At 41.8% G+C, this 137644-nt stretch overlaps 1 protein-coding gene across 1 annotated transcript; it reads left to right on the forward strand.

Moving 5' to 3' along the window:
* The first annotated feature begins 2299 nt into the window (after positions 1–2299).
* Positions 2300–67866, forward strand: LOC126108552 (ankyrin repeat domain-containing protein 65-like). The gene is made up of 4 exons (XM_049913838.1): positions 2300–2387; positions 49574–50149; positions 64092–64232; positions 67294–67866. The coding sequence occupies exons 2-4, from the start codon at positions 49584–49586 to the stop codon at positions 67769–67771; spliced, it is 1185 nt and encodes a 394-aa protein (XP_049769795.1). The 5' UTR covers positions 2300–2387; positions 49574–49583; the 3' UTR covers positions 67772–67866.
* Positions 67867–137644: the final 69778 nt, after the last annotated feature.

The raw sequence follows: 137644 nt of genomic DNA on the forward strand, positions 1-137644 counted from the left end.
CCCTAAGAGGGTGAACTAGGGCCCAGACTGATTCATCGGTTCTTCATCGCCCAGCCCAAAACTGCTAAGGACAGAAACTTGAAATTTGGGGAGTGTGTGGACCTTATATTGTAGGCATTGTTTAAGAAGAGATTTTCTTGAAACTCCACTGCTAAGTCTGTTAAACAGGGATGGAAAGCTTTTTGAGTACACATCACTATTAAGGTAATTTTGTAGCTAGAACTACAGAAACTGGTGTTGGGTATCTCAGCCAGAAATTAAAAAAAATAGGACTTTCAGTGGTTTTTGGAAATTCAATCACTAAGGGGATGAAAGAGTAGATGAAAGTTTTTTTATACAAATCATTATTAAAAATCTATTACTGCATTTTAAAGTTACATGTATGAAAACTGATGTTAGAGTTCTCCTTAAGAAACTAAAAATGACATCTTTTGCTGTTTTTGAAAAATTATCTCCCAAAGGCAGTCAAGTATGTGATGAAAAGTTTTATGGAATTATATCATTATGAAAGCGTTTTCAAAGCTAAATCTATGAAAACTTGTTTGGGGTTTTCTGTTACAAATCAAAAAAATATTTTTCACTGTTTTGGGAAATTCAATCTGTTACGGGGTAAAGTCAGGTGGCGGCTTGCCAGTCAGGAATGAGAGAGAAGAGATGGCTGTGAGAAGACGTCAGCCAATCGCTCGCTGACTGACCCCTCTCCAGGACGACAACGCGACAGCAGAGGCCCCTCTTTGAAGAGGACGTAAGTGCCGCCACCGACTAGCGACGCCCTAGTTGAATTTTGAAGCTAGACCTACAGAAATTGGTATTTGGTTTTGATCAGCATGTTGACTGACATATTTTCAATGGGCGTAACAACATCAGAATTCTCTTAAACAAAAGGATAACGAAAAAAACGTGAGTGAAGCAGTGGGCATTTAGCTAGTTTATTTATGGAATAAGAAGTGGAGATCTATTTTACAAGGCACCTTCCGCCTAGCTTAGAAGTGTGTATGGTTCCTTTCGTTTCTGACAAGGGAACCTCCCCATCGCACCCCCCTCAGATTTAGTTGTAAGTTGGCACAGTGGATAGGCCTTGAAAAACTGAACACAGATCAATTGAGAAAACAGGAAGAAGTTGTGTGGAACTATAAAAAAAAATAAGCAAAATATGCAAACTGAGTAGTGCATGGGCAAGATATGCAACATCAAGGAGAGTGTGAGCTCAGGAGCGCCGTGGTCCCGTGGTTAGCGTGAGCAGCTGCAAGTCTTCCCTAGAGTGAAAAGTTTACTTTTTTTACTTTCGCAAAGTTATGATCTGTCCGTCCGTTCATTGACGTCTCTGTTCACTGTAGTAAGTTTAGTGTCTGTGTTTTGCGACCGCACCGCAAAACCGTGCGATTAGTAGACGAAAGGACGTGCCTCTCCAATGGGAACCGAAAACATTTGATCGCAAGGTCATAGGTCAACCGATTCCTCCACAGGAAAACACGTCTGATATATTCTAAACGACACTGGTGACGGCATGTGCTTCACATGACAGGAATATGTTTTCGACCCACGTAACTGATACACTTGGCGAATGGGTATAAAGATTCTTCTACCTTGCCCGATTTAGGTTCTCTTGTGGATATGATAATCACTCCCAAAAAAAGTGATGAAAACGTAAGAGTTTGTCACATAAACTGCAACAAATAAATGCAACAGTTTCACAGTCGCACAGTTTTCCCTGTGCTCTGTCAAAAGATATGTTTTTAACGTTTTCAAATTTTTCCGCATGTAGACCATCAAATCCTGCATATGTCCAAGCAAATCTGAACATGTCCTGGCATTTTGGAGAGCGAAGTTGATTATGTGTGAGTGCCTGAACTTTCATAACTGTCTAAAAATAAAAAATTAAACTGAGCTCAGACGATCTTTTATGTTGCTTATCTTGCGCATGGACTACTCAGTTTGTATATTTTGCTTTTTTTTTTTCATAGTTCCACACAATTTCTTCCTGTTTTCTCGATTGATCTGTGTTCACTTTTTCAAGGCCTATCCACTGTGCCAACTTACAAGTAAATCTGAGGTGGGTGCGGTGGGGAGGTTCCCTTGTGAGGAACGTTGGCCGGACGTCTAGGCACAGGCAGGATGAATCGACGAAATGCAGCGATCTGTCATTGGAAAGCTCCAGTCGACTATTTCTCGGAAGAAAAGCTACGCAAAGTTATGACACCACACGCGCTCGGCCTTGTCCGCCAGCAATCGGAGAACGGGAGCCACGTGACCGTGACGCAAGAGCTGCGGCTGTCCCTGTTACGCAACAGTCGCTTAGCTGGCGTGGCAGCGGTAAGGCGTGGCAGAGCAGGCAGCGGTGTGTGTTGACGTTTCTACAGAAGGGCAGGCGCTTGTGTACACGACAGGTAGGAGCGCTGAGTAAGGCTCTCGAGAAAATATCGATGTATCTATATTGTTCCCGACAGATATCGATATATATCGGCTGTATGTTTCTCCACGATACATCGATACCGCCATCAAGAGCCAATATTTTCATTTTATGTTATACTCTTTTCGCAATTTTTGGTAAACATTTGAAGTTACCCCTTTGAAATTACAGAATAACTTAATTTCACTTTGACTGTGTGAAGTAGTCTTACTACTCTTGTGTTTTCATCACACTCAGTCTTTCTCTGTTGACTGTGTGATGCAGCTGTACGGGGCACACTCGAAGAAGCCCGATTGCTCTTGTGAGGTGGCAGTGTGACCGGAATAACAAGATATCCCATGTGAAGAAATAGCACACCAGTCGCATTAAAAGACAGTCTTTAATGCAACTAGCGTGCTATTTCTACTCATCGGCGTTCTTAAAATAGAGTGGCTGTAAATGATAAGCCGGCCGGGGTGGCCGAGCGGTTCTAGGCGCTACAGTCTGGAACCGAGCGCCCGCTCCGGTCGCAGGTTCGAATCCTGCCTTGGGCATGGATGTGTGTGTTGTCCTTAGGTCAGTTAGGTTTAATTAGTTCTAAGTTCTAGGCGACTGATGGCCTCAGAAGTTGAGTCGCATAGTGCTCAGAGCCATTTCAACCATTTTTTCGCTGGTTAGCCAATTCGCCGTAGGTATTGCGTGATATCGAATTTAAGTAATCCATCCAACTTAAATGATGCGTTTTTGGTTTAAGCATATAGTCGCGGACTACTTTATATCTGTTTGAAAGAAATGGTATTTTATTTGCGGAGATGCTAATTTATTTCTTAATTTTTGACTCAATAACTTTTTTTGGTAGTATCGTAACCGGTTTTGTCCTTCAAAGGCCATCTTCACGTGCTACAATACAGTACAAAATGGCTTGAATTGAGACGTGAAACCAGTGCTTGTACAATTTCGAGAAACAGGTTGTTCGTGTGAAGGCAAATCGCCGAGTGTCTGACACAGACGCCGAACGCAACCGCCATAGTTTCACAAGGAGTCCGCAGAAATCCGTTCGCCGTGCAGCTCAACAGCTCAACATGCCCCCGATGTCCGTTTGGCGTGTGTTGCGTCGGCGTTTGCACGTGGCACAGTGCAAAATTCAGATACTGCGAGCTCTTCGTGAAGGTGACAAACAACAACGTGTGAAGTTCTGTAATTTCGTTCTTGGCAAGACGGATGATGACAGTTTTATTCAAAACTTAGTGTCTAGTGACGAGGCGACATTCCATTAAATTGGAAACATGAACCGTCATAATGCGAGAATATGAACACGAAGTTGTACAAGATGAGAGAGACTCTCCAAAATTGAAAGTGTTTTGTGAGGTTTCACAGGGAAAGGTGTATGGTCAATTTTTCTTTGATGAGAGGAGTGTTACAGGAAGCACATATCTCGATATGCTTCAGAACTTTCTTTCGCCATACATCTACATCTACATTTATACTCCACAAGCTACCCAACGGTGTGTGGCGGAGGGCACTTAACGCGCCACTGTCATTACCTCCCTTTCCTGTTCCAGTCGCGTACGGTTCGCGGGAAGAACGACTGCCGGGAAGCCTCCGTGCACGCTCGAATCTCTCTAATTTTACAGTCGTGATCTCCTCGGGAGGTATAAGTAGGGGGAAGCAATATATTCGATACCTCATCCAGAAACGCACCCTCTCCAAACGTGGACAGCAAGCTTCACCGCGATGCAGAGCGCCTCTCTTGCAGAGTCTGCCACTTGAGTTTGCTAAACATCTCCGTAACGCTATCACGCTTATCAAATAACCCTGTGACGAAACGCTCCACTCTTCTTTGGATCTTCTCTATCTCCTCCGTCAACCCGACCTGGTACGGATCCCACACTGATGAGCAATACTCAAGTATAGGTCGAAAGAGTGTTTTCTAAGCCACCTCCTTTGTTGATGGACTGCATTTTCTAAGAACTCTCCCAATGAATCTCAACCTGGCACTCGCCTTACCAACAATTAATTTTATATGATCATTCCACTTCAAATTGTTCCGTACCCATATTCCCACATATTTTACAGAAGTAACTGCTATGAGTGTTTGTTCCGCTATCATATAATCATACAATAAAGGATCCTTCTTTCTATGTATTCGCAATACATTACATTTGTCTGTGTTAAGGGTCAGTGGCCAGTCCCTGCACCAAGTGCCTACCCGCTGCAGATCTTCCTGCATTTCGCTGCAATTTTCTAATGCTGCAACTTCTCTGTATACTACAGCACCGTCTGCGAAAAGCCACATGGAACTTCCGACACTATCTACTAGGTCATTTATATATATTGTGAAAAGCAATAGTTCCATAACCCTCCCCTGTGGTACGCCAGAGGTTACCTTAACGTCTGTAGACGTCTCTCCATTGAGAACAACATGCTGTGTTCTGTTTGCTAAAAACTCTTCAATCCAGCCACACAGCTGGTCTGATATTCTGTAGGCTCTTACTTTGTTTATCAGGCGACAGTGCGGAACTGTATCGAACGCCTTCCGGAAGTCAAGAAAAATGGCATCTACCTGGGAGCCTGTATCTAATATTTTCTGGGTCTCATGAACAAATAAAGCGAGTTTGTTCTCACACGATCGCTGTTTCCGGAATCCATGTTGATTGCTACAGAGTAGATTCTGGGTTTCCAGAAATGACATGTTACGCGAGCAAAAAACATGTTCTAAAATTCTACAAGAGATCGATGTCAGAGATATAGTCCTATAGTTTCACGCATCTGCTCGACGACCCTTCTTGAAAACTGGAACTACCTGTGCTCTTTTCCAATCATTTGGAACCTTCCGTTCCTCTAGAGACTTGCGGTACACGGCTGTTAGAAGGGGGGGCCAGTTATTTCGCGTACTCTGTGTAGAATCGAACTGGTATCCTGTCAGGTCCAGTGGACTTTCCTCTTCTGTAGAGTGATAGTTGGAGACTGGTTCGAACGACTTCATTTACCAACAGTATTGGGCAACAGCCCACTGGCATCTCAAAGTATTTGAATTTTTGAGTCAAAGGATTACTAAGCTTTACCTTACTAGCCTCCAAAGTCACTGGACCTGACTGTATGTGATTAGCCTCCAAAGTCACTGGACCTGACTCTATGTGATTATTTATTGTGGAGCTTTGTAAAAGACTCTGTTCATGTGCCTCCATAACCAAAAACAATAACTGAACTGAGGCATCCCATAACAGCAGCTGTGGAATCTGTAACTCAGGACATACTCGCTGCAGTGGGGGAACAATTTCAATACCGCATTGACATATGATCTGCGTCTCAAGGGGGCATATTGAACACCTGTGAAATGGTATGAAGAAATTTTTTTTTTAAGTTTGCGATTCATCAAAAAACAAAATTCATTGTATATGTTTATTAGTTTCAGAAAATTAGATGTGCCTGTTCGGATGACTCTTTTTGATAGACCATATGTCAAAATATGCATTAGTTGCGAACTGATTTTGTTCATTGAGGAGTTTATCCGGTTCTCCGCGTTTCGTGACTTAAATCTCCAGTTCTTCTAAAATGTCGAACCGTCTGCTTTTTTTGACATTATGTGAAATTTTTAGGTGATGGTCATCTCCTGGGGTAGTTGTGTTCTTTGAATCTCATCAGGTAAAAGGAACTGCCTGACTGGCTTATATAACTTTTATCACCGTCACGGCATTATATTTTGTAGACCCCAGATTTTCCATATTTACTACACCTACGCGACAAGTTATGACGCAGTCGTGTTATTGTGTTACCTATTGTCCTGAACGAAATTGTAAATCCCTTTTTTCTCGGAATATGTGCTCAATTCTTTCTAATGTTGTGCCTATCTATTTCATTGTGGCGTAACTGACCCGATCGGATACCGACTCTACATGCGGCTTATTTCTTTTTATGTAGCTGACTGAAATATCATTATAATAACTGTTATGTTTTATGCTTTTTACGAATGCAGATAACTTTATAAATGACGCGCGCATCTAGCGCGAAGAGTAGGCAAGGAAAAACACCCTTGGTTGTATGTATAGAGTTGCCTGATTCTGATTTCATGTTCAGCTGATGTTGCATGAACACTTGTTGATCAAATGCTGCACATAGGTATGAACCAGGTACACTGTAACGGCATTTTACTAAGATCACGCGTAGATCTAGTGAAAGTAATTGCATTTGTGGCTGACGAAGTCTATAAGCTGGTGCAGTCGTCCAGCCTGGTCCAGAGGAAGCTTCTCGGCCCGCAAGGTCTGGGCGTTCACAGAGGGTGGGTTTGCTGGAAGTTGGGAGCTCCAACGTTAGGCGCGTAATGTGGTCCCTTTGGAACATGGCTGTCCAGGAGGGGAAGGAAGCCAGTGTGCACTCTGTGTGCATTCCAGGGGGAGTCATTACGGATGTGGAAAGGGTGCTTTCGGATGCCATGAAGGGTACAGGGTGCAGCCAACTGCAGGTGGTGGCTCATGTTGGTACCAGTGGCGTATGTCGCTTTGGATCGGAGCAGATTCTGTCTGGTTTCTGGCGGCAAGCGGAAATGCAAAGACTGCCAGTCTTGCTTCCCAGATTAAAGTGGATCTCACCATCTGCAGCATCGTCGATAGAACCGACTGTGGTCCTTTGGTGCAGAGCCGAGTGGAGGGTCTGAAACAGAGACTCAGGCGGTTCTGTGACCGTGTAGGCTGCAGATTCCTTGACTTGCGTCATCGGGTGTTGGGTTCTGCTTAATAGGTCAGGAGTCCACTACACACAGGAAACGGCTACACGGATAGCGGGGGCTGTGTGGAAGGGACTGGGTGGTTTTTTAGGTTAGAGGGTCTCAGGGAACCACAGAAGGGGCGTCCGTCAGAAAGTGGACAGGTAAAACGCAGTAAGGTAGTTGTAGAAACGATCGGCATTGTAGTTGTAAATTGTCGTAGCTTTGTTGGGAAAGAACCAAAGCTCTAAGCCGTAATAGAAAGCACTGAAGCTCAAATAGTTGTAGGAACAGAGAGCTGGCTAAAGCCGAAAATAATTTCAGCTGAAATTTTTTCAAACGATCTAACAGTGTTCAGAAAGGATAGATTAAATACAGTTTGTGGTCGAGTATTTATTGCTGTCAGAGGTAGTTTGCCTTGTAGCGAAATAGAAGTAGATAGTTCATGTGAAATAGTAAGGGTAGAGGTTATACTTGATTTTAATAATTTCCACAACGAAACCCTGTCTCGAAATCTGGCAGAACAGTCAAAGAGACTCTGGTCATACATAAAGCACACCAGTGGCAATACGCAGCCAATACCTTCACTGAGTGATAACAACGGTGAAGTCACTGATGACAGTCCCACTAAAGCAGAGTTATTGAACACGGTTTTCCGAAACTCCTTCACCAAAGCAAACGAAGTAAATATTCTTGAATTCTAGTCAAGAATAACTGCCAAGATGAGAAGCATAGAAGTAAATATCCTCGGTGTAACAAAGCAGCTTAAATCACTTAATAAAGGCAAGACCTCCTGTTCTGATTGTGTACCAGTCAGGTTCCGCTCAGAGTGTGCTGATAAAATAGCTCCATATTTAGCAATTATATACAACCACTCGCTCACAGAAGTATCCGTACCTAAAGACGGGAAAATTGCTCCAGCCACACCAATACCGAAAAAGTAGTATTCCGCTGGATTACAGCCCCGTATCACTAATGTCGATTTGCATAAGGCTTTTGGAACATATACTGTGTTCCAACATTATGAATTACCTCTAAGAAAACGATTTTTGGACACATAGTCAGCACGAATTCAGAAAATATCGTTCTTGCAAAACACACCTACATCTTTATACTAATGAAGTAATGAGTGCTATCGACAGGTAATGTCAGATTGATTCCATATTTTTTTGAGATTTCTAGAAAGCTTTTGACACTCTTCCTCACAAGCGTTTTGTAACCAAACTGCGTGTCTATGGAATATGGCATCAGTTGTGTAACTGGATTCGCGATCTCCTGTCGGAAACGTCACAGTCCTTAGTAATACACGGAAGGTCATCGAGTAAAACAGAAGTAATATCTGGCCTTCTTCCCTACGGAAGTGTTACAGGCCCTCTATGGTTCGTGGTCTACTTTTAACGACATAGGAGAGAATCTGAGAAGCCATCTTAGAATGTTAGCAGATGATGCTGTGATGCATGCAAAATGATTTTGGTCAGATATCTGTATGGTCCGAAAAGTGGCAGTTGACTCTGAATGAAGAAAAGTGTGAAGTTATTCATATGAGTACTAAAAGAAATCCGCCAAATTTCGATTACGCGATAAGTTACACAAATGTGAACTGAATACTTAGGGATTACAATTACAAATAACCTAAATTGGAACGGTCACATAAATAATGTTGTGGGAAGAGTAAACCAAGGACTGCGATTCACTGGCAGAACACTTAGAAGCTGCAACAGGTCTACTAAAAGGACTGCTTACACCACGCTTGTCCGCCCTATTCTGGAATACTGCTGTGCGGTGTGGGATCCGCATCAGGTGGGACTGATGGATGACATCGAAAAAGTACAAAGAAGGGCAGCTCGTTTTGTAGTATAGGGGAGATAGTGTCACAGACATGATACGCGAATTGGAGTGGCAATCATTAAAACAAAGGCGTTTATCCTTGCGATGGGATCTAATCATGAAATTTCAATCACCAATTTTTTCCTGCCATTGTGAAAATATTCTGTTGGCACCCATCTACACAGGGAGAAATAATCATCACGATAAAATAAGATAAATCTGGGCTCGCATAGAAAAATTTAACTGCTCGTTTTCCTTCCTCGCGTTCGAGAGTGGAACGGTAGAGAGGCATCTTGCAGGTGGTTCGTTGAACCCTCTGCCAGGCACTTCATTGTGAATAGGAGAGTAATCACGTAGATGTTGTTTCAGGTCTTAATTAAAGCTTTTCTCTTCTCCACAGTAGCATCCGAAGACGGCCTTCGAAGGCCGAAACCGGTTATGATTGTATCACAAAAAAGTGATAGAAATAAAAAAAATACTTTGTATATGTTAGAATTAGATCTTCGGTCGTACAATGCAGCGTAAGAAATTCCGATGACATTTCGAAATTATTTTTATGTCTGGAAACAGTGTCATGTCGCATGTCCAGTCTAAATGCGCTAGAATCGCGACATATGTTACGGCACATGCAGTGACATATTCATGTGCTCGACATGGATCCCGTCTCGTTCTTATCAGCGTGGAAACCGTATTCACATAAAACCTAGCTACTGCTGCTGGTAGTCATATGTTGACATTAATTTAAAGTACAATGGAATTTTAAAGTTCTCACTATTGTCTCTCTTTAAGCTGAAAGAGGAAGCTGTTTCCTCATTCTTTTATTGATACCAAAAGACAAGAAAACACAGGACATTTTTTATTTACATCAATTACGTGAAATTTATTAAACTTGCTGTTAAATAACGGAACAGAAATGAAACAAAATTAGCGTTTCTATCAGAATTGTTCAGTTACGTAAGAAATCTTACTCCATGTTTAGGAAACAGACTAGGCCTAAAAATGGTCCTGATGAAGTTGTTACCTTACATGTGGGGGTAAAAGTGCTACGTCAAGGTTGCAGATTTTCAATAAAGAAAATTTGCGACCTTCACGTGGGACATTTTTCGACACATGTTTTAAATCAACAGTTCCCGTATCTCCCCACCGACAGTGTCAAAGAATAACATACTTATCATACTGAGGGGTACGCATTGACTGAAAAAATGCAGTACTTTATCGTACTAGGTAATGCAAAAGCGATGGCTGTACAAGCTGTCGCAACTGCAGCGGCTGAAGCGGGAGTATCCCACGGTGTCCCACGATAAATTCCGCATTTTTTCTACCTACATTGGCTGAGAAAAAAGGGCTGCATTACATACTGAACGTTTTTCGCATGTAGAATTAAACTATTACACTACTGGCTATTAAAATTGGTACACCAAGAAGAAATGCAGATGATAAAAGGGTATTCATTGGACAAATATATTATACTAGAACTGACATGTGATTACATTTTCACGCAATTTGCGTGCATAGATCCTGAGAAATCAGTACCCAGAACAACCACCTCTGGCCGTAATAACGGCCTTGATATGCCTGCGCATTGAGTCAAACAGAGCATGGATGGCGTGTACAGGTACAGCTGCCCATGCAACTTCAACACGATACCACAGTTCATCAAGAGTAGTGACTGGCGTATTGTGATGAGCCAGTTGCTCGGTCACCATTGAGCAGACCTTTTCAATTGGTGAAAGATCTGGAGAATGTGATGGCCAGGGCAGCAGTCGAACATTTTCTGTATCCAGAAAGGCCCGTACAAGATCTGCAACATCCGGTAGTGCATTATCCTACTGAAATGTAGGGTTTCGCAGGAATTGAATGAGGGGTAGAGCCACGGGTCGTAACACATCTGAACTGTAACGTCCACTGTTCAAAGTGCCATCAATGCGAACAAGAGGTGACCGAGACGTGTAATCAATGGCACTCCATACCATCACGCCGGGTGATACGCCAGTATGGCGATGACGAATACACGCTTCCAATGTGCGTTCGCCGCGATGTCGCATGTCGCCAAACACGGATGCGACCATCATGATGCTGTAAACAGAACCTGGATTCATCCGAAAAAAATGACGTTTTGGCATTCGTGCACCCAGGTTCGTCGTGGAGTACACCATCGCAGGCGCTCCTGTCTGTGATGGAGCGTCAAGGGTAACAGCAGCCATGGTCTCCGAGCTGATAGTCCATGGTGCTGCTAACTTCGTCGAACTGTTCGTGCAGATGATTGATGTCTTGCAAACGTCCCCATCTGTTGACTTAGGGATCGAGACGTGGCCGCACGATCCGTTACAGCCATTGGGATAAGCTGCCTGTCATCTCGACTGCTAGTGATACGAGGCCGTTGGGATCCAGCACGGCGTTCCGTATTACCCTCCTGAACCCACCGATTCCATATTCTGCTAACAGTCACTGGATCTCGACCAACGCGAGCAGCAATGTCGCGATACGATAAACCACAATCGCGATAGGCTACGATCCGACCTTTATCGAAGTCGGAAACGTGATGGTACGCATTTCTCCTCCTTACGCGAGGCATCACAACAACGTTTCACCAGGCAACGCCGGTCAACTGCTGTTTGTGTATGAGAAATCGTTTGGAAACTTTCCTCATGTCAGCACGTTGTAGGTGTCGCCACCGGGACCAACCTTGTGTGAATGCTCTGAAAAGCTAATCATTTGCACATCACAGCATTTTCTTCCTGTCGGTTAAATTTCGCGTCTGTAGCACGTGATCTTCGTGGTGTAGCAATTTTAATGGCCAGTAGTGTATTCTGAAATAAATATAAATCAACTTCCCATCTAGATTAACCTGCGCCATGAGCGTAAGTTTTTCACTGTGGGCGTGTTTCTAAATTTCTGCCGCGCGGGGTAGCCGTGCGGTCTTGGGCGTCTTGTCACGGTTCTCGCCGTCCCCCCGTCGGAGGTTCGACTTCTCCTTCGGGCATGGGTGTGTGTGTGTTTGTTGTCCTTAGCGTAAGTTAGTTTAAGTTAGATTAAGTAGTGTGTGAGCTTAGGGATCGACGACCTCAGCAGTTTGGTCCTGTGAAACCTTGCCACAAATTTCCAATTTTTTTCTAGATTTTTGCTGCACCTACGAACTCTTATACCAGAAAAAGTTTCATAAAAAATTCTGGCTTGCTCAGTTTGCCATTACTGTGTCTCACGTGAGGCATTTGAACATCTTCCATATAAAAGAGTCTGTGGCTATTCATTATAACCTGAAACGGATCGTAAACTTTGCAGTCTAGCTTACGTCGTTCTAAAACTCCCTGACAGTTTAGAGTTTTGAAGCTTACGTTACATCAAGACTGGAAGTGTGTATGTATCTCAAGCTGCGCCGTAAGGTGTCGGCGGATAGCTCAGCTGGTAAGAATTAGGGTTTCGAGTTGAAGTCTCGTTAAGGGCGCAAACGTGTGGGCAGCGTCTTACGATGGACGCCAGCAGTAGCTACTCTCGCGGCAATCCTGAAAACTATGAAGAAATAGGCCTATATAGACAAAGGGAACTACTGGTTTGCAGGCGTCTTGCCAGTGGAGACCACTGCGTGTTGCAGCTCACGTGGGACGTCTTCGGCCTCGAAGGCTCGGAACCGCACGAAACCATGCTTAGAACAACACTAGATTATAAGAGCAACAGTGGTCTGTGTCACTTGCCTGTAAAACGTGCACTCTACCTCAAGTGAAATTTTAATAGAGTAACGGAAGTAACAAGGTATCGATCCATAGGAAGGAAGTCATACGAATTCAATGATGTCAGTGTATCATTACATCTTAAATCATCAGTGCCGAAAACTGTCTGCTTACAGTAATTATAATAGCGCAAAACACATATCCTACACAACTGATACTCCTTATTTTCAGCATCATAGTGCTGATCGATCAAAGGAGGAAGTACAAAAATGTTGAGGAAAATTCAGGAATACACAAATACAGGTCGCCGAGGAATACAATAAATAGGAAGTGCAGGGAAACTAAGATGAAATGGCTGCATGAAAAATTTGGAGAAATCTAAAAAGAAACGGTAGTCGGCAGGACTGACTCAGCAAGTCAAATTCACCATCAGTGAAATCAAAAGCAAGGGTGGTACTATTAAGCGTGCAATCGGAGTTCCACTATAAAATGCAGAAGAGAGAGCGGATAGGTGGAAAGAGTACATTGAAGGCCTCTATAGGGAGGGGGGGGAGGGGAGGGGGAGATTTGTCAGATGTGGTAGTAGTAGAAACAGGAGATAGGGGATCCAGCATTAGAATTAGAATATGATAGCTTTGGACGACTTAAGATGAAATAAGGCGGAAGCGATAGACAATATTCCATCAGAATTTCTAAAATCGTTAGCGAAAGTACCAACAAGACGACTATTCACGTTGGTGTGTAGGATGTATGAGCCTGGCAACATACTCTCTGACTTTCGCAAAAATATCGTCCACACAGTTCCGAACACTGCAAGAGCTGACAAGTGCGCGAATTATCGCACAATCGGCTTAACAGCTCATGCATCCAAGTTGCTGACACGAAAAATATACCGAAGAATGGAGGAGAAAATTGAGGATGTGTTGGATGACGGTCAGTTTGGCTTCAGGAAAGGTAAAGGCACCAGAGAGACAATAATGACGTTAAGGTTAACAATGGAGGCAAGTCTAAAGAAAAATCAGGACACGTTCATAGGATCTGTTGTCCAAGAAAACGCGTTCGACAATGTAAAATGGTACAAGATGTTCGAAGTTATGAGAAAAATAAGGGTAAGCTATAGGGAGAGACGGGTAATATACAATATGTACAAGGACCAAGAGGGAATAATAAGAGTGGACGATTAAGAACGAAATGCTCGGATTAAAAAGGGTGTAAGACAGTATTGTAGTTTTTGTCCCCTACTATTCAATCTGTACATCGAAGAAGCAATGATGGAAATAAAAGAAAGGTTCAGGAGTGGAATTAAAATTCAATGTGAAAGGGTATCAGTGATACGATTACCTGATGACATTGCTATCCTGAGTGAAAGTGAAGAAGAATTAAATTATCTGCTGAACGGAATGGACAGTCTAATGAGTAAAGAGTATGGATTGAGAGTAAATCGAAGAAAGAGGAAAGAAATCAGAAGTGGGAGAAATGAGAACACCGAGGAACTTAACATCAGGACTGATGGTCACGAAGTAGAAACAGTTAAGGAATTCTGCTACCTAAGCAGCAAAATAACCAATGAGGGACGGAGCTAGCAAGATGTCAAAAGTAAACTAGCACTGGCAAAAAAGGTTATTCCTGGGCAAGAGAAGTCTATTAGTATCAAACATTGGTCTTACTTTGAGAAAGAAATCTCTGCGAATATACGTTTGGACCACAGCATTGTATGGTAGTGAAACATGAACTGTGGGAAAGCCGGAATAGAAGAGAATCGAAGCACCTGAAATGTGGTGCTACAGACGAATGTTAGCAATTAGGTGGACTGATAAGGTAAGGAATGAGGAGGTTCTGCGTAGCATCAAATACGAAAGGAATAAATAGAAAACACTGACAAGGGACTGACTTTGGTGGTACTAGAGGGAGCCGTAGAGAGCAAAAACCGTAGAGAAATACAAGGATTGGAATACATTCGGCAGATAATTGAGAACTGCTACTCTGGGATGAAGAGGTTGTCACATGAGGGAAATTCCTGGCGGGCCGCATGAAACCAGTCAGAAGACTGACGACTCGAAAAGAAAAGAAAAGGGAAAGTGCAGATGTAGGATTTCAATGAAGCGGTTAAAACAAAGTGGAGGAGAACAATGTGCACACGTCACTTAAGCCACATTTTTTACATTCACAACCACTTTCGTATTCAAGCAGTCCAGTATCAAAAGCCACACCACTTACATTTTCAAATCATGATACGGGTGTGTTAGTGTCATAACCCGCCTATCGCCAAGCGTAATTCTTCGGTGCTGAATATTCATTGAAAATCACAGAGTGTTAGACGATAAAATAATGACCATGTATCTTCAATTGTGGTTTGGCTCATTGTAGTCTTATGAAATCAGCAATCCTTTTGATATAGAGCTTATATTGCCGAAAGAAGTAAACATGAAGGAATTCGCAATATTTTGTTCATTTCACTGGAAATATCTTTAGCATAGCATCATTGTTTGGAAAACAAGGGTACGATCCGAATCACCTGACAAGGAATCACACGACAATAGGCTCTCTTCAAAATATGGTTCAAATGGCTCTGAGCACTATGGGACTTAACAGCTGTGGTCATCAGTCCCCTAGAACTTCTTAACTACTTAAACCTAACTAACCTAAGGACATCACACACATCCATGCCCGAGGCAGGATTCGAACCTGCGACCGTAGCAGTCCCGCGCTTCCGGACTGCGCGCCTAGAACCGCGAGACCACCGCGGCCGGCTAGGCTCTCTTCATTTGTTACAAGTTCGCCAAGGACGGAAGTTAGAAAACGTGGTGTTTAGCCATTTTTCCACTGCTGCTTGCTCCACATGGATGTATCGTGGGCAGGTTGTTTCAAGTCTCTTTGAAATATTAGGGCTTAAAGTGCCTTTTCCCTCTTGAAAACAGATGTGCAACTTGTTTGCTAGTCTGCCTTTCACTGATAAAGCCAAAACAGTTGTTTAGCCGTGGGTAGTTCTGTGTATAGACTGTAGGACACTAACTGCAGTTTCCTCTCCTCTGAGACAAGACTTCATGATGAAGACATTTCGTACGGGAATTTACTCTGGTCACTGTTCGAAACATTTCCTTTCCCCACAGCCTGCTCTCTCATAAATGTGTCAGCTTCCTCCACAAACTGATGTGCCTTCTGACGTATAATATCCTCGTCTTCTATGTTTGTACGTGTGACAAATGTACCAATATGCCTCGATGAAATGCCACATTCAGTCATACGATCGTCGGTCAAAGAAACTGAAGCTATGAAATCGTCAAAGCTATCCATTTTAGACGCTTCTAGTGTCACATCTGCAGATGCCAACACTGAGCTGTAGATCCATACGACCTCGCGCTATCAAATTGCGATACTAAATGTTCTTTTATAGTATGTAATTGCATCAGCTCCTGCTCGTCTTTTTGATCGACACTTAATTTAGAATTAATCAGCAATCTGATGTACTTTTAATGCACTTTTAGCGCCTCATCAGTTTGCTGTGCAATTTGATGCCACGACTGCAATAGCCTTCATAAATGTTCTGTTGTAGTCATAAATGTTCTGTTGTAGTCATAAATGTTCTGTTGTAGGCTGTCACCAGAATCTTGAAATGCAATGGGCCTCGACTGCAGTTCGTATACACTTTGACTGGAGATGAACATCGCATACTGCTTGACAGGCACCTTCAGGTTCAGGTATAGGTTCTTCCTTTCCTACAAAATCAATATACACTAAAGCGCCAAAAAAACCAGGATAGGCATGCGTATTCAAATACAGAGGCATGTAAACAGGCAGACTACGGCGCTGTGGTCGGCAACTCCTATATAAGACAAAAAGCGTTCTGCGCAGTTGTTAGGTCGGTTACTGCTGCTACAGTGCCAGATTATCAAGATTTAAGTGTGTTTGAACGTGGTGCTATAGTTAGCCCACGAGTGGTGGGACACAGAATCTCCGATGTACCGATGAAGAGGGAATTTTCGCGTAAGAGCATTTCATGAATGTACTGTGAGTATCACGAATCTGGTAAAACATCAACTCTCGGAAATCGCTGCACCGAAAAAGGATCCTGCGGAAACAGGACCAACGACGACTGAAGAGATTCGTTCAACGTGACAGAAGTGCAACCCTTCCACAAATTGCTGCAGATTTCAATGCTGGGCCATCAACCAGTGTCAGCGTGCGAACCATTCAATGAAACGTCGTCGATATGGGCTTTCGGAGCCAAAGGCCCACTCATCTACCCCTGATGACTGCACGACACGAATCTTCACAACTCGACTGGGCCTGTCAACACCGACATTGGATTGTTGATGAATGGGACCACTGTTGCCTGGTTGGAAGAGTCTGGTTTCATATTGTACTGAGCGAATGGATGTTTACGGGTATGGAGACCCTGCATGTCAGGCTGGTGGACCCTGCATGTCTTATTGGTAGACGCTGTTCAAAAATGTTCAAATGTGTGTGAAATTTTATGGGACTTAACTGCTAAGGTCATCAGTCCCTAAGCTTACACACTAAATTAACCTAAGGACAAACACACACACACCCATGCCCGAGGGAGGATTCGAACCTCCGCCTGGACCAGCCGCACACTGCATCACTGCAGCGCCTAAGACCGCTCGGTTAATCCCGCGCAGCGTAGACGCTGTGTAATGGTGTGGGACGTGTGCAGTTGGATGGTACAGTACCCCTGATACGTCTAGATACGATTCTGACAGGTCTGATGCCTGCATCCATTCATGTCCTTTCTGCATTCCGACGGACTTGGGCAATTCCAGCAGGGCACTGCGACACCCCACACTACCAGAATTGCTCCAGAATGGCTCCAGGGCCATTCTTCTGAGTTTTAACACTTCCACTAGCCACTAAACTCTCCAGACATGAACATCATTGAGCGTATCTGGGATGTCTTGCAACGTGGTGTTCAGAAGAGATGTCCACCCCTTTTACGGATTTATGGACAGCCCTGCAGTATTTATGGTATCAGTCCCTTCCAGCACTATTTCAAATATTAGTCAAGACCAAGGCACGTGGTGTTGCGGCAATTCTGCATGGCCGTGGGGTCCTACACGACATTAGGCAAGTGTACCAGTGTCTTTGGCTCTTTATTGTATATATTAACCATAACGTCATTTGTTTCTGCGTCATCCTCAATATGTTTCTGAGTTATTGTTACATAACATAGTTGCGAACTGTCCATCCTCGACACTGATTTCATTTCTATATTCAACAATGTCGCAATATTGTCCCTAATATTTCGATTCTCTTCACTATATCACTGTACACAGTTTACACAGAAACCCGCATGTGAACTCTCCAAGAGACACATTCCTACTGCAGCTATGCCATTCACGCCACTCGGGAGCTTGTTAGTGGAGCTACAACATGCCAACATGCTCTAGCAGACAAGTGCGGAGTTTTGCACGGAGATGACGCAGGCCACTGGTGTTTCTATGATCGAGTAAGCATGGTTTCGTCGGGTTCCGAGAGTTAGAGGTCAGAGGTGCCCCTTGACAGCGTCGTCGGACGCCGGGGCGAATGCCGGACATTTGCCACGCCGGACATTCGCTACACTTGGCCCTTCGCCAGGTAGCGATCCTTCAGGTAAGGGACGCCCTTCCTCGTACTTCTTCTGTCCGCTTTCAAACCGCCGTGTCCACATCTTACTAGATAAACCAGTATGTAAGGGACCTTCTTCTTTTACATCTTGGCGAAATACAGAGCTTCTTGTATGTAATTAGTTCTGCCAAGTATAAATATAGATCCCTCTGTCTGTACGGTAGCTTCCTTTCACGCTTACTGATTGCGATAGAAGCAGTCCATCTGCATGAGAGCAACAAGAAAGGAACGATGTAACGAGGATGCGAATGTACGCTAATCATTTTTTTTGACCACTGCATTTGTGCCTACTTTAATTACTACAACTGCATACCCAAAAGACAATAGGGAAAGAATAAATGGGTACGTGAATGTTTGAAAAGAAGAACGACATACTCTATATTAATTTACTCTCTACAATCCGATATCCCTTGCGGCGAAACATTAGTTAATAAAGTGTAGTGGGACAATGTTCAAAACATGACTGAAAGTACGTTCATAAACAGAGATAAGAACATCTATGATTGACGTACAATTTTAAAATGTTAGAAATAAGGAAATGAAGTAATACAGAATTGTATGCTTGTAACGTACGTTGTTGTTCTACATTGTTTAGCTCTGGTATTTACAGGATCACAGAGAAAGCATCCTAGGTTTTGGAGGGAAAAGCCGTAATTGTAATGATCTGCATAACAGAACCAAGAAGCACAACTTAAGTAAAAATAATGTAATGTGTGTTCCAGCTCATAAGCGACGTTGAAGCGGTTAGTTCCTGTGACTTGGTATGGACAGAGGTTATATTCCACAACCGGAATAAATTGCTAACCGGCTCCTTTTACCGACCCCCTGTCTCATATGAAACAGTTGCTGAACATTTCAAAGAAAACTCCAGTCTCATCGCAAATGTGTACCCTACTCATACAATTATAGTTGGCAGTGACTTCAATCTACCATCCATATGTTGACAAAAATACATTTTCAGACCCTACTGTAGATAGAAAACAATTCCATAATTGTTCTAAATGCTTTTTATAAAATTATTTTGAATAATTAGTTCACAAGGCCATTCAAATTGTAAATGGTTACGAAAACACACTTGACCTCTTAGCCACAAGTAATCCTGAGCATCACGACGGCTACAGGGATTAGTGAACACGCAGTCATAGCGAGGCTCAATTCCGTAACAAAGAAATTCACCAAAACTAAACGCGAAATATGTATATTTATAAAAGCAACTAAAAATTCGGTTGACGTGTTTCTAAGAGACAGTGTCCAATCCTTCCAGTCTCAGTGAAGACCATATGTGGCTTAAGTTGAAAGAAATAGTATCAACACCACTGAAGAGATTAATACCAAATAAATTAATATCAGACGGAACTGATCCCCCATGGTACACAAAACATGACAGAAAGCTGCTGCAGGAGCACCGAAAAAAGCACGTGTAATTTAGACGAGCGCAAAATCTCCAAGAAGTTTTACTGTGGCTCGAAATTTGGTTCGTATTTCAATGCGAAATGCATTTAATAGTTTCCACAACGAAACTCTCTCTAGAAATGTGGCGGAAAATCCATAGAGATTCTGGTCCTACGTTAAGAAAACCAGCGGAAAGGCTCAGAAGTACCTTTACTGCGGGTCGGGCGGGGAGTGAGGAGGAGTAGGAGGAGGAGGAGGAGGAGGACGAGGAAGAGGAGGAGGGGGGAGACAAGGGACCCAACCCTTCGGAGCAGGTAAAATCGTGGCAGATGTCCGCCGTGGCAAATGTCCGCTCACCGCCGGGACTGCTCCGTGGAGGAGACAGTGCTGTAGTTCGTGGTGGGGGAGGGGGGGCGGATATAGGGGGGGGGGGAGGGGGAGGGAGATGTGTAGCAGCGAAGATTAGGCGACGGCGTAGTGCAGAATGTCCTTGCGAGTCCAGGTAACTACCGACACACGCTGAACAGTAATCTGAAGAGTGGCAATGTAAGTGGTTACTTATGTTTGCAAAATACTCCATCACAGTATCAGTTTAGTGGTATGATTCGGTTACGTTTGCTTTTTATACGAGATATGTGCTGAACTACACCAGCCCCAGATCTCAAATCGGAGTAAAAACATGATAGTGGCAACCCTCCCCCTTCCCCCTCGAGCAGAAAACGCATTGTATGCCCAACCGGCTTTTCGCGGATGATGCTGTAGTATACACAGAAGTTGCAGCATTAGAAAATTGCAGCGAAATGCAGGAAGATCTGCAGCGGATAGGCACTTGGTGCAGGGAGTGGCAACTGACCCTTAACATAGACAAATGTAATGTATTGCGAATACATAGAAAGAAGGATCCTTTATTGTACGATTATATGATAGCGGAACAAACACTGGTAGCAGTTACTTCTGTAAAATATCTGGGAGTATGCGTGCGGAACGATTTGAAGTGGAATGATCATATAAAATTAATTGTTGGTAAGGCAGGTGGCAGGTTGAGATTCATTGGGAGAGTCCTTAGAAAATGTAGTCCATCAACAAAGGAGGTGGCTTACAAAACACTCGTTCGACCTATACTCGAGTATTGCTCATCAGTGTGGGATCCGTACCAGATCGGGTTGACAGAGGAGATAGAGAAGATCCAAAGAAGAGCGGCGCGTTTCGTCACAGGGTTATTTGGTAACCGTGATAGCGTTACTGAAATGTTTAGCAAACTCAAGTGGCAGACTCTCCAAGAGAGGCGCTCTGCATCGCGGTGTAGCTTGCTGTCCAGGTTTCGAGAGGGTGCGTTTCTGGATGAGGTTCGAATACATTGCTTCCCCCTACTTATACCTCCCGAGGAGATCACGAATGTAAAATTAGAGAGATTCGGGCGCACTTGGAGGCTTTCCGGCAGTCGTTCTTCCCGCGAACCATACGCGAGTGGAACAGGAAAGGGCGGCATGTAAAGTGCCCTCCGCCATACACCGTTGGGTGGCTTAAGGAGTATAAATGTAGATGTAGATGTAGAATAAAAGCGGGATAACTAAATCAGTGATTCTGGCAGGGTTAGTGAAGTTAACTGGAGAATAAGTTTTGACAAATGGCAGGAACGGTTAAAGAATTAGTGATGACAAGATTGTTTGTTAGAACTAGGAAGGAGAAGAAACGGGGACGTCACACAAATTATATAGAACAATATGACGATTGCAAATTTATATAAAAATTTCGTATTACTGCTATTATTCCAGAAACAAAAATTGGAACAAAGTACAAATGAAATGAAAATCCTTTTACATATGCACTGAAGCACAAAGCAACTGATATAGGCATGTGTATTCAAATACAGAGGCATGTAAACAGGCAGAATACGGCGCTGCGGTCGGCAACTCCTATATGAGACAAGTGTTCTGCGCAGTTGTTAGATCGGTTACTGCCGCTACAATGGCAGGTTATCAAGATTTTAGAGCTTGAACGTGGTGTCGTAGACGGCGCACGAGCGGTGGGACACAACATCTCCGAGGCAGCGATAAGGTGGTGATTTTCCCGTTTGAGATACGACGTTAAAGATAAAAAAAAATCGACTTTTCAAAGATACTTTCATTCCGTAGCGCACATCTTTGTGAAGTGTTTGACATATAACGTGTACATGTTCAAGGAAATGTAAGACATTTATTTCGTCGTAAGTGTGCCAAAGTGCAGTGCCACGAGTCTTCACACAGCTACCTTCTATCGCACGTCACTGTATTTCGCTCTCTGGAATTCCAGAGTGTGCATTTTGTAATGGAAGCTGTTAAACCTACATTCAGGACAGTGGAAATTAAAATGTCCTGTGGTGCCTCCCCAGCCCCCAGAGTCGGCGGGTTTGACATCCTACCCCTACCCCCAACCGCTTAAAAAAATCTCACAATTGATACTAGGTGGGATTACTTGTAACTGGGAGAATAAGAACTCTTTAGGAAATTCAACGCTTTACAGCCTACTAGCTAATAACTTTCTCTTTTGTGTGACATAAAATTAAACATCGCAAGCACATAACCAATAAAGACAAGAGACAAACAAGACAGTACACATTTCAAAAATGGTTCAAATGGCTGTAAGCGCTATGAGACTTAACATCTGTGGTCATCAGTCCCCTTAAACTTAGAACTACTTAAACCTAACAAACCTAAGAACATCACACACATCCATGCCTGAGGCAGGATTCCAACCTGCGACCGCAGCAGCAACGCGGTTCCGGACTGAAGCGCCTAGAACCGCTCGGTCACAGCGGCCGGCAGTACACATTTCTTTGATACTTAGGTCCCAGCATTTTTTCCTCTTATTTTCCTACAGCTTTACACGGCATACTTTCCTTACTCCCAAAGAATCTATTGCACCGAGCGAGGTGGCGCAGTGGTTAGCACACTGGACTCGCATTCGGGAGGACGACGGTTCAATCCCGTCTCCGGCCATCCTGATTTAGGTTTTCCGTGATTTCCCTAAATCGTTTCAGGCAAATACCGGGATGGTTCCTGTGAAAGGGCACGGCCGATTTCCTTCCCAATGCTTCCCTAACCCGAGCTTGCGCTCCGTATCTAATGACGTCGTTGTCGAAGGGATGTTAAACAACACTAACCTAACCTAACCTAACCTAACCAAAGAATCTATTACCTCATCAAAGTTCGTCAAACGTTTTGCTATATGAAAAACAAATTGTCGCTGTCTAGTACTGAATAAGCTGTTAATACGAATAGTACCCAAGACTGTTGTCTCGGTTTGATTAAGTCTATTTTGTCACTGTCTGATAAGTAAAAAGAAATAGGCCTTTCTAATATTGCAGCAACTGTAACACACGCCAAATAAGGGAGACTGTTCTGACACAAATGGTCATTTTTATGTACCTCAGTTACATACATAACAGGACAGATAATAATTAACGACGTACCAATATCAAATGCCTGTTAGACCTACTACCAGAAAGATTTATGTTGGCCTATAGTTTCACATTTAATTCATTTGCTCCAGTTTCTCAAGCTTGAAACAGAATTGTAGAAGTACGAAGTTTTTATACAAGTTGGAAACCGTCATGTTCTTACATATTATAATGTGTGTGACGTCCCCGTTTCTTCTCCTTCCTCGTTCTAACAAACAGTCTTGTGAAACTTCCTGGCAGATTAAAACTGTGTGCCGGACCGAGACTCGAGCTCGGGACCTTTGCCTTTCGCGGGCAGGTGCTCTACCAACTGAGCTACCCAAGCACGACTCACGCCCCGTCGTCACAGCTTTACTTCCGCCAGTATCTCGTCTCCTACCTTCCAAACTTTACAGAATCCCTCCTGCGAACCATGCAGTTGGTAGACCACTTGCCTGCGAAAGGCAAAGGTCCGGCACGCAGTTTTAAACTGCCAGGAAGTTTCGTATCAGCGCACATTCCGCTGCAGAGTGAAAATCTTATTCTGGAAACAGTCTTGTCATCACTTATTCTGTAACCTTTCCTGATATTGTCAAATCTTATATGCTGGTTAACTTCACTAGTCCTGCCAGTATCACGGTTTAGTTATCCCGGTTATTTTCCAGTTGGTATTTACTACGTGTTCGTGAGCTGTTCAGAGAACAGAACTCAAGCGGCTGCTAACCAAGGACCCTTAGTAGCGTAGCGATCTCGCAAAAATTTTCTGTCAAATTATCATTTTCTTGGATACACCAAGAAGATAATATGGAATCTTTCATACCTGTCATTCCTTTCACCTGTTCGAGTTTAGCTCGCATAGCCTCGTCGCCTTTTGTCTGTGAACAAGTTATTTTATTCATAGATGATAGGGAGAATTCCCCTGGCACAAACTATGCACGCATTGAAAAATAATCGTACGATTCGTTCAGAAATCGAATTAGAATACGTGAAAAAATGTTCAAGAAGCAGCCACGACGTGTTTCAAAATAGTATGAATAATCGATAGACCATTGTGCACCGGATGCTAGGAGCTTTGTGAAACAAGTCTTTTTCGTCATGAATATAAATTTGGCGCCCTCTGAAATTGCCGTCCAGGGCAGATACCCCGTTACCCTCCCCCCCCTTTCCATCACCCCTCCATCCCCCCACACCGCTCCCGCTCCTAGATCCGGGCCTGAGCTACACCAAACATAAAGATTTTAGATCGTCCGAATGAAAATATGCAAACACTTTCATAACGCTATATTTATGTATCATTCTTATTGTTTTAAAGTATATTTAGCGGCTATGCACATAAATACAGAGGAATAAGGAACAAGTGTGTACACCACATCACGTTCACAGGTACAACAATATTTCTCTTACCTTTGGCAACTATATAATCTATTTCAAAGGCAATTTCCTGACTGGCTGTCTTATCGTCAGCCAGCCCAAACTGTTAAGGACAGAAACTTGAAATTTGGAGAGGGTGTGCTCTTATTCTGTAGGCGTCGCTCAAGAAGAGGTCTTGGTAGGTGGTTTCTCTGTCAGAAATAAAGAAATACGTGTTTCATCATTTTTGGAAATTTAATCCCTGAGGGAGTGACGAGGAGTGTGAACTTTTTTAAAAATAAATCATTATTAAGGAACTAGTAAGGAATTTTCAAAGCTACATATATGATAATTTGTGTTTGGCTACTCACTTAGAAAAAATAAAAAAAATACGTTTCACAGTTTTTGGAAATTCAACCTTTAAGGGGGGTACGTACGTCCGGTACCCACAGTGTTAAATTTGCAATACTGATGACTCGTTATCTCAGAACCTATGACAGATAGAGATCTGAAATTTCTGGGATGTATAGTATCACTCCTTTTCTGATTACTGAACCAGAATCAAAATGTACAGAGAAATAATTAGCTAGTTATGATTTTTCAAAATTTTGTTCAATATTTTCTTTTAAAAGTCCACTTTTTCTCCCGTAAGTAAAAAACCGTTAGAGGTAGAGATGTTTTGGGAGGTTCAGTAGCTGCAGTATACTAAGTGGTAACATAGTGTACAATTATAGACATGTACCTGTAATAGTTCCTGACATAACGGGTCAAATAATTTTAAAAATATCATTCCCGGCAAATCAAGTTCAAACATTTTATTTGATATTAACTTACACATGGAGGCATGCCAGCTTCTAGAAACAGCCAGGCCCATAATCAGTATTATCTTGACTATCCTGCAAACCTACAAGCTTCCTTTTTCTCCTGCCTCTTGCTGCTTTAGTCATTTCCTGTGCTGCACGCTGGGCTTTCATGATCGTAAGTCGATCCATTCGCTGAAAGGCTTGGAGTGTGTTGGCACCTGGAGTGACACCAAGTTCCTCTAGTACCCCAATTCTTCCCTTTATACCATCATTAAACGTTATCACAGCGTCACAAACACCCAAGCATAGAGTTTTCCTTCCTACAAAGACATCTTTTTGGTATGTGGGTCCAAATTACATTATTGAAAGACTGATTCGGGTTTTGTGTTCGACCATGGAGACATTTGGAAAGAAGGTCAGGATGAGCTAATTCTCTATATATTGGTTTAATAGCTTCCACCACTGCAGATGGTACGCTATTTTTGTGCCTAAATTGTTCCTCGCTACCCGCTGCCTGATCTTTGCGGTACTTGCACCATGAATCAGCACCAGGTGGACAAAGACCATCAGTGGAAGATTTGTGGAAGAACGTAGCCCACACTGCTCGTTTCATCCCTTGTAGGTCATGTGTATTGTTTCTTATTGCCATTCCATAATAATGCTGGAGTTCATCAATGTTTTTGTCTGTAAGTCTTCCTTTACCATTTAGAGTCTTTCCATCTGATAACTTCTCTTTTCCTTTTGTCTTCGTCAATTTTCGGAGTCGTGTTCGCATCCGTTTTTGAACGTGGCCCACACATTCAATCTTAACAATCTGCTTATTACCATAAGGTTGGCCGGCCGGTGCGGCCGAGCGTTTCTAGGCGCTTCAGTCTGGAACCGCGCGACCGCTACGGTCGCAGGTTCGAATCCTGCCTCGGGTATGGAAGTGTGTGATGTCCTTAGGTTAGTTAGGTTTAAGTAGTTCTAAGTTCTAGGGGACTGATGACCTCAGATGTTAAGTCCGATAGTGCTCAGAGCCATTTGAACCATAAGGTTGGCTTCCCACTACTGATTTGTAAGCTTTTGAATCACCATCCCGCTAGTACTCAGTGTAACACACACCTCTCTCCTGTTGTGAACGTCTGAACACAGAAACAACTGCAGCAGCCTCCATACCCCCACTAGTTCCCTGATAATTCTTAGCACAATTTGTTTTATGGCTTTCACTTGTTTCATCAACTGATTTACACTGATGACAGTATTAAGTTAGCACTTCAATGTCTAAAACTTTACCTGCGTCGACACTAGTCACTGCATTTTTTGATGCGTGACCTCTCTTCTGCCATGTGTCATCAACTGCCACATATAAGTCTGTTGTGTTATTTAATTCTATTGCTTCTTTAGCAGCAGCTTTCATAGAAGCAACAGCAACAGATTTGACGCATTCACCAATTACTTCTGTGTACTTACTTGATCTGGTTGGCGGGTTTGGCAAGTTCAGCGTTCCACATAATACTTCAGTTGCAGTCAATCCTTCCCCAGTGCACCTCTTTCCATACAGGAATCTAACATTGCTTTCAAACAAATCATTCTTGCACTTTTCAGAAGTCCACAAAGATGTCGAGAGCCTGCAAACTTCGCACTGAATATCAAGTTTGTTAGCCAGTCCAGTCCTTGCAGATGAGTCCTCAGAGACGCTAATTTGCCCACCACAGACCTTACATGACACAGCATCTTGCAAAACTTGTCCTAACACACTCAAATCTAAAAGAACATAACCTAAACTATTTTGATCTTTGCCAATAAATAAATCCTCATGGTCTCCAAGTTTCCTCTTCGGAGCACTAGTAGGCGTGTCCTTATCACGGGTCTGTGAAAAATCTATTTCAGGATCAACACTGGATTCAGATTTTGTGATACGCTGATTTCCATGGAAACGTCGCTTCTTAAAACAACCCTTTCTTTTCGTCATGTTGAAAATAGGTATAAGAGCGTATAATAATTCACCAAACAACTATGTTTTCAGTTCAAAACTTATGAAATACGACAACCAGAAAGTAAACAAATAAAATACATGTGCTATACCTCCATTTCTGTTTACACAGTGCATCCAACCTCTTAATACGAACATTAACATGATTTCAAGGAATAAACAGCTGAAAACCACAACCTTCTAGATTGAATAGTTCAAGAGATAGAGATACTTTGGCAAGTCAGTGCAGAACGACCGGATAATTTTACACGCGCACTATTAAAATTGAAATGATAAAAACTACACTTGCAGTTGGAATTTTTCGACAGTTAATGCTTCAAATTATTCAGGAGAGATGAAATATTAATAAGAGATAATAATCGGAAAATGTCACTTTTTCACCAATTCCGCCATACGTACTCCCCTTAAGAGAGTGAAACAGGGCATACAAAAGTATTTAAGAATGTATTTCGTGATATTAGAATTTTTTTGAACCTAAATCTGTGAAAACCTGCATTGTTAGATGTTTAGATATAGAGGAATATGTGGTAAGAGAGGAATGTTACTGAAAAGCTTCGAACGTGTTCCAGTTTGTAAACATTTTAAAAATTCGATTAAAAGAAAGCTGTGCGGACAATACGGTGTATGTGAGCGAAGCAGTGAGCGCTGAGATAATGTGGGTATCCTGACACCGCGGGTTGTACTAATTTTCCTTCAGGTATAGTTTAATTAAAAGTGGCTTGTGGAGTGGCGAGCTGCCTCCATCCACATCTTCTACGCCTCCTTAGCGTGTATCTCTGGGAATCAAGTTAACGACATACCGATAAAAGCCTATCTGCTGTTTGGCCAATTTTTGCGCGTGAACAGTCAAGCTATGGGAACCAGTCTGAACAGACAGAAGTGAGACATTGAGCTTCACTGCCCTGTTAACATGGCTTTAAGGACAGACGGCAGTGGTAACTTTATGGGATGACGCTTCTGAACTGGCGGCTCAATTCCGCTGTTATGGTCTATTTTGTAATTTCAACCAGTTACACTACTCATTTCTCTTCCGCAGTGCACCTTTATTGTCATTTCATTGTAGACGCTAGAACTGTAGTGTGGCTTTTCATTGCACTTTCTCCAGTTCCCTGTGTGTCGAGATTAACTATTAACAAGACTTCCCGCCAGTACTTTTGTTTACACTGACAGGAAAAGATTCACAACACCAAGGAGGAGTTGTGCGACAAAAGCGAAACTTGGTAGCAAGTTTCTGCCTCTGAAAAAATGACTTGTAAGGAGTAGGTCAGAACTCTCCATTGCATAAAACAATACATTCAACTTAACGCTAGTCTTTGCACTGTGTAAGCACTGAGATATCCATAGTAACAATCTGGGGGCGAAACGTGGGACGGCAATTCTAAGCATTGTTGTGAGACTTGGTCTGTCTGCGAGAGGGGCAGTAGTAGTGTCGGCCGAGAGCTCTTAGGCAGAAGACGTGTCGCGCTGCCCTCACGTCGGTGATGGCAGATCTCACCACACTCGAGGCCTGATTTCATTTACATAGCCAGGAGAGATTTAGATGGCGTAACTACGCTTGAAGGTGGGATTCAAGGTAAAATTGGCAAGCATAGCGCAAAAGCAATTGCAAGGTTAGGTTAGTGATTCTTACTCAGTTTGCAATAATCCCATGTTTTGTTTGTCAGTTAAAGAAGCCTCCTTATCCTCCAAATAATAATAATAATAATAATAATAATAATAATAATTATTATTATTATTCCCCACATCTAAATAATATGCTGTGGTTACTAAATGTTGATGTAACTTTGAAATTTAAATAATTTGTTAATCTGGTACTCAGCCATTATTGACACATGTGTCATTGTTATTATTGATACTTGTTCACGATGGTTCTGAAGTTTTAAATAGACTTAATTGATAAAATCACTTCTCAAAAGTTACTTAGTAGTTAACAGGACCCAAGCAAACTCCTTTTTATTAAATTCTTTGTTAGTAACAATAAGCTTTAGCCGCTGCTGCTGCATGCTGCTGTGAATTGCCGTAAACCACATGGAAAAGGCAGTCATCTAAAGAGGTTAGTGCGAAATTTAGGGTCAAAAAGAGAGACACTGACACAGCACAACATGTCATGTACTCAAATCCAGTAAATTCCATTGCACAAGCCATATTCTGTATCACTTGTAAATTCTCATTCAAAAACGCAGTCACATAGCTTAGATATTCATTGGTAACATTCAAACACGCAGTTAGATAGCTTATCTAAATGTTAGTTTTAAGTCGTTGATGTAACAATGTGTTGAGGACTTAAATGACACTGAAACTGACACTTATACAACACACACATAGTGTTATGCAGGTTAGATTCCGTTTACTGATAGGTCAGGTTGCTTACCTAGCCCATTTTCACTGACGAACATAGGCAATATCGGCTGTAGCTCCATTACATAATGGTTGCAGATACGTTTCACTATTTGAATTTCACACCAGTGGCATACTAGTTCCGCTAGTAGTACCTCTAAAGGCTACAAGTCAGGTTTTTCTGCAAATAAACGCTGTAACAGACATGAACGATAGTTATTGAGATTTAAGGCGACACAGACGCCATTATCAAGACCTCACTGAGTTCGAACGAGCTCGTGTAACAGGGCTACGAGAAGCTGGATGTTCCTTATGCGCTACTGCACAAAGACTTGGTAGGGATGTAGCCACTGGACCTGATCAGTAGTAGCGGCGGCCCCGAGAATCTGCAGTCTTAAGAAGACCTGGACCGGGACGGTCGCGCTGCGCTACCGAGAGATACGACCAAGGTGTCTGGCGTATGGCACGTCGCGCTACATCCACAGCAGCAATTTCAGAAGCAGTTGGCAGAACAGTTACACAGCGAACTGTTACGAATCGGTTACTTCAAGCTCAGCTCTGAGCCAGATGCTCTGTAGCAAGCATTCCACCGACCCCCAAGCCACCCTTGTAATTTATACTTATATCGATATGGTGTATGTTCCTTCGGACAAATCCGAAAGAACAGACACATATCCATATAAGTATATAGTTCTGGCAATGCCGGCCATGAGCTCCTTCTTCTGTGCGGTTGCACACAAACTACCCGAACTCTTACGGGACTTGGAAGAATGTCTTCCACGAGTAATGTCTGTGTTGGGTAGTGACACTACGAATGTAGTGCGCGGACATATAAGGTGAGGATGTGGAGACCGTCCCTGCAGTCGCACTATCCTCTGTGCCCTCGGTGGCTCACATGGACAGTGTCTGCCATGTAAGCAGGAGATCCCGGGTTTGAGTCCCGATCGGGACACACATTTTCACCTATCCCCGTTGATACATATCAACGCCCGTCAGCCCTTTCAATTGGTGCTGTGGGATGCACTCCCTGTCATGCACTTCAGTGGTTTGCAGGGTTTAGTTGTACAAGTATGTGTAGACGCAGAAGTGGCTGAGCTATATTTTTAAGAATTTTTGTTACATTCATTCAGTATTTTTCGATTCGAACCCTTTTTTTGTGCGTGGCGGTTGATATAGACTTGTGACAAGTGCCGAACACTTATTTATCTTATAGAAGCAAATGAACAGTGAATTGCGAATAAATATGACACAGATGTTCACCATAGAGTCTTTATTCTTAAGGAAAACAAACACAAGAGTAGGTACTCAATGTTATTGTACAAAAATTGTATACAAGCTATTAAACAAGAAGTTTGTTGTATAGACTTCAGCAAGTACACTCATAATGCAACGAAAAATACTGAGAGATAATTCTAAATCTATCACATTGTCTTGGCGCTGTAAAATTGTACATTTTTGTTTTGAAGTTTCTTGTAGCTTGTTGTTAGAGCCTGAAGCTGGCACAATGCACCAGTTCAAATCAATCAATCAGGTAGTGGCAGAATTGAAGCTGTGAGGACGGGGCATGAATTGTGCTTGGATAGCTCAGACGGAACAGCACTTGCCCACGAAAGGCTAAGGTCCCGAGTTCGAGTGTCGGTCCGGCACACAGTTTCAACCTGTCAGGAAGTTTCATACCAGTGCGCACTCCGCTGCAGAGTGAAATTCTCATTCCAGTCATTGGTGACTTCACGCAACAGTCATTAGTGATTCATGCACATAAAATGATGAAATGTCAGTTACTCAGAAGATCTTATGGCTCTATCGAACGTGAGATGTGAGGAGAGGAGTAACTTTAGAAACAAAATAAGTACCATAAATGTTCCAAGTTTGCCCGTCGCAACTCAGAGTGAAAGAGGAGTGATGTAGGAGTAGCACCTCTTTAAAAATGTCTTGGTTCAGTTTTCCTGCCTGGTAGTACCACGCAACAGACCTTTGGCTGGGTTACAGTGAAGACTTCAGTGGCAGCAAAGACGGAGAAGGACTCTGGTACGGTAGAGCTGGGGTAAGAGGCAGTCTCTTCTCCAAGAATAAAATGGACGGAGGGCACGACCGCTGCACTTACTTGTGGTGGTACACATGTTAGTAGCAGCTGAATCCGTAATATTCCAGGCAAACAACTTTGTCTGATTATGGTAATTCAGGGATGACACTAGCTTTCTTGCTCTATGCAATTTACAACTTCAATTCGCTAATGTAAATATCACACAATGGATGCTCTACCCCAGTGGCAACTCTGGTGAGGGCTCCACTGACAACTTTGTACTGCACCGGGACCAAGGTTTCCTGGGAGTACAAACATTTCTGGTCAAGCCAGAAGCCTTCGAAGTTTAAGTTCAAGAAGAAGTACTACTTTGGAATATAAAACGTAAATTCTCTCTTGAAAATTACACTATGTGATCAAAAGTATCAGGACACCTGGCTGAAAATGACCGAAAAGTTCTTTCCGCCCACTATCGGTAATTCTGGAATTCAGTATTAACGACAGCTTCCACTCCCACAGGCATACGTTCAGTCAGGTGCTGGAAGGTTTCTTGGGGAATGGCATCCCATTCTTCACGGAGTGCTGCACCGAGAAGAGCTATCGATGTTAGTCGATGAGGCCTACCACGAAGTCGGCGTTCCGAAACATTCCAAACGTGTTTTGTGGGATTCACCTGAGGGATCTGTGTAGGCCAGTCCATTACAGGAGAGTCATTGTCGTGTAACAACTCCGCCACAAGATGTGCATTATGAACAGGTGCTCGATCATGCTGAAAGATGCATTCGCCATCCCCGAATTGCTCTGCAACAGTGAGAAGCAAGAAGGTCTGTGCTGTGATAGTGCCACGCAAACCAACAAGGTGTGCAAGCCCACTCCATGAAAAACACGACCACACCATAACACCACCACCTCCGATTTTACTGTTGGCACTACACACACGGGCCCATTACGTTCACTGGGAATTCACCATACCCAAACCCTGCCATCGGATCGCCACATTGTGTACCGTGATTCACCGCTCCACACGACATTTTTGCACTGTTCAATCGCCCAATGTTTACGCTCCTTACACCAAGCGAGGCGTCGTTTTGCATTTACCGGCGTGATGTGTGGATTATGAGCAGCCACTCGACCACGAAATCCCAGTTTTATCAACTCCCACCTAACTGTCATAGTACTTGCAGTGGATCCTGATGTAGTTTGGAATTCCTGTGTGATGGTCTGGATAGATGTCTGCCTAGTACACATTACAACCCTCTTCAGCTGTCGGCAGTCTCTGTCAGTCAACAGACGAGTTCGACTTGTACTCTTTTGTGGTGTACGTGTCCCTTCACGTTTCCACCTCACTATCACATCAGAAACAGTGGTCCTACGAATGTTTAGAAGTGTGGAAATCTCAGTTACAGACGTATGACACAAGTGACACCCAATCAGCTGACCACGTTCGAAGTCCGTGAGTCTACACAGCACCCCATTCTGCTCTCTCACGAAGTCTAATGACTACTGAGGTCGCTGATATGGAGTAGGTGGCAGCACAATGCACCTAATATGAAAAAGGTATGTTTTTGCGGGTATCCGGATACTTTTGATCGCATAGTGTAGGAAACAGAAAATGCTCTGAGCACTATGGGACTTAACATCTGAGGTCATCAGTCCCCTAGCACTTTGAACTACTGAAACCTAACTAACCTAAGGACATCACACACATCCATGCCCGAGGCAGAATTTGAACCTGCGACCGTAGCGGTCGCACGATTCCAGACTGAAGCGCCTAGAACCGCTCAGCCACACCGGCCGGCTAGGAAACAGAAGTAATTGGAAATATTTCTAGTTGATACACAGTAATTGGAAGTATTTCTACTTGATACACATCAATATAGACTTTGGAAACGGAACCAGCAGTCAAAATAATGGAAAACTCTCCAATTTATGGAACAGAATTTCACATAAACAGAATGGTTGTGCAACAGGATTGAAGTCGAAATCATAAAGACCTTCCATGGTAACAATAAAGTGCAAGAATAAAAGCTGTACCTTTACACACTGCCATTCAGCTATAAATGATGACAATAGAAGAAACCTGCACAAAGTAAATCACTTCTGGGATTTGAAGCCTGTAACATACCCAATAAGGGCGTTAAATTACATCTCGACGACTTCAACGCACAAGTTGGCAAGCAATTTAAAAGTATAGTAGGCGAATATCCAGCGCACTTAAGAATAAACAGAAATGGCGGAAAACTGGTCGGTGTGTCTAAATGTTCCAATTAAAAGATGTCAACACATTTTTAGAAACTACCAAGGAAAGCTAAAATTTCCATAAATGCAATACAAGGAGACTTTTATGTCCATGTCCTTATAAAAAAGGAGATCATCGAAATTATGAATCTTAAAGTTATCAGACATGGGGAATTCGATTCAGACTATCATCTCATTAAAATACGATTTCTTCCATCTAATACAAAAAAGACAAGTAAGAAAGTAACTACACTCCTGGAAATTGAAATAAGAACACCGTGAATTCATTGTCCCAGGAAGGGGAAACTTTATTGACACATTCCTGGGGTCAGATACATCACATGATCACACTGACAGAACCACAGGCACATAGACACAGGCAACAGAGCATGCACAATGTCGGCACTAGTACAGTGTATATCCACCTTTCGCAGCAATGCAGGCTGCTATTCTCCCATGGAGACGATCGTAGAGATGCTGGATGTAGTCCTGTGGAACGGCTTGCCATGCCATTTCCACCTGGCGCCTCAGTTGGACCAGCGTTCGTGCTGGACGTGCAGACCGCGTGAGACGACGCTTCATCCAGTCCCAAACATGCTCAATGGGGGACAGATCCGGAGATGTTGCTGGCCAGGGTAGTTGACTTACACCTTCTAGAGCACGTTGGGTGGCACGGGATACATGCGGACGTGCATTGTCCTGTTGGAACAGCAAGTTCCCTTGCCGGTCTAGGAATGGTAGAACGATGGGTTCGATGACGGTTTGGATGTACCGTGCACTATTCAGTGTCCCCTCGACGATCACCAGTGGTGTACGGCCAGTGTAGGAGATCGCTCCCCACACCATGATGCCGGGTGTTGGCCCTGTGTGCCTCGGTCGTATGTAGTCCTGATTGTGGCGCTCACCTGCACGGTGCCAAACACGCATACGACCATCATTGGCACCAAGGCAGAAGCGACTCTCATCGCTGAAGACGACACGTCTCCATTCGTCCCTCCATTCACGCCTGTCGCGACACCACTGGAGGCGGGCTGCACGATGTTGGGGCGTGAGCGGAAGACGGCCTAACGGTGTGCGGGACCGTAGCCCAGCTTCATGGAGACGGTTGCGAATGGTCCTCGCCGATACCCCAAGAGCAACAGTGTCCCTAATTTGCTGGGAAGTGGCGGTGCGGTCCCCTACGGCACTGCGTAGGATCCTACGGTCTTGGCGTGCATCCGTGCGTCGCTGCGGTCCGGTCCCAGGTCGACGGGCACATGCACCTTCCGCCGACCACTGGCGACAACATCGATGTACTGTGGAGACCTCACGCCCCATGTGTTGAGCAATTCGGCGGTACGTCCGCCCGGCCTCCCGCATGCCCACTATACGCCCTCGCTCAAAGTCCGTCAACTGCACATACGGTTCACGTCCACGCTGTCGCGGCATGCTACCAGTGTTAAAGACTGCGATGGAGCTCCGTATGCCACGGCAAACTGGCTGACACTGACGGCGGCGGTGCACAAATGCTGCGCAGCTAGCGCCATTCGACGGCCAACACCGCGGTTCCTAGTGTGTCCGCTGTGCCGTGCGTGTGATCATTGCTTGTACAGCCCTCTCGCAGTGTCCGGAGCAAGTATGGTGGGTCTGACACACCGGTGTCAATGTGTTCTTTTTTCCATTTCCAGGAGTGTAGATACAAGTCCAATACAGCTAATATTACAGTATAAAATATAGAAAAATCGAGAGAAAAAACTGTCACTATAAAGAAAGGTAAAAAGCTGATTGGCATGAACTCCAAGTAATAATAAGTGAACCAGCAGGGAAAGCTTTAGGACTGTCCACGGATAAAAGCAAAACATGATGAAACTAAGGGTTTGATGAAGCACTAGAACAAAGAGATTACAAATGAAGAAAGTGGAAGCACCTCTAAAAAATCTCATAAAGTTTAGAGAAATTTTTAAAAATCTCGTCTCATAGAAATACAGGAAAATTGTACCAAAAATCATACTACAAATTTTTATCAAACCTTTAAACATGTACATAAAGGGTATCAACACCATGTTGTTGTTTCAAAGATGAAATGGTAAAATAGGAAACATAAAAAAATTGTGAAATACTAGCGATATTTTTGACAGGCTATTAAACAGTCGAGTTCCAACAGTTGAATTAGAATTTCCAGCAAAGCCACAAAACACGGAGGAAGAATAAAGCAATTTGTGAAGACTCCATTACAGCAGAGTTATTGAAATGGAGAAATCCAACGATTTCGACAAGGAAGTACCTGCACTGAACAGATTTTTAACTTAAAATAAATAATTCAACACAGAATTTTAACCAGAAAATATGTGATAGTATTTATTGATTACAAGGAAGTATCTGATTCAGTAGATAGAGAAGCAATAGATAAAATCATCACAGAATTTGAATTTAAAGCGAAATTATCAAACGCAATTCGTGAAACTCCAGCAAATACGAATCTAAAGTTAAATTTATAGGAGAAGTATGTCAGTCAGTTGAAATAAAATTTGATATTCGACAAGGGAATGTTTAAGTGAGTGGTAGAAAAATTGAAACAATCTGGAATTTGGAGCAGAAAAAAACACAAAACTAAAATTCATATTCTGGGAAGGAAAAGAAATGAAATTAAACTGGCTGGCCTTCCTTGCAATTCTTTCAGAAAATTTGACAGAACCAGTTATTTAAAGAAATCTTCTGGAAGAAAGGAAACAGAACTAGTCTTATCATGATCATCTCTAATACTGTGGTAATGTGAGATCAATTTCAGGACGATAGCAGTTATATTAGTTGAAGGGAGACATATTTTCAATTACAAGCTGAACAGTTTGTCCTACTCATAGTTGTGAGTTGTCACGTTTGGCATATGCCAGGCGAGCTTAGGAGGAGTAGCAGTGTGATTGTGGTAGTGTCCCTGAGGTAACATTCCAAGTGAGGCAACCCAGACTTCAGTAGTAGATGATCAGTTCACAGTACGAACCGGTTACTGCATGGCAACATACAGTACTAGTTGTTAAGAGCAGAATAAGGCAGACTTCAATCGTAAAGTAGCGTTGCTTCTGAGATTCCCCTTACAGACCACGAAGGTAGTACTGTATAGTGAATTTCCATTATACAGGGTGGTCCATTGGTAGTGACTGGGCCAAATATCTCACGAAATAAGCATCAAACGAAAAAACTACAAAGAATGAAACTCGTCTAGCTTGAAGGGGGAAACCAGATGGCGCTATGGTTGGACCGCTAGATGGCGCTGCCATAGGACAAACGGATATCAACTGCGTTTTTTAAAATAGGAAACCCCCATTTTTTATTACATATTCGTGTAGTGCGTAAAGAAATATGAATGTTTTAGTCGGACCACTTCTTTAGCTTTGGGGTAGATGGCACTGCAATAGTCACAAACTTATAAGCACGTGGTATCACGTAACATTCCGCCAGTGCGGACGGTATTTACTTCGTGATACATTACCCGTGTTAAAATGCACTGTTTACCAATTGCGGAAAAGGTCGATATCGTTTTGATGTATGGCTACTGTGGTCAAAATGCCCAACAGGCGTGTGCTATGTATGCTGCTCGGTATCCTGGACGACATCATCCAAGTGTCCGGACCGTTCGCCGGATAATTACGTTATTTAAGGAAACAGGAAGTATTCAGCCACGTGTGAAACGTCAACCACGACCTGCAACAAATGATGATGCCCAAGTAGGTGTTTTAGCTGATGTCGCGGCTAATCCGCACATCAGTAGCAGACAAATTGCACGAGAATCGGGAATATCAAAAACGTTGGTGTTGAGAATGCTACATCAACATCGATTGCAATCGTGCGGTATTTCTATGCACCAGGAATTGCATGGCGACGACTTTGAACGTCGTGTACAGTTCTGCCACTGGGCACAAGAGATATTGCGGGACGGTGACAGATTTTTTACACGCGTTCCATTTAGCGACGAAGCGTCATTCACCAACAGCGGTAACGTAATCCGGCATAATATGCACTATTGGGCAACGGAAAATCCACGATGGCTGCGGCAAGTGGAACATCAGCGACCTTGGCTGGTTAATGTATGGTGCGGCATTATGGGAGGAGGGATAATGGGTCCCCATTTTATCGATGGCAATCTAAATGGTGCAATGTATGCTGATTCTCTACGTAGTGTTCTACCGATGTTACTACAAGATGTTTCACTGCATGACAGAATGGCGATGTACTTCCAACATGATGGAAGTCTGGCACATAGCTCGCGTGCGGTTGAAGCGGTATTGAATAGCATATTTCATGACAGGTGGATTGGTCTTCGAAGTACCACACCGCGGCCCGCACGTTCACCGGATCTGATGTGCCCGGATTTCTTTCTGTGGGGAAAGTTGAAGGATATTTGCTATCGTGATCCACCGAGAACGCCTGACAACATGCGTCAGCGCATTGTCAATGCATGTGCAAACATTACGGAAGGAGAACTACTCGGTGTTGAGAGGAATGTCTTTACACGTATTGGCATATGCATTGAGGTTAATGGACAACATTTTCAGCATTTATTGCATTAATGTGGTATTTACAGGTAATCACGGTGTAACAGCATGCGTTCTCAGAAATGGTAAGTTCACAAAGGTACATGTATCACATTGGAATAACGGAAATAAAGTGTTCAAACGTACCTACGTTCGGTATTTTAATTTTAGAAACCTACCTGTTACTAACTGTTCGTCTAAAATTGTGAGCCATATTTTTGTGACTGTTACAGCGCCATCTATCACATAGCGGAAAAAGTGGTCAAACTAAAACATTCATATTTCTTTACGTACTACCGAACATGTAATAAAAAATGGGGGTTCCTATTTAAAAAAAAAAACGCAGTTGATATCTGTTTGACCTATGACAGAGCCATCTGGCGGGCCCACCATAGCGCCATCTGGTTTCCCCCTTCAAGCTAGACAAGTTTCTTTCTTTGTAGTTTTTTCGTTTGACGCTTATTTCGCGAGATATTTGGCCCGGTCATGATCAATGGACCACCCTGTATATACGATGACGGAAGAAAATCGCAACATGAAAAAATAATTAATATACAGTAATGAAATTTTGGGAATATATTTAAGTAATTAACATTGCAAGAACACAGGTTAATGTAATTGCGAGTTAGCCACTGCACATATGAAATGTTGGTACATTAATAGTTGGTGTAAGTACCAGAGTGTCGAATGCAAGCATGCAGACGTGCATGCATTGTGTTGTAAAGGTGCAGGATGTCAGTTTGTGTGATGGAATCCCATGCCTGTAGGAGTTGGTCGGTCAGTACAGGGAGGGTTAGCGCTGTATATGGATGACGCTGGAGTTGTCGTCCGATGACGTCCCATATGTGCTCTACTGGAGGACGGGTTTGGTGATCGGCCAGGCCAAGGCAAGATGCCGACAGTCTGTAAGGCATGCATTCTGTTGGAAGACACTCCTGGAATGCTGTTCGTGATTGGCAAAGAAACGGGTAGGATCACCAGCCTCCTGTCCACGTTTGCAGTCAGGACGTGTGGGGTAGCCTCCAGAGTACTCCTGCTGTGAAATAAAATCACACCCCAAGCCATAACTCCAGGTGTGGGTCCAGTCCGCCCAGCACACAGACAGGTTGGTTGCAGGACCTCAACTGGCCTCTTCCTAACCAACATACGGCCATCACTAACACAGAGGCAGAACCAGCTTTCATCAGAAAACACAACACACCTCCACCCTATCCTCCAATGAGCTCTCGCTTGACGCCACTGTAGTCCGTAAATGGCGGTGGTTTGGAGTCAGTGGAATGCATCATACAGAGTGTCTGGTTCGGAGCAGCCCTTGAAGTAACTGTTTTGTAGCAGTTCGCTGAATATGCCTCTCCAGTCTGGTACAGGTCACCTCATGCCAGACAAGTAGACATTGCTCCCAACGAAACCTGCAGGTTGATCACAGGTTGCTTAAGACCTACCCCAACTGATAAAATGTACTGCCTGGCTGGAATAACGCCACCATAGATACGCAGAACAGTGGCTGCCAACAAGGAGAGACTGAAAGTGGCAAAGGAAAGTGCCCATCCACTGCACGGACATTACATAGTCCACCACAGCAACGGCTGAGATCGCGAAAGAGCTTCCTGAGGACATCTGAGAAGCTCACCATTTCACCAGAGAAGGAGAGGCTGCAGTTACGGAAGAAGTCGACGCCTCACCTGCAGACGCCAGAAGCTGAAGAACTGCCACCTGGACACAACGAGAGCTGGCTGGTGTGGAAATCTTTAAACAGATTACGGTCAGGAGTTGGACCATGCAGAGACAACCTGAAGAGATGGGGCTTCATAACAGAAGATACGTCCTGTGGTTGTGGGCAAGAACAAACCACAAGCCACATGCTCCAGTGCCTTTTGTGCCCTACATCCTGCACCAAGATTGATCTCCTGCAAGCCACTCCAGGCGCCTTGGAGGTTGCAAAGTACTGGGAACATGTAATATACTGTAAATACAATTTGTGTTTATATATGTACTTATTTATTGATGTGTATGGCTACTGTAAATTTGTATGTTTCTGATTCGAGAATATAATACAGCAGTTCGTTGTGTCACTGTGGTACCAATTGCCCCTCAAACTGCTGTTGCAGATTGTAATATACCTAATATACAAAGACTTAATGAAAACTTCGATTCCCTGACGTCGTGTAGTACAATACCTCATTTTCAAATGATTGGTATTGCAGTGATTCGTGAATTTCTAAAAACGACATTAAATTGGACACTAATTAGCAGACACTATTACAAAATAAAGCAAACTGTGGCATTCATTGTAGTAATGGGAAAGACTTGAATTAGTGAAAATGGTAGGCATAAATACAGGGTTATTACAAATGATCGAAGCGATTTCACAGCTCTATAATAACTTTATTATTTGAGATTTTTGCACAATGCTTTGCACACACATACAAAAACTCAAAAAGTTTTTTTAGGCATTCACAAATGTTCGATATGTGCCCCTTTAGTGATTCGGCAGACATCAAGCCGATAATCAAGTTCCTCCCACACTCGGCGCAGCATGTCCCCATCAATGAGTTCGAAAGCATCGTTGATGCGAGCTCGCAGTTCTGGCACGTTTCTTGGTAGAGGAGGTTTGAACACTGAATCTTTCACATAACCCCACAGAAAGAAATCGCATGGGGTTAAGTCGGGAGAGCGTGGAGGCCATGACATGAATTGCTGATCCTGATCTCCACCACGACCGATCCATCGGTTTACCAATCTCCTGTTTAAGAAATGCCGAACATCATGATGGAAGTGCGGTGGAGCACCATCCTGTTGAAAGATGAAGTCGGCGCTGTCGGTCCTGAGTTGTGGTATGAGCCAATTTTCCAGCATGTCCAGATACACGTGTCCTGTAACGTTTTTTTCGCAGAAGAAAAAGGGGCAGTGTTTAAACCGTGAGATTGCACAAAACACGTTAACTTTTGGTGAATTGCGAATTTGCTGCACGAATGCGTGAGGATTCTCTACCGCCCAGATTCACACATTGTGTCTGTTCACTTCACCATTAAGAAATAATGTTGCTTCATCACTGAAAACAAGTTTCGCACTGAACGCATCCTCTTCCATGAGCTGTTGCAACCGCGCCGAAAATTCAAAGCGTTTGACTTTGTCATCGGGTGTCAGGGCTTGTAGCAATTGTAAACGGTAAGGCTTCTGCTTTAGCCTTTTCCTTAAGATTTTCCAAACCGTCAGCTGTGGTACGTTTAGCTCCCTGCTTGCTTTATTCGTCGACTTCCGCGGGCTACGCGTGAAACTTGCCCGCACGCGTTCAACCGTTTCTTCGCTCACTGCAGGCCGACCAGTTGATTTCCCCTTACAGAGGCATCCAGAAGCTTTAAACTGTGCATACCATCGCCGAATGGAGTTAGCAGTTGGTGGATCTTTGTCGAACTTCGTCCTGAAGTGTCGTTGCACTGTTGTGACTGACTGACGTGAGTGCATTTCAAGCACGACATACGCTTTCGCGGCTCCTGTCGCCATTTTGTCTCACTGCGCTCTCGAGCGCTCTGGCGGCAGAAACCTGAAGTGCGGCTTCAGCCGAACAAAACTTTATGAGTTTTTCTACGTATCTGTAGTGTGTCGTGACCATATGTCAATGAATGGAGCTACAGTGAATTTATGAAATCGCTTCAATCATTTGTAATAGCTCTGTATATGGTATTAAACACCAACTGTAATTATTCAAATAATTGGACTTTTACGAATGTCGCTTGCAAATGGAGGCACATATTGTAAAACGTAAATTTAGGATGAAAGCTGTAAAGAACATTCCGTCTTAATGACTTTATTAATTAAACTTGTATTGTTATAACCAGATATACGCCTAATCATAAAATTCTGGGCATCTGTTGCAAATTCTGTCAATCAAAACCTGTTTCGTTTTACCCTCTTAGCTTCAGTTATTGTTAGGAATGCGAGTCACTGTGTAATTTGCATGTATTAATTAATCTTGTGAACTTCATTATTGTACTCATATTTAGATGGAATTTTCACATTTAAAAACATTTTTACATTATAAATTTCACATATTATTCAATTCTGTAATTTTAGAAGTATTATTCTGTGTAATCAGAACATCTTAGCTTTGGAACTTTTAATTGTAAATACGATTAAAAATATGTTGTCATTATTAAGTAAAAATGGTCCAAGTGACCATCCATTATTTAGAACATATAAATAGGGAAGCAGCGAGGCTGCTGGGACCGGCAGTTTTAGTTCATATCTCGAAGTGTAACCTTCGTTAGTTACTTGAATATTATTTCACTAAGAATTACAATTGTGAAAAAGTATGTTTCTTGATTTGTGAACCTGTTAGTTGTTTTACGAAGACATACTGTACAACTCGGCCTCTTTGCAATGTGTCATTATGGATTTGGTCAGCTGTTACGAACGGAAGAATAAACGTTCAAAAACTGGAACCGATCACTTTCACTGTAAACCACACACTTCATGAGGATCCAGGCAATCTACGAATATTTCAGATATGTGGCGAAAACTTTCACTTTAACCCTCTACTTATGATTCTAGATAACATCAGATGACATGCACTTTTGATAAGCCAGTTCATCTGTCTTCGAAGTTTTGAAGATTACCTTACCGACGAGTAGATAATAATTGAGTAGAAGTGTCAGAAGATGCAGTTATGATGCGCCAGAGCCATATGCCGGACACGATGGTATTCCCTCACCGTAGTGCCAACTGGCCACCCAGAGCATGGTGTTCTCGCGTCCGTACATTCTCGTGACGAAGGCTGCCAAGAGTCGGGATAGCACGCGTATAATGCTGCTGTGTCTTTCTGCAAGTCTTTCTCGTAGTCCTATTACACCGTTCAAAATTGGTGAGGTGATGATAATGCCGTCTTTGCCATCATAAAGCCTTTCTTGTCCAGCATCAACTCACCACGTACAATCTTAAAGGTAAATAACGCTCATGACACTCACAGCATGCTTGAAAGCAAGCCTGATTTGCGTATTCAGAGTGGCGCTGATACACCTAAGCTTTCGTCTACATCGATATTTCTCAATACCCCATACGGCGCGTAGCATACAGTACCCCGTATCACTACCAGTCATTTTCTTTGCTGTCCCACTCGCAAATAGAACGAAGGAAAAACGACTGTCTACATGTCTCCATATGGGCCATGATTTCTTCATATCTTGTATTTGTGGTCCTTACGCGTAATGTACACTACTGGCCATTAAAATTGCTACACCACGAAGATGACGCCCTAAAGAAGCGAAATTTAACCGACAGGAAGAAGATGCTGTGATATGCAAATGACTAGCTCTTCAGAACATTCACTCAAGGTTGGCAACACCTACAACGTGCTGACATGAGGACAGTTTCCAACCGATTTCTCATACACAAACAGCAGTTGACCGGCGTTGCCTGGTGAAACGTTGTTGTGATGCCTCGTATAAGGAGGAGAAATGCGTACCATCCCGTTTCCGACTTTGATATAAGTTGATTGTAGCCTATCGCGATTGCGGTTTATAGTTTCGCGACATTGCTGCTCGCGTTGGTCGAGATCCAATGACTGTTAGCAGAATATGGAATCGGTGGGTTAAGGAGGGTAATACGGAACGCCGTGCTGAATCCCAACGGCCTCGCATCACTAGCAGTCGAGATGACAGGCATCTTATCCGCACGGCTGTAACGGATCTTGCAGCCACGCCTCGATCCCTGAATCAACAGATGGGGACGTTTGCAAGACATCAACCATCTGCACGAACAGTTCGACGACGTTTGAAGCAGTACGGACTATCAGCTCGGAGACCGTGGCTGCGGTTACCCTTGACGCTGCATCACAGACAGGAGCGCCTGCGATGGTGTACTCGACGACGAACCTGGGTGCACGAATGGCAGAACGTCATTTTTTCGGATGAATCCAGGTTCTGTTTACAGCATCACGATGGTCGCATAGGTGTTTGGCGACATCGCGGTGAACGCACATTGGAAGCGTGTATTCATCATCGCCATACTGGCGTATCACCCGGCGTGATCGTATGGGGTGCCATTGGTTACACGTCTCGGTCACCTCTTGTTCGCATTGACGGCACTTTGAACAGTGGACGTCACATTTCAGATGTGTTACGACCCGTGGCTCTATCATTCATTCGATCCCTGTGAAACCCTACATTGCAGCAGGATAATGCACGACCGCCTGTTGCAGGTCCAGTACGGGCCTTTCTGGATACAGAAAATGTTCGACTGCTGCCTTGGCGAGGGCATTCTCCAGATCTCTCGAAAACGTCTCGTCAATGGTGGCCGAGCAACTGGCTCCTCACAATACGGCAGTCACTACTCTTGTTGAACTGTGGTATCGTGTTGAAGCTGCATGGGCAGCTGTACGCCATCCAAGCTCTGTTTGACTCAATGCCCAGGCGTATCAAGGCCGTTATTACGGCCAGAGGTGGTTGTTCTGGGTATTTATTTCTCAGGATCTATGCACCCAAATTGCGTGGAAATGTAATCGCATGTCAGTTCTAGTATAATATATTTGTCCAATGAATACACGCTTATCATCCGCATCTCTTCTAGGTGTAACAATTTTAATGGCCAATAGTGTATATTGGAAGCAACAAAGTCGTTATGCAGTCAACTTCAGATCCTGGTCCTCTTAAAGTTTCTGAATAGTGTTCCTCGGAAAGAAGATCTCCTTCCCTCTAAAGATTCCCATTTGAGTTCCCAAAGCATTTTGTGTCTTTCGAACCTACCAGTAACCAAACTAGCATCCTGCCCCTTAATTGCTTGGATGTTTTTCTTTAATCAAAACTGGTACGGATCCAAAACACTCGAGCAGTACTCAAGAGTATGTTGCAGCAGCGTCGTACACACAGTCCTTTACAGACAAACCACACTTTCCCAGAATTCTCCCAATAAACCAAATTCAACCATTCGCCTATCCTACCCTCAATCCTAAAATGTTCGTTTCGTTTCATGTCGCTTTGCAGTGTTGTCCAAATGTTCAAACAACGTGTCTATGTCAAGAAGGACACTACAAATGCTGTACACGAAAATTACAGGTTTATTTATTTCCTCTCAATGGCATTAACTTCCTTCCTTCTGTATTTAGAGCTAGCTGCCATTCATCATGCCTACTAGAAATTTTGTTTAAGTCATCTTGTAACCTCCCCCTCACTTATCGATCTTAATAACAGTGAAAAATTAAACCGCGTGTACATAATGGAAATTTGCGAAAAGCAATCGTCACCGAAGTTAGTCTTTCGGTAAAGAGGGAGGAAGGGTTACATCTAAATTAAAGGAAAAATGCAAATGAAACTGGTGGAAATTAATTTTGAAATAGGGTAAAGTTAATAAAGAAAGTAAATATGCAGTCTTTACGTTAACAATTAACTGGCGTTAATTAGATATCTGAGATATATCTTAGATATATTATACGGTCGCCAGTCCTATGGACAACTACTATAATAACTGAAAAAGAAAGATTAATGCACATATAATTAGCACTAAAAGCGTGGCAACTGAAGGTTGACACGTGTTGTGTGAAAACTGAATGTCAGAAGTAATAAATTTCGCTACACTCTGATTCAATTTAGCAAAAGAATTAATAAAACCGGAAGACTGAAAGTTAATTTAGTGACTGAAATTAATAGTGAACTTTCTTTCTGAAGCACTACGAAATTAAATAAAATAAGGTTAGTCTTGGGCTACGCCGGCAGGTGTGGCCGAGCGGTTCTAGGCGCTTCAGCCTGGAACCGTGCGGCCGCTACGGTTGCAGGTTCGAATCCTGCCTAGGGCATGGGTGTGTGTGATCTCTTTAGGTTAGTTAGGTTTAAGTGGTTCTAAGTTCTAGGGGACTGATGACCTCAGAAGTTAAGTCCCATAGTGCTCAGAGCCATTTGAACCATCTTGGCCTACCTCAACAATCATCTCAAAAGCAACTTGAATCTACGCAATTTAGAAATAAGGGGTTTAACTTTGAACTTGAATTAAATGATTTTGAACAATTAACAATAGTAAAATTTAGTTCGTACCAAGCTGAGTTGCAGTCACAGGTAAGCTGAAATATGGTAACAAAACTCGCACTCTTAATTTGTGCTTGTGTAATCTAAATATAGTTCTGTTTGATTATTGTAGCCAGCTATGAATAGTTTAACTGAACTTTGAAATTAAAGCAGTGAAATGGAATGATATTACTTTAATGCTGGCGTTTGAATTTCAACGATACTCGACATTTCGGAAAAGGAAGGTACCCTGCTTGGTGCTGCAGTTGGGACAATGAGCAACAAAGGTTCATGCTAAGTTGCTGTAAGTTTGTGAGGAAAATGGAACAATGGACTGCCATACAGTTCTAAAACTTTACGTGCTTCCAGTCTTCCTTGTTGGTTGATTGAAGGTTTGAAGTCGTCGATCGATGAGGTGGCGACAATCACTTATTGTTGGCCGTCGCTGTTGCAGAAGCTGGATGTTGGCGCGCCTTCTTCTCGACACGGTCACCAGGCGAAATGGGCTCTTGATGTGTGCCAGCTAATGTTTCCCATCCGCGAGACCGCGCCAGAAACTATCGCAGCAAGTGGAGCGCAATTACACGCTGCCAAACCCCGAAATCGCGGCAACTCGCGGGAGCGTCACCCAACACACCTGCTCCACCGCCCTACTCCAGCCAGACTCCACTCTGCCCGCGCTCTACGCGGCAGAGTTAACACAACTCAAGATCCTAAACACTTTGGTTCTCCACACGACCTATCGATGTCATCGTTCGATAGCATAGTTTTCCCTAGGCAAGACCCAGCGTAAAAATACAAATAATATTTACAAAACAAACCAATTATACATCGATATAAATGCGTAATTATATATAAATACACAAATTGTAAAACAATTACAATATGTAAAGACACAGAAATGTCATATCTTCAGGCAACGAAACAAGGAAAAAATTTATAGTACAATAGATGGAAGTAGGAGGATTTGTATTTCCGGCGTTACAATCTTGTGCCTTCCTACAGCCACTCAATTTCGGCAACTCTCCGTGCAGTACAGTGTTATCAGCAAACAGCTCCAGATTGCTGCCCACCCTGCCTGCCAAGTCATTCGTGTACGGAGAAAGTAACAGCGGTCCTATCACGCTTTCCTGGGGCACTCCTGACAATACGTTTCTCTCTGATGAACACTCGCCGTCGAGGATATCGTACTGGATTTATAATCTAACAAGTCCTCGAGCCACTCACGCATCTGTGAACCTGTTCTACGTGCTTCTACCGTGTCAAACGCATTCCAGAAATCTGGAATCTGCCTGTTTCCCTTCAGACATAGCGTCACTGTTATGCAACTGGCCCTAAATTTGAATAAACAAAACCTTTTAGACGTAGAAACATTTTACAACCTTATGTTGCACAATTCCTTCTTAGAGTTGCGCTTCTTTTTTACTGTCAGTGTAATTTCGTTTGGCTTTGTCAGCAGTACTGCACTAGACCTCCGTTTTGGAATGCATCATCAACAAGTCACATAAGTTAAAGAAATGAGGTATTAGACTCCTTCTGTGGACATGTTCATAATAATGGTGTTGGAACAGTAAGGGAAATTGTGCTCATGAGTTGTTGAACATTTGCAGCTACTTACAGGGTGTTTCAAAAATGACCGGTATATTTAAAACGGCAATAAAAACTAAACGAGCAGCGATAGAAATACACCGTTTCTTGCAATATGCTTGGGACAACAGTACATTTTCAGGCGGACAAACTTTCGAAATTACAGTAGTTACAATTTTCAACAACAAATGGCACTGCAAGTGATGTGAAAGATATAGAAGACAACGCAGTCTGTGGGTCCGCCATTCTCTACGTCGTCTTTCTGCTGTAAGCGTGTGCTGTTCACAACGTGCAAGTGTGCTGTGGACAACATGGTTTATTCCTTGGAACAGAGGATTTTTCTGGTGTTGGAATTCCACCGCCTAAAACACAGTGTTGTTGCAACAAGACGAAGTTTTCAACGGAGGTTTAATGTAACCAAAGGACCAAAAAGCGATACAATAAAGGATCTGCTTGAAAAATTTCAACGGACTGGGAACATGATGGATGAACGTGCTGGAAAGGTAGGGCGACTGCGTACGGCAACCACAGAGGGCAATGCACAGCTAGTGCAGCAGGTGATCCGACAGCGGCCTCGGGTTTCCGTTCGCCGTGTTGCAGCTGTGGTCCAAATGACGCCGACGTCCACGTATCGTCTCGTGCGCCAGAGTTTACACCTCTATCCGTACAAATTTCAAACGCGGCAACCCCTCAGCGCCGCTACCGTTGCTGCACGAGAGACATTCGCTAACGATATAGTGCACAGGATTGATGACGGCGATATGCATGTGGGCAGCATTTGGTTTACTGACGAAGCTTATTTTTACCTGGACGGCTTCATCAATAAACAGAACTGGCGCATATGGGGAACCGAAAAGCCCCATGTTGCAGTCCCATCGTTCCTGCATCCTCAAAAAGTACTGGTCTGGGCCGCCATTTCTTCCAAAGGAATCATTGGCCCATTTTTCAGATCCGAAACGATTACTGCATCACGCTATCTGGACATTCTTCGTGAATTTGTGGCGGTACAAACTGCCTTAGACGACACTGCGAACACCTCGTGGTTTATGCAAGAAGGTGCCCGGTCACATCGCACGGCCGACGTCTTTAATTTCCTGAATGAATATTTCAATGATCGTGTGATTGCTTTGGGCTATCCGAAACATACAGGAGGCGGCGTGGATTGGCCTCCCTGTTCGCCAGACATGAACCCCTGTGACTTCTTTCTGTGGGGACACTTGAAAGACCAGGTGTACCGCCAGAATCCAGAAACAATTGAACAGCTGAAGCAGTACATCTCATCTGCATGTGAAGCCATTCCGCCAGACACGTTGTCAAAGGTTTCGGGTAATTTCATTCAGAGACTACGCCATATTATTGCTACGCATGGTGGATATGTGGAAAATATCGTACTATAGAGTTTCCCAGACCGCAGCGCCATCTGTTGTTGAAAATTGTAACTACTCTAATTTCGAAAGTTTGTCTGCCTGAAAATGTACTGTTGTCCCAAGCATATTGCAACAAACGGTGTATTTCTATCGCTGCTCGTTTAGTTTGTATTGCCGTTTCAAATATACCGGTCATTTTTGAAACACCCTGTACCTGTGCAATGAATATGACACAGTGGGGTTGTAATTGGGCTGTAATTGACCTCTGGTGAACATGATTTCCCAACTGATGCTCGACGTAGGCGTGTCTGTGTGTCGTACAAGTACTGAGGGTACTGCGTGACCCAGAGGGCTGCTCTGTGCCACTGTGTTCCAGAATCGACACTATGGCAGCTACGTACAAGGTCGAGACGGCCACGGCCGTGGCCCTCGGAGACCTTCTAGACGACGGGGACAGCGCCATGGTGACGCTGGAGGCAGCCGGTACACGCCTGGTGGCGCACAGAGCCGTCGTGGCAGCCAGGAGCTGCGTGTTCTCCGCCATGTTGCACGACGACAAGCCAGAGGCCGGCAGCGGCCACATCAGCATCCCCAATATGGAGGGCCCGGTGCTCAGACAGTTGGTTGTCTACATGTATACTCTTCAGATACCCCAGCTGCCCAGCATGGTCTCCCAGCTGCTGGCTGTCGCTGACAGTTATGGTGTGTCAAAGCTGAAGACAGAGTGCGAGCAGCAGCTGGTGGCACAGCTGTCAGTGGAGAACGCGGCAGCCACGGCTGTGCTTGCAGTGAGGTGGTCCTGCCCGAGCCTAACTGCAGCCGCCCTAGCCTTCATTAAGGCCCATAACTTCCAGGTGATGGCTACGCAGGGCTGGGCAGATGCAATGCGGACAGCCCCTGAACATTTGATCGAAGTGAGCCGCCTGCTTGGTGACTCACCGGCAGAACCAAGGTAAGGAGGAGGGGAGGCCAGGCACTTGTAGCCTTCCCCAAAGTTGTGTGTGTGTGTGTGTGTGTGTGTGTGTGTGTGCGTGTGTGGGAGGGGGCTGTGTGGGGGAGTGTGGGTGTGCGTGGATGTGGGTGTGGCTGTGGGTGGGTGTGTGCGCGCCAGTGTGTGGGTGCATGGGTGCACATTTTCAAGTCTGTTGTGTTTGCCATTGAGTTTCTGTATGTGTGTCTGTGCTGTGAAATACCACTTCGTCGACAGCTACAAAAATGCATTTGCCGATAGCTCACAATGAAGTAGAGTCGAATGGCATGAATGACTGAAAGACATCAAAGGAAAGGCTTTCCCTATCCCTACACACCCAAAGCCACCTTTTCTTCACGAGGTATAAAAGCTGTTGCGTAAGTGTTGTGTACATAGTTCCGCGTAGTCAGCGCGTACACATCTTTCCCACTAGAGCGCGCCCCGCTAAGCACAACAGCGCAGGCGCAGCGCTCGTCCGTCTCCGCACTACGAGATGGCGCTGACTTAGAGACGGACAAAATTCTGCTTCTGCCGATCCGCGTATTAATATGTAATGCAGCCAATGAGATTGCTGCTAACGTAGAACCTTTTCTCCTCGCGAATCACACTCGCGCTGTGATACCTGAACGCTCGAGGTATTATAACGAGTGTACAGACCTCCGATTAGTCAGTCTGCATTAGTCTGCATTAGTCTGCATTTGTCTGTACCAGTCTATAGTCAACTTTCAGTCTGCGTCTAATAAGATTATCATATTCCTGTACATAGCCATGAAGAGAAGTGTATAGAAACTTTGTCAAGTATCAGAGATATGTGAGAATAAGATTACCATACCAAGACCAAAGGAACGTCAGATTGTCAATTGTAAATAGCATCCAGAATGAAGTTGAGTAAGATTTATGATTGTTATTATTTTAATAAATGTCTGTGAAAATTAATAAAGTTCTATTTAAAGTTGGTCACCGTCAATCTGCTATCCTAAGCGTTCAAGTGAAATTTCTATCGTCTGACCCAACGGCAGAAGATAAACAAGCCACGATAAGACCACGAGACACATTGCTGACACTCGCCTACTTCGTTAGAGCGACAAGTCAAATAATCTGATGGTGTGTGTACCGAAGGTCTTACAGTACGCACACCACAGTAAGTATGTGTGTTAAGTGTAGGGGACAGCAATGGACTTGTGTGTAATGCAGCATCATGGTCATACTAGCGATGATGAGAGAATAGAGAGACTAAAACCCTGTGGCGGCACATATCTTTCTCTTTACAGCTTCAACACGTCTCTAGATTGAGCTGTTTTTAATGGCACACAAGTTAGCAAACAAAAATGAATGAAGATTCAAGTTTTCTGTAGTTTCAGAAATTATTTTGGCTCTCAAGGAGCCCATTCTTATTTGGAGTAATTAGTTCTGTTACACTAGGCGTGTTACAATTTACAAGGAACCTCTTCAGTTCGAGGTCGCAAATCCAATCTTTAGTAAGGTTCATTTGCAAATGTTGTGCTAACAGCTATGATAGGAAAACGTTAGGTGCTAATGACTCACCATTTGCATCAGGAGGGCAACAGAAATTGTTTCTGGGAGGTACAGAGATCCATCTTCTATGGGATTAGTGTACCACACTTCACAAAATGGACATCGGCGACATTCAAAAAATGTTCAAAACAAACCACTGACTTTCACTATGGACACCAAATGAAAAATGGCGCGCCACACTGATCAGAGAGGTTTGCACCATTAAGATCGAAGGCGAGCTCCTTGGGAGTTACAAACTGTGCAGGACACTCAGTTAGGTTGGTTGGTTGGTTTGGGGAAGGAGACCAGACAGCGGGGTCATCGGTCTCATCGGATTAGAGAAGGATTGGGAAGGAAGTCCGCCGTGCCCTTTCAGAGGAACCATCCCGGCATTTGCCTGGAGTGATTTAGGGAAATCACGGACGCGGGATTGAACCGTCGTCCTCCCGAATGCGAGTCCAGTGTCTAACCACTGCGCCACCCCGCTCTGTGTCTCAGTTAGGTATCAACTCTTAAAGAATGCATATAGAATCATATTTGTGTAACAGGGTGATGAGGACTAATGAAATGTGATGGCATGCGACTGAATGTGAAACAGTCTGTCACGGAGCTTATTGTGAAACTGGCTATCCTTTAGGGCATAGCTGCTGATATTGAGATAATTCGTTTTACTGGAACAGAGAAAAACAAACATCCAGCGGTTGAATTTTTGCAATGGTTAAAGATGGTATGAACTGCTATGTCACACACTTTTCATGAAGTATTATTTGCTCTAAAGAAGTATGATTTTTTACATGCAGACCAGGAGTGAAGCAAAACAAAGTTAGTTTGACCAGATATTGGCCAAAACCGTGTACAACCATAGCGCAGTTTTACGTCCCTTTTCTCACGTAAATATTCTCTACTGTTCTTGTAAGATGACTCACATGAGAAAGACGCGTAGTGGGTGGAGCACCTCCAACTTGTCGCAGCACAGTAAATACACATCTCTTGGTAACTAATTTCCAGGGTTCCTTTCATATGGATTTTCTCATGAATTCTCGATTGGTCGAAGTTGTAAACAGATTCCGTACTGGCCGATTGGATAAGTTTGTTTATCTCTTAAACAAAGTTTCTGTTCGATTCCGCAGTTTACTGGCATCGTCAGGTTGGCGGTTTGTTTGAAATTTCGTTATCTTACACCTTCCAATGGTGTAGCACTGTTAGAAGTTAGGTAACAATTGGCTTCTTCGCTTGAAATCACTGTAATCTATGTCGTGCGCAATTTCATATGCATAACGTAGTAGGTCACAATCTTGCACTTCCTGTAAATTGTATCTAGCGCCCTCGAAATGCGCAAACAGCAGTTTCTTTAACAAGTGCGCCTTGCCCATCCTTGAATATTAGACGTTTTTGTTATGCACTTTGTGGCCATTATTCGAAATCTGTTCATTTCACAATTTTTTTGCTTTGCTGTGGATGATTTTCCATGTAAATATGTTTAGTTCCCAAACCTTGGGACAACGATTGTCCTTTTCAGTGTCAATTTCACTTGTAAGCACACATTGTCTTCATTACACTCCTCGTGTGCACTGTCCACACAGTCAAGCGTGTACGACACCACACATACCAGTCACTCATCTTGCAGAAACGCTCATATTTCATCTGCCACTTCTTTCTTTGTGACCAAATATAAGTAAGCTTTTGCAACTGTGGTTGTAGATATAGTGCAATGTTTGCTTTCTTTATCGTTGCAGTTACTCTACTTTGTATTAGCACCACTAGTACTGTAGCACTGATGTGGGTTACTCGTCGACTAAGCGGTTCAACTACATTCCGTAGCCTCGTGCTGTGTTCACCTTTGGATACCTCGAGTCGCCGGCCGGAGTGGCCGAGCGGTTCTAGGCGCTTAAGTCTGGAACTGCGCGACCGCTACGGTCGCAGGTCCGAATCCTGCCTCGGGCATGGATATGTGTGATGTCCTTAGGTTAGTTAGGTTTAAGTAGTTCTAAGGCTAGGGGACTGATGACCTCAGATGTTAAGTCCCATAGTGCTCAGAGCCATTTGAACCATGTTTTGATACCTCGAGTCCCACCTCTTGTTGCCATTAGCAGCCAATGTTGGGATTGCGTGTTAGACAATGTGTGGTGTGTCGAATGCCTTAAACATTCGCCCCTTTGCGATTTCGCACTCAAGGGGTTTGGCAACAACTTTTTAAAGAGAGGGTATACTGAGAGTTCATTCAGCAGGTGGCATTTCCACTGTGGGCACAAAGATGTGCTGTTGAGCACAGAAACAAATGCAGTGACGTGTGGAATTTGTAATCAAACTGGTGAGTGCTTCTGCCTTGTTCTGCACAACGTACAGGTCACAGTACACCTCTTCACTATAAGAATCTTTTATAATGTCAATGCTGCTGCAGTGACTGCTGACAGTAAGACAGATATGGATGGGATGATGCTGCATAAATGGAAATTCAAGATGAGGAGTATGTATGTGTTTCTCCTTATTAGCAGGTAAGAACATTGTGAAACGCTGACACATGAGTGAATAAGGGCAGTAATGTGTTCACAGTTTTCGATTTCTCATGTTGCCATGTTGATTTGTCCCAACTGGTAAACATAGTAAGATATGCCACTAATGCAACGTCAGCCCCATATTTACTACTCGCAGTTCACCTGCAGCGATATAGACCACTCCTCCATCTGACAGGTGGATCTCCACACAGACGAGCAGCCTAGCACCCAGCAGTCCCAGTCAGTGATGTGGTGACAGAAGTGCCTGGCCTTGTGTTAGTACTGATGATCCCATTCGAGGCAGTGGCAGAGCAAGTCAGGTACAGGTACAGGTACAGGTACAAGATGGCAAAACCAAACTAGGCCCACAGTCTGCTTGATGTATTCGTAGTGCACATTTTGTAAAATAATAATAATAATAATAATAATAATAATAATAATAACATGGCAAGCACCCGTATCATCTAACACAGCCACACATCGATCAAGACGCATCCAACACATGGCTAAGAAAAGGCAATATATACAGTGAGACGGAAGGATTCATGATTGCAATACAGGATCAAACAATAAACACCAGATAGTACAGCAAGCATATTATTAAAGATCCCAACACCACAACAGATAAATGCAGACTTTGCAAACATCAAATAGAAACAGTAGATCACATCACAAGTGGATGTACAATACTAGCAAATACAGAATACCCCAGAAGACATGACAATGTAGCAAAAATAATACATCAACAGCTTGCCTTACAACATAAACTTATAAAACAACATGTTCCCACATACAAGTATGCACCACAAAATGTACTGGAGAATGATGAATACAAATTATACTGGAACAGAACCATTATAACAGATAAAACAACTTCCACATAACAAACCTGACATCATACCAATAACAGGAGAAAAAATTGAGAAATACATCCAACTGGCTGAAGAAGTCAAGGACATGTGGCATCTGGATAAAGTCAACATTATACCAATTATACTATCAACTACAGGAGTCATACCACACAATATCCACCAGGACACCAATGCAATACAGCTACATCCAAACTTATATGTACAATTACAGAAATCCGTAATTATTGATACATGTTCAATTACCCGAAAGTTCCTAAATGCAATATAACATATACCGTACACTTAAAAGGAAGTGACGCTTGATCAAGGTCCGCGTCACTTTCCATTTTTAACCAGACCTAACGTCTGAGAAAGGAGAGAAATAATAATAATAATCTTGTAATGTCTGGCAAAAAATCAAATACTTTTAATGTGTGTAATGTGCATAAATACACATTGGCTATCACGGACCCTGAAGATCATGCGGCAGCCTTTCGGTATTCCTCCAAAGATGGCAATCTTGAGAACTTTGGACCCAGTTATCATGACCACCCAGCTGCTGAAGGTCCTTCTGCAGCTCATCCTCCCATCGCATCCTCGTTCTTCAATTTGGACAAGTTCCACAAGGCTTTCTCGTGAGCACAGCTGTAGCCTGGAACTTTTTTGGCATCCTGACAATGTACCCTGCCCATCTTGTTCTCCGCGCTTTCATTTTCTGCACGATGTTTGGTTGTTTCAGTAGGTTATACAGATCCTGGTTCCTTCTACGTCGCCATGTGTTCTCTTCGCGGATTGGTCGAAAGATCTTCCCCGTTTTCCGTTCAAACATCAGCGGTTTCTGTTCATCTTTTCTCGTGGTGCTTATTGTTTCTGTCCCGCACAACACCGGTGCTGTCATTGCACTATAGGCTTTAACTTTGTTGCTAACTGACAGTTTTCTTGATGACATTATCTGCTTCAGAGTGTAAAATATATTTTAAACCCACTGACAGTACGCTGGTTAATTTCTTGTTTTAGTTTATTATGCCTGTTGAACCAATTTCCAAGCTGTTTAAATATTTCACTCTGTTTATGTTTCATATTATAATCTGCGATGGCGCTTTCTTAGCGGCCTCTCAGGATATATCTATAATTTCAGTGTTGTGCATACTAATTCTCAGCCCAATCTTGCTGACATTCTTCGATAAGTCCTCTACAGTTTCTGCCACCTTTGTCTGTGACTCCGCTGTGGCCGTAGTGTCACCTGCTTATCCAGATAGCTCTGTCCTTCCATTTAGCTTTACACCTTTACCTCCTCTTTTCATTTTCTGATTTACTTCTTCCACGACCAAATTAAAAAGCAATGGTAGATTGGCATCACCTTGTGTCCCATCTGTTCTGATATTGAATTCCTTGGACAGCACCCCCCCTGGTATTTCACCTCGGCTTTTACCTCTACTGTACACACCTCCACCTTGCTCGGTATGCCAAGCTCCCTCAGGATGTTGTGCACACTTAATTTGTGAATATTATCATACGCCTTTGAGAAATCAACAGATGTTACCAGGCACCGATAGTTGAATTCCCAGCACTTCTTCCACATTTGTCTCGCGGTGAAAACTTGATTCATAGTTGATCCCCCTGCCAGAAAACCTTTGTGGTACACTCCAACAACATCTGCACCAAAAGGCTTTAGCCTTTCAAATATTATCAATGATAAGATTTTGAATGGTAGGGAAATACCCATGCAATTACTACAATTCGTTTGTATTGTTCTTTTTACGCAGTGGAATAATTGCAGCTGACTGTCACTCTTTTGGGATCTTCTCGTTTCACCATACTAATGTGTAATCTACAGTCTAATAATTGTAATAGGTAAAGGCGTCATCAGCGTGAAAAATTGTTTCGAACACCACAGTGCTTCACTGCGTACGGCCCTGTTGAAGCTGGTGCATGATTCCTGCCGTCGACCTCCGAAGTGACTCACCCAGCCAGATGTAGGGGTCACACGCAGTTTAACTTGGATCCAGAAGCACGGTGCAAGTCTTCATTTTTCACGTGAACGAACATCGCCAGAGCTAAAAGAGATGATCAGTAACAGATAACAAGCCTACAATTGACAGTAGACCAAATTCAAAATTTTGGGTTTGTAGTCTGGCATTTTATCACTGAGCAATTGAATCTATGTACTTACAGGTATAGGTGACGACTTAGGATACGAATCAACATTTAGCACAGCGATCATCAGAATGCAAAGAATGTAATAAGAAAATTACCTCTAGGTTTATATCCCTGGAAAAAAGCTAGTACGATACCAGCTAGTTTTGTAGCCTTATTAGGAGATAGCAGCTTTTTTCCATATTGTATCATATGTTTTTGTGCTTTTTTATATTACTGGAATTCTCAACAACGCCGTTGAGATCTATTTCATATGAAAATTTTCTTTCAGTTGATGAAATAATGAGAATGGCTTGTTTTTCTTCATTCCTGGTATATTAAGGGGACGAAAGTCATAGGATGACCACTGATGGGAGTTGAGAGTTTCAACACGGAATGATAGTTGGTGTTAGATGCATGAGATATTCCATTTTGGAAATAGTTAGCGAATTCAATATTCGAGGATCCACAGTTTCAAATGTGTGCCAAGAACACCAGACTTCAGGGCAGTTCCAACGACTTGTTGAGTACGTCTCGTCGAGCTGATGCACGACGCCAGCCAAAAAGGAGGTCCGACACGATACTAAGAGGCACGCCACGATTTGTCACCTCACCGTATTGTTCTCCAGAGTCACTATGCACTGTGTAGGAAAGCTCCGGGTCAGTATTTCAAGCATACTGTGTGACAGCCAAGACAATATCAACACGAACTGTACCTGAGTGAGAAGTTTGCATACATTTGCTATAAGAGGACTGCCACTAAAGCAGAGTTATTAAACACTGTTTTCCGAAACTCCTTCACCAAAGAAGACGAACTAAATGTTCCTGAATTCCAATCAAGAACAACAGCCAAGATAAGAAACATAGAAGTAGATATCTTCGGAGTAACGAAGCAGCTTAAATCACATAATAAAGGCAAGGCCTTCGGTCCAGATTGTATACCAGTCAGGTTCCTCTCAGAGTATGCTGATAAAATAGCTCGAAATTTAGCAATTATATACAACCACTCGCTCACAGAAAGATCCGTACCTAAAGACTGGAAAATTGCTCAAGTCACACCAATACGCAAAAAGGGAAGTAGGAGTAATCCGCTGAATTACAGGCCTATATCACTAACGTCGATTTATAGTAGGGTTTTGGAACGTATACTGTATTTCAACATTATGAAGTACCTCGAAGAAAACTATTTATTGACACTTAGCACGGATTCAGAAAATATCGTTCTTGTGAGACACAACTAGCTTTTTATACTCAAGAAGTAATAAGTGCTATCCACAGGGGATGTCAAATTGATCCCGTATTTTTAGATTTCCAGAAGGCTTTCGACACCGTTCCTCACAAGCGTCTTATAACGAAACTGCGTGCCTACGGAGTATCGCCTCAGTTGTGCGACTGGATTCGTGATTTCCTGTCAGAAAGGCCGCAGTTCGTAGTAATAGACGGAAAGTCATAGAGTAAAACAGAAGTAATATCCGGCGTTCCCCTAGGAAGTGTTATAGGCCCTCTATTGTTCCTGATCTATATTAACGACATAGGAGACAATCTGAGTAGCCGTTTTGGATTGTTTGCAGATGATGCATTTACCGTGTTGTAAGGTCATCAGATGATCAAAACGACTTCCAAAATGATTTAGATAAGATATCTGTATGGTGCGAAAAGTGGCAATTGACTGAATAAAGAAAAGTGTGAAGTTATTCACATGAGGACTAAAAGAAATCAGCTAAATTTCGATTACGCGATAAGTCACACAAATCTGAAGGCTGTAAATTCAACTGCATACTTAGGGATTACAATTACAAATAACCTAAATTGGAACGATCACATAGATAATATTGTGGATAGAGCAAACCAAAGACTGCAATTCATTGGCAGAACACTTAGAAGGTGCTACAGGTCTACTAAAGAGACTGATTACTCCACGCTTGTCCGCCCTATTCGGGAGTATTGCTGTGCGGTGTGGGATCCGCATCAGGTGGGACTGACGGATGACATCCAAAAAGTACAAAGGAGGGCAGCTCGTTTTGTATTATCGCAAAATAGTGGAGATGGTGTCACAGACATGATACGTGAATTGGAGTGGCACTCATTAAAACAAAGGCGTTTTTCGTTGCGACGGGATCATCTCATGAAATTTCAATCACCAGTTTTCTCCTCCGATTGCGAAAACACTCTGTTGGCACCCACCTACATCGGGAGAAATGATCACGATAAAATAAGAGAAATCAGGACTCGCACAGAAAAATGTAAGTGCTCGTTTTTCCCGCGTGCCGTTCGAGAGTGGAACCGTACAGAGACACTTTGAAGGTGGTTCATTGCACCCTCTGCCAGGCACTTTATAGTGAATAGCAGATGAATAACGTAGATGTAGATGCAGACGTCTGTGGATGCTATTGTCCTGACACCAAAACAGTGGTCAGCGGTGGTGCTGTCTTGAGACTATGTGACCATATCCCACACATATTGTGGCGCTGAAATTCTCTTAGAAGCTGTATTCAGATACACAGAAAAGTAGAATATACACTACTGGCCATTAAAAATGCTACACTACGAGGATGAAGTGCTACAGACGCGAAATTTAACCGACAGCAAGAAGATGCTGTGATATGCAAATGGTTAGCTTTTCAGACCATTCACACAAGGTTGGCGCCGGTGGCGACACCTACAACGTGATGACATGAGGAAAGTTTCCAACCGATTTCTCACACACAAACAGCAGTTGACCGGCGTTGCCTGGTGAAACGTTGTTATGATGCCTCGCGTAAGGGGGAGAAATGCGTACCATCACCTCTCCGACTTTGATGAAGGTCGGATTGTAGCCTATCGCGATTGCGGTTTATCGTATCGCGACATTGCTGTTCGCGTTGGTTGAGATCCGATGACTGTTAACAGAATATGGAATCGGTGGGTTCTGCAGGATAATACGGAACGCCGTGCTGGATTCCAACGGCCTCGTATCACTAGCAGTCGAGATGACAGGCATCTTATCCGCATGGCCGTAACGGATCGTGCAACCACGTCCCGATCCCTGAGTCAACAGATGGGGACGTTTGCAACACAACAACCATCTGCACGAACAATTCGACGACGTTTGCAGCAGCACGGACTATCAGCTCGGAGACCGTGGCTGCGGTTACCCTTGACGCTGCATCACAGACAGGAGCGCCTGCGATGGCGTACTCTACGACGAAGCTGGGTGCACGAATGGCAAAACGTCATTTTTTCTGATGAATTCAGGTTCTGTTTATAGCATCATGATGGTCACATCCGTGTTTGGCGACATCGCGGTGAACGCACATTGAAAGCATGTATTCATCATCGCTATACTGGCGTATCACTTAGCGTGATGGTATGGGGTGCCATCGGTTACACGTCTCGGTCACCTCTTGTTCGCATTGACAGCACTTTGAACAGTGGACGTTACATTTCAGATGTGTTGCGACCCGTGGCTCTACCCTTCATTTGATCCCTGCCAAACCCTACATTTCAACAGGATAATGCACGACCGCATGTTACAAGTCCTGTACGGGCCTTTCTGGATACAGAAAATGTTCGACTGCTGCCCGGGGCCCGCACATACTCCAAATCTCACCAATTTAAAACGTCTGGTCAATGGTGGCCGAGCAACTGGCTCGTCACAATACGGCAGTCAGTACTCTTGTTGAACTGTGGTATCGTGTTGAAGCTGCACAGGCAGCTGTACCTGTACACGCCATCCAAGCTCTGTTTGACTCAATGCCCAGGCGTATCAAGGCCGTTACTACGGCCAGAGGTGGTTGTTCTGGGTACTGATTTCTCAGGATCTATGCACCCAAATTGCGTGAAAATGTAATTACATGTCAGTTCTAGTATAATACATTTGTCCAATGAATACCAGTTCATCGACTGCATTTATTCTTGGTGTAACAATTGTAATGGCCAGTGGTGTAGTTCCATTAGAAGAAAAAGTCGATGTCGTAATTCGGCGATTATAAACAATGGAAATTAATTACGAATGGCAGGAAACTGGCCATAGTGTCCGCTATAAATTTATTTATTCTGTGGTCATCTGTAGCGGCTTGTCTTCGCTGCCTCACCATGTACATGCAATACGGAAGTGAGCTTCTTGACCAGCTCTGAACGTTGTCTTTAAGCTAATACTGCCCGCGATGTCTGAGCTGCATTTTCTTTTGGCAGTAGCCTGCATTCCAAAATTCTCAATCACAGTCTCTCTTGTTCAAGATAATTTAACATGTAAGTTAACGTATGAGAAGAGATGTATAATCTTTACTCCACTGTTACTGACTTTAGCGATTAGATGTAAATTTAATTGTAACCCCTTTAGTAAGAAGTAAATTTTCAAAACGCTCTTTCTTTTAATCTTATGGGACTTAATTGCTAAGGTCATCAGTCCCTAAAACACTCTTAATGGCTTTTGCAGCATACTCAGCAAAATTATTTTCCTGCGCTCAAGGTTCACACGCTATTGCATGGTAGTTATGGATTTACTTGTGATAATGTCAGTCTACCACTCAACATCTTACTCTCATCTCCTGCGTGTACGTGAAAAGCTTTATTTGTTTCTATAATACCATGATGCTCCTTCTTACACACACACAGACACAAGGTTCAAAATCTTGTCACAGGCAACAGTCACAGCCAGCTGATATAGCGGAAGTTACTTCTTTTATGGAGTAATTATTTCTTTAGTGTTTAGACGCGCACTATTCTTGTCATTTTCATTAATATTGATTCATCCCTTCTCCTGGGGCTATTCTATCCCAAATCTGGAAAATATGACTGCAGAGAATACAGTTAAAGATCTTTTATTTTTGATGGATTCACAACCTCAGAACACATGCCAGTATTTAACACGTTTGAATACGTTCTGTTTACTGGTATTCGTTACAGAGTCAATCAACATTGTAACTCAATGACGTTTTCAGTTTGCTTGTTGAGAGAGAGTTCTCATTTGGTCATGTGTATCTACTCTACTTGCATAACTGTTATATTTCCGTGGTACTATTTTAATGACAGTTAAATTTCTCATTGGCCTAACTGCGTTCTGAAGTGGAACTTCCCCTTTTTGTACTGCTACTTTCTCTGAATCAGTCTCACTGTAAAGTTCAAAAGCAGCTGTCCTGTTGGTTGTATTACCTCTAACAGCCCAGTTCCTGACAGAAGAGCTACAAATGTTTAGAACACCATTGGATGATCATATAGTGACATTAAGTACAGTGCCGATTTCTGTGTGATTATTGTTGTACTGATGTATTTGAACTGTCCTGTCCAATAATTCTTCAGGTATACCAGTAATATTTCTTTCTCTTACGTCTACCTGTACTTTGGGCTTGTTTCTGAACAGTTTATAGTTTTCCATGCAAACGTGGGATGTGGTACAAGCAGTGTAGATACTACTTAATCAACAAGTAGTTCATTCAAATTAAATGACAGAATATGCTCTTGGGCAGAGTCTGTCACAAATGGAGGTGACAAAAATCATGGGATACCTAAAAAAATGGTTCAAATGGCTCTGAGCACTATGGGACTTAACATCTACGGTCATCAGTCCCCTAGAACTTAGAACTACTTAAACCTAACTAACCGAAGGACAGCACACAACACCCAGCCATCACGAGGCAGAGAAAATCCCTGACCCCGCCGGGAATCGAACCCGGGAACCCGGGCGGGGGAAGCGAGAACGCTACCGCACGACCACGAGATGCGGGCATGGGATACCTCCATTTATCGTGTCGAACCTCCTGTCATCCAGCGTAGTGGCGCAACTCTACACGACATGGACTGAACGAGAGGTTGGAATCCTCTGACTAAATATTGAGCCATGCTCACTCTATCACCGTCCGTAATTGCGAAACTGTTGCCGTTGCGGTATTTTGTGCATGAACTTACCTCTCGATTGCGTCCCGTAAATGTTCAATGGGGTTCACGTCGGACGACCTGGATGTCCAAATCATTCACTCGAATCGTCCAGAATCTTCTTCAGACCAATACCGAAGAGTTGTGGCCGAGTGACATTTCACGTTGTCGTGAAGTCCATGAGTGGCTGCAAATGGTGTCCAAGTAGCCAAACATAACTTTTGCCCCTGAATGATAGGTTCAGTCGGACCACAGGATCCAGTCGACTCGATGTAAACACAGCCCACACCAATATGGAGCCACTACCAGCTTTCACTGTGCGCTGTTGGCAACTTGGATCCATGGCTTCTTGGGTCCTGCACCACACACTAACCCTACAATCAGCTCTTCTTACCAACTGAAATTGCTACTCATCTGACCAGGCCATTAGGATCCAGCCGATATGGACAGGAGCCCAGGAGAGGCACTGCAGGCGATGTCATGCCTTTAGCAAAGACACGCGCATCATTCATCTGCACACACAGCCCATTAACGCTAAATCTCTGCACACTGTCCTAATGGATACGTTTTGGTGTGGCTTTGCTTCTCTATTAGCACTGGCAACTCTATGCAAACGGCACTCCTCTTGGTCATCACACACTGCATTGTCAGTAATGAGAAGTAATGCCTGAAATTTGGTATTCTCGTCTCACTCTTGACATTGTGTGACTCAGAATACTGAATTCCCTAACGTTGTCCAAAAATGAATGGCCCATGTGTCTGGCTCCAACTACCATTCTTGGTTTGCAGTTTGTTAATACCCGCCATGCAGCCAAAATCACCTCATTAACCTTTCCACACGAATCTTCTGAGTATAAATGTCAGCAATATCAATGCACGGCTCTTTAATACCTTGTATAAGCGATATTACCTCCATCGGTATATGCGCATACTGCTATCCCACAGTCTGCTGTCACCTGAGTGCATTACTTGTGTGTGAACAACCCCTGAGCATTATTGCATGTAGTAAGTAAGCAGCGCGCTAGCCCCCATGTGAAGTGAACACGCTAGCCCATGCGGGGTCTGTGTCTGCAGTTTGCCAGCCACTGTGGAGAACAGGCCCACCCCCACCACAGCAGCACACACAGACTACAGTGGGACTCCTGTCGCTGCTGTGTCGCCCACGACTGCTCGTCCCCCTACTCCACATGACGACGTCGCCATCTCTCACATGTGGTAAGTTGTGAACCATTTGTGGACAATTTCCACACTCATGGTGACATTTACTGGCGAGTTAATCAAGTGCTATTGTAAAAAAAAAAAAAATTTCTTTTTTTGAATTTTTGAATAAATCAGAGTGAGATTGGTCATGAAATTTTTCCTTCTTTACAGTTTTTGGTTTGTGATGTGATGAAATTTGAAGTATGAATAGGTAAGCTTAAGAAAGATGCTCACTTTCTCTGCATTCAGAGTGGGTATATTATCTTCATTTCATAAGGAGGTAGATCCTATTTTTAGAACTTGTAAAGGGGAGTGAGTACAATAATTGGAATAGAACCCCTTATCTGGAAGCATACCGTTTCTGTCCTGCAGTTGTTGAAAACTTATTTACTACGTAGGTCTGCAGATGCTAGTCATGGGGGGGGGGGAGAGGGGGGAAAGTGGTTACATCAGGTTGGCTGATGTCATCTGACCTGGTTACAGCCTCATTCATGAGCCTTTGACTGTTAGAAGAATGTGGTTGAGTACATGTCTGCAGAATATACTGAGATGATCCTTTTGAACGGCGAGGCTCACAGTAATGGAGGAGATGGTCGTTCTCCACAATTTTCGACCCCATTACATACCCTTTTCTCCACAATTACGCAACAACAGACATGATTGTAGTGCTCCAAGGAGATGCCGCACACCCGAATGGGAAGAGGCCATACTGCATCATGTTGAAGAAGATGCGTCAATGGGAATTATCAGTTTCACAGTCTATTAATGAGTGGAATTAATTGTACAAGTGGTTGTGTTACCGACATATTTCCAAATGTCTGTAGACAGAGACAATACATTTCCACACATGGGTTCCAGTCCAAAATGTTGTATACTCACTCCCTTCTACACGTTGTAGAAGTTTGTAACACGAATTTCCGAACACACTGTATAGAAGATCACTTTGCTAAATGGGGGGCAGACTACAGGAATTGATCCTTGACAGAATAAGCAGCATCAATAGTCATATGGATTTGTGACTGAATTAATATGGATATCTATGAGTCAGGGAAGTGGGGTGATCTTTCTCTCAGCTCTGAGAACGTTAGTTAGCTGACAATAATCATTTCTACCTTCACAGTGCTGCAGTCTTACCTCATACTTCTTTTCTTCAAAAATAATAACATTGTTGAAAATACATATTGCTTTCATTTTTCAATGTGTATTAACATACATCCTTGCTGTCCTTTCTTCATAAGATACAATCGCAAGTCCACACAGCACTACTACATATCCCTGTCACGTACCACACTTCAAGGAAGAAGGTATCAGACTGTGCTGAGGCAAATACTGTGTCATGACAAGACCAACGATTGTTTAACAGTAACGTAATTTGCTTTATTCCTGATATGCACATCAATAACATACAAAAACCAAATGACATGTCTACCTTGCAGTGTGTGTGTGTGTGTGTGTGTGTGTGTGTGTGTGTGTGTGTGTGTGAAGGGGCGCCGAAGAGTCAACTTAGTATCATTAGGATATATGAAGTATTTCAACCAACTGAATTTCAACCAACTGGCATTGCCTAAAGCTCTAATTCTCTCTATTTGGTGACGGCGTATTACCGAATTTACGAATACCTGGACAGCAATATTTAGCTGCCATGTAAGTAAATTCACTATAAATATTTGGAAATTTGATGAGTTTCATGTGTTTGCATTACTGACGTCATTGGGACATCTGTGCACAGAGGGCATGTGTTAGCTGTATTAAGTGTATGTTTCAGTGAAGGCGAATGGCTTGTTAACAACAGTGTCCAGAGGTCAAAGAAACTCCTTCCTTACAATGAATTATAACCAAATGAGAGAAATCAGTGATATGAGATGCAATGTAGGAATATTTAATTGAAAGTGGTACAGGGCAGTGATGTAAGACAATAGCTAATACATCAGTAACCTACACACTGAGGTGACATAGTCTCATGGGATAACGATGTGCAAATATATAGCATTGTGTACACAGGATATAAAAGGAAAGTGCTTTCGTGGAGCTGTAATTTAGAGTGTTCAATATTCCGATATCCACAGTGTGAAGAGTATGCTGAGAAAACTACACTTCAGGTATTACATCTCGCCACAGACACCTCAGTGGATGACGGCCTTCACTTAAAGACTGAGAGCAAACAGCATTTGTGTGTCGTGAGTAAGGCAGGACTGCATGATATAACCGCAGAAATCAATGTGGGACGTACAACGGCCATATCCGTTAGAACAATGTAATGAAATTTGGCGCTAATGGCAGCAGATGACCGACGCTTTTGATAACGGCACAACATCCCCTTAGCAACTCTCCTGGGCTCTTGACTATATCAGTTGAGTGCTCATTTAATTGGTAAGAGCTGATGGTAGGTTTCCAGTGTGGCGCAGACCCCACAAAACGATAGACCCAAGCTGACAACAGGGCAGTGTGCAAGCTGGGAGTGGCTCGATGATGGTGTGGGCTGTGTTAACATGGAACAGTTCAGGTATTCTGGTCCAAGGGAGTCTATCTTTGACTGTAAACGGTTATATTCGACTACAGCCATTCATGGACTTCATGTTGCCGAACAATGATGTAATGGCACTGGGTCACAACTGTTTGTGATTTGTTTGAAGAATTTCTGGACAATTCGAGTGAATGGTTTGGCCACCCACATCGCCCAACATGAATCCCATTGAAGATTTATGAGACATAATCGAGAGATAAGTTTGTCCACAAAATCCTGCACTGACTACATATCCACATTTATGGAAGGCTATATAGGCACCATGGCTCAGTATTTCTGTAGGGGACTTCTGAAGACATGTAGAGTCAATGCCATCTGCACTATGTCCAGCCAAAGGAGATCCACCATGATAATAGGAGGTATCTCATGACTTGTCATCTCAGAGTACACTGACAGTTCTTTATCACAGAAGCGAGGTTTACACACTTCTACTTTGTCGCTGGTCAGATTTATATTCTGTACTGCTCAGTTTCGCTCCTATGATAGTTTTCTTGTTTTGCAATGTGTGTGTGTGTTTTGTATAAAATGTCCTAATTTCAGTGTTTTGTGCAGGAGTCTTTCTGGAGAGGACAAAGGAAGGAGGTTGATCCAGGCAGCACAGGAGGGGGCTCTGGAGGAGGTGAGGGCACTGCTCGCTGCAGGTGCTGACGTGGGGGCGAGAGATGGAGACAAGAGGACCGCCCTGCATAGGGCAGCGTGGGAGGGACACGTGGATGTTGCGAGGAGTCTGGTGGAGGCAGGAGCAGAGGTCAACGCCAGGAACATCAGGCAGAACATGCCCCTGCACTCAGCTGCAGCGAGGGGCAACACAGCTATGGTACAGCTGCTGGTTGCCTCCTGTGCTGATCCCAATGCCAGGGGTATGGGTGAGTATACTCCGCTGCATTTTGCGGCAGATCGTGGGTACCCCGGGGCGGCAGCTGTGCTGGTGGACGCAGGAGCCGAGATCTGGGCCAGAAATAATTGGGGTTACACCCCACTGGAACTCGCCCAGCGCAACTATGACCTACTGGTAGATTTACTATCATGAAGCTTCAAGTCCTATGAACATCATCTGGAGCACAACCAATAAACGTTTGCTACATGACATTTCGGTATTTCTGAAGTAAAAAATGCTAAACTTTATCCTTTCATTATTCTCTTGTACTCCTTAATATATAGAGTATGTAACTAGTCTAGTAACCACTCAACAAGTGTAATAATGGGAGACTGATGTAAACTAATGTAAACTTCCTTTTAGGAACTAATCTGAAAATCTTTTTCTTGGGCTCCCTTTACAATAGTCAACAACAAGAGAAAACTAATCCTTTCATTACCACTGCTGTAAAAAATTTTCAGGCAAGTTATAGAATGCTGTTGGTGTCACATCTTGGCACAGGTCTCTTTACCGGTATTGATGAAGGTGTGGCCTCCCTAACAGAACGAGAATGTTCATGACTACGTGAGATGAGGTCTACTAAGTCACCTTTGACGCACAGAGAGGGAGAAAATATCCCAGGATTTTAAGCACAGGTGATTCCGGAATGGAGAGAAGTCGTTGTGAATCATAGGCGCCAAAATGCTTAAGGGTTCAATTTAAGAACAGTTGATCTTGTCAGTTACTTAACCTTATGTTAAGAGGTGTCTTACAGTGGCTGTGTATCATTGTAAATCAATACACAGGTTCTGCTATATCATATGTTAGGCTTTTCAGCAACTACCACTTCACGGTTTCTACATTCTGCTTTCAGAGGTGAGTGGTCTGCTTACAATCTTTTTCAACAATACTCGACCAGCTACAGCTGGACACAGGTGCAAGACAGCACTTTTTACCCTCTGTCTTCTGACAGGCTGAAAATATGAAGTATTACAAGTTGCCACTGCAGAGAAACTCTGCAATGCTAGCTGTCTCTACCAAGCGGAAAACCTAAGCTAACAGCTGTTACTGGATAATCGGAAACTCATTTGTCCTCCCTCGATTTTGCGCTACTTCTCGTAGTTTGTACTGCACCATCAATGAAGTGTCACCCTAAAGTGTCAGCTCCTGGTGACTCATTAGTGGTAGCGAGTGCTTCTGATTGCTACTGTTCACTGGTAATTGTTCACTGCGTTTGGTTCTCTACATTAGCTGCTTGCATATTGGATTTTCATGGATTCATGTGCAAGTTTCTCCATTAGATGTTTCCCCTGACTCCTATGAAGATCTTCCTGTGGACACAGATTCTTCTATAAACCTCTAGAATCTTCTCGACCATTCGGGATGTATACCAGCGACTTCTGTTCACCTTGGTGCATCAGGACGTTGTCCTCATTAAGCCAGTTCCTCAGCAGGCTGCCAGCAAGTGTTACATCATGCAGAGGGCTGGCCTCCTTCTTGACGTCCTCCTGACACCATGCCTTGTGTGTTTACTTAATATTCATCTCAGATGACCATCAGTTTGGCTTTAGGAAAGGTAAAGGCACCAGAGAGACAATTCTGATATTGCAGTTGATAATGGCAGCAGGACTAAAGAGAAATCAAGACACGTTCACAGGATTTGTCGACCTGGAAAAAGCTTTCGACAATGTCAAATGGTGCTAGATGTTCGAAATTATGAGAAAACTCGGGGTACGCTATACAAAAAGACGTGTAATATTCAATATGTACAAGAACCAAGAGGGAGCAATAAGAGTTGGAGATCAAGAACGTAGTGCTCAGATTGAAAAGGCTGTAAGGCAGGGATGTAGTCTTTCGCCCATACTGTTCTAGCTATACATCAAAGAACCAATGACGGAAATAAAAGAAAGGTTCGAACGTGGAATTGAAATTTAAGGTGAAAGGACATCAATTATAACATTCGCTGATGACATTTCTATCCTCAGTGAAAGTGAAGGGGATTTACAGGTTCTGCTGAATGGAATGAAAAGTCTAATGAGCACAGAATATGGACTGAGAGTAAATAAAGGAAAGAGGAAAGTAATGAGAAGTACCAGAAATGAGAACAGTAAGAAACTAAGCATCAGGATTGGTGATCACAAAGTAGATTAGGTTAAGAAATCCTTGTACCTAGGCAGCAAAATAACCCTTGATGGTCGGAGCAAGGAGAACGTCAAAAGCAGACTAGCACTGGGAAAAAGGGCATTCCTGACCAAGAGAAGTCTATCAAAGATAGACCTTAATTTGAGGAAGAAATTTTTGAGAATGTGTGTTTGGAGCACAGCATTGTATGTTAGTGAGACATGAACTATGGGAAAAACGTGACAGAAGAGAATCGAGGACTCTGAGATGTGGTGCTAAAGAAGAAAATTAGATGGACTGATAAGGTAAGGAATGAGGAGCTTCTCCGCAGAATCGGTGAGGAAGGAAATGCATGGGAAGCACTGACAAGGAGAGGAGACAGGATGTTAGGAATTGTATCAAGACATCAGGAAATAACTTGATTAGTCTTAGAGTTAACCATGGAGGGTAAAAACTGCATCGCAAGACAGAGATTGGAATATATACAGCAAGTAATTGATGTCATAATTTGTAATTGCCAAGCTGAGATGAAAAGTTCGCCACAGGAGAAGAATTCGTGGTGGGCCAAATGAAACCAGGCAGAACACTGATGACTAAAAAAACATAAAAATAAAAGATAGCTCTTAATAAAGATTATCTCCTTTCCACATCGCTTTGACACTTCTTGCAATAATAAAATTCAATGGCTATGAAACTTTCTCCCTAAATAATTCTTGAGCTTTTATACAATGTACAATTAATTCTTTTATATTTTCAAAAACATTTGTTTTTATGTACATGTTCCTTACAATGTAGTTACACTATATCCACATATATTTTCTACTTTCTGTTCTTTAAGCAGTATGTGTCTTCTTCTTCATGAGGTTGTCTTTCATAGATGACAACATCATATGTTCTTTCAGTGGAGTAGACCTGGATGTATTACCTACAGTATTCTTAATGTATATACACTGGCAGCAAATTATGCTACTAAACAGTCTGTAAAAACTTATATATGTACGCACAACAAGGCAATGTGAGCAAACTATAATTCTTATTAAGCCAATATATGTAGGTACAGAATAGTGTTGGATATTTGTCGTGGTCTACATGTTTTTCCTGTCTATCATTCAGCTGCTCCACATTCTCCATCCTCTTTTCAGCCACTCTTAGGTAATCTAAAGTCGTCACTACATGTATCAATGGCTGTTCTAATGTTACCCCTGACATGTTTAGTTCTCTGTCCAATTCTGGACGACAATCGATTTCCATTTTAATACTAAGGGCAATGCCCCTTTCAGTGATTTTGGCCTGTATTATTCTATTTGAGTTCGTTGTTCTGTCTGAATGATCAACCTTGTAGGTGTCTGTCACTGGAAATCAGTTCCTCATGCAAAATGGACATATTTTCTTCCTTTGGGCTTATGTGGTGGTTTGTTACCACTAAGATGTCTCTACAAAGTTTTTTCCAAGATGATCAGCTTTCTGACGCAGTATCGTAGAATGCACTTACTTTTCAGTAACTGAATTTCATACTCGTCCTAGTCAGACAGGCGACATTACAAAAGTTTGTTTTCATATCTTTGTTCCCTTAACAATTGCTTTGAATTCTAGGTGATCTGCTGATAGCAGTAGGTACTCTTTATCTGACTGTATATAAATGCAGTAGGTACTGGGAGATGAAGAAGCTTGCACAGGATAGAGTAGCATGGAGAGCTGCATCAAACCAGTCTCAGGACTGAAGACCATAACAACAACAACATATAAATGCACCTAAATGTACCACTACTTATTGTTGTTGGAAGTGCTTTGTTCTCCACTAGCTCAATGCTAATGATACACTCCAATATATTATCTGACGCAAAAACATCCAAATCCATTAGGTTTGGAAGTATGCATTCATATGCTTCTGAAAAGTGTATAGGGAATCGTGCATTCCTAGTATCATCTTAACCTCAGATACTTTACTATCCATATCAGAACCACTGCGGTTTTAGGATTCCTTTTTTCATGTATAATAGCACTTACTGTTTGTACTCACTGGGTTCAAATGGCTCTGAGCACTATGGGACTCTAGAACGTAGAACTACTTAAACCTAACTAACCTAAGGACATAACACACATCCATGCCCGAGGCAGGATTCGAACCTGCAACTGTAGCGGTCGTGCGGTTCCAGACTGCAGCGCCTTTAACCGCTCGGCCACTCCGGCTGGCTTTGTACTCACTACTTAATTCTTTAAATGTTGAGGACAATTGTATCATCTGTCCTTGAATGATGATGAATGCAGCTATTCATTTTAGTCCTGCGTGTATTGTCTTTAGTAAATATGTAATGAATTATTGCAGTTTATTCATACCGTCTTCGAGATTTGCTATGTCACTATAGAGTCTACTGTGTTTAAGCCCAGTCAGTATTTTCTTAATCTGGCTGTATTACCGCTTAACTTTTCCCTGCACTGTTGGATAATCCTGTTTCCTGCACATACTGCTCTGTGGAATTTTTCGTCAAGGATTCTCAGTCTCACATAAGTCACTATTTTTCATGCTACAGTCTACCCTCGAATTTTCTTATCGTTTAATAAGAGTTCAGCTGGTTTGCACGTACTTTTATCTGCATATTCCTAGGCATCTTAATTGTCACAGTGAGTAGGTCTGTTGCATGCACTTCGTGTGGGCTTCAGAACTACGCCTCTAGCTTTGTGGAATGACCCCTCTTTGTGGTCGGTTCATACAGAAGATCTTTATCTCATGCCTTAAATACTCTTGGATTCTCCTTGTTGTCATAGTAAATCCCACTGATTATTTTACTACTTTTATCCTTTCTGGTGGCACTCTGTGTGGTTCTTGCATTCTGCTTCTAAAATGACAAACATAATCATCATACATATAGCAACAGTTACTTCCTCTCTTTGTAGGTCTCATGGAATGATCACATTTCGCCCTAACTATAACTCAAAACGTGTGTACCCATCGCTACTATCTGGCGCTGCGTCAAATACAAAAGTAGTGTATGATACCATTAGACCCCCATTACTTTGGTTCACTTTTAAGAAGTGTCCACCAACCTCCTGTGTGTTCTCTCGAGTACCTCATTTGTCTGTGGATGAAACACTGGAGTCTAGTTCCTCTGGATAGTTAATACTTTACTTACTCTCTCGAACACTTCGCTTAAAAATTAGACACATGTTCGATCAACTGCAGTGACTGAATTTAGTACCTCACCCCAATTTCTTTTATAAATTTCTAGACCACTCGATTGGTGCTGCTACCATGAAAAGGTTCAGATCGCCTTGGGATGTCAAGATGTACCGATTGCCACTTCTTGTATCTAAGGAATTTACAATGTTAGTGTCATATTTCTCAAATACTGTTGTCACTCCATCTGCAATTACTAGAGGTATATTTTACTTGGTCTCTGTGAACTTATTCCTTCGACATTCGTCACACCTTCTAATGTATTCACCTACAACTACTCTCATACCTTTCAACTGCCTATAAATAGTTACTTGGTCTTAGTTTCTGTGTGTCTCTTGATGCCTACCTGAAAGATTCTCGTCCATTTCCTTCATAATTTTGGCAATTTTCTCTGTTCTATTTTCCTCGTTTCGTTCCTTGTGTTCCTTGAGCTCCCACTCTTTCTATGCATTTACTTAATCCTCTGGATCATCAGACGTTGTTGTTGTTGGGATCTTCAGTCCTGAGAGTGGTTTGATGCAGCTCTCCATGCTACTCTATCCTGTGCAAGCTTCTTCATCTCCCAGCACTTACTGCAACCTACGTCCTTCTGAATCTGCTTAGTGTATTCATCTCTTGGTCTCCCTCTACGATTTTTATCCACCACACTGCCCTCCAATACTAAATTGGAGATCCCTGGATGCCTCAGAACGTGTCCTACCAACCGACCCCGTCTTCTAGTCAAGTTGTGCCACAAACTCCTCTTCTCCGCAATTCTATTCAATACATCCTCATTAGTTATGTGATCCACCCATCTAATCTTCAGCATTCTTCTGTAGCACCACATTTCGAAAGCTTCTATTATCTTCTTGTCCAAACTATTTATCGTCCATGTTTCACTTCCGTACATGGCTACACTCCATACAAATACTTTCAGAAACGGCTTCCTGACACTTAAACCTATACTCGATGTTAACAAATTTCTCTTCTTCAGAAATGCTTTCCTTGCCATTGCCAGTCTACATTTTATATCCTCTCTACTTCGACCATCATCAGTTATTTTGCTCCCCAAATATCAACACTCCTTTACTACTTTAAGTGTCTCTTTTCCTAATCTAATTCCCTCAGCATCACCTGACTTAGTTCGACTACATTCCATTATCCTCGTTTTGCTTTTGTTGATGTTCATCTTATACCCTCCTTTCAAGACACTGTCCATTCCGATCAACTGTTTTTCCAAATCCTTTGCTGTCTCTGACAGAATTACAATGTCATCGGCGAACCTCAAAGTTTTTATTTCTTCTCCATGGATTTTAATACCTACTCCGAATTTTTCTTTTGTTTCCTTTACTGCTTGCTCAATATACAGATTGAATAACATCGGGGAGAGGCTACAACCCTGTCTCACTCCATTCCCAACCACTGCTTCCCATTCATGTCCCTCGACTCTTACAACTGCCTTCTGGTTTCTGTACAAATTGTAAATAGCCTTTCGCTCCCTGTATTTTACCTCTGCCACCTTCAGAATTTGAAAGAGAGTATTCCAGTCAACATTGTCAAAAGCTTTCTCTAAGTCTACAAATGCTAGAAACGTAGGTTTGCGTTTCCTTAATTTTTCTTCTAAGATAAGTCGTAGGGTCAGTATTGCCTTATGTGTCCCAACATGTCTGTGGAATCCAAACTAATCTTCCCCAAGGTCAGCTACCAGTTTTTCCATTCATCTGTAAAGAATTCGTGTTAGTATTTTACAGCTGTGACTTATTAAACTGACAGTTAGGTAATTTTCACATCTGTCAACACCTGCTTTCTTTGGGATTGGAATTATTACATTCTTCTTGAAGTCTGAGGGTATTTCGCCTGTCTCATACATCTTGCTCACCAGATGGTCGAGTTTTGTCAGGACTGGCTCTGCCAAGGCCGTCAGTAGTTCTAATGGAATGTTGTCTACTCCTGGGGCCTTGTTTCGACTTAGGTCTTTCAGTGCTCTGTCGAACTCTTTACGCAGTATCGTATCTCCCAATTCATCTTCATCTACCTCCTCTTCCATTTCCATAATATTGTCCTTATATAGATCCTCTATATACTCCTTCCACCTTTCTGCTTTCCCTTCTTTGCTTAGAACTGGGTTTCCATCTGAGCTCTTGATATTCAAGCAAGTGGTTCTCTTTTGTCCAAAGGTCTCTTTCATTTTCCTGTAGGCAGTATTTATCTTACCCCTAGTGAGTTAAGCCTCTACATCCTTATATCTGTCCTCTAGCCTTCCCTGCTTAGCCATTTTGCATTTTTGAGACTTTTGTATTCCTTTTTGCCTGCTTCATTTACTGAATTTTTATGTTTTCTCCTTTATCTATTAAATTGAATATTTCTTCTGTTATCCAAGGATTTCTACTAGCCCTCGTCTTTTTACCTACTTGATCCTCTGCTGCCTTCACTACTTCATCCCTCAGAGCAACCATTCTTCTTCTACTGTATTCCGTTCACCCATTCCTGTCAATTGTTCTTTTATACTCCCCCTGAAACTCTGTACAACCTCTGGCTTAGTCAGTTTATCCAGGTCCCATCTCCTTAAATTCCCACCTTTTTGCAGTTCCTTCAGTTTTAATCTACAGTTCATAACCAATAGAGTGTGGTCTGAGCCCACATCTGCCCCTGGAAATGTTTTACAATTTAAAACCTGGTTCCTAAATCTCTGTCTTACCATTATATTACCTATCTCTTCCTTCTAGTATCTCCAGGGTTCTTCCACGTATACAACCTTATTTCATGATACTTGAACCAAGTGTTAGCTACAATTAAGTTATGCTCTGTGCAAAATTCTAACAGGCGGCTTCCTCTTTCATTTCTTACCCCCAATCCATGTTCACCTACTATGTTTCCTTCTCTCCCTTTTCCTAGTCTCGAATTCCAGTCGCCCATGACTATTAAATTTTCGTCTCCCTTCACTACCTGAAAATTTCTTTTATCTCCTCATACATTTCATGTATTTCTTCATCATCTGCAGAGCTAGTTGGCATATAGACTTGCACTACTGTAGTAGGCGTGGGCTTCGTGTCTATCTAGGCCACAATAATGCGTTCACTGTGCTGTTTGTAATAGCTTACCCACACGCCTATTTTTTATTGATTATTAAACCTACTCCTGCATTACCCCTTTTTGATTTTGTATTTATAACCCTGTATTCACCTGACCAAAAGTCTTGTTCCTCCTGCCACCGAACTTCACTAATTCCCACTATATCTAACTTTAAACTATCCATTTCCCTTTTTAAATTTTCTAGCCTACCTGCACGATTAAGGGATCTGACATTCCACGTTCCGATCCGTAGACTGGCAGACGACATTCAGCTTAATGCATCATGATATGCGTTGAGCTGTCTGGGTTTATACACAGTTCCATAAGATTACTCGTCTACTTTCAAACTTTCGAACATTGATAATTCTTTGTCACTGGAAATGCACATCAGTTGCTTGTGATTTGATACTATAGTAAAATTTCACCCACAGCCAAATGCCCTGAATTGCTTTATAGTACATACAATTTCTGAGCACTCTCATTCAGTTGCAGAATAGTTAATTTCAGCTTTATTCAACTACTATGAATCATAGGCAGTTGGTTAATCTGCATCTATCTTCCCTCATGGCAGAACTGTTCCCAAAGCTTTTCCGCTGGCATCAGTAATCAGTGTCAAGAGTTCCACGAAATCTGGGTAGCCCAAAATGGGTGGCTTTACTAATTTCTCTCTGTTACTCAAATGTTGATTGATGCTGATTTCCCCGTTCATTAAGCACTTTAATCTTGAGCAGTGTTTCGTGAGGAATTTGCAATTTTACTGAGCTATAGAAAGAACTGGCGATTATATTCAGCAAGCCCTGAATATCCTTTTCATTCCTTGTGGATTTCTACTACAGCAACAGCCGACTATAGCTGTACAGTGATTGTTCTGATGAGTCTTCCTGAGAACCGACATTCTTGAAAAACCTTATAGACTGGTCTTGAATATTCTAGACTCTTGTTAGCATCTGCTTTGTCCTCACTTAGCCATTACACCAACTCAGTTTCCTCAGCAGGCTAGCAACAATACTTGTTTCATACAGACTTCCTGTTGTCTGCCTGACACCACACCTCCCTGTGTTGTCTTCCAATTACCATTAATAAGATTTTTCTCTTTTCCTCACATCTATGCGACTTATTACGTTAATAAAATTTGATACGCATAATATTCCGTGACATCTTCGAAAACCACCAATATTTCGACAGATGAACACCCAGTTAGTTTCAAGGAACAAGTCGTGAGATATTTGTAGTTGTCAAGATATCATCCGTTTGTATCCAAGTAAGTTGTCTGAACAAATTCTCTGCTTTATTTGATTACCGAAAGAACTTGTTGGGAGCATGTATGGAGCTATGTTAAACGAGTGTAAAGTGTATCAGATCCAGATTACTGTCATGTAAGCTGTACGGTTAGAATGCACCTTCAGTTCTGATCTCAGATTACATTTTCTTTTGTCTCTGCACTACAGATGTTGCAGTAGTTTGTGCATTTAATTACAGTGTGAAACCAAGCAATGGAAACTCAGGTAGGAATATCAATAATGTAGGAAAAGATAGATTTCTATTTACCATAAAGAAGAGACATTAATTTTCGCACAGGCACAATCAAAATTCACATAAAGCTTTCAGACACAGCCTTCAGCAGCAAGAGAGAAACACACACGATTCATACACTCAAGCAAGAACACCTCATGCGCACATGACCGCCAACTTGGGCTGGAATGCAACTATCATGTGGGATGCAAGCAGTAATCTGCAGGAGGTGGGGAAGGGTAAGAGATAGTAGTGCCTGAGGAGAGAGATGAACTCTGTCTGGTGGAGCATGCAATGACTAGTCAGTCAGGAGGTTGTTGGGCAGTGAGGTGGGGGAGGGGGGGGGGTGAAAGGAGCAAAGAAGGAGAGGAGTAGGGAAATATGGGAAGGTGTGTTTGCAGAAGGCAGCAAATAAACAGGGTGGCAGACGAGAATGGGGAGGAGATGAGAAAACAGAGGGACTGGAAACTTTTGGGTGGAAGATGTGCGGACAGAATCTTATTTCAAGTGTAGGCTGTGATAATTAAGGGAGTGGAGAATATGTTGTAAGGATAACGCCCATTTCTGCAATTCGGATAAGCTGGTGGTGGAGGGAAGGATCTGGATGGCTCAGGTACCAAAGCAACAATTGAAATCAACTATATTATGTTCAGCTGCATGATGTGGCGCAGGGTGTTCTACTTTGCTCTTGGCCACAGTTTGGCAGTGGGCATCCTTGTCGACAGATAGTTGGTGGTCATACCAATATAAAAACGTGTGCAGTGATTGCAGCAGAGCTGGTAAATGACTGGTCTTAATGGGGTAGGATAAATGTGTTGCAGGACAGGAATAGGAAGTGCTGGTTGGATGGATTGGGCAGGTCTTGCACCTGGGTCTTGGACAGGGATATGATATTTGTGGTAAGATATTGTGGTTGGGAGTGGCATTGGAATGGATCAAGATGTTGTGGAGATTGGTGGGTGATGGAACAACACTTTAGGAGAGGCGGGAAGTATCAATGGAAGTATAGGTAATCAAAGCCCTGGTGAAGGATGTGGTTCAGTTGCTCCAGTCTGGGGTGGTACTGAGTGATAAAGGGGACACTCCTTTGTGGCTGGTTCTTTGAGGTATGGAAGGATTGGGTGTATGAGGGGAAATGGCATGGGACATCTGTTTGTGGACTAGGTTTGAGGGATAATGTCTGTCTGTGTGGAGGCCTTGGTAAGATCAGTATACTGAGCAAGGGGTTTCCTGTTACTGCAGATACGCCATCTCTGGGTGGCCAGGCTGTATGAGAGGGATTTTTTGATGTGAGAGGGATGACAGCTCTCGAAATGCAGGTACTATTTGTGGTTGGTGCTTTTAATGTGGACAGAGGTGTGGATAGAGCCATCAGAGGGGAGTAGGTCAATATCTAGGAAAGTGTTACGCTGGGTTGAGGAGGACAACGTAATGCGGATGGGAGAAAAGGGTTTGAGGTTGTGAAGCAATGAAGATAGGGTGGAGAAGGATTCCAGACTCAACCTCCATATGTTATCCAACCTGCTGAAATCCTACTGCCACCTTGGGCACCACTATCCAACCCCTGTTGTACACAAGGTGTTCCTCCTCTTCCACACCTCATAGCAGCTAAACCCTACATGCTGGACTTCCAAAGACCTACTCTCTTTCTTCCAATCCCTGCAATGGGAGCACTTCTTTGCCACCGATCTGTCCAACCAAAACCATCCTAATTCCAGGGCCTGTCTCTCACCACACTTGTGCACTACTATTCCTTACCCTTCTCTGCCCCCCACCAGATTGCTGCTTGCATCCCACGTGACGGCTGCATTCCAGCCCAAGATGCTGGAGCTGGCAGTGATGTGTGCATGAGGTGTGCTTGCATGTGTATACGAATGGTGTGTCTTTCTCCTTTGCTGATGAAGGCTTTATGTGAGTGTCATCTAACTGTACCTGTCTGCAACTTAACGTGTCTTCTTTACAGTAAGTGGTCATCTGTCTTTCCCTACACTGTTGATTACAATGACACATTGGTGACAATATTGGTACATCATACATGCCTCATCAGCAGCTGTATCACCAGTTTACATACAATTAAGAATTGAAGAACCACCTCATATCATTCTATTCCCACACAGCTGTAACGTTGCTGTTACTATGCAGATTAACATGTGTAAGGGAACACTGACTGTCGTGTGACACAACACTATAGCCTATGGACGTAATTTTAACATTTCCCACGAGTGCATTCCCCTCCGTCTGGCATCATGTCGGCACAGTCCTTCCACCAGCCGGAGTAACTCTGGCCGGAGAGGCGCTGCTGCCGTCGGTGCCCTCACTGCACTGGCCAGCTGTCTGCCCAGCTACAGCTCAGGTGAACTACACAACAAATCAGGTAATGTTACACATTTGTGCAGGCCATTGGATCACAAAATTAAGTATGTTGCAGAGCTTGTAAGATAATAACATTCAAAGTTACTTGTAATTTTTAGTATTTTATTTGGAGATAGAACTATAGAATTTGTACAATAGATAAGAAAAGAATACGAGTAGCAGCCTCAACTGACACTCAGAGGCTTACAGCTGACTACCATGCAGTAACTACAGTGTATCTTAAAAGCTGTAATAAAACAGGAATGTAATACACTCCTGGAAATAGAAAAAAAGAACACATTGACACCGGTGTGTCAGACCCACCATACTTGCTCCGGACACTGCGAGAGGGCCGTACAAGCAATGATCACACGCACGGCACAGCGGACACACCAGGAACCGCGGTGTTGGCCGTCGAATGGCGCTAGCTGCGCAGCATTTGTGCACCGCCGGCGTCAGTGTCAGCCAGTTTGCCGTGGCATACGGAGCTCCATCGCAGTCTTTAACACTGGTAGCATGCCGCGACAGCGTGGACGTGAACCGTATGTGCAGTTGACGGACTTTGAGCGAGGGCGTATAGTGGGCATGCGGGAGGCCGGGTGGACGTACCGCCGAATTGCTCAACACGTGGGGCGTGAGATCTCCACAGTACATCGATGTTGTCGCCAGTGGTCGGCGGAAGGTGCACGTGCCCGTCGACCTGGGACCGGACCGCAGCGACGCACGGATGCACGCCAAGACCGTAGGATCCTACGCAGTGCCGTAGGGGACCGCACCGCCACTTCCCAGCAAATTAGGGACACTGTTGCTCCTGGGGTATCGGCGAGGACCATTCGCAACCGTCTCCATGAAGCTGGGCTACGGTCCCGCACACCGTTAGGCCGTCTTCCGCTCACGCCCCAACATCGTGCAGCCCGCCTCCAGTGGTGTCGCGACAGGCGTGAATGGAGGGATGAATGGAGACGTGTCGTCTTCAGCGATGAGAGTCGCTTCTGCCTTGGTGCCAATGATGGTCGTATGCGTGTTTGGCGCCGAGCAGGTGAGCGCCACAATCAGGACTGCATACGACCGAGGCACACAGGGCCAACACCCGGCATCATGGTGTGGGGAGCGATCTCCTACACTGGCCGTACACCACTGGTGATCGTCGAGGGGACACTGAATAGTGCACGGTACATCCAAACCGTCATCGAACCCATCGTTCTACCATTCCTAGACCGGCAAGGGAACTTGCTGTTCCAACAGGACAATGCACGTCCGCATGTATCCCGTGCCACCCAACGTGCTCTAGAAGGTGTAAGGCAACTACCCTGGCCAGCAAGATCTCCGGATCTGTCCCCCATTGAGCATGTTTGGGACTGGATGAAGCGTCGTCTCACGCGGTCTGCACGTCCAGCACGAACGCTGGTCCAACTGAGGCGCCAGGTGGAAATGGCGTGGCAAGCCGTTACACAGGACTACATCCAGCATCTCTACGATCGTCTCCATGGGAGAATAGCAGCCTGAATTGCTGCGAAAGGTGGATATACACTGTACTAGTGCCGACATTGTGCATGCTCTGTTGCCTGTGTCTATGTGCCTGTGGTTCTGTCAGTGTGATCATGTGATGTATCTGACCCCAGGAATGTGTCAATAAAGTTTCCCCTACCTGGGACAATGAATTAACGGTGTTCTTATTTCAATTTCCAGGAGTGTATAACACCGTTTCATACTTAGAAAATTTAACCACAGAGTTCTGATATTCTGAAGCAGCTTACAATGGAATAAGTGCCTGAGATCCAATTTATTACCTGTATGGAAGTTGTGTAAGTGACCAAAAGCAATAATACAGTGAGAAATGAACGATACAACATGTCAAAAGAAACATTTCTGTCGTCATCATATTGTTATGTATACATTTCACCATTAGACCATAAGCCCTTAAACAACTGACGCTCCGTTTGAGTCAGGGGATAGATTGCTAACTGCGAATGCAGCAGTAGTCCAAAACACGTTTCAGAACGCTACACACCACATGGGATAGACACAAGAAAGAATCGTAGATGTAAGTCGATGAGGAAATCGTAATAATATACAAGAAATAAGATTGTCTACTGTGGCTGAAAGACAACATCTGATGCCAATGCCTCACCATAACTCCGGACATGCTTTACAGTGCTGTTCACAACATTATTCCTGTACTACAGCTATTGTTGAGGAATGATGGTGGACATATTGAGCATTTCCTGTAATGATCATCATCTTTGTTTTGTCTTACTTTGTTATGCTAATTATTGCTATTCTGATCAGATGACGCGCCATCTGTCGGACATTTTTTGAACTTTTGTATTTTTTTCCTTCTAATAAAACCCCATGTCATTCCAAGCATGTGTGTCGATTTGTGCCTCTCTATCTACATTATTCTGTGATTTATTCAGTTTTCAAATTCATACTTACTTTTTGATCATCCGGTATAGCTCTGTACAGATTAAACTACGGGAAGGAGCGCTGAGGATTGATATGAGCAATAAAGTGCTACAATGTCAGGAAATTTGCTGTGATTCTACATAGGAAATGATTTTCTGGTAAATCTGTTGTGCGTGGTAGAGTCACTGAGAGAGTCATGAATTAAGAATGTTGTATGTGTACTGGAGATGGGAAGTGGGCAAGTAGCACCTGTTGGAATACGTAACTTTGGAACGTAAGACATGGGCTTATGTAAATTGCTGTTGGTCGCCAGTTTTGGAGATTTTGGAAGATGATCTTCCAAAGCTGCAAGTATAACTGCATTAGAGGAAAAAGCGAAATACTTGGAAGCGATGGAAAAATTAGGAACAGAGGAGCTACTATTGGACTTTGAGGACTGGTTTAATCCTTTTGGGTCTTTGGCAGTGACTCCAGCCATGCAACACAGTCCAATTGCGAGTGAGTAACATGTAACTTATCATCTACAACTAGTGATGGAAGAGTTCATTAGCCAACAATTACAAGACAGCGTTGTTGAGTCTTTGAGTAGCACCATTCTCGATGGCGCTGAAGAAGAATACAGGGGGAACCAAAGTATCCTGGTTTTGCTACTATTTTAGACTGCAATTAAGGGACGTATTTAATGAGTTATATGCACCACTGTAGGAAGTTTGATATTTAGGCCATGTGATTAGTTGTGATGGAATTTTGATTCTTGATTAGTGAAGGCAGTACAGGTTCTTTCAGTGTCTTGTGTGGAGGAGAAGTTTCATCCACTCATAGAATTAGCAAATTATAATAGGAAATGTCTCCCAAAATTTGCAGAAGTAGCACAACCTCTCTCTCACTTATTAGGGGAAATGTGTGGAATTCAAATGGCTTCAGACTAGGGATGGCAGTTATCGCTGAAACAATTGGGGTTTCGTCATACAGTTGTTTTTTATCTCCAGTTTAACCTGACTGTTAGAACCACTCAAAATAACCGGTTTCTGAAAGGACAGATTTTCGATTTTTTATCTTTGTTATTTGTTTTATTCCAAAGAAATTACAACTAGGCCTATATTAATTTTACCTACTTTTCTGGGGAATATTGTGGATGTTTTCTCCTTATATGGTGTCTCGAGTTTCTTGTGCCTCCTCCCATTTTTAATCTTTTAAGGCAAATGGAGCACTGTACTTCATTGCTACAACATTTTGTAAAATACTTTCTGACTAGATATGGTGCCATTCTGCATTACAGCTGGTGTTCAGCGAGGAGTGACAAACTGTCGTATAGTCGAGTTGGGGCAAGTCTTACACACCGAACGTGCATGCACATCGTCTGATAGGCCATGCCACATGACAAGAGGTACACTGTTGTCTCAGCAACGTTGTATGAATTCTTATGCCGCGAGTTTGATGCTCGATTTTAAGCTAACGATATTGTGATTAAAATTAAGGTGGTTGGTTTTCACATGGTCTTTAACAACCCAATTACTCAAAGCAATGAAAATTTTATAAATTATCATTCCTCATTTAAAAAAATAGCTTTATTTAAAATAAAAATTTTTAGCAGCACTGCTGTGGCAAATTTATATACTGTTTCTTTATCTGGTTGTAAGTAAAATGTAAAAACTGTTGTAACTGGGACCAAACAAATACCAAAGAGAGCAATTATTCAGAACTGAAGTACCAGGACAGGTTTTAACTGGTCGACTTTTCCCCTCTATACTTCAGAGTGTGAAGATATGTTTGTAAAACTGAAAGAATTGTTGAGAACTAGTCAAGGGTTGCTTTTTCCACATAATTAGGTCATATTGTCATGTGACACCAGTAATCATGCTTTTCTCTGTGTTTTAATTTGATAACTAGACAGGACGGATCATTTTGTTATCTATGTCTCACAGTGTGTAAATAAAATGGACAGAAACTATTTTACCACAGAGAAGAAATCCTGAACCTTAGATATGACATGATTTAGTTACAACGTTATCTATATGGTATGCAATTGAGACTGGTGATGGATGATGGAGCAGTAACATGCGTAATAGGGTTAAAAGACAAATCAAGTAGGTTGACACGTTGGGCACCGAAATGTAGTGTATTCCATTTTTAGGTAGTCCATCAACATAGCAAGAATCATGGGACTGCAGAAGGCCTCGACAGGGAGGTTTGGACGTTACGCAGAGCCACTCCAGAGTGGCACAAAGCACAAGCATCAGCCTGTAAACAGTTTGAAGCACAGTTTTTTGTGCACAGTATGGTGTTATGCAATAAAATGATACTGATGCGTAAGGAAGTTTTGACACAGGCTCATTCTCACATGTCATCAGGTTACAGGGGTCTACTACAAGCAAAAAGTTTCACATTTCATTGATACGCTCCAATTTCTCAAGCATGAGATCGAAAAATACTTGCGCGAAATTCTTATATAAATTTGAAATCTTCATATTCTTACACGTAATTTCTGTGATTTCCCCGTTCCATCCCCTTTCTCGTTCTAGCACACAATCTTTTCATCACTAATTTTGTAGCTATTCCTGCCATTGTCAAAACTTATTCTCCGGTTAACTTCACTAGCCCTGCCAGAATCACAGGTTCAGCTACCCCGCCTTTGTTCTCCGGTTAGGCGTTATTACGTGTTCGTACGACGCGCTTTCCTCGCTATACGAGAATAGAGTTAAGCGGCTTCTAAGTGGACATTGTGCAACTGGTCCTTAGTAGTGTAACGTTCCGGTAAAAACTTTGTCAAAAAGTTATTTTCTCGGATACACCGTGATGATACCTGTTAGTCCACTCTGGTAGCCTGAATCTAAGGATTTCGTATAATATTTACAACAACACTGGTCATTCCCACAGTGCATCAACAACGTAAGGAAACAACGATTGACATTCATCTGTTCGAGTATATTTTGCTCAGCTGTTACAGCCCCGTCTGCTTTTCTTTGCGGGAAAATTTTTTTTATTTGTACATGCGACGGGGATTCCCCTGGCGGATACATCACATACACTGCGCACACATTCAAAAATCAAGTTCGGAGTATTTCAGAGATCTACTTAGAATGTGTTCAAAGATGTTAATAAACAAACTGGGATGCGTTTCTAAATCATATGCATAATCGAAACACCAATGTGTGCTGAATGCTAAGCGCTTTCGGAAACAAGGTTTTTTTTCCTCAAGAATATGAAATGTGAATTTGGCGCCCCCTGACATTGTCGTCCAGGACAGATACCCCGGTTTGCCCCCCCCCCCCCCCCAGATCTGAGCCTCTGGAAGACAGACAATGCATGTGCGCCAAAGCTCTCCATTCATACTCCATTTATACTCCGACAGCTCCGTAACTGTCTTTTCTGCTGATGATTAGGATGTCTGCATTATTGATCACCGAATATAGCACATTCACACCTATATGTACTCCATTTTGATTGGCATAAATAGGAAGATCTTATCACAGCACAACCTTGCGTTCGGCGCACCTCCAGATGTCGGTTAGCTGTGTCAATGAAATACTATTTGATTTTCACAACGATGTTTTAAAGACTTCTAGTGCATAGTGCCGTTGTTTGCATCGTGACAGGTGTTTATTTTTGCTTGCCACGTATTTTAATTCTCTGTGTGATCCTTAGTTTAAACTCTTAAATTCATATATAGAGAGAACTCTGTAGAACAGATTTTAGTGTTTGTTTATTTTCTCGTTTATATTTTTCCGTACATTCAAACCTCAGTAGTGCCTCAGTCAGGTAATTTTATTTTTTCCTTTGGTCTGTTTGTAATTTATCAGTTACTTATGACTTCTTCGTTTGTACTTTTTCAGAACTTATTTGTGTTCTACACAATACAGTAGCCTAGGGACAGTGCTTGTCGTGAGCAGACTCGAGGAGATTTCACTATTGTCTGTCTGTAAACAGCCAATGCTCAAAGCCAGTGAGCAAGCTACATGGCGTGCTCCTTACGCTCTAGCAACATGTACGAGGCGCTACCCAGTGCTGTTAATGTATCTGAGCCAAACACAGGAAGCCGCTCCTGTTGGTCTTGCAGCTGATTTCCCTGCCCGGTCTGGACATGTGCAGAGGATGAGTATGCTAGTCATTGAGAAAAATGGAAATTTGTGGTAAGGACTATGGGACCAAATTGCTGGGGTCATCGCTCCCTAGGCGTACACACTACTTAATCTAACTTACGCTAAGGATATCACACACACCCATGCCCAAGGGAGGACTCGAAACTCCGACAGGGGGAGCAACGCGAACCGTGGCAAGGCGCCCTAGACCGCACGGCTATCCCGAGCGGCTGGAGATCCAGCATTTGGCTGGTAATGGAGTCCCTCAGGGAAATAGCAGACAGGATGGGAATGAATTCCAGTGTGTACTCAGTATGTTTTCCAGGGGATCTCGTCTGAGATGTGGAGGACCCTGTGCCAGCGTCTACCGAGTGTACTAGGTGCTATCAGCTGCAAGTGATGGGACATGTCAGTAAGAATGAGGCTTGCTGATTGCGTTCTGAGGCCATCCTCGGTTTCTTGTGGCGTAGCATTGCATGCAGGGTGCAGGTTAAACTGACTACTTGTAGGATCCTACTCAGGGTCAATTGCAGTCCTATGCTTTGCAGCAGAGTGGGAGGCCTAAATTAGAGGCTCAGATTATTCTGTGACCGCGTCATACGCAAATATGTCAACCACCGGTGTTGAATAGAGGATTGTAGTGTTCCCCTTAGTAGATCAGGCTTCCACTGCACATAGAAAGTGGCTACTAGAGTAGCTAAATATGTGAGGCATTCACATATTGGATTTTTTGGGATAGAGGATCCCTTACTTAAGATCATAGAAGAAATGCCTGCCGAGATCGAAGATGCATTGGGCACAATGTTCTCACCAAAGTCCTCGCATATTGGGTATAGAAAGGGTTAATGTTGTATTCCTCCCCATGAACCATGGACCTCGCCATTGGTGGGGAGGATTGCATGCCTCAGCGATACAGACAACTGTACCATAGGTGCAACCACAATTGAAGGATATCTATTGAGTTGCCCGAGAAACGTGTGGTTCCTGAAGAGGGGCTGCAGCCTTTTCAGTAGTTGCAGGGACAACAATCTGGATGATTGACTGATCTGGCCTTGTAACATCAACCAAAACAGACATGCTGTCCTGTTACTGCAGACAGCTAAAGGCAATGGGAAACTACAGTCATAATTTTTCTCGAGGGTGTGGAGCTCTACTGTATGATTAAATGGTCATGGCATCCTCTTGGGTAAAATATTCTGGAGGTAAAATACGAGGGCCGCTCAGAAAGTAACCTCCGGTTGATTTAAAAAAATACACCAAGTTAAATAAAAATATTTTAATATATACATCTTACAACTACATCTTTGCACTATTTTTCTACATAGTCTCCATAGCGATTGAGGCACTTATCGTATCTCTTCACAAGCTTTGAAATTCCTTCTGCATAAAAATCACCCGCTTGTGCCTGGAGCCAGCCTGTGACCGCATCTTTGAGCTCTTCGTCGTCATCAAACCGCTGTGACCCGAGCCATTTTTTCAAATGCATGAGGAGGTGATAATCACTTGGCGCCAGGTCTGGGCTGTAAGGTGGATGGTTGATAACGTCCCACTTGAAGGACTCAAGAAGGGCCGTTGTTCTGCGAGCAGAGTGAGTACGGGCGTTATCGTGCAAAAAAACGATACCGGAAGTCAGCATACCACGGCGTTTGTTCTGTATAGCCCGTCGCAACTTTTTTATTGTTTCACAGTACACGTCTCGATTAATGGTCGTACCACGTTCCATGAATTCAACCAACAACACCCCTTTGGCATCCCAAAACACCGTTGCCATCAATTTTCTGGCAGAAAAATCTTGCGAGGCTTTTCTTGGTTTGGTAGGCGAATTTGAATGTGCCCACATCTTTGATTGTTCTTTTGTCTCAGGGTTCACGTACTTAATCCAGGTTTCGTCACCGGTCACGATTCTGTTTAACAATGGTTCTCCTTCGTCCTCATAACGTGACAGAAAGTCTAATGCAGAGGCCATTCTTTGAGTTTTGTGGTGGTCGGTAAGAATTTTGGGCACCCATCGTGCACAGAACTTATGGTAACCCAATCTTGCTGTCACTATCTCGTACAAGAGAGTCTTAGAAATCTGTGGAAAACCAGTAGACAACTCCGACATTGAGAAACGTCGATTTTCACGAACTTTTGCATCAACTGTCTGAACGAGTTCGTCAGTCACCAATGATGGTCTACCACTTCTCTCTTCATCATGAACGTTTTCTCGTCCACTTTTAAATAAACGTACCCATTCACGGACAACTCCTTCACTCATAACTCTTGGTCCGTACACGGCACAAAGCTCACGATGAATAGCTGCTGCAGAATATCCTTTGGCTGTAAAAAACCTTATGACAGCACGCACTTCACATTTGGCGGGGTTTTCTATTGCAGCACACATTTCAAACTGCCACAAAAACTAAACTAGCACAGGTACGACGTTCACTCGACCACGGCTTGATGCCGACTGACCTGTTGAGTGCGTGAACGCACAGATGGCGTCGCTACTCCCCCCACAACCCGCACTGTGACCGATCGGAGGTTACTTTCTGAACCGCCCTCGTAGTTCCCCATCCAGTTCTATGGGTGGGGACTTCTCAGGAGGATATCGTTATCAGGAGAAACAAAACTGGCGTTCTACAAGTTGGAGCTTGGAATGTCAGATCCATTAACTGGGCAGGTATGTCAGAAAATTAAATTAATAGATTAAAATTAGATACTTTGGGAGTTGTGACAAAATAAAATAAAACACCTACAGCCGTCCTTATGCTTTTAGTTTATTTTCCTGCAACCAGTTTCAATGCTTCAGTGCATCATCTTCAGGCCTGAATGCATAAAACAGTAATAATAGCATTATCAACTTATCAATCAAGTTACATAGAAACAGATTAAAACAGAATGAGAAACAATGGCATGACTCAACAACTGAATTTACACTGAACATTTGACAGAACGAACAGATGCATCCATTGTCACATATCTAAAATATACTATCACCAATTTCCACATAATACATTGTACAATTATACTATCTATTAAAACTTTTTTAAATACAATTCATGATTTTTATTGGACAATGGGACATATATTATCTTCAAAACCCTGACATAACCTACTATAAGACAAAATGATTGTAGAAGGTAATGAATGGAAGGAAACAATACCTTCCAAACAAGTAAAAAGAAGGAACATGTCCTATGTGGCGTGACAAAGTATAAAATGCTTAGTTGTACAGAGATGAGGGGCATACACTATGTCATATCTATAAAATGAACGTCCAAGATGTGTTACCTACCGACCCACATATGTAGAACATATGAAAGACGCCCACAAGGAAGGTGTTCATGATGGAAACATTCCCTGTGCATGATTGTTTCATGGCAGTACACTATACATGATGCATTTGCATATGAATGTTTGCATCATGAACAGTTAACTTATGGGCATCTTTCATATGTTCTACATATGTGGGTCCTATATTCGGTTTGTAACATGTCTTGGACGTTCATTTTATAGATATGACATAGTGTATGCCCCTCATCTGTGTAGAACTAAGCACTGTATACTTTGACATGAAACATAGATCATGTTCCTTCTTATTATTTGTTTGTGAGGTATTGTTTCTTTCCATTCATCACCTTCTACATTTATTTTGTCTTATAGTAGGTTATTTCAGGGTTGTGCAGATAACGTATGTCCCACTGTCCAATAAAAATCATGAATTGTATTTAAATAAGTTTTAATAGAGAGTATAATTGTACAATGTATTAAGTGGAAATTCGTGAGGTATATTTTAGATATGTGACAATGGATGCATCTATTCCTTGGGTGTAAATTAACTTGTTGAGTCTTGCCAAGTTGGTAATGCTATCGTTACTGTTTTATGCATTCAGGCCTGAAGATGGCTCACTGAAATGTTGAAACTGGTTGCAACAAAACAAAACAAAATCATAAGGACGGCTGTAGGTGTTTTATTTTATTTTTTCACAATAGGAAACTGCCGTTGTCCCAGAGACCTCCTACCAGAAGGATGGACATACAGAAAAATTAGGAGTTAGTGAAGTTAGGTGGCAGGAGGAGGAGGATTTCTGGTCAGATGAATAGGGCTATAAATACAAAAACAAATATGGGTAATTCAGGTTTAGGTTTAATAATGAGTAAAAAAATAGGAATGCAGATAAGCTACTGCAAACAGCATAGCTAACACATTATTGTAGCCAAGATAGTCGCGAAACCTACACCCACCACAGTAGCTGCGTTTTTTATGCCAAATGATGAAGAGACTGAAAAACTTTATTACGAAATAAAAGAAATTATTTAGATCGTTAAGGAGGCAAAACTTTAATAGTCATGGAGGACTGGAATTCGATAGTAGGAAAAGCAAGGCAAGGAAAAATGGCAGGTGAATAGATTAAAACTGAATAAACTGCAAAAAGGTAGGAATTTAAGGACATGGAATCTGGATAAACTAAATGAGCCAGAGGTTGTAGAGAGTATCAGAGGCAGAATTAGCGAACAATTGACAAGAACAGGAGAAAGGAATACAGTAGAAGAAAATTAGTAGCTTTCAGAGATGAAATACCGAAGATAGCAGAGGATCAAGTAGGGCCAGCCACCGTGGCCGAGCAGTTCCAGGGGCTTCAGTCTGGAACAGCGCCACTGCTACAGTCGCAGGTTCGAATCCTGCCATGGGCATGGATGTGTGTGATGTCTTTAGGTTAGTTAAGTTTAAGTAGTTCTAAGTTATAGGGGACTGATGACCTCAGATGTCACGTTCCATAGTGCTCAGAGCCATTTGAACCATTTTTGATCAAGTAGGTAAAATGGAGAGAGCTAGTTGAATTCCACAGGTAGTACAAGACATATTGAATTCAATTTATGAAAAGAGAAAATATAAAAATGCAGTAAACGAAGCAGACGAAAGGGAATACAAACTTCTAAGAAATTAGATTGAGAGGAAGTGCAAAATGGCTAAGCAGGAATGGCTACAGATGTAACGATTTAGAACCATATATCACTAGGAGAAAGATATATGCAGCCTACAGGAAAATTAGACTGTAGGAGAAAAGAGAACCACCTATATGAATATCAAGAGCTCAGATGGGAAACCAGTCCTAAGAGAACAAGGAAAAGCAGGAAGGTGGAAGGAACATAAGGAGAGAATATACATAGGACATGTGCTTGAGGGCAGTATCATGGAAGTGGGAGAGGACGTAGATGAAGATGAGATGGGGATATGATAATGCATGAAGAATTTGACAGAGCTCTCAAAGACCTAAGTTGAAACAAGGCCCTGGGAGTAGTCAACATTCCATTAAAACTACTGATGGCCTTGGAAGAGCCAGTTATGACAAAACTCTCATCTGGTGAGCAAGATGAGACAGGCTAAATACGGTAATTACAATTCCAAAGGGAGCAGGTGTTGACAGGTGTGAAAATGACCGAACCATTAGTTTAATAAGTCACTATTGTAAAGGACTAACACGAATTCTGTACAGAGGAATGGAAAAACTTGTTGAAGTTGGCCTCAGGGAAGACTGTGGATTCCAGAGAAATTTAGGAACACGTGAGGTAATACTGATGCTACACATAGGAGATAACATTTGAAGACTTAGAAAGCTTTTGACATTGTTGACTGGAACACACTCTTTCAAATTCTAAAGGTGACAGGCGTAAAATAAAGGGAGGGAAAATCTATTTACAATTTGTACAGAAACCATATGGCAGTTATTAGAATCGAGGGCATGAAAGGGAAACGGTGGGTGATAAGGGACTGAGACAGTGCTGTAACCTATCCCTGATGTTATTCAATCTGCATATTGAGCAAGCAGTAACGGAAACTCAAGAAAAATTTGGAGGAGGAATTACAGTAAAAGAGAAGATTTGCTGATGACACTGTAATTCTGTCAGAGACAGCAAAGGACTTGGAAGAGCAGTTGAATGGTATGGAGAGTGACTTGGAAGGATGATAAAGATGAACATCAACAAAGGCAACACAAGTATAGTGGAAGTAGAGAGGATGTAAAATGTGGACTGGAAATTGCAAGAAATTTGTTAAGATCGAGAATAAATTTAAGTGTCAGGAAGTCTTTTCTGAATGTATTTGTCTGGAGTGTAGCCATGTATGAAAGTAAAACATGGACGATAAACACTTTAGACAAGAACAGAATAGAAGCTTTTGAAATGTGATTCAGAAGAATGCTGCTGATGAGATGGGTAGATCACATAACTAATGGATAGGATTTTCTGGCACAACTTGACCAAAAGAAGGGATTAGTTGGTGGGACACGTTCTGAGACGTTAAGGGGGTCAGGAATTTAGTACTGGAGGGAAGCGTGGGGAACAAAAATCGTAGAAGGAGGCCAAAAGACGAATACGCTAAGCAGATTCAGAAGGATGTAAGTTGCAGTAGTTACTCAGAGACGAAGAGGCTTGTACAGGACAGAACAGCATGGAGAGCTGCAGCAAACCAGTTTATGAACTGAAGACCACAACAATAACAACAATATGTTATTGAAAAATCACAGGAACATCTAAGGGAAGGTCCTAGAATTAGTACTGCTTATTGAATGCTACGATTTCCAAATAGTACAGGGTAATTCATCTATATCTACATCTACATGAGTGCTCTGCAAATCACATTTAAGCGCCTGGCAGAGAGTGCATCGAACCACCTTCACAATTCTCTATTATTCCAATCTCGCATAGCGTGTGGAAAGGACGAAAACCTATATCTTTCCATACGAGCTCTTAATTCACTTATTTTAACATGGGGATCGTTTCCCCCTACACAGATCGGCACCAACAAAATATTTCCGCATTCAGAAGAGAAAGTTGGTGATTGGAATTTCGTGAGAAGTTTCCGCTGCAGCGATAAACGCCTTTCTTTTAATGATGTCCATCCCAAATCCTATATCATTTGAGTGAGACACTCTCCCCTATTTCGCGATAATACAAAACTTGCTACCCTTCTTTGAACGTTTTCGATGTACTCCGTCAGTATCGTTAGTAGGTCTGTTACATTTTCTAAGTGTCTTACCAATAAAACGGACCGTTTTGTTAGCCTTCTCCACAACATTTTCTGTGTATTCCTTCCAATTTAAGTTGTTCGTAATTGGAATTCCGAGGTATTTAGTTTAATTTACGGTCTTTAGATTTGACTGATTTATTGTTAAACCGAAGTTTAACGAATTCCTTTTAGCACTCGTGTGGATGATCTCATTCTTTTCGTTATTTACCGTCAATTGCCAATTTTCGCGCCACACATATACCTCTTCTAAATCGTTTTGCAGTTTGTTTTGATCTTCTGATGACTTTATTCGTCGATAAATGACAGCGTCATAAGCAAACAACCTCAGATTGTCTCCCAGATCGTTTATATAGATAAGGAACATCAAAGGGCCTATAACACTACCTTGGGGAACGCCAGAAATCACTTCCGTTTTACTCGATGACTTTCTGTCAATTACTACGAACTGTGATCTCTCTGACAGGAAATCACAAATCCAGTCATGTAACTGAGACGATATTTCATACACACGGAATTTCACTGCAAGCTGCTTGTGTGGTACAGTGTCAAAAGCCTTCTGGAAATGGAGAAATACGGAATTAATCTGAAATCCCTTGTCAATAGCACTCAACACTGAATGTGGGTGAAGAGCTAGTTGTGTTTCACAAGAACGATGTAGCCTAAATCCGTGTTGACTGTGTGTGAATAGGCCATTTTATTGGAGGTAATTCATGATGTTCGAATAGAATATATGTTCCAAAATCCTGCTGCATATCGATGTTAATGATATGGGCCTGTAATTTAGTGCATTACTCCTGCTACCTTTCTTGAATATTGGTGTAGCCTGCGCAACTTCTGCTCTTTGGGTACAGATCTTATGTCGAGCAAACGGTTGTATATAGTTGTTAATTATGGAGCTATTGGATCACCATAGTCTGAAAGGAACCTAATTGGTATATAGTCTGGACTAGAAGACTTGCTTTTATTAAGTGATTTAAGTTGCTTCACAACTCAAAGGATACCTACTTCTATGTTATTCAATAAGGAAGAACAGATTTCAGTTGTTTGTTTTGCAAACTACGAAAGATGGAAAAACATTACACATATCATTGGATATATGGAGGTTCAAAGCTTTATGTTCACACAGACACCATCCATCTGTTCAACGTGGGTTCCATGCGTTGCTCGTAAAGCATCGAACTAACAGTCCATTTCATTACCCACAGGAATCAACAGGTCCCCATTATTAGTCTAACACTTCACTAATTCGATTCCTCAGATCTTGAAGGAATAGCTGCCATTGGTTGGACAAGGACTCCGTGTTTTATGGATCCCCACAGAAGAAAACCTAAGGAGTGAGGTCTAGGTCGAAAGTAATGAACAAGATCTTATTGTCCACATCTTCCAATTCAATGTTGTGGGACTGTGGTACTAAGATACAGCCGCAGCTCAAGATGCAAGCAATTTGTTCATGCATAAAAATGAAATCATTGGACTCTTCGTGTACTTCAGGAAAGGCCCAATTTTGCGGAATCTGCAGGTATGACAATGAAATTCTTGTCCTGTCACAGTTTCCTCAGCAAAAAAGAAAAGTGAGCAGAAAAGCAAGAAAACACGTTCAGTTTCGGTGAGACTGTTTCATGTTCGACAATGATGCAAGATTTCGTGAGGACGCCCTCTCGCCGCCCCCCCCCCCCCAAATTCTTACATTACTTACATTGTACATCATCCAATACATGAAACGTCGACCCGTCCATAAAGTTGAGTCGTTCCAAAAATGTGTCTCCTGCCACATCCTGAAGAAGTAAATTGCAAAATTCGTGCCTTCTGTTATGGTCACGAGGAACCAGCTGCTTCAGTAATAACCAGTGCTCTTCCCTTTGCATATACAACAGTAGATAATAAATGTATCTTCTGGACTACTAGACCAATTTTATAAAAAATAAAAAATTGCTCATTAACACTCACATTTTTTATTTTCCATAAAATTGATCTAATAATCCAGAACATGCATTTATTATCCACTATCCCTTTTATCTAATAATAATATAATATAATAAAATAATATTATAACAGCTATAATAAAAAGTCATTTATTTTAGATACATTTCCCATAGGTGAATGTAAGGTAATTAAATATATTAGAGACGTAAGTATTATTTTAAAAAGCAGTTTTTAAAAAAAGCATTTTTTACAACTTTTCCATAGTGCCAAAAATTAACCTATTTTTGACAATTGTAAAAAATGTGTTTTTTGAAATTATATTAAAGAATAAGTGTATAATATTATTTACATTCTACTTTAGCACCCACAACATTACTATAAGTTGTGGTTTGTAAATGTTTTTTGAGATAACACTTATGTACAGTTCTACCACATTCAGATACATAAGAAAGTACTTTACTTTGCTTTATCTACCTATTTCAGCTACTTTTTTAAAACAATTAATTTTTATGAATTTAAGTAAATTAATTAAAATGTATTATTTAGCAAACATAGATTATATAAAAAATTAAATGGTCAATAAGAAAATAAAAAAAATGAATTAGTTAAGAAAGTACATTATTTTAAAAACCATGTTGAAAACAAATAAATAATTAAACTATATTAGTTAACAAAAGTAAATAAATAAAATGAATTAGTTAACAAAATTATATATATTTAAATTTTCAGTTTTTATTTTTTCTATCTTTCTTAAAATGTATCAGAAATATATATATAAGCATGCAGTTAACACTGTTATAATTTTTTTAAGGTTTTCATTCATTTATGTACAAGCAAGTATCAATAATTAAAAATTTTCAGTAAGTATTCTATGTTGTGCATCATATGTAAGATTCTTTTTACCATACGCAATTACATAAGCAAGTGTATCATTTGGAATTTTTATCATTAAAAGTTGCACAAAGTTTCATAGTTCTTTTCTTGTGTAGTTACAACATTCTCTCCACATGTCATATTAATTACATAAATTGGATAATTATTTATAAAACTAAATGGACTAATATGTGGTTTTAGTAAAGTATTTCTCTTAAAATCTAAAAACACATCATATTCATTTAGAAATTTTTTTGGTGCACTAATATTCCGTATATCTTGAGGAAAAACTCCAGTTCTACCGTTTTTTAGATAAATATTCTGTAGTTTAACATGATCAAATAATGACGAATCAACTAATTGATTATTTTTACGATTTGTCTGAAATAGAACAAAAACAAAATATGGCATATCAAATTCAGTAGAGTTACAGTAATTAGTTCAAACTGTTTTTACCAGATAAACCAGCAACTTCTTCTGTTTGAAGTTCATAAAAAGAAACAGGAATTTTAGGATTTTGTAAAATATTTTCACGTTGTTCAAGTTCATCATTTGGTTCATATTTAACAACAGGAATACGAGTTTCCATAGGTTCTATAATAATTTTACCTTCTATAGGTAATGTATCTTTTATTTCAATGCCAGCATCATTTGTATCAGACCATTGTAAAGTTACATCTCCAGAAGATGAACTACATGTAAAAATTATAGTTAAGTCTTCTTCAAACATAATTTCTTTATAATCTTTAAAAAATCCACCAAGTAATGACAATGAATAAAGTACTTCATTTCTTTTACTATTCATTTTTCCTGTATTAAGAATATGTCCCTGTAAACTTACTTTGTCAGTAACAGATGGAGTTAAATGTAGTGAAACAGATGAAGAAATAAAAGGATGTTCAATTCTACATAAAATATTATTTCCTATTATATTGTTTCAAAGTCAAACGATTTAGTTACTTAATTATCAATTAACTTTTTGGTTGATTTTCCTCCATAAATCGGATAATCTCTACCATTTTTTCCAATAATACTAAAATTCATGTATAATTGTGCATGATATGGATGTATCTTTGTTAGGAACATTTAAATTATCTCATTAACAGGAAAAAAAGTAAAACTGATAACTATCAATTTTACTCACAACACAGTCTAATATTGTTTTAGTAATTATTTATTATGGAAAACATTTGTTAAGAAACTTTTAAAATAATTGTTACAGTAGCACCATTAAGGTCAATTAAATTATCATTTTCATTAGTTATAGTAACTTCTAAATCTTTAATTGTATTAAAAATAGGAACATTTACAGGATATTATGGTTCATAAATTATTGGCACACCAAATTCTGCATTAGGCTTAAATGAAGCAATAATATTAGTTTTTTTTATGAAAATGATCATTATGTTTTACATACATTCCACCAGCAAAATTAAAATTTATGTTTATTAATTCAGAAGGAATTATTTTATGAACATCTATAGCTACACCTTTTTATTAGGAAAAACAACTTGATTATTGAAACTAAGTAAATTTCCAATACTATCTACTATATCCACACATAACTTTACATCTCTTTCAATAATAATTCTGTTCAAAACTTAATCTGCTTTCATATGTAAATTAGGTTTTTTCGAATGTATAATTTTTTTAAAAATTTTAAAACTATATTGATGTACAGAAATTTCTATTGTTTGACCATCACAATAAATTTTATTATTTTTTGTTGTACTATTTGGTGTTAAAAAAGTTGAATAAAATCCAACTACATTAGTATAATTATCATGTATTGGAAAGTTAATCTTTTTTTAAGTATACTAGATTTATCACTAAGTTGAAAAAGGCAGCTCATTTACTACTGAAAAATTATTAATAAATAAAAAAATAATAAAAATTGAAAGATATAAATAAATGTAAAAATATAAATAAATGAAAAACATAAAAAAATTATTAAATAAATGAACAAAACAGATTGGAAAACTAAAGTAGGAATTCCAGAAAACAATTTAAAAAAAACATGGTAAACTTTTACCAAATTCTATAAGATTGGCAATAATTGGATAAAGTGATCGTGGAAAAACAACATTAATGAATGATAATTATATTTAACTCCAGGATGGTTAAATTGGAATAAAATTAAACATTTGCATATTTATTCAAACAGTTTAGAACAACCAAAGTATCTAGAATTTGTAAAACAATGTAAAAAATAGAAGATAAAATTAAAAATTAAATTGTTAGTTTTATTGAAAATAATGAAGAAATTATTCCATTAGATGAATCTAAAGAAATTTCAGTTGTTATATTTGACAACTTTATTTAAGAAAATTAAGAAATTGTTAGAGATTATTTTACTAGAGGCAGGTATAGATTGTTTTTATTTAACTCAAATCTACTGAAAATTACCAAAACACTTAGTTAGAGACAATTTAAATATTTTAAATATGTTTAGACAAGATGATACAAATTTAAATCATATTTATCATGAATTTGTTGGTGAAGATTTAAAGTTTGATAATTTTAGAGAAATGTGTAGTAAATGTTGGAATGATGAATTTGGTTTTTTAACAATGGATATGTCTAGAAAACTAAATGAAGGCAAGTTTAGAATTAAAATACAATATTTCTTAACAACATAAACATTAAATAAAAACATTAACAGTAAACAAAAAACATAAAACAAACCATAAACATGAATATTAAACAAAACATTAAACATAATTAAAGTGTTTTCTTCCTTAATAATTGTTGCAAAGTATGATGAACTAGTTAAAAAAGGTAAACACAATAGAAAGAAAGCTGAAGAATTAAAAGAAAAATACAAACTTTGGAAAAAAACAACCCAGAACAGAATATGAAAAGTATAAAACGAAGATCAACCTGTTATTGATGCTATTGAAAAAATGAAACGAGGTATTGAAGGCTTAGGTAAAAATGTTTTAAAAGCAATTGAAGAAAATAGAGAAGTTGGATAACATATGGTTCCATATTGTCATCATATAGAAGATTTTGGAGATTTATCACTAATTAAAACATTAAAAGATTGTTGTTGTCGTGGTCTTCAGTCGTGAGACTGGTTTGGTGCAGCTCTCCATTCTACTCTATCCTGTGCAAGCTTCTTCGTCTCCCAGTACTTGCTGCAGCATACGTCCTTCTGAATCTGCTTAGTGTATTCATCTCTTGGTCTCCCTCTGTGATTTTTACCCTCCACACTGCCCTCCAATGCTAAATTTGTGATCCCTTGATGCCTCAGAACATGTCCTACCAACCGGTCCTTTCTTCTTGTCAAGTTGTGCCACAAACTCTTCTTCTCCCCAATTCTATTCAATACCTCCTCATTCGTTATGTGATCTACCCATCTAATTTTCAGCATTCTTCCATAGTACCACATTTCTAAAGCGTCTATCCTCTTCTTGTCCAAACTATTCATCGTCCATGTTTCACTTCCATACATGGCTACGCTCCATACAAATACTTTCAGAAATCACTTCCTGACACATAAATCTATACTCGATGTTAACAAATTTCTCTTCTTCAGAAACGCTTTCCTTGCCATTGCCAGTCTACAACTTATATCCTCTCTACTTCGACCATCATCAGTTATTTTGCTCCCCAAATAGCAAAACTTCTTTACTACTTTAAGTGTCTCATTTCCTAATCTAATTCCCTCAGCATCACTCAACTTAATTCGACTACATTCCATTATCCTCATTTTGCTTTTGTTGATGTTCATCTTATATCCTCCTTTCAAGACACTGTCCATTCCATTCAACTGCTCTTCCAAGTCCTTTGCTGTCTCTCACAGATTTACAATGTCATTGGCGAACCTCAAAGTTTTTATTTCTTCTCCATGGATTTTAACACCTACTCTGAATTTTTCTTTTGTTTCCTTTACTGCTTGCTCAATATACAGATTGAATAGCATTGGGGAGAGGCTACAACCCTGTCTCACACCCTTCCCAGCCACTACTTCCCTTTCATGTCCTTCGACTATTATAACTGCCATCTGGTTTCTGTACAAATTGTAAATAGTCTTTTCCTCTGTGTATTTTACCCCTGCCACCTTTAGAATTTGAAAGAGAGTATTCCAGTCAACATTGTCAAAAGCTTTCTCTAAGTCTACAAATGCTAGAAACGTAGGTTTGCCTTTCCTTAATTTTTCTTCTAAGGTAAGTCGTAGGGTCAGTATTGCCTCATGTGTACCAACATGTCTGTGGAATCCAAACTGAACTTCCCCAAGGTCAGCTTCCAGTTTTTACATTCGTCTGTAAAGAATTCGCGTTAGTATTTTGCAACTGGGGCTTATTAAACTTATTAAACTGATTGTTCGGTAATTTTCACATCTGTCAACACCTGCTTTCTTTGGGATTGGAATTATTATATTCTTCTTGAAGTCTGAGGGTATTTCGCCTGTCAGATACATCTTGCTCACCAGATGGTAGTGTTTTGTCAGGACTGGCTCTTCCAAGGCCGTCAGTAGTTCTAATGGAATGTTGCCTACTCCCAGCGCCTTGTTTCAGCTCAGGTCTTTCAGTGCTCTGTCAAACTCTTCATGCAGTATCGTATCTCCCATTTCATCTTCATTTACAAACTCTTCCATTTCCAGAATATTGTCCTCAAATAAATGGCCCTTGTATAGACCCTCTATATACTCCTTCCACCTTTCTGCTTTCCCTTCTTTGCTTAGAACTGGGTTTCCATCTGAGCTCTTGATATTCATACAAGTGGTTCTCTTTTCTCCAAAGGTCTCTTCAATTTTGCTGTAGGCAGTATCTATATTACCCCTAGTGAGATAAGCCTCTACATGCTTACATTTGTCCTCTAGCCATCCCTGCTTAGCCATTTTGCACTTCTTGTCGATCTCATGTTTGAGATATTTGTATTCCCTTTTGTCTGCTTCATTTACTGCATTTTTATATTTTCTCTATTCATCAATTAAATTCAATATTTCTTCTGTTACCCAAGGATTTCTATTAGCCCTCGTCTTTTTACCTACTTGATCCTCTGCTGCCTTCACTACTTAGCCCCTCAGAGCTACCCATTCTTCTTTTACTGTATTTCTTTGCCCCATTTGTGACAATTGTTCCCTTATGCTCTCCCTGAAACTGTGTACAACCTCTGGTTCTTTCAGTTTATCCAGATCCCATCGCCTTACATTCCCACCTTTGTGCAGTTTCTTCAGTTTTAATCTACAGCTCATTACGCATGGATTGTGGTCAGAGTCCATATCAGCCCCTGGAAATGTCTTACAATTTAAAACGTGGTTCCTAAATCTCTGTCTTACCATTATATAATCTGTCTGATACCTTCTAGTATTTCTAGCATTCTTCCATGTGTACAACCTTCTTTTATGATTCTTGAACCAATTGTTGGCTATGATTAAGTTATGCTCTGTGCAAAATTCTGCGAGACGGTATCCTCTTTCATTTATTTCCCCCAGTTCATATTCACCTACTATGTTTCCTTCTCTCCCTTTTCCTACTCTCGAATTCCAGTCACCCATGACTATTAAATTTTCGTCTCCCTTCAATACCTCCTAATACATTTCATCAATTTCTTCATCATCTGCAGAGCTAGTTGGCATATAAACTTGTACTATTGTTGTAGGTGTGGGCTTCGTGTCTATCTTGGCCACAATAATGCATTCACTATGCTGTTTGTAGTAGCTTATGTGCACTCCTGCATTACCCCTATTTGATTTTGTATTTATAACCCCCTATTTACCTGACCAAAAGTCTTGTTCGTCCTGCCACCGAACTTCCTTAATTCCCACTATATCTAACTTTAACCTAGCCTTTTCCCTTTTTAAGTTTTCTAACCTACCTGCCCGGTTATGGGATCTGACATTCCACGCTAGGTTCCGCAGGACACCAATTTTCTTTCTCCTGATAATGCTGTCCTCTTGAGTAGTCCCTGCCCGGAGATCTGAATGGGGGACTATTTTACCTCCAGAATATCTTACCCAAGAGGACGCCATCATCATTTAACCATACAGTAAAGCTGCATGCCCTCAGGAAAAATTATGGCTGTAGTTTCTCCTTCCTTTTAGCTGTTCGCAGTACCAGTACAGCAAGGCCGTTTTGGTTAGTGTTACAAGCCCAGATCAGTCAATCATCAGACTGTTGCCCCTGCAACTACTGAAAAGGCTGCTGCCCCTGTTCAGGAACCACACGTTTGTCTGGCCTGTCAACAGACACCCCTCCATTGTGGTAGCTCCTACAGTATGGCCATCTGTATTGCTGAGGCGTGCAAGCCTGCCCACCAGCGGGAACGTCCATTTTTCATGGGGGGGATTAAAAGATTGGTCTCATGATATTCCTGGAAAATATGATTATACATTTTAGTTGTTCAATAATATTTTCAATTTTTTCAAATTGTTTAATAGTACTTTTAATTTTTTCTAAATTGAATGTAGATGAATTATGTACTTGTTCAGTCTATTTAATTAGATTATCTTATGTCCAAAACTGTCCATTTATTAAATCTAAAATATTATTAAAATTATAATTATCATAAAGCAATTTTAAAACAAATAGACGCAAATGGCCACATATTACTTCATCAAAATTTTGTATTATTTCTGTATTGTAGTATAATTAATTGTTTCCTCCATAATTAACCAATTAATTTGGAATATTACCACCAAATGAATTAGAAACAAATTTTTATCATTATTTTAAAATTAAAAAATCCATCGTGTACCAGGATTATCATATGTATAGAAACTTACAATACCACATTCAATTTTAAATCGTTTATTTGGTTATTCATCAATCATGTATACACTACAAAAGTGTTTAATTCTTAGTTTTACTATATCAAAATTACTTAATGAATTAGGATATTTATTAATTGTTTTTTGATTTTTTGTTTTCTTTATTCCATTACCTACTTTCTTTTCCATTGCTAAGTTATGTGTTTTTTGTTCTTCTAAATCTTTGTCGGCTTTTCTTTTATTTGATACTGCATTTGCAATTGCTGCAAATCCTCCAGCTAATGAACGAGTTGTTGCTAAATATGATAAAGCAGCTAATAATAATGGTAAAAATCTACCCTCATGAAATGTTAGTCCTTTACCATCTTTCTTTTTTGTTAAATAATAAATAATTTCTTAACAACAGAAATGGCTAATGTAATAAGTACATTTCCACCAACTTTCTTTTTCTGTTAAAAATGGTTTAATTGCATATCATTGTTCATTATTTATCTTTAATTTACATGACTTTGGTTTTGTTTTGCCACTAGGTAGCAAAGTATAATCAATTGTAAACTTATTTATTTATGTAATTAAAATTTGAAAAAAATGTTTATAAAGTTTAAAAATGTATAAGTTTACTTATTATAATTTTTTATATACTTAAAAATTTATGTAGTTCAAAAAAGATCTAAACCCATTCCTAATTTTCTTCTTCCATACATTACTCCTCTAATAGTTGTTGCTGCTACTTTTTACAATATGAAGCATCACTTGTATATGTTCTTTCTTTTGCAGTTAACTGAAGTTCTTTATCAGCTTCATGTCTTTTTTGTAAATTTTTATTATCTCTATAAGGAATATCATGCTTCTTACAAGCTTCATCTAATGGATTTATACCATTATCAGCTTTATTTAATCTTTCTCCTAATTTTGTACCTGGACCACAATAATTATAACCTGGAAGATTCATTTCAAATGGTAGTTTATTAATTATAGTATTAGCTAATCCTTTTCCATATTTATCACTTTTCCAAAATGTAAGGGGAAGATTATTTAAAAATCTAATTAAATATGGAATTCTTTTGGATTTTCAATTATAAAATCATTAAATTTGTTTGTTAACATTTGTGCAATACTAACTTTTTCATTATAATAACTATTATTTCCAGCTAGTTTTTCGCCATGAATTACTGCTAAACGATCAGTTAATTATCTAACATCATTCAGCCAAACATCTTCAATTGATTTATATGTATATTTTTTATTAAACCTTTACTTTTTCGTTCTGGAGAACTGTTATCTGAAGAACTATTATCTGAGGAATGTATAGTTTGTTTTCTTAAATTTGAAGAATAAATGTCGATAATATCTTTTATTAAGTAATTACATTTATTACCTGTACTTGATCATATTTTATTTGGATAATTATCAGAATATAATGCACCTGAATAAAATAATATATCTGCCTAATTTGATAAATCTACAAAATCAAACTTTTTATTTAAATATTCTATAGTAATTTGCTTTTCAGTTAAAAGTTTCATTAACCTATCTGAACCTTCATGTTTAATCACCAATTTTTAAATTATTACCATTAAATTCTACATGTAAATTACCAACATATCTAAACATACCAACAGGTTTTAAGCCAAATACTTTATTTTCACTATGACTTATATACTTTAACATTGTTTCACTAACATTTATCTTTTAGTTACAATCATCAATAGATCCAAAGATAAATAATATAATCAAAAAAATTCAAAAAGAATTTAATAATATTTTTAATAATATTTTTAAAGTAACTAAAGATTACATTTGTTTAAAAAATAGAAGACTTGTTAATGTAAATGATCCAAGTGATGTAAGAGATGTAGTTAACAAACATTATTTTTAATGGAATATCAAATTTTGTTACAAAACCAGAATAGATGGTATTTTGGCATATAATAATAAAGAAATACACGAGTTTAAAGGAAATCTTATTCATGCATTAAATAAAATTGATTCAGCAACGATTTATGTTAAATCATTAGAATCAGAAATTAAAAAAAACCTTAGACTAAAAAGTAGATGAATATCTAGAAGTATTGAAAGAGATTAGATTAATTTTCACTTTATTACATTTTTCATGTATATAAATGGAATTCATACTTCACATGAGTGTCATATTTATTGTTTAAAAAGTCTACTGGTACACATAATCCACATACAGCATTAACTAAAAATATGTAAATATAAAAAAATAATAAATATAAAAAGTTACTTTTATGCGAATGATAGTGATCAAGGTGTTACAAATATTTACTATTAAACCCAGTCTTGATCACTACTGTGGTCAACTAATACAAAAAATTCAATATTTTCAAATTTTTGTCAAGATCAAGGCTGACATTTATATATTTCATTCTTCTATCAGGAAACAAAGCTGATTTTAAAGCCCACAGAAAACACTTTTGATCATTATGCTTTACATTAATAAAAACTTTTTTGTTTTTTATTACTTCAGGTAAATCAATATAAGATGATTCTTCTAGTGCATCATATTTATTAATTGCTACTTGTAGACCAATAATTCTACTTATTGACCATTCTGATCCTTATGCTTGAAAATTAGATATAATATCTAAAATATGTCTTTTACCATATTAAAATTTTTATTAAAATCTTTTTCTGTTAAAATAGTGTAGTTTGCTGTTTTTTGTCCAAATTCTTGAACTTTTTCATCTATTTCTCCAATTTTTATAATTTACTCGCAATATAAATTACAATTTGTACTTTCCAATATTCTTTAAAATTTTAAAATTGTGTATTTACTGCATTTAAAAAATTTTTAGGATCAAGTACATGTGTACTATTTTCTAAATATATAGTTTGTAATGTGCTTTCAAATGCTTTTTTAGCTAATTAATCCGTAATTGTTTTTCTATCTCTTGGTTTAAATATGTACACTCCTGGAAATTGAAATAAGAACACCGTGAATTCATTGTCCCAGGAAGGGGAAACTTTATTGACACATTCCTGGGGTCAGATATATCACATGATCACACTGACAGAACCACAGGTACATAGACACAAGCAACAGAGCATGCACAGTGTCTGCACTAGTACAGTGTATATCCACCTTTCGCAGCAATGCAGGCTGCTATTCTCCCATGGAGACGATCGTAGAGATGCTGGATGTAGTCCTGTGGAACGGCTTGCCATGCCATTTCCACCTGGCGCCTCAGTTGGACCAGCGTTCGTGCTGGACGTGCAGACCGCGTGAGACAACGCTTCATCCAGTCCCAAACATGCTCAATGGGGGACAGATCCGGAGATCTTGCTGGCCAGGGTAGTTGCCTTACACCTTCTAGAGCACGTTGGGTGGCACGGGATACATGCGGACGTGCATTGTCCTGTTGGAACAGCAAGTTCCCTTGCCGGTCTAGGAATGGTAGAACGATGGGTTCGATGACGGTTTGGATGTACCGTGCACTATTCAGTGTCCCCTCGACGATCACCAGTGGTGTACGGCCAGTGTAGGAGATCGCTCCCCACACCATGATGCCGGGTGTTGGCCCTGTGTGCCTCGGTCGTATGCAGTCCTGATTGTGGCGCTCACGTGCTCGGCGCCAAACACGCATACGACCATCATTGGCACCAAGGCAGAAGCGACTCTCATTGCTGAAGACGACACATCTCCATTCGTCCCTCCATTCACGCCTGTCGCGACACCACTGGAGGCGGGCTGCACGATGTTGGGGCGTGAGCAGAAGACGGCCTAACGGTGTGCGGGACCGTAGCCCAGCTTCATGGAGACAGTTGCGAATGGTCCTCGCCGATACCCCAGGAGCAACAGTGTCCCTAATTTGCTGGGAAGTGGCGGAGTGGTCCCCTATGGCACTGTGTAGGATCCTACGGTCTTGGCGTGCATCTGTGCATTGCTGCGGTCCGGTCCCAGGTCGACGGGCACGTGCACCTTCCGCCGACCACTGGCGACAACATCGATGTACTGTGGAGACCTCACGCCCCACGTGTTGAGCAATTCGGCGGTACGTCCACCCGGCCTCCCACATGCCCACTATACGCCCTCGCTCAAAGTCCGTCAACTGCACATACGGTTCACATCCACGCTGTCGCGGAATGCTACCAGTGTTAAAGACTGCGATGGAGCTCCGTATGCCATGGCAAACTGGCTGACTCTGACGGCGGCGGTGCACAAATGCTGCGCAGCTAGCGCCATTCGACGGCCAACACCGCGGTTCCTGGTGTGTCCGCTGTGCCGTGCTTGTACAGCCCTCTCGCAGGGTCCGGAACAAGTATGGTGGGTCTGACACACCGGTGTCAATGTGTTCTTTTTTCCATTTCCTGTAGTGTATTTGTAGAAAATGGAAATATTCTTTTTATTGGTTTACCTCTCTAATTAAAAAGATCATAAGTATCTAAAATGGTAACATTTCGAAAGATTTTCACTACTTTCATATTTATTATTATTTTACGAATATTTTTCTTATTTTCACTGTGTTCAGGTATATAAATATTAACAATATTTTTATAATTCTTGCTTACTTCAGTTATATAATTTTCACTTGTTTCAGCAACATTATTTTTATTATTTTCAATTACTTAACAGGTATTATTTCCAGTACTACTTGGATGAGTACTAATAATAACTGTAATAGTTGGATCCACTAGTTGCAAATGTGCAAAAAGCTATTAGTTTGTGAATATTTTTATAATTCTTGCTTACTTCAGTTATATAATTTTCACTTGTTTCAGCAACATTATTTTTATTATTTTTATTATTTTCAATTACTTAACAGGTATTATTTCCAGAACTACTTGGATGAGTACTAGTAATAACTGTAATAAGAAATGTAATAAAATTGAATCAATTTTACAAAAATTTGAATATCCTTGTGACTTATTTATTTTACAAAACTCACGAAGTCTTGCAACATTGAAAGATTGTAGTTGTTCAGCAATGTTACTTTCCATTTTGCTCTTCTATTTATTACAAAAAAATTTATTAGATTTTGTAAAGAAATATTTTTAATAAAATGATAATTAATTAATACATGGATAAGGATTATTATTTAATAAATAATTAATCAAATGAGACTTAGTTTATTTTTTAGTTTAACAATCAATTAGTTTTATACAATTAGTTTATATTTAGTTTAACCGCAATTAGTTTTTAAACAATTTGTTTATTATTTAGCGCTTAAACTATTAGTTTTTAGAAGAATTAGCATACTATTTAGTTTAACAATCAATTAGTTTACTCTTCTATTTATTACAAAAAATTCATTAGATTTGTAAAAATTATTTTCATTAATAAAATGAAAATTATTAAATACATGGCTACGTACTACCATATAATAGATAATTAATAATAAAGGATGTTATTTAATAAATCATGAAGATATAGCTTTCTCATTCTTAATATATTCTAAGGTACCTTTATTGCATTTATTATTATGTTTATCTTTATGTGATGGATTTATATAAAAACAATTTAAATCTTTAATTGCTTGACAACGTTTACGTTTCTTTGTTTCTTCAGCTATAACTTCATTATTTGTTGTAGATTTAGATTTTTCTTCAGTTTCCATATTTGTATGTTGTTCACATGGTTTTCACCTTAAATGTTCTTTAAAATAATATTTAGCAACACTTTTTCCACATACACAAGGAATTCGATTTTTATTGTAATTTTGTACATGATATTTCTATATACATGGTGTACATGTAGTTCTATAACCAAGTTTTGTAAATTTTTCTAAAGTAAAATTATCAAATGATTTCTGTGTATTACAATATTTACAAAATCTGCTGATCGCAGAATAATCTTGTTGCTTTTGGTTGATTTATATAGAAAAAAAATTAATTAGATTTGCAAAATGGAAAATTTTTATAATATTTATAATTTTTATAATTTTTTAAATTTTAAGTTTAAATTATTCATATAACTTATTTTAAAAATAAAAATCATCAGAATCATGATCAGATTCATAATAGTGATTTCTAAATTGTTGAATTCTATCAAACAAAGGATCAAAAGATCTTGTAGTTACTGGTAAAGAACCAAAAAATTGATTAAAAGAAGTAATTAATGTTGTCTATAAAAATCAACTGTTCTCAATAATTCAGTTGATGTTGGTTCATTATTTTTAATAATACTTCTAGAATGTGGACAATTTTTTCCTTTAACCACTTATCAATACATTCTTTGTGAAAAATGTGATTGCAATTTGTTGTAACAAATTATTATTTTCATCACTTAAATATGACAATCAATATCTTTTCACATACCTTTATTATTTGATAAGTACCTTTTTCTTTAGCTTGTATTTCGGTTTGGTTCTGCATTTATAAAAAACAATTATAATTAGATTTATAAAAAGTAAAAATTTAATTTTTAATGAATCATTTAGCTATAATTTCAAAATTACATTATTTAAAAATCTCAATGTGAACTCTATGTCATCATTCCTTTATATTTCAGTTTCATTTGCCCTTTTCTAATTATTTCAAGTTCCCAATGATCAGTTAATTTGTTATATCTATTTGGTAAAATAACTTTAAAATCATTATTAAGGTCAATAGAAGTTTTTTCTCCATTTCCAGTAGTTAAATATTCACAGGCAGTAATATCATATTAAACATATACCTTTAGTTCAGTTGTTTTTTTAACCTCTTTAGACACTAACATCATTGACTTTTTAGATTATAGTGTCCATTAATATATAAAAAATGAGTTTGTTTTCATGTTAAAAATATTTTTTTAAATGTATTTTTTTAACTAACATATTTTTATTTATTTACTTAGATTCATAATGTAAAACAACAACTCATAATAATCTTATGGTTGCTAAAGCAGAAAGTAAATAATTTTATATACTTATTCTTCAATATAATTTTAAAAAACATGTTTTTCACAAAAGTCAAAATTAAGACAATTTTGGTGCCAAGAAAAAGTTGAAGAAATGATTTTTTAAAAATTGTTTTTTAAAATGATATTTGATTCTATAATATATTTAATTACATTACATGCTACTATGGGAAATGTTTCTAAAGTAAATGATGATTATTATAGCTGTTATCAAATTATTATTAGGTAAAAGGGCTAGTAAATAATAAATGTATGTTCTGTATTATTAGACCAATTTTATGAGAATTAAAAAATGCGAGTGTTAATGAGCAATTTGTTATCTTTTATAAAATTCGTATAGTGGTGCAGTACATACATTTATTATCTACTTACAACCAAGTTCCAAGAACTTTTTATGCCAGTCATGCATCTACTTGCTTAGCTGATGGCAGAATGCACATTGCACTTGAACAATGGATTGGCTACATGGAAATTCTCTTGTGGTGTAGTCGCCATGTCGCTATAAACAGAACATCGGACATGTGCCAGAACTTTGAAAATTCCTCTGTTCAGCATGTGTTTTTGCCTTTTCTGGTTTGTGTGTATTAAACACATGAAATCTGCTCTCTTTCTTTCTTTTTGAATCACTCAGTATTAGGAACAGGAAGAACCAAAGACTCCATTTTATTCACAGGACACTTAGAAAATGTAACAGATCTACTAAAAGACTGTCTACACTGTGGTTGTCTGTTCTCTTTTAGAATACTGCTGCACAGTGTCAGATCTTTCCCACATAACATTGACGGAGTACAGCAAAAAAGTTCAAAGAAGGGCAGCACGTTTTGTATTATCGCGAAATAGGGGACATGGTGTCACAGATATGATACAGGTTTTGGGGTGGGCATCATTAAAGGATAGGGGTTTTTCGTTACGATGGAATCGTCTCACCAAATTCCAGTCGCCAACTTTCTCCTCCGAATGCGCCGACCTATATAGGGGAAAACGATCCCCATGATAAAATAAGGAAAATCAGAGCTCGCATGGAAAGCTATAGGTGTTCGTTCCCTCCGCACACTGTACAAGTTTGGAATAATAGAGACTTAGGAAGTTGGTCCGATGAACCCTCTGCCACGGACTTAAATGTGATTTGCGGAGTGCCCATGTAGATGTAGATGTGGAAACAGGAGATAGATAGTGCTAAAGTCCAGTTCAGAATAGGAAAATAGCCTATTCATCAATGGTGGTGGCGTATTAATCACAGTACAGAATTCTGTAATACCTAGCAAGGTTATCACGAATTCCGAATATGAATAAATCCGGGTGGAGTTCGACATGAAAGGTCAGACAAAAGTGACATCTGAATGCTTTTATAGACCGTCTCAATCAGGTGCTGTAAATATAGGGAACTTCAAAGAGAATTTACAGAATATCATTAATAACTGTCTTGACACATTGTTGAAAAAGGGGCTGACTTCAACTTGCGAGGTATATTTAGGAAGGGACAGACTCTCATGACTGGTGACAGAAAAAAGCATTAATGTCACATTATTCTGAATGTCTCACCTGAAAATTACGTATAACAGATACACAGATAACCAACTCGTGAAGGTGACATACAGACTGGATCCTATCTAACCACTTAACGTACAGGATGGTATCAATGTTCATAGGACTGTGATAGTAACTATGAGTGAAATTAATACAAAGAATGTTAAGAAAGGCAGGAATGTATTTCGGTTCAGCAAAAGTGACTAGTCACCATTAAATAGTCAGTGCTGAGGAAGAGTCTGTAGTGAAAACATGGAGAAAAATTCCAGAGCATCGTTCGATTTGCCTTAGGAAAGTATGTTCCGAGGGAGTTCTTAAGGACGTGTAAGACAATTGTGGTTTAACAGCCGTGTTAGGAAACCACTACGGAAGGAAAGAGAGTTTCGTCACAGGTTCAAAAGTCAAAATCTAGCAGAGAAACAAAAGCCATACGAAGAAAACCTAAGGAGATCAATGAGAGAAGCGTTCAATGTCTTTGAAAGTACAGTTTTGTCAACCAATCCGACTAAAAACTCTGGCAGTTTTTGGTCTTACGTGAAGTCAATAAGCGCTTCGGAATTATCTACTCGGTCACTCGGTGACTATACTGTATCCGAAACGGAAGATAACAGAGAGAAAGTCGGAACCCAAAATTCGGTATTCGGAAACTGTTTCATTGCGCAAGATCATAACACCGTCCCATCTTTCAACCATCCTTTGAATGACGAAATAGGACATACTGAGGCAGCTGGTCGCGAAATAGAAAAACGTCTATAATCGCTTTTTAGTGTAAAGTTATCAGGACCAGATGAAATACGTGTAAGATTATGCAAAGATTATGAGGAAAAACTTGCTCCCATTTCAGCAGCACTTCGTCGTAGGCAGTTGGAGCACGGAATGGTACTGGAAAATATAGCAGCTAATTCCTGTTTCCAAGTCGGCCGAAGGACGGATGCACATAAATATGAACCTATTTCGATGACATCAACCTGCGTAGGATTATGGAATAAGGTTTTGGTCAAGAACTTTGGAGTTTTTGGAAAACGAAAAACTCTATGAAAATACAACATGGATTTCGCGAACAGAATTCTTGCGAAACCCACACGAGGCCCATAGCACTGTAGGCAAGGGCATCCAGGTTGTCGCTGTCATTAGGGCTCAGTTCGAAGCGGGACTCATCACTGAAAACAATTTCGCTGCAGTCGATGAAATTTCAGGACGAAGTCGCGTCTGGAGACACCCCAGGGGCAGCGACGGGATGCCAACCTGTCTGTCGTCCGCCTATTGTTTTCGGTTGTCATCCACAGCACCCTTACAAGCACAGTGGTTCATCGACGATCGATATCCTTCGCCCCGTTGCGTTGCCATTCATGACAAGCCCCACTGGGATTACAGTTCAGCAAGGTAATCCCCGCACACACACGGCGAGAGTTTCTACCGCTTGCCCTCGTTCTCGCCAAACCTGACCTTGGCCAGCCAGGTCTCCCGATTTCTCCCGAATGGAGAACGTTTGGAATATTATGGGCAGCGCCCTCCAACTACCTCGGGCTTTTGGCGGAATAAGGCGCCAGTCGGACTGAATTTCACATGATATCCCCAGGAGAACACCCATCAAGTCTATCATTCAAAGTCATTACTTTCAGACATCTGATGTTCCAAGGTGTACTAATTATTTAGTTATATATTTTAAGTAAGTACTTAAATTATCTTAGATAATCATTTGATAAATAGATTTACTGAAGTTCTTTCAATTACAATTGGTATAAATCTGCGGTTTGCTCCACAAATTTCTGAGCACTGACTGAAGAATAGCCCAGGTCGATTTATTGTAAATCTTCCTTCATTTAGTTGGCCAGGTGTGGCACCAATCTGAACTCCTAGGGCAGGCGCTGCTCATCACTGAAGGACACCTGAAGCTCTTGTTAATACCCGTACTTCTGTATTTATGGGTAGAATTGTTCGGTTATCGACGTCTATTAGTAGAAATCTATCACTTTATAAATCTTGTTCTGGTGTTATATATGTATGAAATTCTACAAAGTTTTTCGCTCTCATTGTACATATGTACCGTTATTGACTATTAATACGATGACAGTTTCAACATTTCATCCAGGTTCGGTTAGCTGGACCTCACTACATAAACTTGAAACGTCTGGAGCGACTGAACTAGGAGCATTTATATGAAAGTATAGTGAGCAACTAAGCACAATGCAGTGGATACGAGGAAGACCTATGATACAAAGCACATATATATAGCGTGGTTAGTTAATTCCTGCCTTATTTAAGTCAATTTCCTGAACAAAACATAAATACCAGACCCAGTTTAGAGCACTGATTTTTGCCAAAGTACGTATTACTACATAAGCCAAGACAGGAGTAAAAAGATTCAACTGGGCCATGATTCAAGAACTGTATAAGCTTCCTGCAGTCACTGGTGCACCGCCTGCAGCCGTCTGTCCCTGGTATAGAAGACTGTGTCGTTGCTATACACACATACAGAGCTGCGAGGGCATGAGGTGTTACCAGCAGCTGTGACATGTACACACAGTACAACATAGGGTCCAAGACGGAACCATTGGCACTCCTGCAGGCATACTATAACATTATCCATCCATTCAACTCAATTTATAACATTTTTTTGCATTTAAAATTTGTCGTAATATAACTGTCATATGTGATGTTAGGGAGTTTTACTAATTTATATTTGTAACTTATGTGAAGAAACATGTGAAATGTATAATTCAATTAATGTGTGTGTGTCTAATTTTATATATTTGTGCAAATTGTCATTTGAATAAAATGGTACACTCTTAGGAGCAGTGTGTGGGATATCTGTTATATAAAAGATGGAGTACTTTTGTACTGTACAGAAGCTACGGAGGGAAGTGTGAAAGGTGGCTTGCGTTTTGGCGCGCTGCCTGTAGAGCGAGAGGGAACCAGTGGACGCAGTGGTTAGGCAGCAGTGAAAAAGGAGCACTCGCACGCAGCAGACGATGCACAGTGGTCTCAGATGACGACTGCTGTGTTATTACGGCACTGATACAAGTTGTTGGGCTGGGTAATGGGCGTTAATATGACGCCAAGAAAAATTAATTACCCTATACTTCAAGAAACTTGTACGCCGTATCATGGTCAGCGTAGCAGCCATTACTGTTGGCTACGGACGACGATGTCCAGGAGATCGAGTGGCCAGAACTTGTAGGTGGACATGCAAGACTGCCGTTAAGTGATGTAACAGGAAATTAGGTAAAATAAGGAGAACACATTTCAATGTACGGCATACAATGGGCGCTCCTAGTGAGGAAGTTACCAGGTTTAGGACGGTATAGGAGGACGAACAACTAAACAATTGGGCAACAGAAGAGGAGGCTATTTTTGTTACCTTCTGTTAGCGGCCTTTCATCGAACGTAGAGCAAGAGGCCCTGCCTTACAAGAAAGACGTTTTTTCTGCTCGAGGTTTGGATCACAAGGTGAGAAGTGAATGCGTTCTGCACTGCAGAATCCTCCAGAGTCCGCACACATGACCTGTATCCGACGCACGCTCAAACCAATGGCTAGCAGTTTAGCAGAGGGCTGAAGGGGTCTCCTGTCAGAAGCTGCAACTGGATAGAAGAGCCTCGGTTATGGAAGACAGAGAACTTGGGTCACGTAGGCACAGCAGAACTTACTCTAGGAGGAAACGTGTAAAGATTTGACTGGTTCCTTTGAAATAAAATTTTTTAAACCAACTCTCTAAAAGACTACTTGACTAGCTGCCACCCTGTATACCAACAGATCCAACGGCTACAGCCAACAGATTACGAACAGTATATTTAGAATTCTAGAAGAGTGAACTATTAATTCAAAATTAACTGTTTCTGAATAACTATTGCGTTAACACATAAAATTTAGTTCACCTGTTACTTATTCTCAATCATTCAACTATGTGGGGTACTTTCCTGGTGTTTCATTATTCGGAGTAAACCTGCCATAAAAAAGTGCTTTGTTCAGTATCTACAAGTACTAACTGTCATCTTTGAATAAATGTCTGAAAAGAATTGTTATCACAAATTTTTTAAAATGAAAGTGGGTAAATAAGTTTTGAGTAAAGTACAGAAATGAAGCACAGTAAAGTGCATAGAGTTAATGAAAACAAAATTGCTTAGGTGGCTGAGTAACACTGAAGCACGGCTGAATATAGATGACAATGGAGAGTGACTGCAACCTCCCTGCCTTTGCCTTTGGACAGATCATTTACTAAGAGAAAGATGTAAAAAAAGGGGTCTTAATAAATTTAAATGTATTATGCTACACTCCTGGAAATTGAAATAAGAACACCGTGAATTCATTGTCCCAGGAAGGGGAAACTTTATTGACACATTCCTGGGGTCAGATACATCACATGATCACACTGACAGAACCACAGGCACATCGACACAGGCAACAGAGCATGCACAATGTCGGCACTAGTACAGTGTATATCCACCTTTCGCAGCAATGCAGGCTGCTATTCTCCCATGGAGACGATCGTAGAGATGCTGGATGTAGTCCTGTAGAACGGCTTGCCATGCCATTTCCACCTGGCGCTTCAGTTGGACCAGCGTTCGTGCTGGACGTGCAGACCGCGTGAGACGACGCTTCATCCAGTCCCAAACATGCTCAATGGGGGACAGATCCGGAGATCTTGCTGGCCAGGGTAGTTGACTTACACCTTCTAGAGCACGTTGGGTGGCACGGGATACATGCGAACGTGCATTGTCCTGTTGGAACAGCAAGTTCCCTTGCCGGTCTAGGAATGGTAGAACGATGGGTTCGATGACGGTTTGGATGTACCGTGCACTATTCAGTGTCCCCTCGACCATCATCAGTGGTGTACGGCCAGCGTAGGAGATCGCTCCCCACACCATGATGCCGGGTGTTGGCCCTGTGTGCCTCGGTCGTATGCAGTCCTGATTGTGGCGCTCACCTGCACGGCGCCAAACACGCATACGACCATCATTGGCACCAAGGCAGAAGCGACTCTCATCACTGAAGACGACACGTCTCCATTCGTCCCTCCATTCACGCCTGTCGCGACACCACTGGAGGCGGGCTGCACGATGTTGGGGCGTGAGCGGAAGACGGCCTAACGGTGTGCGGGACCGTAGCCCAGCTTCATGGAGACGGTTGCGAATGGTCCTCGCCGATACCCCAGGAGCAACAGTGTCCCTAATTTGCTGGGAAGTGGCGGTGCGGTCCCCTACGGCACTGCGTAGGATCCTACGGTCTTGGCGTGCATCCGTGCGTCGCTGCGGTCCGGTCCCAGGTCGACGGGCACGTGCACCTTCCGCCGACCACTGGCGACAACATCGATGTACTGTGGAGACCTCACGCCCCACGTGTTGAGCAATTCGGCGGTACGTCCACCCGGCCTCCCGCATGCCCACTATACGCCCTCGCTCAAAGTCCGTCAACTGCACATACGGTTCACGTCCACGCTGTCGCGGCATGCTACCAGTGTTAAAGACTGCGATGGAGCTCCGTATGCCACGGCAAACTGGCTGACACTGACGGCGGCGGTGCACAAATGCTGCGCAGCTAGCGCCATTCGACGGCCAACACCGCGGTTCCTGGTGTGTCCGCTGTGCCGTGCGTGTGATCATTGCTTGTACAGCTCTCTCGCAGTGTCCGGAGCAAGTATGGTGAGTCTGACACACCGGTGTCAATGTGTTCTTTTTTCCATTTCCAGGAGTGTATTAGCATATTTAAGCATCTAACCCATTCGTTATACAAAACTATAGAAGTCCTTCCCTAGCAATTTTTTTTAACACATAGTAATAATTAAAAATTCGCAGTCTTTCTAGATTGAAAATATATATATGTGGGTATAGTAACTAAAAGATTCCTATACTCTCTACGAAATTCTGAAGGTGGCAGGGGTAAAATACAGGGAAGCGAAAGGCTATTTACAATTTGTACAGAAACCAGATGGCAGTTATAAGAGTCGAGGGGCATGGTTGGGAAGGGAATGAGAGAGGGCTGTAGCCTATCCCCGACGTTATTCAATCTGTATATTGAGCAAGTAGTAAAGGAGTAGGTATTAAAATCCACGGAGAAGAAATAAAAATTTTGAGATTCGCTGATGACATTGTAATTCTATCAGAGACAGAAAAGGACATGGAAGAGCACTTGAAGGGAATGGACAGTGTCTAGAGAGGAGGATATAAGATGAACTTCAACAAAAGCAAAACGAAGATAATGAAATGTAGTCGAATTAAATTTGGTGATGGTGAGGGTATTAGATTAGGAAATGAAACACTTAAAGTAGTAAATGAGTATTGCTATTTGGGGAGCAAAATAACTGATGATTGTCGCAGTAGAGAGGATATAAAATGTAGACTGGCAAGGGCACGGAAAGCGTTTCTGAAGAAGAGAAATTTGTTAACATCGAGTATAGGCTTAAGTGTCAGGTAGTCGTTTCTGAAAGTATTTGTATGGAGTGTATGGAAGTGAAACGTGGACGATAAGTAGTTTGGACAAGAAGAGAATAGAAGCTTTCGAAATGTGGTGCTACAGAAGAATGCTGAAGATTAGATGGGTAGATCACATAACTAATGAGGAGGTATTGAATAGAATTAGGGAGAAGATAAATTTGTGACACACCTTGACTAGAAGAAGGGATGGCTTGGTAGGACATGTTCTGAGGCATCAAGGAATCACCAATTTAGTATTGGAGGGCAGTGTGGAGGGTAAAAATCGTAGAGCGAGACGAAGAGATGAATACACTAAGCAGTTACAGAAGGGTGTAGGTTGCAGTAGGTACTGGGAGATGAAGAAGCTTGCACAGGATAGAGTAGCATGGAGAGCTGCATCAAACCAGTCTCTGGACTGAAAACAACAACAACAACATGTCGCTCTCAGAACAGTATCTTCAAAGTTATTTGTGAAGTTATATTATGGAACAGCAGTAAAGGGGATCAAATCTATTTCTTCTGCTTTTCTGAAACTTAACCACTTCTTTGCCTAGATAGGTTGGTGACTGTAAATTCATTAGACAAAACACTTAATGAACTTAGTATAGATTCAGTATTTCTCCATTTTTATTGCATTTCTTTCTAACAGCTTGAAAACTAACTGGGGGAGGGGGGCATTTAGGAACCTATAAGACATTGCAGAAGATTTAGGAGCATTCCACTTGGCCCTCTATGGACCGAGACGTTAGAGAGATGGTTTCTCGGTGTCGGTTGTGTCGTGTCGCCGAGCCTAATAACGCTCTTCAACATGACTTCCGGAGTTCTGAGCGCGAATCCTGCCCCATGGACAAACACCATATCGAATATATAGGGCCCTTACCTCCGACCAAGAGAGGCCATCGGTACGTATTGGTTATTATTGACGCGTTTTCGAGGTTTGCCTGGTTTCTTCCGAGTCGTAACGTGACTGCTGCTGCTGTTACATTTAACTGAAAATCAGATGTGTGTGTGAAATCTTGTGGGACTTAACTGCTAAGATCATCAGTCCCTAAGCTTACACACTACTTATCCTAAATTATCCTAAGGACAAACACACACACCCGTGCCTAAGGGAGGTCTCGAACCTCCGCCAGGACCAGCTGCACAGCCCATGACTGCAGCGCCTTAGACCGCTCGGCTAATCCTGTGCGGCTACATTTAACTAACGTATTTAGTGTTTTCGGATCCACTAAGAAAATCGTTATTGACAATGCGCTGGCCTTCATTTCGGCTCCCTTCAAGGCTTTCTGTTTTCAAAGTGGTGTGAAGCACGTGACTACCACTCCGTATTACCCACAGAACTGTTTCGCGGTGAGAGTCAATCGTAATCTCAAATCCGCACTGATTACCTTCCATCAGAAGATGCCCAGTAAGTGGGTTTCTAGTCTCCCTTGGCTTAGTTTTGCCTTCAATACTGCCCGCCATGAGGCTTTGAAGGCTACTCCGGTTTCAAAAATGGCTCTGAGCACTATGGGACTTAACTGCTATGGTCATCAGTCCCCTAGAACTTAGAACTACTTAAACCTAAGGACATCACACACATCCATGCCCGAGGCAGGATTCGAACCTGCGACCGTAGCAGTCCCGCGGTTCCGGACTGCGCGCCTAGAACCACTAGACCACCGCGGCCGGCTACTCCGGTTTCCTTCATCTTTGCTTATCCTGTTAATTCCCCCATTTCGAACTTATGGGGCACTGAAGATCTCATCCCTGCGTATATTACACCTCAGAGCGTCAAAGAAAATTGGAATCGTGCCAGGCGCAATATTCTCAGGGCCCATAACAAACCAGCTGACCGTTACAACCGCAACCGACGAGTCTTTAGGGGAAACCCGGGGCCCAAGTAAGTGTTGTAAGTAGGCTATGTAAGTAGGCTGTTTATTTTCTTATATTGGTAACGCCGCCGCCACGTAGCGCTCTCTGTATGAAAATCACTGGCTGTGATGTGTGCAGTCTGTGGCTAGTTTGCATTGATGTCTGCCATTGTAGTGTTGGGCAGCGGCAGCTGGATGTGAACAGCGCGTAGCGTTGCGCAGTTGGAGGTGAGCCGCTAGCAGTCGTGGATGTGGGGTGAGAGATGGCGGAGTTTTGAAATTTGTAAGACTGGATGTCAATTATGATTATTAAGGTAAATACATTGTTTGTTCTCTATTAAAATCTTTCATTTGCTAACTATGCCTAACATTAGTTAGTGCCTTCCGTAGTTTGAATCTTTTATTTAGCTGGCAGTAGTGGCGCTCGCTGTATTGCAGTAGTTCGAGTAATGCAGATTTTTGTGAGGTAAGTGATTTGTGAAAGGTGTAGGTTAATGTTAGTCAGGACCATTATTTTGTAGGGCTTTTTGAAAGTCAGATTGCGTTGCGCTAAAAATATTGTGTGTATGTTTAAGCACAGTCATGTATAAATTTTCAAAGGGGACGTTTCAGCCGGCCGAAGTGGCCGTGCGGTTAAAGGCGCTGCAGTCTGGAACCGCAAGACCGCTACGGTCGCAGGTTCGAATCCTGCCTCGGGCATGGATGTTTGTGATGTCCTTAGGTTAGTTAGGTTTAAGTAGTTCTAAGTTCTAGGGGACTAATGACCTCAGCAGTTGAGTCCCATAGTGCTCAGAGCCATTTGAACCATTTGGGGCGTTTCAGTGTATGTCGGTAATTTTCCTGGGAGGGAGGTGCGCGTTGGAAATCTTGGTAAGTTCACTCCCAGTTTCCTGGGTCCTATACTATTATGCGTATTTTAGGCCCAGTTAATCTTCTGGTTAAGGACAACCACACTGGTAAGCAATACTCGGTCCATCTAAATCAAATGAAGTTTGGGTAGGCCACTTGTTGGGTTACCCTCAGGTCGGCGTTTGGGGGGGGGGGGGGGAGGTTGAACCGTGTTGCGGCTCATGTTGGTGCCATTGGTAGGTTGGCTTCATGTAATAGGGATAGTGAAGTATCATTTTCTTCTTGTGTTTACTGGCGCCACTACATTTGTTACTTTTGTCTGTGAGTGGTGGCAGCAGCAGCAGCAGCAGCAGCGGCGGCGGCGATTATCGATATCTAGTGTGGTGGTACTATCTTTGGAGGGACGTCAAGCTTTTTCCAGGTCAGAGTGTGTCAGGGAGTTCGGTTGGAACGGAGCAGCAGTGAGGTCCAGCAGCGTGAGCACATGCCAGGATCACTGGCAGTTACAGGCACTGCCGGATTGAGGGGCTGAGGAGTGAATACTATGCCAGTAGTGGAAACTCCACTATTTTGAGATCATGCTGTCTGTTTGCGTGTTGCTGCTCGCAGGGCCGCTGAGACGAAGAGCAACGAGTGGAGAGTTTGGAGTTGGCGAAATTAGTTAGCCGTCCTCCACTTATTAATCATTGAATTCCTTGTGTTATTGTTGGTGAAGTTCAGCCAGTGGTATTTTTATGCCCAGTGGCCGCTAATACCCCAGTTACCTGCCCTGGAGGTTAGCATATTTTCGCGGCAGAGTACCTTTCCTCGCCTTGCCGCTGCTATCCGGTAAGGCATGTAGTTCGACCGCCACCTTTATTGTGGTTCGGATATTTTGTTTCTTTTGGACTACTCTGGTCGTAGTAGTTCCTTCTGCTTCTGGATGTTCTGAACACTGGATTCGGAAGGCGCAGTGCTGTCTGTCGGTTCTGTTTGCCTGGGTTATTCCATCGTTGTATTGGTTATCAGGCGTTAGGTAGATTTTGCAAAGAGTGTTGGTCTGCATTTAAACTGTCACTACTTTGAGTTGCCATCCACTTAAGTAAATACAACTCTTGGCTACCTGTCTCATCGTTTACGAAGTTGAGCGACTTTCGCAGATCGATTCTTGGAGCACTGTTGGTCAGATTGTCATGATCATTTTTTTAATAAAAATATTTTCACTTTGAACTATTACTGTTTCAGCCTTCAGCCAACAAAGAGTATGAAGTTCTTGAATTTCTTGTCATGAGAAATTTTCATTATATATTGTGTCTTAACAGTGAAATTTTGACGATTGTCTTTTTTAAAAAATATTTTAGTATCTCTTGGAGATATTTAACTAGTTCTTTAGAATTTGCTATCCAGGCCTTCAGCCATAAAATTGCTTTTTTCGAGTTATTACTATTCTGGCATTGGAATTTCTGGTCAATAAAGTCTTTGCCGAGATTACAATTTGCTTAATATTTTTTTTAATTAGACATTGTGTCTTAACAGTCAATTTTGATCATTATTCCTTATTGTCAACTTTATTTGCAATTGTTTCCAAATAAAGTGTACGTGATCTTACAAAAAATTGAGCAACCAACAGTAGCTGACTATGGTTTCGTCCACACCAAATCCTGACTTTCCCTAAGTACCAGGTTTCAGGGATGTAGCTTTGTTTTCTGAAGACAAAAGATGGCCAGGGAGTAGGGTCGTAAGGGGATTGACAGTTCATACCGATTGGAGAAAATTCCGCAGATTTTCCAATGGATAATTGACACAGGGTGGACAAAAAAGGAAAAATCTCACTATGGTTGCCATCAAGTCAGCTACGTCTTAGAGCCAGTGGCCAACAGTGTGGAATGCCATTCAGCAAGAGGCAGAAGATCCTGATCCTTAGTATTGTCCCAGGGCAGCTCCTAACGCCAGTGATTGGCTGGTTGATCGGCCACCAGTGTGGTTAATGTCACTGACACGGGAGACGGCCGAGGGTGGCTACTGCTGGTTGGTGCTCTAGAAGACACACGCCATGGTGGAGAAAGAAGGGAACTGTTTTTCGTATGAGCCTTCTTGGAAGCAGGACGTTGAAATGGAGGAGTTGATGGTTGTGAGGTCTGGTTACATAAAAGATCTTTATGAGTAGGCTATGTTTTGGAAGTCCTGGTGATCGATTTTGGGGACTGTGAATGGTGCGTCTTAGAGTGAGTGGGTGATAGTGAGGAGGTTGAACTGGCTATCTTGGGACTGGCTGATTTGGCGACCGTGGCGGTAATGGTGAGATCGCAAGTCTGCATGGCTACCTCCTTAGTAGGTCAAGGAGAGGCGAGGACAGTGCTATATTTACCCGTTGGCGCACAGTGGGCTATCTACTAGCGAGTAACTTATGAGCAGCAAACTTAGACTCCTTTTCCTTTACTCAGATTTCCTGACTAATTTGTTCATCTATAAAAATAAGGCAATCTCTAGAGGGAGCAGCGTCGTCGCTGGTACATTTGATGTAACAAGCGGAGGGTGGTGGACAATAATCCTCATGGGCATCTCTGCACCACAGGTAACGCATTTGGCCGTATTGAGACACGACTGCCTGGTATGATTAAACCTCTGAGACTGATAGCGAAGCGTAGGGTTGGGGATGTAAGGGCAAACTGAAATTATCTCGTAGTGCACTTCCACCCAGACAGGGAAACCGTGTAGGAGTATAGTTCGGAGCAAGTTTTGTGCCTGGAGGGCACTGACTGTTTCTAACAACAAAGTGACATTTCGTAACCAGGAACAAGACCTTACAGGACTTTTATCGACCCCTTTCTGATTAATAAAAGGGTTTACTCTTGAGAAGTCTTGACTTTCATCAGACCGAGAATCAATTGGGGACTTTGGCACAGATGGAAGAATTTTCTGTGGCTGAAACTCATCTAGCTTTCTCTTGTGGGCAGAAGTTGTGGAATAAACCATTGCAAAAGTATCCCCCATGTCTTCGATGGTGCGCTGCTTCCTAGTGGGGCCCCTCTCTGAGGGCACCGCTGCCTTAGGTGGTTGTCCAGACCTCAAGTCAAACCTCCCGAGAAACGGACGAAGGGAGCAATCGGCATATAGGAAAGGTACCAACTTGGGTAATCACCCCTCTCTGGGCTTAGCCTTTATCAGGGGGTACGTATGCGTCCTACTTGTCTACCCAGGTCAGAGAATTACACTTTATCACATCACCGGCTATGCGTGGGTCGGTATTCGGACACACACAGTGAGGAAAGGAAAAGGGAGGAACAAAGAAAAGCAAGGAAGAGAAGAATTCTTAAATGCCACATCGGAGAAGAAGGTAAAGAGGACAAAGGAAGGACAGATACTTTACATTGTAGTGATAAAACGCGAGAAAACACTTCATTCGTTGACAAGCATCCATCTCCGGACATAGGCGCAAAAGATTCTCCAAAAGACAGGGAGAAGGGGAAGGGAGGAGGTGAAGGGAGATGGATTGGAGACAGGGAGGGATGTGGAAAGGGAAGGTATGCAGCCCACAAAGAAGAGAGAGAGAGAGAGAGAGAGAGAGAGAGAGAGAGAGAGAGAGAGAGCTGCACAAGCTCGGGGTCCCAACACGCCATGCACGTATCCACAAGAGAGTTGTGGACCCCATGGGGGGCAGAGTTGCTGTGCAGTGGGTTGCGTGACGGCCGCTGCAGGCGCTCTGCCGGTAGGACAGATCGAAAAAACACTGTAGACCGACAGGCGGGAAAATTTGCTATTGCATCCTGTAACATCAGATTCAAGATATACATTAACAGACAGGTTGTAGCGTGTTTTGCATCAGTCCAGTCACAGCTGTCAGGGAATCATACGATTTCTAGATTGTACTTTACTTCTCTTCACTTAAACGAGAACTGATAATAGCATTCCATACAAGAAGCACAATGATGTGCCAGTATTTGTCACTTAAGGGGACCCAGAACGTCCTATACCTCCAATGTTAAATGTAAGGCACATATTCTTATGAACTATTAACACCAAAATGATGAAACTTTTACAGTATAATATTACATATATTTAATACCATGTACCATATGGATTCTAATTTATTGGTGTTTTTTGGGAAGATAATTATTTTGTTACTGAAAATAATTGACATTTTTGGCATAGTATCTTTGAAATAGAATCTGTTATCAATTATGTATCACAAAAAGGCACTGTGTACATTCCTTGAAAATTTTAAGTCTTTATCTCTAATAGTTCAGCAGAAAATGTTCCTTATATGGCAAAAAAGTGAACTTGTGGAAAACGAGTTTCAAAGTTTCACTAACATTTTTGTGGAGTCCAGCACCGTAAGAGGTGTTATCACTGTCACTAGACATCTCCCCATCTAGCCTTATTTTCACACCTTTCATTATTTGTCTGGCTTACCTCTCACGCTTCTTTTCTTTCCTTTCAGCATCCCATTTCCTCTCATTGTCTATCGACATCATTTCACTCACCATGTACTTTCCGGGCATCACATCCAACTTCTGCAGCACATTGCACTTTATAATGTTACCTTTGTTGTACGTAGCAATGGCATCATATACTCCAAAATGGAGAGTATGAATTTCCACAATCACATTTTTTGGGATTCTGGTCCAAATTACATTATTCACACTCCCATTTTGATTTTGTGTACGTCCATGGAGACATTTCTTCAAAAGTTTGGTTGCAGAAAGATCTCTGAAAATTAGTTTTATAGCCTTCATGACAGTTTCTGGTAGACTGTGATGATGCTTGTATACACGTTCAGATCCCTGATATTTGTTGTACTTGCACCAGGAACTGGTTCCCTGTGGGCATAGTCCATGTAGTGGTTCCTCATCAGTCGATAAGGTGTGGTAGTAAAGTGCCATTACAGTCTTTTCCATTGCATCAACACTGAGTATTTTGTCTTATTTCCAGTCCATAGCTTCTCTGAAATCTGTTGATTACCTCGTCTGTCAATCTTTTAGCTCCACCCAAGGGTTTTCCATCACTGAGTACTTGGCCTTTCATTGTGGTCTTCCGTCGACACAACCTTGTTACGATACGTTTCTGAACGTGACCTATGCACTCCTGTTTAGTAATGGTAGCATCATTTCCGTAAGGTTTCAGCTCAGATACAGCAGCAAAAGACTTCGAATCACCATCACCCAGGAACCTTGTACCACAGAAGAGAGCGACTGAAAATGTCTTTCATACCGGCAACTTCCATGGCCGCACTAGACCCACTGTAATTCCTTCGACAGTTTTCTACATGCTCATCCTTCACTCTTTTAGGACACCTACAGCGCTTGGATTTAATTACAACATCTATAACTTTTGTAGTATCAGCACTTGTTGCCGTTATTACCCCATTATGTGAAGTGTGCCCGCACTTCTGCCACGTACCATCTAGTGTGAGAGTCAGGTCCCGAGGATTCTGAACATCTGGAATTTCTTCATTCACCGCCACAGCCTCCTCCACTGCTTCTTTCATGGATTCTTGGGCAATATCTTCAACACAGGATCCAACAACCGAGTTATATTTTGAGAATTTCGCTGGTGGTGGTGGTAGATTCATTACACCACAAAACATTTGACACATCTAATATTTACACAATAGTACTTGCTTTTCTCACTATCAGTTTCACCTTGGACTATTTCGACATATTCTGAGTACCAAAATGAAACACTGTAATGACAACTAGTACAATGGAGACAGATTTCTCCTCCAAGTCCTTTGTGTCGCTTGACATTTACTGACATACTCAATTTGCAACATTCCTTACACAGTACTGAACTCTCAGTCACCTTTGAGAGCAATGAAATGTTAATTATCTCATTCACATTATCCTCACTACACTTCTCCAATAAACTGCAGCATTTTTCAGTTGATCCATGCAACTTCTTGCTTGTGCTAGAGACAGGAGTAGATTTCCCTTCATGAATAACCTCACTATTTTCGGAATCATTTCCCAAGGTCGGAGAAATTGTCACAGTTCCACTAGTGTACCTCGGAGGAGGCTTCTTCCTCTTGTAAACTCTGTTACTAAATCGAGGCATATTTGATAAGTTCCAGTTACGCAATAGAAATGCAACACAAATCGTGCAATAACCACCAAATGCTCAATGTAAACAACAGTATCCAAAGACTACAATACGCAGACAAAACAATTGCCTATCAAATCGTGTTGCCAACATAATATAAAGTCTTTGGAAAGACCGGAAATTTTGAAAAACGATGTTTTCAATGAACATGTATCCACGGAAATTCAATGTCGCGACATGCCCTCTACAGCACATATTGAAAATAATATTTTAAATACTTGGAGTTGAGCTACAGATAAGATTAATATGTCATTTAAAGAGGAAGATCTGTAGTATTTTATTTCACAATAAATTTAAAACCCAAAATTGCATCATTTTTAGGTTCCAGGTTCCCTTAACACAGTATCTATTACGTCATCTTTCTGTAGGTGCAGAAGTAAATTCAGTCAGCTCAAAGCTTAAAATCCTAACCAGAGAGGTCGTGTCGCAATAATCTGGATATTGTGAAACTTACAGTAGTTTGACCTAGCATGATGTATGACAGTATGAAATAGTTTCAGTTTATGGGTATTTGTCCAGCTTATATCGACTTATGCGAAGCGTAGCCTAAAAATTTATTACATTTTTTCCTTGAAACATACGGTGCCTTGAGAGGTGGTACACCAGTCTCACCTTTACAACGTTGTCAGACTACTAGGCATATCTTAGATCACGATCTCTATTTTTCTCCAGTTGGTTTGTTTGGTTTATGACTTTTTACATGAGGAGATTATGGGCATATAGTTCATATAACTGTATGTGTAGCCCATAGAGAATTTTGAAGCTATGCACACTGCACTATTTTAAAGATATCGAAAGGAGGATAAAGAGAGTACTAGCTGTGTTTAAGACATGTCAGAAATCGAAACACAGAGCAGACGCCATAGTACCCTATCATTCTGGCAGAATTAAAGCATATGGCCTCCACAGATCTCGTCAGACCTCTCCCACACACAAGTTACTGCTAAATACTAGTTGTCATGGAGCTAACGTCTAAGTACGTCACTCTAACGCCACTGAAGGAGGTTACCGCACAAACCTTGAGCAAAGCTTTTTTCAAAGATCTCTCGTCACAAGTAGAACATCTGAACAGAATCATCTGCGAAAGAGGACCCCAGTGTAGCTCAAACAATTGGAAGGCCATGTTGAGACGGCACAGAAGAACACCCATCTATGCATCCGTACCACATCCCAAATTGTGGCCAGCGGAGAGAATAGTGAAACGCCTCAGTAACCTCTGTCGCATCTACTGTACTGAAAGCCACGGCTCCTGGGATTCCTTCTTACAGGATTTCCAGGATGTAATGAATGAGCTGCCACACGGAGTCACAAGAATGGCACCAGTGAACGTGTTAAAAAAAATAGGCAGCCCAATGACATGATTCGAACGGTAATTGACTTTCCGGAGCGAACCCGGATCAGCATTTTCCCTTTGATGGTTTACCGCAAATATTTGACTTACCCGGTATCCTTTCACGTCTCACTGATAGACAATTACTTCATGGATAAGTATGTGCCGGTTTCTTGTTGGAAACATGTCTGGTTTATCACAAAACTGGTTGGTTCAACACTTGAACATTGCTTGTCTCTCCACAGCAAAGGTTTGTGTTGCAACAACGTTAAAATTGCATTTCTTGGTTCAGAGATATTTGCACAAGTCCTGGAGACAATTCTTCTCAGAATTTATCTTGGAATGTAGTAATTGTTTGGTTTCTTCCGTTTATGTGTGCATTTCTGGTTGGGCGTATGCAAGATCTGTTCCACCATTCGGAACAAGGAAGTGGTAGTGGTAGTGGTGCTACGGAAATTTGTTATTCAACAGGGGATCCTGGCGTGATTAGGATCGTGCCACCAATACTGGTGGCGGTATCTTGCGAGATGGAGATGGATTGTCCACACCAGAGGCGTGTTGACGTTAGAGTATGGTTTCTTTCTCACTTTGGTTCGATCAGGGTTATCACCAGACAGGCTACATTGCGGTATTTTTTGCTGGTGGTACTTTTCGATTCTGGTTATCGCTTGTCGATTGATGTTTGCCTTGAGATAATTCGATTGTGGATCGCCAGCAGCAGAGGTGCGTCATCGGTAAAGTTTTGTATTGCGTGGCCTATGTGGAATGGTAGTCATGGTAGTGCGTTTTTGGATGGATAGGAAGGAAATGAATGGGACCAGATGAAAACTAAAGATATAAATCATTTTGCACTAAAAATTATTAAAAGGGCTTGGTATTTTTGTGTCATTACAGCAGCTGTTTATTGATATCAGTATGTCTAATTTTAAGAGTTACTGGTCAGTTTCAGACAGAAAGATGAATTCATCCCAATTTCTGATCTATGATGACAGCACAGAAGGGTGTTCAATTGGTGGTGAGCAGTATTCAGCACAGGTTCTGCGCCAAATATCCACATCAGCGTCACCACCCAACAAGTTGGCATGAGTAGATCAAAGTCCACAGCATAAAGTAGAAAGTAGAAAGTATTAGAGGTAGCTGAACTTGGTAATGAGTAGAATAATTATCAGTAAGTTCTGCATGCTGGGAGAGTGCTGTAAGTATGAATGTGCAGGCTGTGCCGGCTTAGCGCATTGGGATGTCCAAGTGATATTGGGGAACTAACATAATGACAAAGAACAAACACAGCTTGACAACTAGAACATGACTAGATTATGGTTTTATGATAAGAGATTCATTATAATGTTTTGTACATTAATTTAATGGAAGAAATCAGTAAGGCACTTTTTCACATTAATAATATTTTAAAGTTTAATGACTATCAGTTCATATATCTGTTATGGTTTTCTATGTATGCGCTTTTGTAAAAATTCATTGTGAAACATGGCACTAAAACGTGTACTAAGGATTGTGCGGAGGACTGCAGAGTCACATATGACGCTCGAGCACCAGACCACGGCTGGACGTGGCTTGGGAAAGTGCAGGCGCCCATATCTCAATGCTGGCAGGGCTCGTGGTGTCTTGCTGAGATCTCGGGTGCAACTGCCAGGTTGACGTCACAACAGAGGCGACGTCCCCAGGCGAGAGGCCAACTATTGTGACGTCACTGCAGAGCCACATCGGCAGCTGTGAGCTACAGGTGACTCGTCTCCTACCCTAGGCGATAGGGCAAGTAACTGGCGAATGTGATGACGCTGAGGCAGCTCAAGGACGGCAGAGGCGCAGACAGAATCCTGCCCATTCCTTTCGCAAATTCCAATTGGGGGGGGGGGGAGCATGGGGAGGAAATCCGCAGGGGTGCCTCGCCTGCAGCCGACAGGTAACAGAAGCTGGCCCCCCTGACTTCACGCGACCACCTGGGGGCTACCACTGTCTCACCAGGGTCTCGAGGGACCCGAAAAGAGAGGGGGGCTGCTGGAGAGCGCCAGACAGAGCGATATTGTCTGAGCACTTGCCACGACACTGACAACTGCTGCTGAAAGACTCAAGGGTAGTTGTCATCTGCTGCCCAACTCTCTTCTGTGATAGTCCAGATGCCTACCTGTTGCTGCCATAGACTAGTGACAGGTTCTGCCCCACCATGCTGCTATCACTGAGTAAATGGGCTAACATTTCTATTAGCATAAACTCTCCCACTATACCTGTCACATCCAACCTCTTACACACCTCTTTAGTCAAACACAGCACTACACTAATGTTAAAGTTAATTTTAGGACTTCCTACACGCCCTTGAGAAAGGAGCAAGAGGAGACATGTTTGATTTAATTCTTATTTTTGTGCGCTGTGCTGTATTTTATTAGGTTAAAGACGTGTACCAGGGTAGGAGGTCACTAAATATAAAATTGACGAAACATCACACAAGAAATACACTAATAATCAAACGACCTGTCTGTCATTGGTGCAAAGTCTCACTATGTTACACATGTCATTTTAATTTCGTTTATTTTGTGTTAACACAATTTATCCTGTGGTATGAAAAGAATGTTTTACTGAATGCTTGGACAGGATTTGTGAAGTAGTTGTCTATATGGAAGATTGAATCACTAAATGCTTTGGCTGGGGTAACAAAGTATCTGAGGCAGAGGATGCTCAATGATACTGTGTAGGGGTTAGGGAAAAAGGTGATGTCTGACAGTTTCGTTGTGAATGGGTTAGGTGTCTGCATGACCTTTTAAACATTAAATCATTGTATTTATAGTCAGGGGACTATTTCTAAGACCTGAGGGTCGACAGGAAGAATTCTGACACCCAGAAAATCACAAATTTGCAGGTATGCAGCAGAGTGAGTGAGTGAGTGAGTGAGTGAGTGAGTGAGTGAGTGAGTGAGTGAGTGAGTGAGTGAGTGAGTGAGTGAGTGAGTGAGTGAGTGAGTGAGTGAGTGAGTGAGTGAGTGAGTGAGTGAGTGAGTGAGTGAGTGAGTGAGTGAGTGAGTGAGTGAGTGAGTGAGAGTGTGAGTGAGTGTGAGTGAGTGTGAGTGAGTGTGAGTGAGTGTGAGTGAGTGTGAGTGAGTGTGAGTGAGTGTGAGTGAGTGTGAGTGAGTGTGAGTGAGTGTGAGTGAGTGTGAGTGAGTGTGAGTGAGTGTGAGTGAGTGTGAGTGAGTGTGAGTGAGTGTGAGTGAGTGTGAGTGAGTGAGTGTGAGTGAGTGTGAGTGAGTGTGAGTGAGTGTGAGTGAGTGTGAGTGAGTGTGAGTGAGTGTGAGTGAGTGTGAGTGAGTGTGAGTGAGTGTGAGTGAGTGTGAGTGAGTGTGAGTGAGTGAGTGTGAGTGAGTGTGAGTGAGTGTGAGTGAGTGTGAGTGAGTGTGAGTGAGTGAGTGTGAGTGAGTGTGAGTGAGTGTGAGTGAGTGAGTGTGAGTGAGTGTGAGTGAGTGTGAGTGAGTGTGAGTGAGTGTGAGTGAGTGTGAGTGAGTGAGTGTGAGTGAGTGTGAGTGAGTGTGAGTGAGTGTGAGTGAGTGTGAGTGAGTGTGAGTGAGTGTGAGTGAGTGTGAGTGAGTGTGAGTGAGTGTGAGTGAGTGTGAGTGAGTGTGAGTGAGTGTGAGTGAGTGTGAGTGAGTGTGAGTGAGTGTGAGTGAGTGTGAGTGAGTGTGAGTGAGTGTGAGTGAGTGTGAGTGAGTGTGAGTGAGTGTGAGTGAGTGTGAGTGAGTGTGAGTGAGTGTGAGTGAGTGTGAGTGAGTGTGAGTGAGTGTGAGTGAGTGTGAGTGAGTGTGAGTGAGTGTGAGTGAGTGTGAGTGAGTGTGAGTGAGTGTGAGTGAGTGTGAGTGAGTGTGAGTGAGTGTGAGTGAGTGTGAGTGAGTGTGAGTGAGTGTGAGTGAGTGTGAGTGAGTGTGAGTGAGTGTGAGTGAGTGTGAGTGAGTGTGAGTGAGTGTGAGTGAGTGTGAGTGAGTGTGAGTGAGTGTGAGTGAGTGTGAGTGAGTGTGAGTGAGTGTGAGTGAGTGTGAGTGAGTGTGAGTGAGTGTGAGTGAGTGTGAGTGAGTGTGAGTGAGTGTGAGTGAGTGTGAGTGAGTGTGAGTGAGTGTGAGTGAGTGTGAGTGAGTGTGAGTGAGTGTGAGTGAGTGTGAGTGAGTGTGAGTGAGTGTGAGTGAGTGTGAGTGTGAGTGAGTGTGAGTGAGTGTGAGTGAGTGTGAGTGAGTGTGAGTGAGTGAGTGAGGTGTCAACACAGGGTGTGTTTTTGTTTTTCGTCGGCAAAGCTGTCATGGTGTGGCATATCATTCTCAATACCCAGTTGAAGTGTCGATTTCTTCATCTCCATTTCACCTCTCTTCAATAAAGCCACACACAAAGCACCATATGTACCCTGTAGAGAGAATAGGGAGAAAGATGGATTGTGGGCCATATATGCTGTATCCTAGCTGTGCAAGTGATACTGGGAAGCAGCGCTCTGGATTATTGTACCCAGAATGGGGTTTCAGGCAGTGGCACTCCCCTCTTTCCGCTTAGGATCAGAGCAGGAGAGCGGCAGTTCGCAAAACATGTCATCTGGGCCATGCGGCAGTCCATTGTGAAGGAAGGCAGTTGGCAAAAAGTGGGTGAAGGAAACCATTTAATAGAGACTAAAGTAATCCAAGCTTTTGGGCAAATAGTGGGATGGTTAGCAAACTCCAAGCATTCTCGCATTTGGAGCCGGGACGATATAGACTGTGGGTGGTGCCTATGTTTAGTGGATGCAAGTCCGTAAGCTTGCCTGATGCCAGGAAGTCGGCAGCTTCTTTTAGTGAGCGGCAAAAATGTTTCATGGGCATGACCGTCTAGGAAGCTTAACAGCCTTCTTTCAGAAACGAAATGGTCAGCCTGGAAAGACTACATCTCTCCATAAAAGGCTGTCAGCCTGGAAAGACTACATCTCTCCATAAAAGGCTGTCATCCCATCTAGGTAGACTATGTCAAAACACAGCCATACTTACTGTGAGAATGACACCACCTTAGTCTAAAATTTTTTTCAGACAAGAGACAGTTGCTGATTAGCTCCTCTCTCAATATCCAAAGCAGTGACTCACTCCCCAGCGCAGCAACCCTGTGCTGGGTCTCAATTGCTACCAGGTCCACAGAACAGTCAAGAGGCGGGATTTAGTGAGCAGAGGAAAGTTCTGTTGGTTTGTACAGCTGAAGGCTGTTTTTTGCTGATTCGGCTCTTGTACATCTACATCTACATTCTACATTTATACTCCGCAAGCCACCCAACGGTGTGTGGCGGAGGGCACTTTACGTGCCACTGTCATTATCTCCCTTTCCTGTTCCAGTCGCGTATGGTTCGCGGGAAGAACGACTGTCTGAAAGCCTCTGTGTGCGCTCTAATCTCTCTAATTTTACATTCGTGATCTCCTCGGGAGGTATAAGTAGGGGGAAGCAATATATTCGATACCTCATCCAGAATCGCACCCTCTCGAAACCTGGCGAGCAAGCTACACCGCGATGCAGAGCGCCTCTCTTGCAGAGTCTGCCACTTGAGTTTGCTAAACATCTCCGTAATGCTATCACGGTTACCAAATAACCCTGTGACGAAACGCGCCGCTCTTCTTTGGATCTTCTCTATCTCCTCCGTCAACCCGATCTGGTACGGATCCCACACTGATGAGCAATACTCAAGTATAGGTCGAACGAGTGTTTTGTAAGCCACCTCCTTTCTTGATGGACTACATTTTCTAAGGACTCTCCCAATGAATCTCAACCTGGTACCCGCCTTACCAACAATTAATTTTATATGATCATTCCACTTCAAATCGTTCCGCACGCATACTCCCAGATATTTTACAGAAGTAACTGCTACCAGTGTTTGTTCCGCTATCATATAATCATACAATAAAGGATCCTTCTTTCTATGTATTCGTAATACATTACATCTGTCTATGTTAAGGGTCAGTTGCCACTCCCTGCACCAAGTGCCTATCCGCTGCAGATCTTCCTGCATTTCGCTACAATTTTCTAATGCTGCAACTTCTCTGTATACTACAGCATCATCCGCGAAAAGCCGCATGGAACTTCCGATACTATCTACTAGGTCATTTATATATATTGTGAAAAGCAATGGTCCCATAACACTCCCCTGTGGCACGCCAGAGGTTACTTTAACGTCTGTAGATGTCTCTCCATTGAGAACAACATGCTGTGTTCTGTTTGCTAAAAACTCTTCAATCCAGCCACACAGCTGGTCTGATATTCCGTAGGCTCTTACTTTGTTTATCAGGCGACAGTGCGGATCTGTATCGAACGCCTTCCGGAAGTCAAGGAAAATGGCATCTACCTGGGAGCCTATATCTAATATTTTCTGGGTCTCGTGAACAAATAAAGCGAGTTGGGTTTCACACGATCGCTGTTTCCGGAATCCATGTTGATTCCTACATAGTAGATTCTGAGTTTCCAAAAACGACATGATACTCGAGCAAAAGACATGTTCTAAAATTCTACAACAGATCGACGTCAGAGAGATAGGTCTATAGTTTTGTGCATCTGCTCGACGACCCTTCTTGAAGACTGGGACTACCTGTGCTCTTTTCCAATCATTTGGAACCTTCTGTTCCTCTAGAGACTTGCGGTACACGGCTGTTAGAAGGGGGGCAAGTTCTTTCGCGTACTCTGTGTAGAATCGAATTGGTATCCCGTCAGGTCGAGTGGACTTTCCTCTGTTGAGTGATTCCAGTTGCTTTTCTATTCCTTGGACACTTATTTCAATGTCAGCCATTTTTTCGTTGGTGCGAGGATTTAGAGAAGGAACTGCAGTGCGGTCTTCCTCTGTGAAACAGCTTCGGAAAAAGGTGTTTAGTATTTCAGCTTTACGCTTGTCATCCTCTGTTTCAATGCCATCATCATCCCGGAGTGTCTGGACATGATGTTTCGAGCCACTTACTGATTTAACGTAAGGCCAGAACTTCCTAGGATTTTCTGTCAAGTCGGTACCTAGTATTTTACTTTCGAATTCACTGAACGCTTCACGCATAGCCCTCCTTACACTAACTTTGACATCGTTTAGCTTCTGTTTGTCTGAGAGGTTTTGGCTGCATTTAAACTTGGAGTGAAGCTCTCTTTGCTTTCGCAGTAGTTTCCTAACTTTGTTGTTGTACCACGGTGGGTTTTTCCCGTCCCTCACAGTTTTGCTCGGCACGTACCTGTCTAAAACGCATTTTACGATTGCCTTGAACTTTTTCCATAAACACTCAACATTGTCAGTGTCGGAACAGAAATTTTCGTTTTGATCTGTTAGGTAGTCTGAAATCTGCCTTCTATTACTCTTGCTAAACAGATAAACCTCCTCCCTTTTTTTATATTCCTATTAACTTCCATATTCAGGGATGCTGCAACGGCCTTATGATCACTGATTCCCTGTTCTGCACTTACAGAGTCGAAAAGTTCGGGTCTGTTTGTTATCAGTAGGTCCAAGATGCTATCTCCACGAGTCGGTTCTCTGTTTAATTGCTCGAGGTAATTTTCGGATAGTGCACTCAGTATAATGTCACTCGATGCTCTGTCCCTACCACCCGTCCTAAACATCTGAGTGTCCCAGTCTATATCTGGTAAATTGAAATCTCCACCTAAGACCATAACATGCTGAGAAAATTTATGTGAAATGTATTCCAAATTTTCTCTCAGTTGTTCTGCCACTAATGCTGCTGAGTCGGGGGGTCGGTTAAAGGAGCCAATTATTAACCTAGCTCGGTTGTTGAGTGTAACCTCCACCCATAATAATTCACAGGAACTATCCACTTCTACTTCACTACAGGATAAACTACTACTAACAGCGACGAACACTCCACCACCGGTTGTATGCAATCTATCCTTTCTAAACACCGTCTGTGCCTTTGTAAAAATTTCGGCAGAATTTATCTCTGGCTTCAGTCAGCTTTCTGTACCTATAACGATTTCAGCTTCGGTGCTTTCTATCAGCGCTTGAAGTTCCGGTACTTTACCAACGCAGCTTCGACAGTTTACAATTACAATACCGATTGCTGCTTGGTCCCCGCATGTCCTGACTTTGCCCCGCACCCGTTGAGGCTGTTGCCCTTTCTGCACTTGCCCGAGGCCATCTAACCTAAAAAACCGCCCAGCCAACGCCACACAACCCCTGCTACCCGTGTAGCCGCTTGTTGCGTGTAGTGGACTCCTGACCTATCCAGCGGAACCCGAAACCCCACCACCCTATGGCGCAAGTCGAGGAATCTGCAGCCCACATGGTCGCAGAACCGTCTCAACCTCTGATTCAGACCCTCCACTCGGCTCTGTACCAAAGGTCCGCAGTCAGTCCTGTCGACGATGCTGCAGATGGTGAGCTCTGCTTTCATCCCGCTAGCGAGACTGGCAGTCTTCACCGAATCAGATAGCCGCCAGAAGCCAGAGAGGATTTCCTCTGATCCATAGCGACACACATCATTGGTGCCGACATGAGCGACCACCTGCAGATGGGTGCACCCTGTACCCTTCATGGCATCCAGAAGGACCCTTTCCACATCTGGAATGACTCCCCCCGGTATGCACACGGAGTGCACTTTGGTTTTCTTCCCCTCCCTTGCTGCCATATCCCTAAGGGGCCCCATTACGCGCCTGACGTTGGAGCTCCCAACTACCAGTAAGCCCACCCTCTGCGACTGCCTGGATCTTGCAGACTGAGGGGCAACCTCTGGAACAGGACAAGCAGCCATGTCAGGCTGAAGATCAGTATCAGCCTGAGACAGAGCCTGAAACCGGTTCGTCAGACAAACTGGAGAGGCCTTCCGTTCAGCCCTCCGGAATGTCTTTCGCCCCCTGCCACACCTTGAGACGACCTCCCACTCTACCACAGGTGAGGGATCAGCCTCAATGCAGGCAGTATCCCGGGCAACCACAGTCTTAGTACCGAGGCGTGGTGGAAAGTGATAGAGAGTCTTCATCTTGTCATCCCCTAGTGGGAGTCTTTACCTAGTCGGTGACATGTGGTCTACAAATTGTGGTGGACTAAGAGCCAGTGGCAATTTCCAACTTTACTGACAGTTTAACTGCATATAATCTCTGGCATATCGGGTGTCACGAAGTTGAACTTTTAAGTCTTGAGATGGTTGCCTGATGTTTGACAATTCCAGCACACACCATCGTGCCTCCGATTCTAATTGGTTTGGCCAGACCAGCGAATGGAGGCACCTCACACTGAAATCTGCCGGGGTTTCACGGCCCTGATGGGGAAGTTTTCTTCTTTCTAATAATCAGAACACGAGTCCACATAGTTTGCAAATTTTCGTGGATGCATCAGAACGCTTCACCTGCTGCAGCGCGCCGCTCCTCGCCGACAGCGTGCTGTACTCTGCTGCCACGTGAATCAAGGTGAGAGGGTGAAGATCTGCTGCAACAGTGTAGGGTTGTTGAATGATATTACACTCCCTGTTCTCCAGTGGACCACAGTTTGTGATATACTTGGTCGTAGTTAATTCCATTTGAATAGAATTTGACCTCCCAGTGTATTCGTGTGAACAAAGGCTGCATTGTCAAAAGGATTAATTCAGGAGACAATCTGTATAGTTTTCACCCCAATGAATTCTTTGCCAATCAAGAACCATCCATTTTTGTGATCTGCGATTGTAATTTTTTTTTATAAGAGCTATCAGGTGGTCGTTACAAAAGGATGAATAAAACATTGTCAGATTTGTAAACTTATATACGCCACTGTCCCTATATGCCTGAACTATTCACCGTTTTTATTTTCTGTGGTATTAAATCGGTACCCAGCAATTCAAGGTTTAATTTTATTGAATTAGTTAATTTGTTAATGTGAGTTCTGAAAGTGAGTGCAGATGTAGACAACAAAAGTGTCATGAGTTTAGTCATTAATTTCACAATTAAATTTGGAAGTTGTCGAGAAGATAGTATT

Source organism: Schistocerca cancellata, chromosome 11, assembly GCF_023864275.1.
Source record: "Schistocerca cancellata isolate TAMUIC-IGC-003103 chromosome 11, iqSchCanc2.1, whole genome shotgun sequence".
In the NCBI taxonomy this organism is placed as follows: Eukaryota; Metazoa; Arthropoda; class Insecta; order Orthoptera; family Acrididae; genus Schistocerca; species Schistocerca cancellata.

What these genes read in the sequence shown, in the direction of transcription:
- LOC126108552 (XM_049913838.1), top strand. Translation starts at nt 49,584, where the DNA reads ATGGCAGCTACGTACAAGGTCGAGACGGCCACGGCCGTGGCCCTCGGA. An exon ending in GACTCACCGGCAGAACCAAG is followed by an intron (nt 50,150 to 64,091) that starts GTAAGGAGGAGG and finishes CTGTGTCTGCAG; the next exon opens with TTTGCCAGCCACTGTGGAGA. An exon ending in GTCGCCATCTCTCACATGTG is followed by an intron (nt 64,233 to 67,293) that starts GTAAGTTGTGAA and finishes TGTTTTGTGCAG; the next exon opens with GAGTCTTTCTGGAGAGGACA.